Source organism: Medicago truncatula, chromosome 8 (assembly GCF_003473485.1).
Source record: "Medicago truncatula cultivar Jemalong A17 chromosome 8, MtrunA17r5.0-ANR, whole genome shotgun sequence".
Taxonomy (NCBI): domain Eukaryota; kingdom Viridiplantae; phylum Streptophyta; class Magnoliopsida; order Fabales; family Fabaceae; genus Medicago; species Medicago truncatula.
This window is the reverse complement of record NC_053049.1, coordinates 31,003,959-31,126,792: the sequence shown is the minus strand read 5'-3', so window position 1 is coordinate 31,126,792 and position 122,834 is coordinate 31,003,959. Positions and strand designations below refer to the sequence as shown.

At 31.3% G+C, this 122,834-nt stretch overlaps 11 protein-coding genes across 13 annotated transcripts; 9 read left to right on the top strand and 2 right to left on the bottom strand.

Moving 5' to 3' along the window:
- Window positions 1–3,545: 3,545 nt before the first annotated feature.
- Window positions 3,546–7,322, top strand: LOC25481245 (caffeic acid 3-O-methyltransferase). Its single transcript, XM_013586267.3, has 4 exons — window positions 3,546–4,126; window positions 5,082–5,392; window positions 5,610–5,674; window positions 6,863–7,322. The coding sequence occupies exons 1-4, from the start codon at window positions 3,666–3,668 to the stop codon at window positions 7,157–7,159; spliced, it is 1,134 nt and encodes a 377-aa protein (XP_013441721.2). The 5' UTR covers window positions 3,546–3,665; the 3' UTR covers window positions 7,160–7,322.
- Window positions 7,323–17,518: 10,196 nt separating this feature from the next.
- On the top strand, window positions 17,519–25,985 carry LOC25501425 (anthranilate N-methyltransferase). Its single transcript, XM_039829131.1, is given in 6 exon segments — window positions 17,519–17,620; window positions 17,622–17,681; window positions 22,632–22,937; window positions 24,787–25,042; window positions 25,331–25,395; window positions 25,893–25,985. Coding segments are annotated over 6 exon segments (882 nt in total).
- A 4,929-nt stretch (window positions 25,986–30,914) lies between these two features.
- Window positions 30,915–38,169, top strand: LOC25501426 (caffeic acid 3-O-methyltransferase). 2 transcript variants are annotated; one of them, XM_039829293.1, is made up of 4 exons: window positions 30,915–31,534; window positions 32,485–32,744; window positions 33,067–33,131; window positions 37,753–38,169. In XM_039829293.1, exons 1-4 carry the CDS (start codon window positions 31,137–31,139, stop codon window positions 38,047–38,049), a joined length of 1,020 nt encoding a protein of 339 aa, XP_039685227.1. In that variant the 5' UTR covers window positions 30,915–31,136; the 3' UTR covers window positions 38,050–38,169. The 2 variants fall into 2 exon arrangements, with proteins under 2 accessions (XP_039685227.1, XP_039685226.1); XM_039829292.1 differs by having other exon boundaries at window positions 32,485–32,795.
- Window positions 38,170–39,869: 1,700 nt separating this feature from the next.
- LOC25501422 (caffeic acid 3-O-methyltransferase) lies at window positions 39,870–42,518 on the top strand. Its single transcript, XM_039829294.1, is given in 5 exon segments — window positions 39,870–40,363; window positions 40,491–40,800; window positions 41,036–41,100; window positions 42,089–42,289; window positions 42,291–42,518. Coding segments are annotated over 5 exon segments (1,140 nt in total). The 5' UTR covers window positions 39,870–39,898; the 3' UTR covers window positions 42,390–42,518.
- Window positions 42,519–48,628: 6,110 nt separating this feature from the next.
- On the top strand, window positions 48,629–49,163 carry LOC25501421 (protein SKIP34). Its single transcript, XM_013590639.3, has one exon. It carries the CDS (start codon window positions 48,748–48,750, stop codon window positions 49,018–49,020), a length of 273 nt encoding a protein of 90 aa, XP_013446093.1. The 5' UTR covers window positions 48,629–48,747; the 3' UTR covers window positions 49,021–49,163.
- A 217-nt stretch (window positions 49,164–49,380) lies between these two features.
- On the top strand, window positions 49,381–59,117 carry LOC25501420 (nucleobase-ascorbate transporter 11). 2 transcript variants are annotated; one of them, XM_039828713.1, is made up of 10 exons: window positions 49,381–53,525; window positions 54,114–54,211; window positions 54,313–54,483; window positions 54,579–54,679; window positions 55,197–55,332; window positions 55,440–55,490; window positions 55,660–55,947; window positions 56,868–57,102; window positions 57,385–57,665; window positions 58,948–59,117. In XM_039828713.1, the coding sequence occupies exons 1-10, from the start codon at window positions 52,790–52,792 to the stop codon at window positions 58,963–58,965; spliced, it is 2,115 nt and encodes a 704-aa protein (XP_039684647.1). In that variant the 5' UTR covers window positions 49,381–52,789; the 3' UTR covers window positions 58,966–59,117. The 2 variants fall into 2 exon arrangements, with proteins under 2 accessions (XP_039684647.1, XP_013446092.2); XM_013590638.3 differs by lacking the exon at window positions 58,948–59,117 and adding an exon at window positions 58,262–58,875.
- A 190-nt stretch (window positions 59,118–59,307) lies between these two features.
- On the bottom strand, window positions 59,308–63,075 carry LOC25501419 (putative receptor-like protein kinase At3g47110). Its single transcript, XM_013590637.3, has 2 exons — window positions 60,132–63,075; window positions 59,308–59,839 (listed from the first exon to the last, which is right to left on the bottom strand). The coding sequence occupies exons 1-2, from the start codon at window positions 62,815–62,817 to the stop codon at window positions 59,463–59,465; spliced, it is 3,063 nt and encodes a 1,020-aa protein (XP_013446091.1). The 5' UTR covers window positions 62,818–63,075; the 3' UTR covers window positions 59,308–59,462.
- Window positions 63,076–65,166: 2,091 nt separating this feature from the next.
- On the top strand, window positions 65,167–68,923 carry LOC25501418 (putative U-box domain-containing protein 50). The gene is made up of 8 exons (XM_024772432.2): window positions 65,167–65,335; window positions 65,421–65,533; window positions 65,629–65,753; window positions 65,843–66,284; window positions 66,606–66,746; window positions 67,043–67,585; window positions 67,737–68,348; window positions 68,729–68,923. Exons 1-8 carry the CDS (start codon window positions 65,167–65,169, stop codon window positions 68,921–68,923), a joined length of 2,340 nt encoding a protein of 779 aa, XP_024628200.1.
- A 2,694-nt stretch (window positions 68,924–71,617) lies between these two features.
- Window positions 71,618–73,237, top strand: LOC25501417 (UPF0496 protein At1g20180). The gene is made up of 2 exons (XM_024772480.2): window positions 71,618–71,767; window positions 71,917–73,237. Exons 1-2 carry the CDS (start codon window positions 71,728–71,730, stop codon window positions 73,002–73,004), a joined length of 1,128 nt encoding a protein of 375 aa, XP_024628248.1. The 5' UTR covers window positions 71,618–71,727; the 3' UTR covers window positions 73,005–73,237.
- Window positions 73,238–74,552: 1,315 nt separating this feature from the next.
- Window positions 74,553–80,255, top strand: LOC25501416 (AP2-like ethylene-responsive transcription factor AIL7). Its single transcript, XM_024771905.2, has 9 exons — window positions 74,553–74,881; window positions 74,954–75,248; window positions 75,343–75,425; window positions 77,832–77,840; window positions 77,927–78,015; window positions 78,663–78,736; window positions 78,816–78,866; window positions 78,969–79,045; window positions 79,597–80,255. Exons 1-9 carry the CDS (start codon window positions 74,758–74,760, stop codon window positions 80,001–80,003), a joined length of 1,209 nt encoding a protein of 402 aa, XP_024627673.2. The 5' UTR covers window positions 74,553–74,757; the 3' UTR covers window positions 80,004–80,255.
- Window positions 80,256–121,368: 41,113 nt separating this feature from the next.
- Window positions 121,369–122,309, bottom strand: LOC25501409 (uncharacterized). The gene has a single exon (XM_013590627.3). It carries the CDS (start codon window positions 122,193–122,195, stop codon window positions 121,545–121,547), a length of 651 nt encoding a protein of 216 aa, XP_013446081.1. The 5' UTR covers window positions 122,196–122,309; the 3' UTR covers window positions 121,369–121,544.
- Between the last annotated feature and the right edge of the window lie 525 nt (window positions 122,310–122,834).

Sequence of the window (122,834 nt, the reverse complement as noted above, 5' to 3'; positions counted from 1 at the left end):
CAAGAAAAACAACAAGATCATTGTTGTGAAGCTTTAGCATCTGAATTGTTCATCATCGAGATTTTAAATTGTCTCTTAAGTGTAAATCAATTCTCTCTTATCTTGTTAAAGATAATTTCTCCCTCCATTCTTCTCTTGTTTGATTTCAATCATTCAAACTCCATACAATTTGTAATCAAAATCTCATTTAGCTTTAGGGGTACTAAAGTGTTAGTTTGAGTAAAGGTTGTAAAAAGTCTACGCGGGTAACTTAGCAAGAAGGTGCAAGCCTGCTGAAGCTTAGAGAATACATGTGCTGTAATTGTTCAAGTGAACAAAGATTGCAAGGTGCAGGATTTGAGAAGTTATCTCAAGCATCATAGTGGAAACTCTCACAAGATTGTGAGGAGTTGACTAGCCCACATTCAGTGAACCACTATAAATCTTTGTGTGTTCTTCTTCTCTTCCTTATACTCTTTATTTTCAGTATACACTACACACACAAGCACTCATTTATATTTAAACTATTTTTGCATAACTACTTTAGAACGTTCTGAAGTCTGCTTACTAACTTAACCATTCCAAGTAAACTACTTTAAGTCCAATCCCTTAAAAGAAAATTGCTCATCTCCCTTTGTTTTTGCTCATTCCCACCCCGAATTTCCCTAATTAACACCAACGACAGTTAACTACCACACTGTATTCAACCTTAGTTAACTACCGTTACATTATTTTGTAGCAGAGCCAGAAGCTCATTTTTTCCATTTCACAAAACTCAATCTCTAAAACTCTTTCAAATCATCTAACATCATATTTCTTTAAATTCAAATCATTTGCCACTCCAACAATAAGTAAGTTTTCATAATTCATTATCATTGACATTTTATGTTTATATGTTACATTTTTCCTCTTATATTAGAAATGTTTAGTTTCAGGGTTTATGTATATATTTTTTTTTTGGTAGTAAATGATTAAATGTTTACATGTGTATGTTATGAATCCCTTTTAGACTATATTTAAGTTGATTAAATTTTTACATTTTTATGTTTTAGTTTTTAGTTTTAGGATTTATGTATATTTTGCACTCCAAGTGTTTGATAAAATGTTTGAATGAATTTTTTATTGATTGTATTTATTTTCTTATGGTGTAGATCTGAAGCAATTGACATTTATCTTGTAGAACGAAACACGATGTTAACTGCAGTCTGCTACAATGGTGAGTAATATGAGTAATGACGAAGGGTGTTGGATATCTACGTTCATCGATCGACTCAGCCGGAAGATTGTAGTTCAGCCAGATGATGCTCAAGAAGGATGATGACGTGAGGAACATGCTCACGATATTTGGTTAGCACAAAGTGTTCTCGGCGATCGAGTTTGATGTTTCATTGCTGAGATCTTCTGAAGATAATCTCAAGGGTTTGATTTAACCAGATGAAGATTAAGTTGTATTATTATGTTATGTCATTATTTTGTTGGATTTTAATTTAATTCTTGTTAGTTTGCTGAAGATGTTTGCATTGCATGTCTTATACTTAGTGTTAAAGTTTGCCGGTCTCTTTTAAAACTCGAAAGAATGAAGAGAACACGTTTTGTACTCTACCTAATGAGTTGTACAAATTCTCACATCAAATTCATTCATATACAAGAGGGTGATGAAAGGAAATGCATTTCAAAGATATTTTTTTAGCTTGATCATACTCCTCTGTCAGTTGAAACATGACAGTTGGCAGAGCAGTAGGATAAAGTTCCAAATGATATATTTGAATGCACTCCCTTTCATCATCTTATATGGAGAAATTTGATGTGAGAATCTATACAATTCATTAGCTAGAATACAAAAGTTGTTCTCTCCATTCTTTCGAGTTTTCAAAGAGATTGACAAATTTTTACACTAAATATAAGACACTTTAATGCCAACATTTTGAGCAAACAACAATGAATTTAATTGATACAACATCCTTAGGAAGAATGTAATGTAATGCAACACTTCATTTATTGTCGATTTGAACGGAGATGAAATTAAACAATGAATGTTAATTTGTAGACATCTATTGTTTTGGAAATTATTTTGTGTACTTGTGTATTTTTTAGTTAGGATTTGTTTGGAAATTAATGAATTGATCTTTCTAAGACATGCTTATCATTGAGCAACTGAATACGTTTAAAAAATATAGTGAGTGATTGGAAATGAAAAAAAAAAAAAAACATAATGTATTGGGAATGAATGAATGTGGTGATCATAAGGTATTGTGAATGAATGTGGTGATCATAAGGTAGTGTGAATGAATGCAGTGGTAGCCGATCATGGATATTGTGAAAAATGCACGCTTAGGTTCTTAAAAAACATCAATTATGTCAGCAATTGTTGTTCTGTTAGCATACCTGAAACCAACACAAGTTAATTGCCACTAGTACCCATCAGGCATGAGTTAGCTGACGTTAGTACTGAGGCATAAATATGTCAAATCACCCATTAAGTAAATGACCTAATTGGTACGAAAAAACTTAAAGGACCAACTTGTTACAATCAATTAACTTAAAGACCTCAGTGGTAGGAAAATAACTTAAATGATCAATTTATTACAATTAAATAACATAAATGACTTCTGGTGTAATTTAACCTATTTTATAAGAGTATGAGCTTAAATGTCCTCATAAGCTTAACTCAGTTGGTATGAACAATATATAATATATACAAAGTCCAGAGTTCCAACCCGACTGACCACCACCAAAAAAAGAGTACGAGCTTAACTCTCATCAATCCTACGCGAGGAACAATCTCTAATCATTGAAATATATCGTACTCATGGTGAGCTATTGCCTATTGGCTATTGGTACTCAAGTCAACTAAACTTTTATATCGCCCAAATAAAAGTGAATTGCTATCATAATGTGGTTAATTTAAAAGAAGAAATGCTAAAATATTCTTTTGGTCTTTTATTTATTATTGAAAATTTATTTCAATCTTTTATATTTAAAAAATTCATTTTTGTCCTTTTTCTTTATAACGTTTTACTGGTTTTTTTCATCATTTCAAAAATATTTTATCATAATATTTTTTTCCTACCTGTTAAACCAACATCAATCAACTCATTATCTCAATTACGAGCACGCAAAATATCTTAAATTTTCACTTTTACAAGAAAAGATATATCATTGTTAAAATTTTAAACAATTTTCAAGGGCAAATCTAAAATTGACCACATATCAAAGTACTTCACAATAACTTCCCTAACTTTATAAGATGTCATATGTAATCGATCAAAAATTTAGTGCATGTTTAAATCTATATTGAGTTTGACGAACTCAGAATGTACTCATGATTTATTTTTTAATTTTTTGAGGCAACATCATTTTGTTGAAATTCTAAAATATGTTCTTATCAAAAATCTTGGTGATACACATTCACTTACTAATAAAAAATATACATGTTCAGATGTGGCCTTTCCCAATAAACTAAACTACTTCCAAAGACAGGAATCATAGTTATTACATATATTATGAGTGATACAATACAAAAAATAGTGGGGGATTGACAACAATCCAAAACCAAAAATGAACTTCAATATAGCTAAAAAACAAGACAAGACAACTGGAAAAAGAGACAACTACCTAAAATCAGTGGTGGTAAGGACCTATAGCTATATACATTAGTTTGCGGGTGTTAGGATTTTCAAGTACACATGGCAAACCATTCTAATGTGAAAGACTTAGGTCATGTGAATGGAAATGGAGAGAGGAAATCCGAAAAACAAGAATTAGAAGATGAAGAAAGTTTCTCATATGCTATACAGCTTGGTAGCTCTATGGTGCTACCGATGGTACTCCATTCTGCAAGTCAGCTTGGTGTATTTGATGTGTTGCAAAAAGCTGGTAAAGGTGCTCAACTCTCTGCCGATGAGATTGCGTCGCGTATTTCTTGCAGCAATCCTGATGCTCCCAAAATGTTGGATCGCATTCTTGCTCTTCTTGCATCACATGATGTGTTAAAGTGTTTGGTCATTGAAGATGAACAAAAGTTTGGATCATTTCATAGACTTTATAGTATGACTCCTGTTGCTAGGTTTTTTGCTCCTAATTCTGATGGTGTTTCATTAGGACCCTTGTTGGCTTTGATTCAAGATAATGTTTTCTTAGCTAGCTGGTTAGTTACGTTCATGTCCTTCACCTTTTTTAAATAATTATTATTATGGACTGATATTAACATTATGTTAGTTCAATTGATATTGGAGTCGACTTAATCCATTTGGGTTGACTTGATAGTATTGACTTGGGATCTGAGAGTGTACTCTTCCTCAAGATCTGATTAGATTCGATTCTCTCCGGTATCATTAATCCGATCGAGAAATTGTTACATAGTTACGAAAAATAAAACTAAAATAAAACATTAGCTATCGTATGGTATTCAATTAAATTTTTTCCATAATATACATTAGTCTTTGCATATTCAATTAGGAGAATTGAGGTTTTTTAAAGAGTGAACAAAAACTACTTTGATATTCAGAAACTTTAACTTTGATGTATTGTTTTCTAAAGTGGATTATTGGATTTTTGTTGGTTCTTTTTGTTGTTAAAAAATATTACCATATCACATGGGATTTCTCTAGATTGTGGATTCTTGTTTCTTTTATGTCTTTACACCTCTATATTTGTTCCATATCACATGTTATTATTCACTTTGCCAACAATATTTAGCCACATATTTTTTATCTTCAAAAAAAATATTTAGCCACATATTTTTCTTATCGACTGTCAAACATGATTTCTTTATTTTTATAAAATGGTATTTTTTAAGCCCAATAAAATTGTACCAAAGCCATAGAATATAAAATAGCATATAAAACTTTTTAACAAAAAATTGCAAATAACTTATTCTTTAAAAAATAATAATTGAATATGAACAACCATTCAATTTGTCGAGGTATTTTTCAAACTTTTGTAATTGTTTATAAAATAGTTGCTCCAATATTGCAACATGAATTTTTTTGCTAGATAAGCCTTCCAATATTGAGACTTTTTCAATCTCAAGAGCCAGTTTCTTCATTTATTAGGAAAGTATTTGAATACATAATTTCTCGTTTCTATTTTTCCATTCTTAGGTCTGAGTTTAATAATGCAATTCGAGAAGGGGGTGTCCCATTCAACATGGTTCATGGCACACATGCCTTTGATTATCCAAGCTTGGATTCAAGGTTCAACAAAGTTTTCAATACAGCGATGATCAATCATACCAAAATAGTTATGAACAAGGTTCTTGAGAGCTACAATGGTTTCGAGGGCATAAAAAGGCTTGTTGATGTTGGAGGTGGTCTTGGGGTTAACATTCAATTGGTTACATCAAAATACCCTAATATACATGGTATCAATTTCGACTTGCCTCATGTCATTCAACATGCCCCTTCTTATCCTGGTATGACCTTTAAATGATACTATTTATCATACTCAAAGAAATATTTATTTTCTAAAAAATACTTTAATACTCAAAAAGTTAATCTAAAATTTAAATTCACTTAAAATAATTAAATAATAACGAAGTGATGTGGTGTTATTGTATCCATTGAAACTTTAGGCTATGAGAGTTCTCACATAAAAAAAAACATCTAATCGAAAAAACTTGGTGTTGGCAGGAGTTGAACACGTTGGTGGCGATATGTTTGAAAGTGTGCCTAAAGGAGATGCCATTCTTATGAAGGTGAGTGAATATGAATATGAATTGTTGTTCATGGTATATTGGATAATTAGAAGAACAAGCAAGCTCTTTTTCAAACAAAAAAATGTTGAATTTTTTTAAAAGTGCTGAATTAGATGCAATAGAATAAGCCAATCATTTATACAACAAAAAAGAAATAAAAGAATATGCCAGTCAATTGATAACCCTCAATCCAAAATGGTCAGGCTTATCAACAACATATTTGGCTAAATGTTTTTATTTTTTTATTTTTTTTATTTTTTATTTTTTATTTTTTACGGATATTTGGCTAAATGTTAGATTGTAGTGTTTCTAAATTTTTTGAGAGTTTCTTTTTCCAACCCTGTCGTTCTTAAGAATCATTCTCTTCCCCATTCAATCAAATTGAATGGGAAGAAACACCGTTAACTATATTTACCTATCCACATACGATCTGTTCTAGATAAACAAATCCATATATGAATGTGGTTTTAAAGAAATTTGTAGGGGTGAAAGTATAGTGTTGCCACCATGGTTGTCTTAGAAAGACGGATATAAATCTGTCTTTTTAGAAAAGGACACTTCGGAAAATATTTTTTTAAGGAAACTAATAATGAACTAAAATAACATTACCTATCTTTATTTTGGCTCTTAAAATAATTTTTTAATATTTTATTAATTTTTTCCATTGAAAATTTACATATTTGTTTAAATAGTATTTAAGATGTTCAATTCAAAATTTTGATTAATAATTATAATTTATGTCTAGTTTCTATGTATTTATAAGTAATGTTATTTTTATGTGCCACAAAAATGGTAGTTAGTGTTATTTTAGTTAATTTTTAGTTCTCCTAAAAAACATATTCAAATGTTTTAATTTAATTTTAAAAATGACTGGTTTAAATTCATCATTTTTAGAACTGAATCATGGAACTCGTCGTAAAAGTAGCTTTTTAATTTCTTAGTGTGAAGAAAGTTACAATTTTTAAATGGGCTAGAAGATGTATACAATAAATTACAATCACCTTCCTACTATTCTTTATATATATGCTTTGAATTTTGGATTTAGTTTGACTTCTCTCTCCTATATCTAATTAGTAGTAATAAGCAGTGATGTTATTTTTTTATATAAAACAAATCATAGTCTAATATTAACTTTTTGATGTTCAAATATAACACCAATCTACTATATTTGTTGATTAAATTTTATAGTGGATACTCCATGATTGGAGTGATGAGCATTGCTTAAAGATTTTGAAGAATTGTTATGATGCTATCCCTAATGATGGAAAGGTGATTGTTTTAGAGGCACATATTCCCATTGTGCCTGAGAATAGTTATGCTTCAAAGTCTACCTCTCAATTGGATGTTCTGATGATGACTCAAAGTCCAGGAGGAAAAGAACGAACTAAGCAAGAGTTCATTGATTTGGCAACTAGAGTTGGATTTATTGGCATAAGATGTGAATGTTGTGTTCGTAACTTTTGGGTTATGGAGTTCTTTAAGTGAAGAGCATGTGCAAATGCTACTCGTTTTTTCTACTACTACAATAAATTCTTTGAAATTGGATTATGAAACTATTGTTAGAACAAACTAAACTAAGTGGTTGAATTAATGAGCTTTGTTGCGGATAAATACTTTTAAAAGAAAATAGTTTGAAGCCTGACGACAATCATCATTGTTCAAACTTTAAATTACTAGGACTCATTTTTCTTGGAATCAAAATGATGAGACAAAAAAAAATTGTTGTAAGGTTGACAATTTGATTTTTTTTAATTTAATACAATATATAAATAATAGTGCATTTATAACTACAAGAAAAAAAATGCTATTTATGGCGTCCAAAAGTAGCAACAAAGTCGTAAAAACGGCCACAAAACAAAGACTTGTGAAGGTCATTGCACACTGACATATGAGTTGGTCACAAATGATAACAATCAATTTTCAAACACCACAAGAACAATTTGTGTGCTCATGCTCATGCAAGACTGCAAAAATAAAAAGAATTGTCAATATAATGTGTTTAATTTATAAAAAAAGACTATTAATTTATAAAAAAAATATTAAAATAGTCTTTGGTCTTTTATTTATTATTAGAAATTTATTTTGGTCTTTTTTTATTTAAAAAGTATAATTTTTTTGTCCTTTTTCTTTGCAATGTTTTAGAATTTTTTTGTCCTTTTAAAAATATTTCATTGGAATATAATTATTTTTGTCTTTTATTAGTCGACTCATTATCTCAGTTCCGAGTATACGAAATTATTGTTTATGTTATAAATATTAATAGTGGATGTCCAAATAGCAAATGTATTATTGGGCCATACTACTAGGTTATTGGGCTTAGTTCATAAGCTACTCTATTTTCTTATAAATAGAGCTCATTTGTAACATTGGGATACACACATCATGAATAAGAATATTTCTCCTATTCTCTCTTCTTCTCTCTCTATTACTCTCTCTATTTACTTATTTTCATAACACGTTATCAGCACGCTCTAATCAATTAAGAAGGTAAATAGTTCTTCTTAATCTATTATAATAAGTTGTAATTTTGTATCGATGACTATAGGCTATTGTTGCAATTCCATCAATTTGGAATCAATGCCTTATAGATACACATTATCGTTATTATGCATATTATTTACTGTTTGTTTATTTTTAATTCAACATTCATGCATCCCTGAAGGATTGCATAAAAGATTAATCACATCTATAATATAGTTCCTGAAGAACCTATATTCAAAAAGGAATGCATCCCTAGAGGTTTGTTTAAAAACTCAATTTTTGTTCCAATGAATTCATGATGAATTCAAAAGTGTTGCACCCCTGAAGGATTGTTTAAAAACACTATTTTTACTGAATTTCAGATGAATTCAACAAAGTTACATCCCAGAAAGATTGTACAAATGAATTAATTAAATTTATTATATTTTTTATCAAGATTAGATTTACTATATAGTTCCAAGAGAACTAAAAAAAAAAAAAAGAAGAAGAATTCAATTAGTATTTTAATACCCCTGAAGAATTGCAAAAGTAACACAATTTTCATTATTTTTTTATCGTAAGGTTTTAGTATGATCATCTTTAATGTTTATTTTAATCTTGTGATGAATGATATCTTAATGTGCAAGAGTAGTAACAAAAAAAATTTCTTTAATGTGAATTTTATTGTATTTTAATATGCATGAATAATTACCATATTAAAACATTATGTCATTATGGTCGCATTAAATCATTATTATGGAAATTGTTTTATATTAATGTGATTATTTATTCTATATACATTTCTAAAGAATTCAAAAGCATTAATCTCTAAAGAATTGTTTAGAGAATTGATTTTATTGTTTAAATATATTGCATAGTTCTTGAAGAACTTAAAAATTTGGTTTTATTTTCTATGAATTCTTGAAGAATTTGGTAATGATACATCCTAGAAGGATCATACAATTAACTGATTAGATTGGTTATATAGTTCTTGGAAGAACTTAAAAATCAAATTTTATATGAATTTCATAAGAATTCAAAAGTCTAGAGTTTATTCTCTATGAATTTCAGAAGAATTCAAAAAATCGCAAATTTTGTTTAATTTTGTTGGTTAATTCCTGAAAACTTAAAAAGCCAATTTTTATTCTCAATGAACTCTTGAAAAATTCAACAGTGATTCATCCTTGAAGGATTACATGAAGAATAATTTTCAAAGATCATTGGTTATGAACATCTGTGATATAGTTCTTGAAGAACTAAAATAAACATATCATTGAAAGCATCCCCGAAGGACTACACAAATAATGTTCAACGTTTATGCATTCTTGAATGATTGTGTATGTGATTGATCTTATATTATAAAAAGAAAATTAAAGTCTCAATTTTATTCTCTATGAATTTAAGAAAGAATAGTCTAAATTCTCTATGAATTCCGGAAGAATTCAAAAGTGATATGTTCATTTTAATTTATTCTCTATGAGTTCGAGAAGAATTCAATAGTTATATGTTCTTTTATTCTTTATAAATTCTAAAAGAATTCAAAAGTTCCAATTTTTGTTTAAATACGTTGGATACTTCCTCTAATGAATTTCTGAAGAATTCAACAGTAGTTCATGTTAGAAGGATCATTTAATAAATTCAATTTTTTCCTGATGAATATGCACCCTGAAGGATTGCTCAAATGAATTGATTATAATTTTGATCAAGATTAAATTTAGTACTACAATTCAATGGAGTATTCAAAGTAATATTCTCAAACACCATCTACATTTTTGGTATAAATTCCTGAATAATTAATAATGTAATATCAAGAATCCTTGAATGAATGCGAAAATTATGTTTATCCTTGACCATTGCTTAGAGAGATTTGTGACATTTTTTTTAGGAAATAAAAGATTTGTGACATAGTTCTTGAAGAACTCACAAATTTAATATTCAAGCATCTCGTAGGATCGTTCAAAATTGCGGTATAGTTCCCAAAGAACTAATGCTAAAAATTATTGAAGGATTAATTATATATATAAAAAATAAATGAATGTGTAATATAGTTCCTGAAGAATTAAGACTTTGATATAGATCATTTGGGACATGCTTCTTGAAGAAATAAAAGGATTGGTTGATGAAAGAATTGTCATTGGTTATCATTTATGATGATTTGATTGTGTGTTTTTGAAGAATTACACATTCAAAACATGATAAAAATTTATAAGATCTATTTGATATGAAAGAAAGAAAAAAGAAGGGGAAAATATGAAACACTATGTGTATTTCTATACCACTCGAATATGCTCCTGAAGTAGCAAATAAGTTAATATCTTCAAGAATATTTTGAATGATTAGTCACATTTGTAATTGAACAAAGAGTGTTTCTTGATTAAAATGGTGAAATGTCACATTGAATTTCATTCCCAGAAGTGAATGGCCCATACTATTTGTTTTATATAACAGATGTTGTGGTTATAGTAATTTATTTAGCAGAGATTACTATTAATCTGATAAATGTCAAGGTCATAAAATTTCATTAGTATAAACTTAAATCAGTTAAAAAAAAAAAAATCTTTGATCAAAGATTTTCTTGATACGATCATATTTCTGTTATATGTATTGAATCTTGCAAGATTGTTTATTTATTCTAAGACTTCTCTACATAAGACTTCTAGAAGGATTGAATTACAAGGTAAGCACAAATTCTTCTCTACATAATTCTTGAAAATATCTTCTATGAATTGACATTCTCTTATTGACTTCTAAATCATTCAAGATTATTATCTCATAAATATTACATGTTAGATATGTATATTTTCTTATGAAATAAATTTATTTGATCTTGATCTCACTTGTAATTTTCATTTTGGAGTGGTCGAACTTTGAAAAGATATTTTTTTTAGTTGCCTAAATACAACCTTGAATGAAAAACTTTATAATTTATAAACTTTACTTGTTCGAGAAATTTGTGTGTAGTTTATTGATATATAACCATAGTAATGCAAAAGATAAATCAAGGTTTTAGAATGTTTATTATATAACTTCACTTGGATATACTATTTTCTTGTTCGTTGTTGTTTTCAAATGGATTAGAACAAATGAATCATATGTTATTGTAAATCAGAAGTTTACAAATCATGTTTTAAATGCTCATTCTTGAGTGTATCAAACAACCACGAAATGGTTGCTCAAATAATGATTTATCTTGATCATTTTTTTATATAGTTTCCGAAGAACTACGTGGTTAATGAAGGCTTCTGAAGAGCATGATTTTTTCTTTTGTTATTCGGTGAAATAATACTCTGAAGAAAATAAGTGTTGTGGAAAAGTTATTTTCCTCTGATTTGTACTACACTTATATTAGTGCAACGGAAGCACATATTATTGTAAACCAGAAGTTTACAAATTATATTAAGTTTGTAGTTGACAATACCGGTTGGGTTATCCCGGATTCGTTATGATGCGAAAAATAAATAAATTTTAATGAATTTGTATTGAAGAGCCAGAAGATTCTTCAATATAATACTTTTTGTGTCTTAACTATTTTTTTTAAAGTAGAAAATTTGAGAATTTTGGTCTCTCAATATATGTAAATGCGTATAAGTTGATATTTGTGAATCAATACATCGAAAGTGTAGATGAACTAAATGACATGTATGGTTATTATTAACCCACAAACCAGAAGTTTGTGCATTATCTTGTCGATAAATTTGACAAATAGTTTATTTTCTGAACTTTTCAAAAAAACATTTGATAAGTATCATTTATCAATTGAAATTGATATTAAACAACTTGTAGCATATGCTCATAAAATGGACTTGAAGATCCATTCTTTAGACGTCTAAAGTTAATTGTATGATCTATACTTATGAGACCATACCTTCAAAACTCTACTTTGGAAATAACCAATATGTTGAAATATTGATTCGCATCAAGCCAAAGAGTTACCATATGTAAGTCCTCCCCTTATTTTATAATTTATATTTTGGTTAAGAACTTAATATAACGCACTTAGATAGATCTTGAAAGAATATTGGGAAAATCTATTTGATATAAATCTTCATCTATTATAAATTGTATTGAGCCAACTTGTTTACAGCCTAGTAGGCTGATTAGTTTTCCCAATATTAGGGGGAGAGAATAAGCAGCTGAAAATGTGAACCTGAAGTTCAAATGAATTATTTGAAAGAAAATATTATTGTCTCATCTTGATCCTCAAAATATAACTCGTTTGCAAAGTTAAACAAATAAAATAAGCAGCTGCTAATGCTCCAATCGAAATAGATGTCTCTGTCGATTATTGCAAATGAGTCTCAACTGCGCATGAAGCGTGGTAGACCAATCAGTTCCACATATAAAATCCTCAAACAATAAAAGGAGCTAAAAATAAAGATAACCCAAATAAGGATGTGTAAACTCTAAAAGAGTCATCTGACATATTTGATTTTAAGTTCCAGAAGAACCGACCAGGTACCTGAGATGTATGAAAAATAAAGAGATCTCGATAAATTATGTCATGAATGGAATGAGGTGGAACAAAATTTAAAGTCAACGTTGGCGATGTTTTTGCTTATAACATAGCGCTATATGTGATGAGTGTTAACGAGGATCATGGATTAAAACATGAAATCAAACTCGCTTTGTAAAGTCAAACTTTTTGGACTTGTGGTCCGCACACTTGAAGATGTGAAGTTAATTAGATATATAAGATTTTTCGCGCGAAAGAGAATTACATTGATAAAATACACATATAAAGAGTTTGATATGTTCACCGGAAGTGAGCTGATATATGTCTAACATTTATGTTTAAGAGACATATTTACCTGAAGTGAATTCAAGAACTTTTTCTTGCTTGATTAAGTTTAGTATTACATGAAAGGCTCAATTTATATGAAAGATGTGTTGCAATATAGTTGTATGACTCACGTGATAGTGATGAGTATATGAAACTCTCCGATAAAATTAATTTTCGTGAGATATTGAAGAAATGACATCATATGTCCATTCTAAATCTTTGAAAATGAATTTGTTATAATCATTTTAATGATGATGGTATAAATATTATTGAACTCCTGAAGAGATTCTAACATCTATTGATTATAGAAATATTTGAAATTAAATATGTTTCATGCACAAAGTTTGTTTGGATTTGCAGATTTATTATTTAATTGAGATTTCGTGCATCAAGAAACTTATATAACAAATGTATTTGATATGGACACATCTAGTTGACTGTGTACTATAATGATTGTGATGTCACTTGATATTAGTATAGATCATGTCCTCAAGAAAATGATAAACAACTTGAATTGGTCCTCAAGTACCATATCTTAGTTCAAACGAGGACATCAATGTATTTTGTTAATGATATTTAGTGTGGTATTTTGGTTTGCCAATGTTAGTAAATACAGATATCAGAATAAAGTCAAACATATATTTTGTATCTTAACGAAGCAACATAATTAAGGAAGTGAAGAACGCTCTTTTATCAAGGATGATGATTTTACAAGTACAAGAAACTTGTTGATTTCTTAATGGGGGTCTTACAACAACTCAATATGAAGAAACTTCTCAAGCACTACTAATTTGAAGAAGACTATGAAGATAAACCAGATATTTCAACAAAGTCGCTGCAAGTAAACTTTTGAGTAACTAGAACAAATATTATTTGACTTTCTTCGTCTCATAGATGATTGTATTTATGAGGGGGAGACATAAATGTGTTCTGCACTCTTTTTCCCTTAACCATGGTTTTGTCCCATTGGGTTTTCCTGGTAAGGTTTTTAACGAGGCAGATTATCATACACAAAAGGGATATTGTACTCTTTTTCCTTCACTAGAATTTTTCTCCTATTAGGTTTTTCTCTAGTAAGGTTTTAATGAGGCATATCCTCAATGGGCATCCAAGGGGGAGTGTTATAAATATTAATAGTGGATGTCCAAATAGCAAATGTATTATTGGGCCATACTACTAGGTTATTGGGCTTAGTTCATAAGCTACTCTATTTTCTTATAAATAGAGCTCATTTGTAACATTGGGATACACACATCATGAATAAGAATATTTCTCCTATTCTCTCTTCTTCTCTCTCTATTACTCTCTCTATTTACTTATTTTCATAATAGTTTAAGTGTTAAACTATTTTTAAGGATATATCTAAAATTGACCACATATCAAACTTACTCCACAATAAAATTTGCCAATTTTCTAAAGTTCAATACATCAAATATTTAATGCATGTCTGAAATTATAATGACTTTCACCAAATCAAAATGACACCATGAACTCCCTAATAAAAAAAAATGATAAATACTAACAAGTGTTCTTATGGCACTTGATAAGAAGTTTAAAGTAAAAAATTTATCTTAAAATTTATGTCTTTGACACAATAAAACATCAAAAAACAACTTTATTTACATGAAAGTAAACAATTATTTCTATTTTTGGATCCTTAACAAGTCTCTTAGGACATTTGTTAGTAAAACTTTAAAAAAGTATACTTATTCGGATGTCGCCATCCTAGTAAATTACAAATTACTTCCAAAGACAGGATCATAATTATTACATATAAAAAATGACTGATAATGTAACACCCCGTTACCTAAAAGTAATTAAATAATAATTAATTCAACATCAGAGTTCAACCCAAACGGGCATGCTACACTACATTTTAAAAATTTCTTAAATAGCATATGAAACTATTTAATTAAACAACTTTCAAAACATCATTAACTTGCAGCGGATTATTATCAAACATCAACAATTGGTTAAAACTCCAAAACAATATCTTGGCATAAAGCCTCAACAACAAAATCAACCATCATAGGGCCATAACAACAAGTTCCAAAATGAGATACATAAGGAATGAAAGACGACAAATAAAACCCATCACGAATGTATCAGAGCCCTAGACACGACACTTGAGCCACCACCAACTACTCAGGATCACCTGCAAGTTACCGATAGGAAGGGCAACATTTTCAAACAGAATGGGTGAGATTCACAACAATAAAATATAGATATTAAAATCTTCAATTGAATCTAACACCCTATAAACATCATTTTATCATCTTATAAATATAAATACATATCTCACAAGCAACAACAACAATCTCATCAAATCAATCCATCATAATATGTATATAAATATATATCCATCAACAACATCATCATCATTAACATGTCAACTACGACTAACAACCAAGACTCATGCATGACATGACGACACCACTAAGACTCCTCAGATATACAATTATGCATGTGGTACCAAACAGGACCGAAGCCCTCACCGCTTTTGAATGGTTAAAGCATTCATCAGGACCGAAGCCCTCACCGCTGTGAACAACTAGTGCTCCAGGACATGAGTCCTCTCCGTTGTTTATGCATATGCAATGGACCCACTCGTGTATATCTACATACAACTAGACCATGCATACATTCCCATATGACCCAATTATACAACATGTATGGTTCAATAAATAAATCATACATCACAGCCATCAGCAACATCAACAACCAGCAATTCAACAATCTAGAATAATGCACAATTTAATATAACTATGCTCAAAACAACAACATCAATCACTACCATTCACACAATAAAATTCAGCACTCAAAAACTGGGTAGCTCGCCTCGCGAGCACATCTGCTCGCTATGGCGAGTTCATAAAACAGGTTACTCGCCACGGTGAGTTCAAGGCGAACTCGAGGCGAGTGAAAAGTAGGTGCTCTCGGGAGTTTTGACATTTTTCTCACTCAAACCTCAATTCTAAGCTCCCTATTCATCTTTTTAACCTAAAACTTGCTCTAGTCATCATTAAAATCATTTAGGCACATTAAACTATCCCCAAAACATCTTATAACAACAATTTGAAAATCCAGTTTTGATCTGGGTTACTCGCCATGGCGAGTTGGTCTGCTCGCGAGGCGAGCTATGAAGTTGCTCACTCGCCATGGCGAGCACGGCTACTCGCGAGGCGAGAGATGAACTTCTGTACGGGCAGAAAATAGGTTTTTCCCCAAAATCCCATTTTTCTTCAAATCACTCCCCAAATTAGTTTATAGATAAATAATGAAGTGTTCTATTCAACCAGAACTCAATCCTAACATCAGAACAGCAATATCTACCCCAAAAACCATTAATTCAACTTATACCCAATTCCTCAATTTCCACTAAAACCTGTTAAACTCCAATTCAGAAATTTCATATCTATACTACTGAAGTAAAACTCACCCTTACCTTAATTCAGAATGAAAAATGCACAACAATAGGATTCTCTTGGTTCTTCTCCCTTGTTCCTGGTTTTCTCTCCCAAAGCTTGGTTACATAAATTCATAAGCTCCTTGTTAAGCTGGAGGGTAAGCTGAAAATTGAGGTTGTTAAAATATGGAATAAGCAGCTTATGAAACTATAATAAGTTATTTTTATTTATTTACCCAAACACCTTTAAAAAGGCTTATAGGAGTAGATAAGCCCACATAAGCTCAAAATAAGCCAATCCAAATGGGGCCATAATATATACAAGGTCCAGAGTTCCAACTCCGACCACCACCACAAAAAGAGTATGAGCTCAACTCTCATCAATCCTACGCAAGGAACAATCTCTAACATAATGTGGTTAATTTAAAAGAAGAAATGCTAAAATATTCTTTTGGTCTTTTATTTATTATTGAAAATTTATTTCAATCTTTTATATTTAAAAAATTCATTCTTGTCCTTTTTCTTTATAACGATTTACTGGTTTTTTTCATCATTTCAAAAATATTTTATCATAATATTTTTTTTCCTACCTGTTAAACCGACATCAATCAACTCATTATCTCAATTACGAGCACACAAAATATCTTAAATTTTCACTTTTACAAGAAAACATATATCATTGTTAAACTTTTAAACAATTTTCAAGGGCAAATCTAAAATTGACCACATATCAAAGTACTTCACAATAACTTCCCTAACTTTTTAAGATGTAATCGATCAAAAATTTAGTGCATGTTTAGATCTATATTGAGTACGAACTCAGAATGTACTCATGATTTATTTTTTAATTTTTTGAGGCAACATCATTTTGTTGAAATTCTAAAATATGTTCTTATCAATATCTTGGTGATACACATTCACTTACTAATAAAAAATATACATGTTCAGATGTGGCCTTTCCCAATAAACTAAACTACTTCCAAAGACAGGAATCATATAGTTATTACATATATTATGAGTGATACAATACAAAAAATAGTGGGGGATTGACAACAATCCAAAACCAAAAATGAACTTCAATATAGCTAAAAAAATAAGACAAGACAACTGGAAAAAGAAACAACTACCTAAAATCAGTGGTGGTAAGGACCTATAGCTATATACATTAGTTTGTGGGTGTTAGGATTTTCAAGTACACATGGCAAACCATTCTAATGTGAAAGACTTAGGTCATGTGAATGGAAATGGAGAGAGAAAATCAGAAAAACATGAATTAGAAGATGAAGAAAGTTTCGCATATATATGCTATACAGCTTGGTAGCTCTATGGTGCTACCGATGGTACTCCATTCTGATAGCGCAGCGATTGATACTTGAGAACCCAAGCAACAGAACATCAGAAGCGAAAGCTAGTTCAGAAGTTAGTTCAGAAGCAAGTTCAAAAGCAGTTTCTGATTCTAAGGTTTTGTGAATTAGAGAGAGAATTGAGAGAGAAGAAAATTATGATGAAATTGTAATTGATTCTTATTGATTCTACATGCAAAAATATACAAAGGAGGTAGCTTATATACACTATCTAGCTAAGTTGCTTGAAGCACAAGCAATGTAATAAACTCTAGATCTTATCTGCTAACCTCTAACAAATTAAACTTGTAACAAACTTCATAACAAACTAAAACAAAATGTGATTAACCACTGATTGTGATTATCACTAAATTAAACTTGAATTAAAACAAACTAACATCCTCCCTTAATTCAAGTTTCCACTTCCTTCATTCCAATCAAGCTTCTGAGCTTGATGAATCTGTCAACCTTCAATGCCTTAGTGAATATGTCTGCAAGCTGCAGCTCAGTAGAGCAATGAACAATCTGCAGTGCTCCCTTGTTCACTTGCTCCCTTAGAAAATGAAACTTGGCTTCTATATGCTTGCTTCTTCCACGCAGAACTGGATTTCTTGCTAAGGTTATAGCAGATTTGTTGTCTATGAGCAATTCTATAGGTCTGCTAACCTCTATCTCCATCTCCTTGAGTATATTTTTCAAGCCATATTGCCTGACATGCTGCCATACACCCTGCAATATACTCAGATTCACAGGTTGACAATGCTATAACTGGTTGCTTCTAGCACACCATGAAATTGGAGCATTCATAAACTTGAATAGGTACCCTGAAGTGCTCTTTCTATCTTGTTTGTCTCCACACCAATCAGCATCAGAATATGCTATCAGCTCAATAGAATTTTCATTTAAGCACTTAGGAAATAAAATGTCATACTGCAGTGTTCCTTTGATGTATCTCATCACTCTTTTGGCTGCTAGCAGGTGAGATACTCTTGGTTCACTCATGAATCTACTGATTATGCCAACTGCATATGCAATATCAGGTCTACTATTGCATAGATACCTCAGTGAACCAACTATTTGCTTGAACAATGTAGGATTCACAGGTTCTTCATCTTCATTCATCACTAGTTTTACATTTGTCTCAGCTGGTGATGATGATGGATTGCAGCTCATCATATTGAACCTCTTCAATATGTCAGATGCATACTTCTTTTAGTGCATCACCAATCCCTCTGCAACTTCAGTAAATTCCATGCCTAGAAAGTATGTCAATTTTCCTAAATCTGACATTTCAAACTCACTCATCATCTGTGATTTGAATGCTTCTATCTCATTCATATCACTACCAGTCACTATCAAATCAGCAACATAAAGACAGATGAGTAGTTGATTATCTTCACTTCCTTTCTTCACATATACACCATACTCAGACTTGCATTTAACAAATTCTTGTTGCAAAAGAAAGCTGTCAATTCTCTTGTTCCAAGCTCTTGGTGCCTGTTTCAATCCATAGAGAGCTTTGTGTAATCTATACACCATATCCTCTTTCCCTTTGATTTTGAAACCTGGTGGCTGTGTCACATACACTTCTTCATCTAAAGGACCATTTAGAAAAGCAGATTTTACATTCAAATGATGCATTGGCCAGTTTCTTCCACAAGCTATAACAACTATCAATCTCACAGTTTCCAATCTAGCAACTGGAGCATATACTTCAAAGTAATCCATACCAGCCTTCTGCATGAATCCCCTAGCCACTAATCTTGCTTTGTGCTTGGCTACTTCACCATTTGGCTTCAGTTTCAATTTGAAAACCCACTTCACATCTATTGGTTTCTTACTAGCAGGCAGTTCAGTCAACTTCCATGTGTTGTTTCTGTTGATTGAGTTCAACTCCTCAATCATATCATTCTTCCACACATCTTCATTCAATGCTACTTCATAGTTGATTGGTTCTGCATCTGCTAATAGTGCAAAATGAACAAATTCCCCTTCTTCATTAACTATATTATCTGGAATGACTTCATGTCCAGCTAATCTAGTTGAAGCAAATCTCTGTCTCACTGAAGTTCTAGTGACTTGATTCTCTTCAACATACACTTCAGGTTGAACTTCAATATCAAGTTGAACTTGTTCAACTTGATCATCATCCTCAATTATTGTGGGAATTGTGTGATTGGAACTTTTCTCTTTCTTAGTCCAATGCCATGCTTCATTTTCACAGATCTTTACATCTCTACCAATGCCATGCTTCATTTTCACAGATCTTTACATCTCTACTAATCATTATAGAGTGATTTAGAGGATGATACAATCTGTATGCACCTGTTTCATGATAGCCAACCAGTATCATAGGCTCACTCTTGTCCCCCAACTTTCTTCTCTTTGCATCAGGGATATGCATATAGCACAATGAACCAAAAACTCTCAAGTGTTTTGCTGACTGCTTGCATCCTAACCAAATTTCTTCAGGAATTTGATTAAGTTTCTTAGTGGGGCATCTGTTTAAGATGTATGTTGCAGTTCTTACTGCTTCTCCCCAAAATGTATTAGGCATCTTCTTCATCTTTAGCATACTTCTGGTCATGTCAAGCAGGTTTCTATTCCTTCTTTCAGCTAAACCATTGTGTTGTGGAGTATAAGGAGCAGTGACTTCATGCACAATGCCATTGTCTTCACAAAACTTCTCAAACACCTTTGAGGTATACTCACCACCACCATCAGTTCTTAAAATCTTATTGGATTTACCACTTTGTTTTTCAACTAAGATTTTAAACTTCTGGAACATATCAAATGCTTCACTTTTGGCCTTAATCAAATATAATCAGAGTTTTCTGCTAAACTCATCAACAAAACTGATGAAATATATGTTTCCCCCTAATGAAGGAACCTCTAAAGGACCACACACATCTGAATATACAACATTAAGCAGCTCCTTTGATCTACTTGCTGAACTTGAACTGAATGCACTTCTAGGTTGCTTCCCCAACAAGCAAGTATCACAAACTGTGTTAGGTATCTCAATTTTAGGCACTCCCATAATCATTTCTTTATCAACCAATTGATTAAGACCTCTAAAATTGAGATGACCAAATCTATAGTGTCATAACCAGCTATCTTCATCTTTTACCATAGCAGATAAACAATTCAATTCTACAGCTTTCATATTGGTCTGAAAGGTTCTATTCTTTGCAAGAGGAGTTTTCAATACTAACCTTTGATGATTATCAAACAACTTAAAGGTGTTGTCCTTCATAGTAACTGAGTATCCTTTCTGAATGAATTGACCTACACTCAGCAAATTGCACTGCATTCCAGGAACATAGAGAACTTCTTCAATTATTATCACTTTCCCATTCTTTCCTTCAATAGCAATATTCCTCATTCCTTCTGCAACTAAGACTCTATGAACTGCAAGTTTCACCTTTGTGTTTCTTCCAGGATCCACTTCTCTTAACCATGTCTTGGTTCCAGTCATATGATTAGAACAACCAGTATCTAAGAACCAACTTTCTGAATTGTAGCTCTCATTACTAGTTGTTGTAACCATCATGAATAATGACTCAAAATCTGAATCATCTTGCGCAATTTTGGCTTCCTCTTCATCATTCTTTGATTGCTTTCCTTTACCAGACCAACATTCAGAGGCATAATGTCCAAATTTCTCACATTTGAAGCACTGAATCTTCTTCTTATCAACTTTCTTCTTTTGATTAGAATTTCCTTCCTTTGAAGATTCACCTTTATCAGATCCATTGTTCTTGCCTTTAAACCAGTTTCCTCCCTTAAAGTTTTTCTTCCCTTTCTTGAAGTTCTTCCTATCATAATCATCATTCTTGATAGTTTGAACTTGCAGGGCTTGTTGAATTGATCTTTCATTGCTTCTTTCTGAAACCATCAATTCATGAGCTTCTAATGAACTTTGTAGCTCATCAATCTTCAATGTCTTAACATCTTTTGATTCCTGAATTGCCACCACAATGAAATCAAACCTTGAAGATATGGTCCTCATAATCATTTCAACTATCTGTTGATCAGTGATTGCTTCACTACAAGCCTTCATCTGATTCACAAGATTGATGTGTTTAGAGATGTATTCAGAAATCTTCTGATCATCTTCCATTTGCATCAGTTCAAATTTCCTTCTTAGTAATTGAAGCTTAATCAATTTCACTTTATCATCACCTTCATGATACTTTGAAAGAATGTCCTATGCTTCTTGTGAACTCAGTGATTTTGAGATTCTTTCAAAGTTTCCTTCATCAAGACTTTGTTGAATCAAGAACAGAGCCTTGCAATCTTTCTTCTTCAATTCCTTGTGTGCGTTCCTCTGCACTTCAGTGGCATTCGCAGCTAATTCACCTACACCATTCTGCACAATTTCAAGCAAATCTTGTGCTCCAAACAGATTCTTCATCGCTGCACTCCATCTTTCCCAATTGCGTGCTTCAAGAATTGGAAGATGTGTGTTGAAACTGCTGCTACCATTCATGGTGTTTCCTTCAGCGTTTCTTCCTACAAATTACGTGATTGAAGATCTTGATAACCCCTTAGAACGAAACCAAAGGCTCTTGATGCCAATTTGATAGCGCAGCGATTGATGCTTGAGAAACCAAGCAACAGAACATCAGAAGCGGAAGCTAGTTCAGAAGCGAGTTCAGAAGCAGTTTCTGATTCTAAGGTTTTGTGAATTAGAGAGAGAATTGAGAGAGAAGAAAATTATGATGAAATTGTAATTGATTCTTATTGATTCTACATGCAAAAATATACAAAGGAGGTAGCTTATATACACTGTCTAGCTAAGTTGCTTGAAGCACAAGCAATGTAACAAACTCTAGATCTTATCTGCTAACCTCTAACAAACTTGTAACAAACTTCATAACAAACTAAAACAAAATGTGATTAACCACTGATTGTGATTATCACTAAACTAAACTTGAATTAAAACAAACTAACACTGCAAGTCAGCTTGGTGTATTTGATGTGTTGCAAAAAACTGGTAAAGGTGCTCAACTCTCTGCCGATGAGATTGTGTCGCGTATTTCTTGCAGCAATCCTGATGCTCCCAAAATGTTGGATCGCATTCTTGCTGTTCTTGCCTCACATGATGTGTTAAAGTGTTTGGTCATTCAAGATGAACAAAAGCTTGGAACATTTCATAGATTTTATAGTATGACTCCTGTTGCTAGGTTTTTTGCTCCTAATTCTGATGGTGTTTCATTAGGACCCTTGTTGGCTTTGATTCAAGATAATGTTTTCTTAGCTAGCTGGTTAGTTACGTTCATGTCCTTCACCTTTTTTAAATAATTATTATTATGGACTGATATTGACATTATGTTAGTTCAATTGATATTGGAGTCGACTTAATCCATTTGGGTTGACCTGATAGTATTGACTTGGGATCTGGGAGTGTACTCTTCCTCAAGATCTCAGATTCGATTTTTTTCAATATCATTAATCCGATCGAGAGATTGTTACATAGTTACCAAAAATAAAACTAAAATAAAACATTAGCTAAATATCGTGTGGTATTCAATTAAATTTTTTCCATAATATACATTAGTCTTCGCATATTCAATTAGGAAAATTGAGGTTTTTTAAAGAGTGAACACAAAGTACTTTGATATTCAGAAACTTTAACTTTCATGTATTGTTTTCTAAAATGGATTATTGGATTTTTGTTGGTTTTTTTTGTTGTTAAAAAATATTACCATATCACATGGGATTTCTCTAGATTATCGATTCTTGTTTCTTTGATGTCTTTACACCTCTATATTTGTTCCATATCACATGTTATTATTCACTTTGCCAACAATATTTAGCCACATATTTTTTATCTTCAAAAAAAATATTTAGCCACATATTTTTCTTATCGACTGTCAAACATGATTTCTTTATTTTTATCAAATGGTATTTTTTAAGCCCAATAAAATTGTACCAAAGCCATGGAATATAAAATAGCATATAAAACTTTTTAACAAAAAATTGCAAATAACTTATTCTTTAAAAAATAATAATTGAATATGAACAACCATTCAATTTGTCGAGGTATTTTTCAAACTTTTGTAATTGTTTATAAAATAGTTGCTCCAATATTGCAACATGATTTTTTTTGCTAGATAAGCCTTCCAATTGAGACTTTTTCAATCTCAACAGCCAGTTTCTTCATTCATTAGGAAAGTAATTGAATATATAATGAAAAATGCTGTTTGGTACGATACTTAATTCGCAGGAATCACACGAACTAGTCAAATAACAATGATTCACACTAAACAAGCTTTTGAATACTTTTTTTTTTTCTTTTCCGGGTGGTATAGTCTTTGATTACTTTAAGTCTTTAACAATACTGAACTATATTTTGGCATATGGAAATATCAATAAATTTAGTGTTAAATATTTTTTAGTCCTGTAAAATTAAGAGTTTTCAATTTTAGTTTCTATAAAATTTTATTGATAATTTTACTCCTCCACAATATTAAAGTTTATAAGAATAGTTCCTATTTTAAAATTTTTTGACAAATCAATTACAATCATAGTTGTTTGGGTTAAATATGTTCTTAGTTCTTACATTTTGCGTCCCTTTGAAGAATAGTTTCTACATTTCATTAAATGTTTTTAAAATCCTCACATTTTATCTCCGTTATCAAAATTAGTCTCTGTCGTTGGTTCTCTAAGAGAATGTTGATGTGGCACTTAATGGGTTCCAATTATTTGAGGGTTAAATATGTTTTTGGTCCCTATATTTTGTGTGACTTTGAAGAATAGTCCTTACATTTTGCGTGAATTTAAAAATATTTATTCAAATGTAAGGACCGTTCTTCAAAGTCATGCAAAATGTAAGAATTAAGAATTGTAATTGGAGTTTGGGTTTACTTTGAATATGCAGTCAAGCAAGAGACAATATAAAGATGCAACAAGCGTGAAAAATATTTTTGACGGTTTTGAATATAATTTTTTAATCAAGAATATTTTAGCACACAAGAATTTTTTTATTTTTTTTAGAGGCTAGCACACAAGTGTTGGATTGTGCATTTAATTACGCCGTCGTGCCTTTTACGCGAAAAAACCATTCGCACCACCTAGCACTACTCATATATAATTTCTCGTTTCTATTTTTTCATAGGTCTGAGCTTATGCAATTCGAGAAGGGGGTGTCCCATTCAACATGGTTCATGGCACACATGTTTTTCATTATCTAAGCTTGGACTCAAGGTTCAACAAAGTTTTCAATACAGCGATGATCAATCATACTAAAATAGTTATGAACAAGGTTCTTGAGAGATACAATGGTTTCGAGGGCATAAGGAGGCTTGTTGATGTTGGAGGTGGTCTTGGGGTTAACATTCACTTGATCACATCAAAATACCCTAATATACATGGTATCAATTTCGACTTGCCTCATGTCATTCAACATGCCCCTTCTTATCTTGATATGACTTTTAAATGATACTATTTATCATACTCAAGGAAATATTTATTTTCTAAAAAATTCTTTAATATTTAAAAAGTTAATCTAAAATTTAAATTCACTTAAATAATTAAATAAAAAGAAGTAATGTGGTGTTAAATGATTAGATGTTGGATGCTATATCCAATGAAACTTTAGGCTATGAGAGTTCTCACATAAAAAAATATATCTAATCGAAAAAACTACTTGGTGTTGGCAGGAGTTGAACACGTTGGTGGCGATATGTTTGAAAGTGTGCCTAAAGAAGATGTCATTTTAATGAAGGTGAGTGAATATGAATATGAATTGTTGTTCATGGTATATTGGATAATAAGGAGAACAAACAAGCTCTTTTTCAAACAAAAAAATGTTGAATTTTTTTAAAAGTGTTGAATTAGATGCAATAGAAAAAGTCAATCATTTATACAACAAAAAAGAAATAAAAGAGAGGAGTGTTATTTGAACAACCAATTTGATTGACAACTTGTAGTTACACTGAATTATGTAAATTTTTCAAATTATTAACCGTGTCAATGTGTCATTGTCCGTGTCGTGTCCGATGTCCGTATCCGTGCTTCATAGCCTTAAGTTTTTTCTCTTTCCTATTTACCGAAAATAGCACAATTTTTGTCAACGAAGCAAAATAATTAAATTTTTCATTAATGGCAATGTTTTTATCCATATTGCAATCCAAAAGATTGTCTGTCTAAAGGAATTAAATTCTTGCGTCAAAAAAAGAAAAAACTCTAACGTATGCGTAAATTGTTCACATGGAACTGGAGTATGACACAAGCAGACAATATGCATTGAATGCTGGGAATTGGGATGAAGTGAAAAGTGTGACGATCAATAGCGACACAGAAATTGAAGAATGATCACGAAACTTCTATTTTGGTTGTATTTTCAATTTTGATTACGATTATAGCCCCTTATAAGATGGCAAAAGCTGATATGTGATGAGATGAGGATTAGGGATGGCAAAACGGGCCAACCCGTCCCGTCCTGTCAATAGTCGGTCTAAAAAGAGATGGAACGAGGCAAGCTAATTAGAAAAATAAGGTTGAAAATCTCACCCCTGCTCCGTTTTATAGTGGATCGACGGGTTGATCCGTCAATGTTTTTTTAAAAAATTGTTAATTAAAATCTTCATATAAACAATGTAAAAATATATAAATTTAAAGTAAATTTAAAGAAATCTAAATATATAACTAGTGACTCCAGTAAAAATATAAAAATAATTATTCAAACATATAAATTACATCTTCTAAAATTCTATAATAAATCAATAACATATTGAAAATAAAATTCCATGAGTTATAAATTAACTAATTGTTAAAAATATAAGGCTAAAATCATAAACAAAAGTGATAAAATTAATTGTATTTTTTTCCCATTATGTGAAGGTGAAAATTGAATAATTGATTGTGACTTATAAATAAAAAGAAGTGAAAAAGGTAGTTTCTTTTTAATATATCAACCCAACGGTCCAACCTACCCCGCCCCCGTCACCACCCCGTTTTTTAGCGGGTTAGGCGGAGCAGGCACCCTACTTATGGCAAGTTCAAAATCTCAACCCACCTCGCTCAAAATAGCGGGTTAAACGGATCAATCCGACGGGTCCAATCCATTTTGGACATCCCTAATGAGGATGTAGTGTTACAGTGTATCATATTTTACATGAGTGCTCAAAGTTAATGATAATTAAGTTTAAAAACAATGATAATTAATCTAGTATGTCCAACTCATATAATTAAAGGTTGCATAAACACTTATGTTTTAAAGGCTAATTCGAATATGCAATTCTTCACTTCTCAACTCTTAAAATATGTTCCTAAAAAAAAAAAAAAAAATCTTAAAATATGTAAGTTTTGCGGTAGACTCTTAAACTATTGTAGAAGAAAGAATCAAACTTCTACAATGAGATATTCCGACCAAAGAGGTATCTTTGCTTAGTATCGGACCTTTCATTATTTGAAGTGAAGGCAACCTATGAAAAATAAATAAATAAAGAAATAATAGTGATAATTAAATAATAACAATCATGTATCGGGAGAGGTCGAAATTTGTCATTCTTATCCTGAAGCTAACCGATGTGTTGATGTTCTTGCAAATATGGGATGCGATGCGATGCGATAGTGACAAACTGATAATCCATGGTAGTTTTGATGCATGCCATGCTCAAATTAACTTGTTGATTAATCCCGATGTTTTTGGAGTTTTTCTCATTTAATTTCTATGTAAATTTTTTTTTCTCCTAGGCTTAAAATAACTTTTTGTTAACAAAAAGAAATATATTTATTGAAGAAGACAAAATGAAATACATATTAATCAATGAAACTTCATATACGTACAAAGAGTGTTAGGTTAGGACTCAAAATACGAGGAACCAAAACCAACACTAGCTAGAAATCGAGCAATAGCTAGATATGGAGAAATGTAAAACACTTACTCAGATTAGTTTGTTAATGAAAATCGAAAGTTAAGTTACTATTTTTTGCTTGTAACCACCTGCAAGAGGAAAGCTTCACATTCTCCATCAGGTGGTTCAAAGATTGATCTTTCTGGCGGAAAATATAGCTACTCTTTTCCTTCCAAATGACCCTAACATACATCATCCATATCAAATGGTGAGCGAATCAATTTTTTTCTCTAGAATTGTCTGCTAAATTTATAAATGGGTTAATTAAGTTTTTAGTCCCTATAAATATTCACAGTTTTGCTAAGTCACAGTGTGAACGTGAATTTTGAGGCATACATATTAATTTTTTTTTTAGGAAGAAAGTATGGTGCCACATTCCAAGGCAATGAAGACCTTCGAACTTAAAGAGTATTTATAAAGATGTTTACATTTACTTTCCTCTAAGGTCCCATTTGGATAAACTGCTTATATAGATGCTTATAATATTAGGGCTTATAACATTAGAGCTTACATCATAAGCTCTTATACTTGATAAGCTATTTATGTTTGGATATGTACACAAAAAAGTACTTACATAAATTGAAGTGTTTGGATGTGACATTACATAAGCAATTATCGAAATTTTAAATATTTTTAATTTAACAAACAAATCAAAGAATCGAACCACAATATCAAGATTTTTTTTGATAAAATTAATCAAGATGTTAAAAACAATATTATAATATATTAATTATAATTATATATATAGTATAATCAATATTCGTCCTTAAAAAAATATCAATATTAATAGAAGACAAAATTAACACTAGATAAGTATATAGTTACGTAACAAAAAAATATTCATATAGGAAAAAATATTAAAATTCAGTTTCATTTTGTTACGTAACAAAAAAATAATAAAAATCTTCCTTAAAAAAAAAAACTTAGTTACGTGTGTTAATTTAGTAAGATAAATATATAACAATTTTGTTATTCATGCACTGCCAAGATAACTAACATTATAATTAAAATATATGTTTTGAAAAAGTGGATCCAAAGAGAATCGAAGGAGGTTACATAATCATAAGCTCTATGTTAAGCCGGAGGGTAAGCTGAAAATTTAGGCTTATTAAAATATGGCATAAGCAGCTTATGAAACTATGATAAACTATTTTTATTTATTTACCAAAACACCTTTAAAAAAGCTTGTATATAGGAGTAGATAAGCTCACATAAGCTTAAAATAAGCCAATTCAAACGGGACCTAAATGCATTAGTGAGGCTCGGACTTGAGACCTTTAGATTTAAAATCTAATTTTTTTTATTTTATTTTTTATCATTAGATCAAATCTTTGGAGTTATACATAATAATTTTTGTTTTTGTTGAACCAACACGAATCAAATGATTATTTCTATGGTGAGCTTCTACTTTAAAAAGTAACATCTATTGTGATAGAGTTTTGAACAATTATTAAGTATTAATGAACAATTAACTATGCATACAGGTAGTGCAGTGAGAACTTGTCTAACATTTTAAGACGAATTACCCACAAAAGGTTTATTAAAATGTGCCCTTTCAAGAGGATATTTTAAAAAAAAAAACTCGTATCCGATAGAAGAATGAACTAATTTCAGTTTATTTATAGGGACTTCAATTTTATATAAAAGAAAGACAAGGTTGACATGGTGAAAACTTTTTTTTTTTTTTTTTTTCTGAGTATATTACGATTGCTGACAATTCTATTGCTAAAAGTATATTTGATTCTCTCTGTGCTACTTAATTGAACTATTCAACAAATTAAGGAAGCAAAGGAAAATCTTCTAGTCCAACAATATAATCTATTCAAAAAGAAGATATTGAGACTATGTTTTCAAAGTTTCAAACTATGGTTTCTCGTATGCAAGTTCTGAACAAGAGTTATACCAAATCATTTAATTTGGTTTGTTAATCACCTAATGTTATTGCCTTCGACTTTCAAATGAACTTTTACTTTGGTAGAAAACTTCCAAATAAATAGGGCGTACAAAGGATGGGTAAGGTTGGGTTGTATGTAACCTCAACCTGTTCCTCACATTAGACCGGACTAATTCTTAGACCTAAATCCGTCCATGAATCCCGTCAATTCTGATGAGATTCATGTTCAACCAGGACGAGATAATACAAAGACAAAATCGAGTTTGTTCCAAGATAAGTCGCTAATACATACATTTAAAAAAAAAGAATTAATCAATTTTTTTTATTAGAATCATAGGAAATAACAATATAATCAATAGGAGCAGCAACAGTGTGTTATAAATTAATTAACTGTCCATATTATGTATGATCAAAATAAATGGTGCATAAATTAAAGAGTACAATCTTCACTCAAGAAACAATGGTTTACGACAGTGTGTTACTAAGCCGGAGAAGCAACAACATGAGACTAAGTCAGAGGAGGAAAGAAGCGGCGTGTGAAATGAACCTTAAGTTGAAGTTCGAAATAGAAAGTGAGTATTGTGAAAGTGAAAGAGTCGTACGTGAGAGAGCGTGTTTGAAAGAATATATAAAATAATATAAAAAAACATTTGTTCTCAAATTAAATTGGGACAGAACGGGTAACCCAAATCCGAAACCAATTTCAGTTATGTCTTCTCCATATTTTTTGTCCCTTTTTTCTTTTAATCGGATTGACCCGACTCATTGCGTTTGGGTTGGAATGAATTGTAAGAGAGGGTCAGATTTTGTACACCCTTATTAGTTAAGAAAATTGATGTTCTGACTTCAAGATCTTTCTAATGACACATGGAAAGTCCTAAAATGCCCCAACGGTAGTTAATTACCATTTGCCAAACCGGCAACAGTTAACTTCCGCTAGCCTCAGCGGTAGTTAATTGCCGTTGCGATCTGTATCTTTAGAACGCAAGGGGCAGAGGCATCGTAGGCAGCAAGATTGATTATCATTAGGCTCTTTTTTTTTTGTACATTTTGACTCTGGTGTTGTAGTATTATGACATTTTTCGTACCATGTAGCGCATTATCGTATTTTTATGACATTTATGCACCTTTTAAATTATTTCTTGCATTTTATTTTTATCATGTTAATATTATTATTACTTTCTATATGTTTTAGAATTGATGAATTTGAAATTGGATGAAAATTGGAGAAAAATGTGGTCAAAATAGTATGTATAAAAGGGAAGGAAAAGGAGAAAGTTGATGGAATTTGAACCAGAAATGCAACGGCAGTTAGCTGCCGTTGGCTGTAGCAGCAGTTAGCTACTGTTGGAATCAGTTAATTAATTACTGTTGGACAGAATAAAGGTAGTTAACTGCCGTTGAGAGCAAATTGGTATTTTACCTGTGTTATTAGGATATTTCTAATGTCAGAAAAGCAATTTTCATTAGTTAATGCCTATCCAACCAAAAAGCAATATAACTTAATGTTTTAACTTCTTAGAGAGGCTTTGCCATTATATATCGGTTCTAATCTCATTTTTTTAATTCATCCATAATATCAAAGGAAAGACTACTTGAAAAGGAAACAACTACCTTCACTCTCACAAGTCACAACACCGATCGGGTGAGTTAGAAACATTAATTTATTTGTGTTAGGGTTTTCAAGTTGAGATAGCCAACAACATTTCTAATATGGTAGAGTTGGTTGAGGCTGAAGAAAGTTTCATACATGCTACACAACTTATCTATGCTATTGCGTTTCCAATGGCACTACAATCTGCAACTGAGCTTGGTGTTTTTGATGTTTTGCAAAAAGCTGGAAAAGATGCTCAACTCTCTGCCGATGAGATTGCGTCGCGTATTTCTTGCAGCAATCCTGATGCCCCGAAAATGTTGGATCGCATCCTTGCTCTTCTTGCATCCCATGATGTGTTAAAGTGTTTGGTCATTCAAGATGAACAAAAGCTTGGAACATTTCATAGACTTTATAGTATGACTCCTGTTGCTAGGTTTTTTGCTCCTAATTCTGATGGTGTTTCATTAGGACCATTGTTGTCTTTGATTCAAGATAATGTTTTCTTAGCTAGCTGGTTAGTTACGTTCATGTCCTTCACCTTTTTTAAATAATTATTATTATTGACTGATATTAACATTATGTTAGTTCAATTGATATTGGAGTCGACTTAATCCATTTGGGTTGACCTGATAGTATTGACTTGGGATCTGGGAGTGTACTCTTCCTCAAGATCTCAGATTCAATTCTTTCCGGTATCATTAATCCGATCGAGAGATTGTTACATAGTTACCAAAAATAAAACTAAAATAAAACATTAGCTAAATATCGTGTGGTATTCAATTAATTTTTTTCCATAATATACATTAGTCTTCGCATATTCAATTAGGAAAATTGAGGTTTTTTAAAGAGTGAACACAAACTACTTTGATATTCAGAAACTTTAACTTTCATGTATTGTTTTCTAAAATGGATTATTGGATTTTTGTTGGTTTTTATTGTTGTTAAAAAATATTACCATATCACATGGGATTTCTCTAGATTGTCGATTCTTGTTTCTTTGATGTCTTTACACCTCTATATTTGTTCCATATCACATGTTATTATTCACTTTGCCAACAATATTTAGCCACATATTTTTTATCTTCAAAAAAAATATTTAGCCACATATTTTTCTTATCGACTGTCAAACATGATTTCTTTATTTTTATAAAATGGTATTTTTTAAGCCCAATAAAATTGTACCAAAGCCATAGAATATAAAATAGCATATAAAACTTTTTAACAAAAAATTACAAATAACTTATTCTTTACAAAATAATAATTGAATATGAACAACCATTCAATTTGTCGAGGTATTTTTCAAACTTTTGTAATTGTTTATAAAATAGTTGCTCCAATATTGCAACATGATTTTTTTTGCTAGATAAGCCTTCCAATTGAGACTTTTTCAATCTCAACAGCCAGTTTCTTCATTTATTAGGAAAGTAATTGAATACATAATTTCTCGTTTCTATTTTTTCATAGGTCTGAGCTTAATAATGCAATTCGAGAAGGGGGTGTCCCATTCAACATGGTTCATGGCACACATGCCTTTCATTATCCAAGCTTGGACTCAAGGTTCAACAAAGTTTTCAATACAGCGATGATCAATCATACCAAAATAGTTATGAACAAGGTTCTTGAGAGCTACAATGGTTTCGAGGGCATAAAGAGGCTTGTTGATGTTGGAGGTGGTCTTGGGGTTAACATTCACTTGATCACATCAAAATACCCTAATATACATGGTATCAATTTCGACTTGCCTCATGTCATTCAACATGTCCCTTCTTATCTTGGTATGACTTTTAAATTATACTATTTATCATACTCAAAGAAATATTTATTTTCTAAAAAATTCTTTAATATTTAAAAAGTTAATCTAAAATTTAAATTCACATAAATAATTAAATAAAAAGAAGTAATGTGGTGTTATTGTACCCATAGAAAAAGTAATGTGGTGTTAAATGATTAGATGTTGGATGCTATATCCGATGAAACTTTAGGCTATGAGAGTTCTCACATAAAAAAAAAAAACATCTAATCGAAAAAACTACTTGGTGTTGGCAGGAGTTGAACACGTTGGTGGCGATATGTTTGAAAGTGTGCCTAAAGGAGATGTCATTTTAATGAAGGTGAGTGAATATGAATATGAATTGTTGTTCATGGTATATTGGATAATAAGGAGAACAAACAAGCTCTTTTTCAAACAAAAAAATGTTGAAATTTTTTAAAAGTGTTGAATTAGATGCAATAGAAAAAGCCAATCATTTATACAACAAAAAATAAAATAAAAGAGAGGAGTGTTATTTGAACAACCAATTTGATTGACAACTTATGTGATAACCATAATTTATAAAGAAAAAGTAGATATTTGTACGAAAACCAAAGCAACAGAGAGATAAAGTAAAAAAATTATGTGAGTATGAGAGAGAAAGTTGTCATCAAATAGATGTTCAAATATCATTTATCAATAAAAGAATATGTCAGCCAATTGATAACCCTCAATCCAAAATGGTCAGGCTTATCAACAACATATTTGGCTAAATATTATTTTTTTGTAGGGATATTTGGCTAAATGTTAGATTGTAGTGTTTCTAAATTTTTTGAGAGTTTCTTTTTCCAACCCTGTCGTTCTTTAGAACCACTCTCTTCTCCATTCAATCAAATTGAATGGGAAAAATACCGTTTACATATTTACCTATCCACATATGATCTTGTCTAGATAAACAAATCCATATATGAATGTGGTTTTAAAGAAATTTGTAGAAAATTGTTGTTAACACATTAGAGGAGGTTGAGAAACACAAGTAAAAGACGTAAATGTCCCTGCAGCAGTTAATTGCCGAGGAATTTAAAAATCGGCTGCAGTTAACTGCCGAGGAAAACTTCGGCAGTTAACTACCGAGACGGACTTCTGCTGTTAACGGCCGCAAAAATTGAACATTAATTACATGTTTAATTGATTTAATTGTAACAATAAATTGAAATGACAAAATAATTAACTCAATTAATATATTTAATATGAAAAGTCTAATTGTAACTGCCATGGTTCATTTTTATAAGTTTTTAATGATATCATTTTTTTTTTTTTGAAAGAAAAGTTTTGAATAATGTATAATTGTAACATAAATTGAAATAACAAAATAATAAATTCAATTAATATAATTAATTTGAAAAATCTAATTGTGACTACCACAATACATTTTTAAAATTAGTTTTGAATAATGTTTTTCTTTTTTGAAAGAAAAGTTTGAATAATGTCTAATTGTAACATAAATTGAAATAACAAAATAATAAATTCAATTAATATATTTAATTCCAAAAGTCAAAATTTTTAGTTATGTATCAATCTTATACTAAGCAAATTACAAAAAAATATATATATAAAATCAAAGAAGATCATCAGCTATCAATGTCTTTATTACTCATATTAGCAAAAATAAAATGTCATTAATACTGCATTTTTGTAAACAAAAGAAAATGAATGAGTTGTAGTCAACGTCTTTAACACTAAATCATCTCATTATTTTTGGTAATTAAATCAATTAAAAATACAACGGTTATAACAAAAAATACACCACCAAAAATAAAAGTAACCGTTCCACAAAAATCAACCTTTCATTAATGTAAATTATTACATTTTCCATTTATATTCATAAATGTGAATAGTCTTTAAACATAATTAATTTGGCAGTCACAATATCCTCGGCAGTTAACGGCCGAAGTTTTTCTCGACAATTAACTGCAACCGTGTTTTTAATTCCTCGGCAGTTAACTGCCGCAAGAGCATTTATGTAACACCCCGTTTTCCCAACTTAAAAATTTCATAAACATTCATCAGAGTAAACAACATATAACGGAATGCTACACTTCCAAAATTGTAAAACAGATAATTAACAAATTATCTTTCAACATAATTATTTCAAAACTTCCCAGCGGATTAAGTTCATCTTCGTAAATAAGTCTTGGCACGCAGGCCTCATAAAAACCATCTCATAAGTTCAGTTAAGTAACATAATCATAGCATATACGCAAAGGAAAGAGAAATAGCCACTAAAGATCCCCTCTCGTTACGTATCAGAGCAACCTAAGACTCAGTGAGGAATAAATCACTCACGACAGCAACACCAGCAACCTACTCTTGATTACCTGCAAGTTACTCATACGAAGAACAACATTTCCAAGCAGAAGAGGTGAGATTTCACAAAACAATAATATTAAGCATATAATTCAACAATTATATATTTAACAACATAAAAACATCTTATTATTCATCATAGATAATAATATATCATAAATCACTTCGTTAACAATTCATATATGTAATCACAACTTCACAACTTATCATCTTCGACTCAACAAATGCAATTATGCAACTTAGACATCTTATATGCATGTGGTACCAATCCGGGACATCAAGCCCCCATCGCTATTTGAGCTAAAGCTCCATCGTGTTGAGTACAAGGCTCCAAGGCATCAAGCCCCCAACAATGAAATGCTAATGCATGGACTCGACCTCTTAAACATCTTAATTCGACAACCTCTTATATAATCCAATAATTTGGAAACATCATCATCTTCATCAACTTAGACCGACTCATGCAGCTTAGTTAAATAACAAAAGCAACATAGGCAGTATACGAAAACAGCATGACATAATAATATCAAATGCAAGTCAACAACATCTTAATTATACATTCATAATTCAAGTAATGTGTATAACATTATATCACATCATAATCAACATCAACACATCTTAAACAGCTTCACATATTATAATTAACATCATCATTAAGTCTCAATACTACCCCAAGGTTCAACTCTCAACAACTCGTGCAACAAAGGTCGCAAAATCCTAACAAGGCACTCTGTTTCTGGGTCATGCGCAAGGCGAGAGCCTCTGCTCGCCGTGGCGAGTTCAGGTCAAAATTCAAAAGGTTTCATTCTAAATCTTTCCATGTTCAATCTCATCCTACATTCTTTCATAATCATTATTAGACATGTTCAGGCACTCAAAAGCATCTAAGGATCAACTCAAAAGTCAAAATCACGAAATCTTGCATGCTCTCTAGTCAAGCTCGCTAGGCGAGTTCATCTGCTCGCTATGGCGAGCTGCAAGGTGCAACTCGCGAGGCGGGTAAGGTTTGCTCGCGAGGCGAGGATCATGGCTCGGGAGGCGAGCGATGAATGTCGCTACGGGCAGAAGTGCAGTTTTTCATAAAAATCACTAATTCTCATGATTTTAAGCCTAACATTGATTCCAGAATTCATCATACACATTATCTAAGGTCTAGGAACAGTTTCTACATCAATCTAACAACTTTTCACCGTTTAATAATCAAATTATATCATTAACCCTAATTCTCCGACTTCTCTAATTCAATCATACACTTGCTAAATATGATCATCAGAAGTATATAGATTAATAGAATTGTAAGTTAGTCTCACCCTTACCTTATAAGATGAAAATCGCAGCTTCCTAGGTCTTTTCCCTTCTCTTGGCTTTTTCTCCCTTTTCTCCAAAATTGATCGTACGTTATGTTTTTCTCTAAACTAGGTTTCCCTATTTATATCTCCTCCATCTATCTTATCTTATTTCTCTTTCTCCCCCAAAACTCTCTAAAATCTCAAAACAACCCCTAAACTCAATATTTATTTTATTTTCGAATCTTATTTTATTAAACAATAAAATAAGTCACAACTCCTCATAAATCACATAAAATCACCTCAATCATATAAACCTCTTAAATCACACATATATCATATAAATATAATATAAACTCATCTAAATAAATTCTAGACTCAATTAAATAATTAAATAATTCGAAACGAGCGTTACAATTTACGTCTTTTACTGGTGTTTCTCAACCTTCTCATATGTGTCGACAACAATATTCAAATTTGTAGGGGTGAAAGTATAGTGTTGGCACCATGGTCGTCTTAGAAAGACGAATATAAATCAGTCTTTTTTAGAAAAGGACATTGGGAAAATATATTTTTTTAGGAAACTAATAATGAACTAAAATAACATTACCTATCTTTATTTTGGCTCTTAAAATAAATTTTTTATATTTTATTAATTTTTTCCTTTGAAAATTTACATATTTGTTTAAATAGTATTTAAGATGTTCAATTCAAAATTTTGATTAATAATTATAATTTATGTATAGTGTCTATGTATTTATAAGTAATGTTATTGTTATGTGCCACAAAAATGGTAGTTAGTGTTATTTTAGTTAATTTTTAGTTTTTCTAAAAAATATATTCAAATGTTTTAATTTAATTTTAAAAATGACTGGTTTAAATTCATCTTTTTTAGAACTGCATCATGGAACTCGTCGTAAAAGTAGCTCTTTAATTTCTTATTGTGAGAAGTGGCATGTCCGGAATTCGAACCCAACCCTTGCATATAATATGTAATATCCGTACCAACTGAGCTAAGCTCACGGGGATGAAGAAAGTTACAATTTTTAATTTCTTAGTGCGAAGAAAGTTACAATTTTTAAATGGGCTAGAAGATGTATACAATAAATTACAATCACCTTCCTACTATTCACGTGTTACAAAAAAAAAAAATTTGATCTCTCTTTATATGCTTTGAATTTTGGATTTAGTTTGACTTCTCTCTCCTATATCTAATTAGTAGTTATAAGTAATGTTATTTTTTTTATATAAAACAAATCATAGTCTAATATTAACTTTTTGATGTTCAAATAACACCATTCTGCTATATTTGTTGATTAAATTTTATAGTGGATACTCCATGATTGGAGTGATGAGCATTGCTTAAAGATTTTGAAGAATTGTTATGATGCTATCCCTAATGATGGAAAGGTGATTGTTTTAGAGGCACATATTCCCATTGTGCCTGAGAATAACTATGCTTCAAAGTCTACCTCTCAATTGGATGTTCTGATGATGACTCAAAATCCAGGAGGAAAAGAACGAACTAAGAAAGAGTTCATTGATTTGGCAACTAGAGTTGGATTTAGAGGCATAAGATGTGAATGCTGTGTTCGTAACTTTTGGGTTATGGAGTTCTTTAAGTGAAGAGCATGTGCAAATGCTACTCGTTTTTTCTACTACTACAATAAATTCCTTGAAATTGGATTATGAAACTATATTAGATCAAACTAAGTGGTTGAATTAATGAACTTTGTTGCGGATAAACGACAATACTGTTCAAACTTTAAATTACTAGGACTCGGTTTTTCTTAGAATCAAAATGTTGAGGAAAAAAAATGTTGTTGTAAGGTTGACAATTTGATTTTTTTTAATTTAAAACAATATATAAATAATAGTGCAAAAGTAGCAACAAAGTCGTAAAAACGGCCACAAAACAAAGACTTGTGAAGGTCATTGCACGCTGACATATGAGTTGGTCACAAATGTTTCTATTGAAAGTATCTCTTGTCGCTTGAAAATTTTTGAATGACAAGTTACCAAGAAAAGATAATTTGGTTAAGTGTAGAGTGGAGTTTGAATTTCAGATTATCCTGCTTGTGTAAAAGGCTGAAATGGATAAGACAGCTTAAAGAACATATTCTTTGAATATTATAAACATAATAAAGATTTATTATTGTTGGTGGTTTAAATCAAAGTCTTCTGAGAAATGATAACGATCAATTTTCAAACACCACAAGAACAATTTATGTGCTCATGCTCATGCAAGACTGCAAAAATAAAAAGAATTGTCAATATAATGTGTTTAATTTATAAAAAAGACTATTAATTTATAAAAAAAAATATTAAAATAGTCTTTGGTCTTTTATTTATTATTAGAAATTTATTTCGGTCTTTTGTCATTTAAAAGTATAATTTTTTTGTCCTTTTTCTTTGCAATGTTTTAGAAATTTTTTGTCCTTTTAAAAATATTTCATTGGAATATAATTATTTTTGTCTTTTATTAGTCGACTCATTATCTCAGTTCCGAGTACACGAAATTATTGTTTAAGTGTTAAACAATTTTTAAGGATATATCTAAAATTTTCTCTCAAAAAAAAAAAAAAAAGGATATATCTAAAATTGACCACATATCAAACTACTCCACAATAAATTTGCTAACTTTCTAACGTTCAATGCATCAAATATTTAATGCATGTCTAAAACTATCATGACTTTCACCAAATTAAAATGACACCATGAACTCCCTAATAAAAAAAGTTCCTGCTAACCGGTGCTCCCGGACACTGATTAAGCATACCATAAAAGGGAATTATTATCATAAAAAGAAACTGTTTTTGACTTTATTATAAATTAATCACACAATTTCAATACATTAACTACTATATAATTTCCTTTTTCACATCCTTAACCGGTGCCCCCGGTTAACATTTCTCTAAAAAAAATGATAAATGCTGATAAGAAGTTTAAAGTAAAAAATTTATCTTGAAATTTATGTCTTCAATACATTGAAACATCAAAAAACAACTTTATTTACATGAAACTTAACAATTATTTCTATTTTTGGATCTTTAACAAATCTCTTAGGACACTTGTCAATAACACCTTAAAAAAATATACTTATTCGGATGTCGCCTATCCTAGTAAATTACAAATTACTTGCAAAGACAGGATCATAATTATTACATATAAAAAATGACTGATAACACTTTGCCAGAAAAGAAAGTATATAAATGGATAAATACAATTATATTGTGATTTATGAGTGATACAATACAAAAAAAAAGTGGGGGATTGACAACAATCGAAAACCAAAAACGAACTTCAATATAGCTAAAAAACAAGACATGACAACTGGAAAAAGACTCACATACCTAAAATCAACTATAGGTCACTCTCACCCAACTCAGTGGTAGTAAGGACTTGTAACTATATATATTAGTTAGGAACATTATTAATTTATTTCAGTTTTGGGTGTTTGGATTTTCAAGTTCACATGGCAAACCATTCTAATGTGTTAGACTTAGGTCATGTGAATGGAAATGGAGAGAGGAGATCAGAAAAACAAGAATTAGAAGATGAAGAAAGTTTCTCATATGCTATACAGCTTGGTAGCTCTATGGTGCTACCGATGGTACTCCATTCTGCAAGTCAGCTTGGTGTATTTGATGTGTTGCAAAAAGCTGGTAAAGGTGCTCAACTCTCTGCCGATGAGATTGCGTCGCGTATTTCTTGCAGCAATCCTGATGCTCCCAAAATGTTGGATCGCATTCTTGTTCTTCTTGCATCACATGATGTGTTAAAGTGTTTGGTGATTCAAGATGAACAAAAGCTTGGATCATTTCATAGACTTTATAGTATGACTCCTGTTGCTAGGTTTTTTGCTCCTAATTCTGATGGTGTTTCATTAGGACCCTTTTTGGCTTTGTGTCAAGATAATGTTTTCTTAGCTAGCTGGTAAGTTCATCTCTATATTTGTTCCATCCTCCCCTCTCTTCTCCGTCAAACACAAGTGAGTTTTTAACGACAGCTACTTTCTTCATTTATTATGAAAGTAATTAAATAAATAATTTTTCTTCATTCTTAAGTCCGGGCTTAAGAATGCAATTCGAAAAGGCGGTGTCCCATTCAACATTGTTCATGGCACACATGCCTTTAATTATTCAAGCTTAGATTCAAGGTACAACCAAGTTTTCAATAGAGCTATGATCAATCATACCAAAATAGTGATGAACAAGGTTCTTGAGAGCTACAATGGTTTCGAGGGCATAAAGAGGCTTGTTGATGTTGGAGGTGGTCTTGGGGTTAACATTAACTTGATCACATCAAAATACTCTAATATACAGGGTATCAATTTCAACTTGCCTCATGTCATTCAACATGCCCCCTCATATCCCGGTATGACCTTTAAATGTTACTATTTATCATACTCAAAGAAATATTTATATTGTAAAAAAATTCTATAATACTCACAAAGTTAATCTAAAATTTAAATTCACTTAAAATAATTAAATATAAAAAAAAAATATGGTGTTAAATGATTAGATGTTGGATGATATATCCAATGAAACTATAGGGTATGAGAGTTCTCACAGAAAAAAATATAATTGAAAAAACTAATTGATGTTGGCAGGAGTTGAACACGTTGGGGGAGATATGTTTGAAAGTGTGCCTAAAGGAGATGCCATCTTTATGAAGGTGAGTGAATATGAATATGATTTTTTTTTTTTTTTTTTATAAACTGGATAACTAGGAGAACAAACAAGCTCTTTTTCAAACAAAAACTTGAAGAATTATTTTAGAAGTGGTGAATTAGATACAATTGAATAAGCCAATCATTTATACAAAAAATAAAATAAAAGAATAAGCCACCATTGATAGCCCTCCATCCAAATATGGTCAGGCATATCAACAACATATTTGGCTAAATTGTAGATTGTAGTGTTTCTTAATTTTTTGAGAGTTTCTTTTTCCAACCCTATCTTTCTTAAGCACCACTCTCATCTTATTCAATCAAATTGAATGGGAAAAAACACCATTTATCATATTTACCTATCCATATACGACCCTTTCTAAATAAACAAATCGATAAATGTAGTTTTAAAGAAAATTGTGGGGTTGAAAGTAGAGAGTTGGCACTATGGTCGTCTCGGAAAGACAAATATAAATCAGTCTTTTTTAGGAAAGGACACTTGGAAAAATAATTTTTTATCTATAATATTCACAATGAATTTAGAAAGAAAAACTAAAAGCGATTTTATGTGCCATAAAAATGGTAGTTAGTTTTATTTTAGTTAATTCTTAGTTTTCTTAAAAAAAATATATTCAAATGTTTAATTTAATTTTAAAAATGACTGATTTGAATTCGTCTTTTTTAGAACTTCATGGCAGAACTCGTTGTAGAAGCAGTTGTCTAATTTCTTAGTGTGAAGAAAGTTAAAAATTTTAAATGGGCTAGAAGATGTATACAATAAGTTACAATCACCTTCCCACTATTAATGCGTTACAAAACCAAAATTTGATCTATATATATATATGCTTTGAATTTTGGATTTAGTTTGACTTCTCTCTCCTATATCTAATTAGTAGTTATAAGTAATGTTATTTTTTATATGCATTATAGTCTAATATTAACTTTTTGATGTTAAAATAACACCAATCTATATTTGTTAACTAAATTTTATAGTGGATACTCCATGATTGGAGTGATGAGCATTGCTTAAAGCTTTTGAAGAATTGTTATGATGCTATCCCTAATGATGGAAAGGTGATTGTTTTAGAGGCACATATTCCCATTGTGCCTGAGAATGGTTATGCTTCAAAGTCTATTGCCCAATTAGATGTTATGATGATGACTCAATGCCCAAGAGGAAAAGAGAGAACTAATTAAGCAAGAATTCATTGATTTGGCAACTAGAGTTGGATTTAGAGGCATAAGATATGAATGTTGTGTTCGTAACTTATGGGTTATGGAGTTCTTTAAGTAAAGAGCATGTGCAAATGCTACTTGTTTTTCTACTACTACAATAAATTTTATGTGTGTTGCATGGTGAAACAAATCAAATAATAGACATGTATAACTATTATGCGGTTATGTATTCATTTTGTTAAGTGGATTGTAAAACTTTTGTTAGATCAAACTAAGTGGTGGAATTAATGAACTTTGTTGCGGATAAATACTTTCAAAAGAAAATAGTTCGAAACTTGACGACAATCATTATTGTTCAAACTTTAACTTACTAAGACTCATTTCTCTTGGATTCAAAATGGTAAGACAAAAAAAAATGTTGTAAGCTTGGCAAAAAAAAATTTCAATTTAATACAATATATAAATAATTGTGCATCTATAACTACAAGAAAAAAAAATCTATTTATGGCGATCAAAAGTAGCAACAAAGCCGTAAAAGCCACCACTAAACAAAGACTTCTTGCAGCCATTGCAAGTTGACATATGAGTTGGTCGCAAATATTTGCGGTCGTTCAAGCCGCCACAAAGTCGTTTTTTATATGGTTTTTTTTTTTTTTTATGAGAAATGATATTTGTACAACCATTATGTGATAACTTTTTGACAACTTTCTCTTTCATACTCATATGAGATTTTTATTCTCTCTCTCCATTGTTTTTGACCAATAAGAAAAGAGAAAAGCAAGGTTGTCACCAAAGTTGTCATCAATATTGGATGTACAAATATCACTACTCTTTTTTTATCAGATTACAAATTTGCGACTGCTCTGACTGCACGTATTTGTAGCCGCCCTGGAAAGTACTATTTTTTTCTTTTTAATTAAAAAATTCCATTTTTGGGCCCCAAAGATAATCACAAATTTATATTTTTTTTTAGTAAAGATAGATAATATATAACATATGATCTTACCTGATCAGAATGTGACTACCGATTTGGTGTTTTTCGATGGTTGTTTCCTATGAAATGGCGGGGGTGTGTGTCTCCAAACACTCTAACGATCAAGTTAGTATTGAGTTTTAGAATGGGGGAGAGTAGAGAGAATATAACATTGGGACTGTTGAGAGTCCCCCTTATATAGTGTGGAGGTGCGGGTGCCGTTGTTAGGCATACGTAAGGCTCGACGGTTACCCATTCGTAGGAAGCGTAACCGTCGAGCGAGATTCGCGGGATTCGTGGGAGGAGACGTTACTATTCAGTTTGAACGGGTCTTCATCTTGCTCCGAGCACCTCTGACATGGAGAGGGGGTGTGTTGCGAGTAAAATGTCCCAAATGTTATATTTGGATCCTTTTGTATTAACCTTGTGAACATTTGCTTGGTCCAGAACACTATATATAAAGAAAATAGGGGATTTTGGGGAAATTTTGAACTAGCTTTTTTGTTTTTCCAAGTATACCCTTAAACAAGTGTTCCTATAATAATGTTATATTGTTATAGTTATTAAAAAAGATAAGAAATTTTGTTATATTATTGTTGTCATTGAAAAATATAAATATAGTTTGTCGAGTTTGATATATATGAAAGTCACAAATATCTATACTTATAATTTTAATTTATATAAAAAATTTATATAAAATATTGTTTGTAAGTTACACACAATTTTTTTTACAAAATATCATTGATAATCAACACATGTAGAAGACGGACACGTCTAATAATAATAAAGAAAATGTAGAAAGAAAGATGAGTGAATAATAATGAAGAGAAGATACTTATTTATTTGTAACTATGATATAGATATCATGACATCGGTTCAACAATGATCAATTTCTTTGGATAATTTGTTGGGTACAAAAAATGATTTTGTTATGAAAGTAGAGAGAAAATGATAAAGGGAGAATAATAGAGTATATTGCATTGCTTCTCAAATGTGTCTTTACATTAAAATATGAGTTCTATAAGTTACAATATGAGCAAGTGAATGATTAAAGTAATTAAGGACCACTAACCATCCATTCACTTATGTGAGTTATAGAAGGTGGAAAGCTAATGATGGACATCCACTAATTAATTATATTATTCATAACACTCCCTCTAGGATGTTGATGACAGGTCATCTAACGTTATTCTTAGCATGTTTTTCAGTTATTTTCATTAGGTTTTAGCATAAAAAAGAATGAGTATTAGAACGATTGCCTATGATTTCGGGACTTTTTTAATGTTTTCTATATTTGAGTCTGTAATTCTAGTTTTCTTGAAACATAGCAATTTTAGGGGTTTTTGAAGAAATTCACGAAGAAATCATGCAAATCCGCAAATCAAGAACATCCGAAGAATTGTAAAGATTCAAGTAAACACATAGTGAAGATTCAAGAGGCCTCAGAAGACTTACAAATGGGAGGAATTTTGTTCTCAAGTCTTGAGACAAGTTATTTGAAGACAAAGACCTAAAACGACGGGAAATCGGAGAATTTGGGCCTAGGAAATGATGTAATGCGCCTAGCACATGGAGAAGCATCCATGAGCCTAGGGCACTGTTCACGCGCCTAAGGCATGGTTTTGCCTTCTCTCTTTTATGGCATGATTTCCTTCACGAAGAGTGTGATAAACAATAACATTTGTCCGCGCTATTAACTCCTTTATATCTTGAATCAAAACTGCATAGACATGAAACTTTATGGAGAGATCATGAATGAAGTTGATGCAATGCAAATAATCAGAATAACAAACAAGGTCAACAATATTCATGTCTTTGGGCAGAAGAAGACCTTGGTAAATAGTAGAGACCATGAATGAAGTTGATGCAATGCAAAGAATCAGAATAACAAACAAGGTCAACAATATTCATGTCTTTGATCAGAAGAAGACCTTGGTAAATAACATATAGTTCAACATGCAAAATATCTGTTGAACCTTGATTGTATTCAGAAAACCTTGAATGAAGAATGATGATACATCACATTTTACTCTAATATGTTAATAGCTATTTAATTCAATTTTTTTTAGGGGAACAATTTAATAAATAGTTATTTAGGGGGGTGTATTGAATTGAGATTTTGAAAGATTGTTTTGGCAAAAAAATCTTAAAGATTTTAAAAAATTTTGTGTGATTGTATTGATTTTTTGAGATTTTAAAAGACTTTATTTCATAATCAGGAATTTCAAATCAAGATTTGAATGGATTTGTAACATAAACTTTAAGATTTCAAAGGATTTTATGAGATTTTAAAGATTTGAAAAGTTTGTATGATTCTTAAGAAAAATTCAATAATAGCATAGTGAATGATTTTTTTTAATGAAATTGACTGATGATAAAATAATGAGTTTTTCTAATTACACCCTATTTAATCTTGATTGCACCCCAAAATGACAGAATTATCCTTCCATAATCTTTTTTATTGGTTACACTTATGAAAATGCAATAGTGAAATATAAGGTGAAATGCTCCACATGAACAAGGTACATTCGATCTCGATACGACAACGATGGTTCTTTTTTTTTTTTTTTAGAGAACGACAGCGATGATTTTTAGTATGTAAAGTGGACACCTTTTTTTTTTTTTTTTTTCTTGACTGGATATAAAATAACATTTTTTTTTAGAGCAATAATATAAAAATTAAAAAAATCTCAAGGTTATGTGTGGGAGACAGAAAAGTCTCAAGATTAGGTGTGAGATTGTTAGTAGGTACATTGTACATTAAACAATCTCACAAAGTTCATTACTCACAACAATCCATTAAAATCCGTAGAGTTTTGAATACCAGTAGACAATTTTTAAGTTATGCAAAATCTCAATTGAATACCACTGAATTTCATTGGATTCATTAAAAATATCTTGAAAATCCTAATTGAATACCACAAGAATGTTTTACATTCCTTAAAAATCTTAATTGAATACCACAAAACTTTTATAAAACAAAAAAGTCTTTTAAAATCCTTTGAAATCTCAATCCAATACACCCTTCTTAATTCAATTTTTTCAGAGAAACTAAATTACACACACGTAAGTGCACTAAAAAGAGCACTTGTCAGTCGTTCCACTAGTCCTTATAAACAAGAAAATAATATTTTTTCTAATATAAAATTGATAAATAGTTATTTAATTCAATTGTTAATTTATTAATTTAAAACACAGAACATAAATATATCAAAATATTTTAATTTAGAGCAAATAGTCACTTTAGTCCCTGACTCAGGATTAAATACAAAGAGGTCATTGACTCTGCACTTCTATTATCACTTTAGTCTCTGACATTAAATAATTTTGTTGATGTGACACATGTTATACGATGACATGACATATAATGTGTCACATGGACTAAATCGAAAGTAGAAAATGATCACTTTAATCCATGAACCAAAAATCAATATCCCCAAATTGAATTTCAAATCCCTAAATCCCTAAATTGCAAATTCCTAAATGTCATCTAATTCTCTTTTTTATTAAAAATCAATCTTTCATTAAACACAACTTACTATTAGGTCTCTAACTGTGCATACTTACTATCATTTAGGTCAATGACAATAAACATGTACTCTCACTGTGGTCCCTGCAAAAATAATTTAATTTGGAAATATTGATTTTGATTGAGGGACCAAAGTGACCATTTTTCTACATTCACTTTAGTCCCTATGATACATCAAATGCCATGTCATCGTAAAACATGTGACACATCATCACTTAACAAAATTATTTAACGGCCGAGACTAAAGTGATAACGAAAGTGCAGAGTCAATGATTTCTTTGTATTTAATCATGGGTCAGGGACCTTTGTGATCACACGTGAAAACTTATTAGAGTTTATTCAAGGCTGAATTACACCAGATGTTCTTTAAGTTTGCGGTTTGTAACAAATATGTCATTTTAAGTTATTTTTCGTCACACATAAGTCCGTTAAGTTTACGATTTGTAATAAAATGGTCCTTTAAGTTATTTTGGTCACAAATAAATTTTTTAAGTTTGTAAACGTTTTCAATTTATTCTTTTTACCACATCATCTTTTGGTTAATAGAATCACTAAATCAAAAACGTTTATAAATTTAAAGACTTATTTGTGATTAAAATAATTTAAAAGATGAATCTACTACAAACCGATTATGTATGACAAAAATAATTAAAGACTAATATGTTCCAAAACTCAAACTTAACATATCCATCGTAATTTAGCCTTTATTCAATCTTTAACTGTTTTGGTAAAACGAACAACCAAAAAACTTCCCTACAACGATAGAGAATTGCTGTTCCCACATTTGGTTTGGCTATGCCACACAAGTAATTTACCCAAATGCCCTTCGGCAGTTAACTGCCGAATTATGAAACCGGCTGCAGTTAAATGCCGAGGAAAACTTCGGTAGTAAACTACCGAGGAAACTGAAAACTTCGGCAGTTAACTGCCGAGGAAACCTCAAATCTGTTTTTTTTTTTTTTTTTTTATTCTTTGAGAATATTCCGCGGTCTTTATCATTTTTGATTGATTTTTCTTAATAATTCGTTTTTAATTTTATTGATTTGCCTTCCTTATTTATTTTAAATGTATTACTCCTTATTTATTTGATCTTTTTTACGGAAATATTCACAATTATTTTAATTGTATTACTCATTTGATCTTCTTCTTTTTTTGCCTATTTTATTTCCAAAGAACTTTCACGAAATTTTCTTCTTTTATTTCCTTTTTCTTTGTTTTAGGCTTAACATTTAAGTCCTAAAAAAATATTTCAATAAATGTAAAAATTAAGTATTTGAATATTGTTTTGCAAATTACTTAAATAAAAAAAAAAATCTTTGTACACAATTATTTTAATGTAGAAAATATAACAACATATTATACCTTAAAAAAAATCGTTGTGCACAATTATTTTAACGATTTTTTTATTGTTATTTGTATTTAAGTAATGTGCAAAACAATATTCAAATGCTTAATTTTTACACTGATTTAAATGTTATTCTTATTAAGATATATAGACATAAGTATAATACTCCAATTGTTTAAAACGTACCAAAATAATGATTGAAACATTCAAAATCAATAAATATTATTAAAGATAATTTATGGTTTTTGTCAAAAAAAAAAAAAATTGATATTAATGACAATTTATGGATTTTGTCAAAAAAAAAAAAAATTCAGGTTTGAGATTTCCTCGGCAGTTAACTGCCGAAGTTTTTTTTTCCTCGGTAGTTTACTGTCGAAGTTTTCCTCGGCAGTTAACTGCAGCCGTATTTCTAAAACTTCGGCAGTTAACTGCCGAAGGGTATTTGAGTAATTTACTCGTGTGGCACAGCCAAACCAAAAGTGGGAACAGCAATTCTCACAACGATATGCAAAAAAGCAATTAAAAAAGAAAACAACATTAAGCGCAAAAGCAAAAGAAAACGTGAATTGAAGGTGAAGAAGTGCTTTTTTTACAATCGCCGCGATTTTCTTCTATCAAAATCAGAAGCTATGTGTTGCGGTCAACACCCATCGTTTCCATCATCCACCACCGTCACCGACAACTCCTCCTCCGTGCTCGAGAATCTCCGCCTTCGCCTCGCCGACACCGAAGCTCGCCTTGCTCAAGCCAGAGCTCGTGAAGCTCTGCTTGCACGCCAACTCCTTGAGATGAAGCGCTTCTTATCGGTTATGGAAATTCTTGAAGGTTATCTCAAACGCCGTTACCGTCTTCAACAACAACGTGTCGCTCGTCTCCTTTCTCTTCCACCACCTTCCCTATAACCGTCACCGTTACAGTCAAATTTGTATATATGCCGTTGTTGTTGTTACATTAGTGATTTATGGTTTTTTAATTGAATTATGGATGTTTGCTGTAAAATTGTTGATGTTTTAATTTTAGTGGATTTGTGGAATTTCGTGAACAATTTTTATTGTTTGGGGAAATTGTTGGTTTTTTTAGGTTGTGTGAATTTGATTTATGATATAAGATGGAAATTTTCTATTTGTTTTTGTGTTAGGTTGGATGTTGAATTGAATTCATGTTAAGTAGATGAATAATTTAATTGATTGAAATTTATGTGTAAATTGTTGTCAATGATTTTGTGCATAATTGAGTCATGATTAGCTTGCGAAATGTGCTCAAAGGTGTTTAGAAGAGTTTGTTTGAGAGTTTTATGACTCATACCTTTGTTATGCATTGTGTTTGGCATCTGATACATGCCCATGTCTTACACCGAACGCATGTGGTTACATTCGATCGCTTCCATTTTCTTAAATTGTTACTGGTGTTTATGTGTTAATGTCGTGTCTGATGTCAGAACAGCTCTTGAAAATAGAATAGCTTAAGGAAATAAGTAATATAGAGTTATCCCTCGTTCTCTCGACCATTGTACAAACTGTTTAATCATGCAGACTATGTGCAGTGTTGTTAAATGGCGGCAATGGCATGGCAGATTTTTGAACAATAGCCATAGGTAATCTTTGAAGGAATGCCCGCCATGCCAGCATCATAGGCTGCAATGGCATGTTTATATGGTAGATTTTTGGCCTTCCGCCATCGAGAACACTACTTATATAGTTGTATGAGAAGAGTTTATTAAGCTGTTGAATAAAACACTCCCTTAATATGTCTTTCTTTGTTTTCATGTAAATGGTTAATGTCCTTGCTGGGTACTATATTAGAAAATAGAAACCTATAGTTATTATGTTGCCATTTGCATTATTAATTTCTGCTATTTTGTGGGCTATTTACCTGCTTAGAATTAGATAACATGTTTAGTCTAAGCAAAATTTAAGGAACAGGGTCAAAATTTAAATTAGTCTAAGCAGCATGTTAAGAAAGTTTGTATATTTGAGGAACAAGGTCTTCTGATTCTTATGGTAGGGTTGTTTGGTATATCTGACTCATTTAATTTCTTTGTTTACCATTTTTTGAAGATGAGACTTTTTTAGCATAATCTGGAGAACATATGTATGACATTTTATTTTGCTTTCTCCCCTTCCCTGTTACCATGCTCATTTGAATCCTCATCCAAACTTCTGTATCTTATCTCATTCCAATCAAGTATGCTGAAAATACTTGATCGTTTACAGGAACAGACATTTGAATATTGTTATGACAGTTGGGCCTCATGACTTCTGTCATCACTTGGTGAAACAATGTTAACGATATCATTAACCAACAAAAAAAGGAAATGAATGCCTCAAATGCAGTGCATCCATCAGGTTTGTATTTGAGGCGATGGCATACATTTTCGCAGTTTTACTTTTGCAATTTAACATGGATCAGTGTTTCTATGATCTCTGATATGAACTGTAGTGCTGTAGAAAGTTTGATGTGACCTTGCTTGATTAGCATTTAGCGGTTAGGTATTTTGTTGCTTGGGATCGAACAACACTGTGAAAAATGTAGTTCTTCAGAGCATTTTGAAAAGAATGTGTTGGGATGCTTTTATTTACTGATCATATCTGAAGGAATACATTTATTGATTGTGGCTGCCGATGAAAACCATTGTTGATCTGGATAGTAGAGCCATAATCATTCATCACTCTGTTTTCTGCATTAGTTGAATTGAAAATTATTATTGATGATGTAAAATGTGGTGCTAGCTCAATGGTAAGAGGGTAACTATTTCTGTAAGCACTCTATTTGAGACTCCTCTTAAGGTTTGTATTTTATTGATGCATAAGCACGGCATAATATTTGGCTGGTGCTGTCCTTTCTGAAGTTGCATCTTTTTTCTGTATGCCAAAATTTATATGTGTTGTGGTTCTGATTGTTTGCATTTTAGCAAAATATTTGAGCGACAATTTATGATTCAAAGTAGATACAGTAATATAGTTGTGGTTTGTTTAATCTAATTGTAGACAGATATCTTTATTTGGTGCCAAAAGTAGTAATGAACGATCACAGATATTGGCAAGCAAAGAGGAAAGTATGTTTTTGATTAATTTGTTTGATATGTTATGATGAAGTAAAAGATGCTGATTGTGTTCTCCATTGACTTATGACAACATCTATGTCATAACAAAAAGAACAAACAATTTGAACAAGGACAACAGTGGGAAGGCAATCTGCGAATAGCTTGAATCCGTGAATGAATGGAGGGTAGCTTATTTTTTAGGAGCTAACCCTGGTTCCTCTTCCTTGTGCTTATTACTTGCTCCATAAGAATGACCCAAATACAAAAATAAGAAAAGGGTTATGCTAACATGTGTCACATGTTTATGATTCCACATTCGGCCCTTCATCATCTTGGACCAACTTGATTAATTAAAGATCTTCTTCTTCTAGGTTTAGATCGACGTTGAGTAAGTTGTTAATTTTTTGTCCAAAAGTTTTTGCCCAAGAGGGCGTGCTATCTATATCGTCTAAAAGAGTACACTGGTGTACTGAATATCAACTTTTTCTTCAAAAAAATCAATAATTTTGCATTAAAATTGTTGTGGTCATGAGTTGAAATGGCTCCCCCAACTCTCTTTCATGTTTCAATTCGAGAATGATTGAATTTTGAAAGCAGAATTTGTATCATTCAGCTTTACATTTTGGGTTGGTGACTTCCAATAGGGATAAAATCATGAAAAGTTTTAAACAACGGGAGAATGATATCTTATATCATCATTATTAAAAAAAAATTATATCTTCTATCATACTTATCTTAACTTGTCATTATGACTAATATTTCCATTTTGATTCGTAAAAGTTAAGTCAAGTAACTAATGGAGCTCATAGTACGTAGTTGTTGACATGTTCACACAGTCCTTTTAAAATGTAATATTTGGATAATCACATAAATGTTTTTGTTCTAAAAACCTAATTACTAGTTGAAAGAAAAAAAAGAACTCTAGCAAATTCTAACGTAATCCCAAAGTCATATTGGTGAGGTTAAGTACAGCTTAAGGATAAGATTAGACATAAAGTTGGGGAAAAAATGAGTACAGTAAACTTTATATGTGCATAGATAGATATCAGCTCATAGTGAACTTGGCCTGTAGCAAAGCTATTTGATTAGGACACATTAAGTCCCACATTTTCCTTCCACCATATAAATCATCATCCTTATCATGTGACAAACCAATTAAACTACTCTCTCTGAGCCTCCCTGAAATTCTGCTCAGAAGAATAAAAAAACAATGAAACTTCTTTCTTAAGTAAAGAGTCCCACGTTGTTGTAGTATCAATTTCCACCAATAAAAAAAAAAAAAAAAGGCAAAATTAAGATTCAGACACCTTGCATGTATGATACTATCACTTTACATCTGAGAATTCAGCTTGTTACTTTGTCAACATCAAACATGCCAAAAATGTCACAAACACAATTTATGACAGAAACTTGCAAGCTGAAGTGAGTTAAAGTGAAGACAAGATATGTCTCAAATGTTGTAGTAGTTTCTTACTTTCTTGTCTTTTCGCCGTTTTCACTGTACCTTTGCTTCTACTCTCTGTCTCTTTTTTTTCCTGCAGTGTGAAGCTTCATGCTCCTTCTTGTTGCAAAGTTTCTATCTTTTTTCTTTGCATTATTATATTGGGTTGGATTTATTTGAGTTATCAATGCAATTTTCAAAGGAAAAAGCTAAAATGGAAACTGGGTCAAGCTTAGATATTTTCGATAAGGGGAAGGTTATGAGAGGTGTCCGTAACAAGAAGAAACAAGATTCTAATGCTATTAAAATTGAACCTTTTGTTCCAAGAAGAGATCACAATCCCAAAGAATTGAAGACTTGGGCGAAGAAAACTGGGTTTGTATCCGATTACTCCAGTGAAGCTGGGGCTAGTTCAAGTGCGAATTTGGATAGTGTTATTGTTGTTGATGATGATCATAGAGAAGGAGGTAATTCTCCTAAGATAGAGATTGATCCGGTTCTTGGCATTGCGAGGCCGAACCGGGATGATGAGATTGAACTAGATTCTGAGTCCAAGCATGGAATCAGGAGTGAGAAAGACAAGTTTTTGAGGTCAAACTATGCATTGAATGGGACAGTAGGGAACCAAAATCAGAAGAGGAAAAATGGTCTTGAATCTGTTTTGGATTATGGTGACAAGAAAATTGATTTAAGAGGGAATGGTGATACTAACGGATCAACGGAGAATTTGATTAGGGATGGCAATGGTCACGGACTTGGAATCTCTGCGGTTGCTCCAATGCCAGAGCAAAACAAGGAAGAAGAAGGTGTAAGTGAAGGAGAGGTTAAGGTGAATCTGTATAAAGAGGGGGAGGAACCTGCTGATAGAGGGTGGCACAGGCCTTCTGACATGAAGTTTGGACTGACAGAAAATCCTGGTCTTGGTTAGTTTAACTTAATTTTTGCTGTTTCTCGCACTCTCTCTTTTTAAAATTATTAGAAAAGGCTAATTTTGAATATTTATGAAAATAGTAAGGTTGGTTGAACATGAATTTGTATGGAGAAGTTTATATCTAAGCACCAAGCTAGACACCAAACTCGGCACTGACACTAACATGTCAATAGCGGTAATAATTTGCAAAATGGAAAATTGAATGGATCGGTGTCCTGTGTGTCAGAGACAGATCTTAACCCTTATGCCAGCCTTAGCCTTAAGTGAATACGGTATATTCTAGTCAGTTTCATTTATCATATGATTTTTGAACAGCATAACATTATCCAGCAATGTAATTTCGTCATATGCAGTAAATAGTAATAGTGATGTAGCAAGCTTCTGTGTGTTTAGGTATACACAAACTCAAAAGTCTTTTCAATTATAAGCCACGGATTATGAAAATGTGCCTAAAGGTTAAAATCACAATCGGTTTAGCTTGAATTTAAGCAATGTTGCTTCGCTTTATCTTGTTATAAATAGCAATGCTGAAAAGGCTAGTACTTCTGTTTTACTTACATCTTAGCATCTTAAACTGCAGTACCTCTTGTCTACTATAGCCTGCAGCACTACTTATCATTGATTGGCTCATTAGTGTTAATCCCATTAGTAATGGTCCCAACCATGGGTGGAACAGACGTAAGCATATATGCTTTTTATGTAATGGTTGTTGCTTTGAACTAGGTGAATTGATAGTTTTCCATACTCATATGTATTCACTTTTGCATCAATGATGACAGAACGATACTGCTAATGTGATTTCTACAATGCTGTTTCTTTCCGGCATCACAACAATTCTCCATTCGTACTTTGGAACTCGACTTCCTTTAGTTCAAGGTAGCTCATTTGTGTATTTAGCACCAGCACTAGTTATCATGAATTCCGAAGAGTTTCGAAATCTTACACACCATGTAAGTTTCACTTATAGACAAATAAATGTTAATTCATTTGCCTTTGAATACCGTTTCTGGTTTTCCATATTAATAATGTATTGTCGTAACTGCAGAAATTTAGGCACATAATGAGGGAACTTCAAGGAGCTATAATTGTTGGTTCAACATTCCAATGTATTCTTGGATTTAGTGGTTTAATGTCTCTTCTTCTAAGGTAACAAGGAGCTGGATCTAGTCTTTCTTGTATTCCCGGTTATTACATAGTTTGTCGATAACCTTCTCTCCTTATTATTATTCATTAGTTAGTTTAGGTTGTTTTATTTCTGCCATAGTTTTTAAGTTATTTAAGGGATATTGGGAGTTATTTATCCTTTAAATAATTCTTCATCAAGTAATACCAGTTAGTTTGATAAATTTCTGATGGGAAAAAAATATCTTTCATCTTTTCATGTTCAAACTAGTAATTAATGCATCATCGTTGGAAAGGCAAACAATATCATGAATTCAACCATATGTTATAGAATTCATTGTCTTTGACACGGTTCCTGGAAAAAGTAATATAGTTTAGTAACAAAATACGCCATTTATGTTCAAATTTTAGAAAATTCATGGGATTTTATTCGGTGAATGAAGTGATCACAAAAAGCTACTGAAATTTTACCAAAGTTATCAAGACATGGCATTCTGCTATCCATGTTCATTCTTTGCAATTTCATTACTATTTGTTGTAGGATAATCAACCCAACTGTGGTGGCTCCAACTGTTGCTGCTGTAGGTTTAGCATTTTTCAGTTATGGCTTTCCACAAGCTGGCACTTGCATGGAAATTAGCATTCCACAAATAGTTTTGGTTCTAATATTCACTCTGGTGAGTCCTCATGACCCAATCATTTCATTCATTTTCATAATAAAATGGATCTCTTATCCGTTTTTTGTATCTCGTATCGTTTTTTTTCCTTATTTTCTTATTTGAAGCATCTTCGAGGAATATCGATCTTTGGAAACCACTTGTTTCGAATTTACGCTGTAAGTATTTAAATTAGAATGTCACTTGTTTCATTCTGATTCGTTGAGACATTAAATTTATTGTGTACAATTTTTGTACCCTCTAGTTTATAAAATCATTATTAATTGTGTTATTATTAAGTGTACCAAGTTTTCCTTAACTACTAACAAATTCTGGTATTATTTGCAGGTTCCATTAAGTCTTACAATAATTTGGATATATGCCTCATTTTTAACAGCTGGAGGAGCATATAACTACAAAGGATGCAATCCCAATATCCCTAGTTCAAACATTCTGATTGATGCATGCAAAAAACATGCTTATACAATGAAGCATTGCAGGACAGACATATCAAATGCATTGTCAACTTCCTCGTGGCTCAGAATTCCGTACCCTTTACAATGGGGTTTCCCTATTTTCCATTTTAGGACTTGCATAATCATGGTCATTACGTCATTGGTTGCCTCTGTGGATTCTGTGAGTACATTATTTAAAAAGTTGAGTTATTTGAACAAATAAAATTTGGTATTTTTCGTGACAACTTTTTAAGTGGTTAAGTCAGTTCAAATAGGTGGTTAATTATGTTTAGTAGATAGTCAATGGATATACGATATGTCTAAAGTCATTAACCACTAATGTTACTTCATTAATCACAAATATGGATGGGGTTAACCATAATATTTAGGTGTTCAACTGCATGTAGATTTGAACAAATGTAGTTAACTACACTCAAATTTGTGGTTAATGAAGTAACGTCGGGGGTTAATGATTTTCAACACCAGGTACATCCATTAACCATTTACTTAGTTAGCTACGTATTTGAACTATGGTAACCACTTAAAAAGTTATCAGGAAAGTTATCTAAAACTGGTTGTCCAAATACCGTTTCTCTTGTTTAAATGCTTGCAAGTGTAAATTATCATTAATGAAGTAGCACACATACCAGTGTCGTCAAATAAAGGCTAACTCAACGCCATAGCGTAGAGGAATTTAAACAAACCGCTATTGTTCCGCTATACACTAAGTACTAAGTGCTGTCAAATAGAGGTTATAGCAGCACTATAGCGCTGCAGTGTAGCGGAACTTGAACAAAACACTATCTAAACATTGTGGACTTTCTTATATAAAAATGCATGTTAAATCACAAATGCAAAATGATGATTATCATTAAGATTTTAAATCGCAGTCGCGGTCACATCCGGATCTTTGATATTGGGGAGAATCTCAGTCACATACGGCTTATAAACCCACAATTGCGGTTGTAAAAGACATCAAAAACTTAATGTAGCAGTCCAGATCATGGTCATAAACCTCTTTATAAAACCCTTGTCATCAATGTGCAAAGTCGCTTTTAAAGCTTAAAATGAATTTATGTGAATGGTATGTCCATTTTGTAGGTTGGAACTTATCATAGTTCATCTCTGAGAATTAATTTGAGGCCTCCAACCCCAGGAGTTGTGAGCCGTGGAATTGCATTGGAGGGTTTCTGTAGTATATTGGCAGGGCTTTGGGGTTCAGGAACTGGATCAACTACATTGACAGAAAATGTTCACACAATTGACATAACAAAGGTGGCAAGTCGGAGAGTAGTAGAACTTGGAGCAGCCTTCATGATCCTCTTCTCATTTATGGGTAAAGCAACAAAACTCGATCACATGAGTCATAGTTTTTGTTTTAGCCCTCCATATCCCAGGGAAAGTGCCCCTGATAATGTGGAGTTCGGTCAAAAAGATAAAGTAAAATTTTGACTAAAGAATGTTTCAGCCAAGGAACAAAAATAAAGTGAAATCTAACTAGTGTTTTAATAACTAAAATTAGAAAATGATAATTCTCAACTCATTGTCATGTACTCAGGTTCAATTTAATGCAATAAAGTGCCAATAATTAAGGTTCTATATTCTTTTTTCTTAACAGGAAAGGTCGGTGCTCTTCTGGCTTCTATTCCACAGGCCCTGGCTGCATCTGTACTGTGTTTCATGTGGGCTCTTATTACTGCATTAGGTCTCTCAACATTACAGTATGGCCAATCAGGAAGCTTTAGGAACATAACAATAGTTGGTGTTTCATTGTTCCTTGGTTTATCCATCCCCGCCTATTTTCAACAATACCAGCCTCAATCCAGTTTGATATTGCCCTCGTATCTCGTACCATACGCAGCTGCTTCCAGTGGACCATTCCATTCAGGCATTAAACAAGTAAGTGCGACTTATCTATGTTCAAATCCCTTGGATCCAACAATTATGTTTTTTAAAGAAAAAATTGAAGTTTAATACTCCCCCATTTCAAAAACTTTAAACGATGCTTATTTATTGTATTTCTTAATCTATTTGAAAAACTCTAAACTACACTTCATTTAGAACACAGCGAGTAAGGAAACAACTTTTATAGTTTACATAATATGTCAATCATCAAGTTAGATAAATTAATTCACAAGCTTCTAATATTATTTTGATCCAAATTAATACTACTATCACATATTTATCATCCAAAATAAATCAATTCACAAATATTTAGCAACTAATGCTAGGATTTGGATTCCGCCTATTTAGATATTCTTTGAAGTCACACAGTCAGTAGGTCTCCTGTCTAAATCATCAGACGGCTCATTTTAAACTCGATAAATAAGTTTTAAAAAATAAAATAAACTTGAGTCGTCAGTCCCGACGTGCTGACTGCATTACTACTCGTATTTCTTGACGGCCGGAAATCCAGATCCCTAAAACTATTAGCTACTATCTTTATTTGGTGAAGCTAACCTAATTTCTCACTTTTATTGTCCAATTTGTGTTAGCTTGATTTTGCAATCAATGCCCTGATGTCCTTAAACATGGTGGTTACACTGTTCGTGGCATTCATACTGGAAAACACTGTCCCTAGAAGTTCTCAAGAACGCGCAGTATATATATGGACGCGACCTCAAGACATTGCGACTGATCCCTCACTGGCATCTGCATATTCTATGCCAAGGAAAGTTTCTAGATGTTTCTGTTGGGCAAAATGGTTAGGAGTCTGATTACAAGGTTATCTATTGAGTTCTTCTATTCAACTAGGATGCGAACGTAGTTGGGATATTAGCTACCATAGTGATGCTTTTTCCTGCTGATATTCGGTTAAAAAAAGGGAGCATAGAAGATATAGAAGCTTATGAAGAATAAAAGCATATAAATGGATTGAATAACAGTATACCAAATAGGAAATAGTATAGCACTGATTACTCACTTATACATGATTCTTTTGATCACTTGATAATTCATTTTTTGTAGTTTCTATCTGTTTGATATTTAAAATATCAATAAATCAATGACAACGGAGATAAACCTTGCAACAAATGTATAGTGATAGTGTATAGGCTGAACCTCCCAGTCACACACTTATTTTATTTGAGGATATTTAATTGTTTAAATATATCAGAGGAAAAAGGAGAAAAAAATGAGTCATTGCACCACCACTAACATGCATTTTTGTCACATGTCCTAGGTAAATAACAGTCGTTGACACTGATTTGTTATTCAAGGTTGGCATTTGATCGACATGTGTGTCTTTTGAAGTTGTAACTGTCTTTGTGTTATCGCGACAGATATATATGTATAAAGAAGCATCAAGAATATTTTTGATAGCAAATATATATGAATAAAGAAGCTTTTGCTATGAAATGTGTTTGTAAGCTAAACTACATTATTATTTTTTCTTTTGTTAGCTTGGTACCTCTGTCACTATATCTTACATCTCTAATTTCTCAAAAATGTGTTCTTTCTGTTGTTCAATCTTTGAACTATTGAAACATTTCATTGTTTAGTCACACTGGACTTGAACTATTTTCACACCATGAAACACATATTTTACTACATCAAGCTTCATTCAGAAAAAATTAGACATTTTCCATTTAGTTTGACTATATATAGTATACACACACACACATCTATAAAGAAGAGAAACTAATGAAAGCCTTAAGAGTGGTATGGAAAACACTTGTAAAAAAAGTTTCAATAGGTTTACTTCCTAGAAAGAGCAATTTTAATTACATCTAGCTCCCTGGTGACAGTCTTCATATTTATTCTCGCTCTCGGTGATTCTACTGAACAAGCTAGTCCAATATAAAAGAGTTCAAGTAAGCACTGTTGCTGATCACTGTTATTCTTTTCTTCTGCTGTTGTTGATACAGTTGCTTGTTCGAATTCTCTTGGGAGTAGAGTTGAGTCTACTATGTCTAGCAGTTTGTCTGGCAGTGAAACCTTGACAAAAGAATGAAGATTCATGCCATTTCTAAACATTTCATCTGTCGGTTTTCTTCCTGTTAATATTTCGAGTAAAAGGATTCCAAAGCTATACACATCACCCTGAACTGAAACTTGACATCCCACTCCGTATTCTGAGAATTAAAAACTTTAGGATTAACCAAAAAAAAATTAAAACATGTTGCTTATATGGCACACAATTAGAACCTCAAGTTCGCTGCACCGCTTTGTTGATGTATTTTCTGTTTTGGATCTTGTATAAGCGCTCACAGTTACATCCTTAGTTAAAAAGGTGCCTCAGTGAGTTGAGGAGAGTGAGTGTTTACAAACTACCCTTAGACTCGACTCTCAAGCAATGTGAGACTAAGACATTTTAGTGTACCGCATCTATTTAAAAAACATAAATTAAACAATATCAAACTATACCTGGAGGAGCATATCCAACTGTTCCGTTGAATCCAATTGTAGTTGTATGTAGATCAGAGATGTCATTGATGACACAAAGAAGTCTTGCTTGTCCAAAATCACTCACATGAGCAACCATGTCATTATGAAGAAGAATATTGCTTGGCTTTAAATCACAATGAATGATTGGATGCTCAGATTCAAAGTGTAGATAGTGCATTGCAGAAGCAACATCTGTGAGAATATTTAATCTTTGGAGAAGGTTCAAACTTGGTTCATCTCCGATATTGAAATCAGGATGCAGCCATTTATCTAAACTTCCATTTTCCATGTACTCAAAAACTAAAGCTTTGAATTCATTACCATTGTAATCCATACTTGAACAACATGTTAAAATCTTGACAAGATTCCTATGACGGATACTTTTGAGTGCATTGCATTCAGCGATGAAACTCTTGTGCGCTCCCCTGACTTGAAGGTTCAAGACCTTTATAGCAACAACTCTTTCTTCTGACTCAAGAATTCCTTTATATACAAATCCAAAACCACCAGATCCTATCAAGTTGCTGGAAGAGAATCCATTTGTTGCTTGATAAAGTGTTTTGTATGTAACCTTTGCAAGGTGATCTATTGTAGATGAAAAATTGGAAGCTCTCCGGTTTGTTTTTTCCTTCTTCCAGAAGACTGCAATAGTGAAAGATAACAAAAGAAGGAAAAAAACAACGCAAATTATTATTACTATTATCTTCAAGACCTTTTGGTTTTTGTGTGTCTTATCTTCGACTACACATGGTTGTAGATCTAAACCTGTGATACCACCACAAAGGTCACTATTGTTTTTCACAAATATCTCACTTTCATTTCTAAACACACCTTCAGTCGGTACTTCACCATTCAACATGTTAAAAGAAATATTCAAGTACTGCAGAACAGGAATACTTTCTAGACCTTGTGGAATGGAACCTGACAAGTTGTTTTGTGACAAATCTAAATATCGAAGGCCTTTCAATGAAGCCAAAGATGAAGGCATGACTCCCTGGAAAATGTTCCCTTGTAAGTTCAGGTATTCCAAACTTATGCATTGTCCAATTGTTGAAGGAATTTCACCAGATAGAGAATTTTTAGAAACATCCAGCTTATTGATGCTTTTCAGGTTGCCAATTTCAAAGGGTAGGCTTCCATGGAATGAATTATGAGATAAGTTGAGTAAAACTGACAAAGAGGGAAGACCAATGACTTGCCAAGGAATGTTTCCACTGAGGTGGTTATTGGAAAGGTCCAAGTATTGTAGCATTTGGCAATTTCCAATACTAGGAGGAATGTTTCCTTCTAGCATATTATTTGATAAGTCGAGTTGAAATAACTGACTAAGGTTGCCAAGTGATGATGGAATCTTTCCTGAAAGTTTGTTTACATTCAATGTCAATGATTGTATCTTATCAAAATTTCCAAAAGACGATGGAATGGAACCTGAGAGAAGGTTAAACTCCAAGTCAAAGCCAATCAAGTTGACGAGATTTCCAACTCCGGGAGGAATAGTTCCAGTAATCTGATTTCCACCAATATAAAACTGACTCAGTTGACGTGAAAAGTTAGCTACAGAGTTTGGTAAATAACCACCAAAGTTGTTTAGATTTAAATCCAACACTTGTAAATTTGTGCAATTTGTCAAAGATGTTAAGAAATCCAAGTCCTTGGATGAATTACTCCCTAGATGATTATATTCCATAGCAATAGACCAGATATCTTTGAGATTTCCTATTCCAATTGGAACTTGTCCAACAAAGTTATTCCTAGGGATATTAAATAACAACAAATTTGTCGCATTCGATATTGAAATTGGTATAGGACCTGAGATCTTATTCATACCAATACCAAATTGTTGGAGATTAGGGAGTGTGAGAAACATGTTGGCAGGTAAAGAGCCATTAAATTGATTGACACCAGCTGAGAAGAAAGTGAGAGATGACATATTAAATAATGTAAAAGGAAGCATACCATATAGTTTGTTTGATGCAATAGAGATATGTGTTAAATTTTTCAGATGGCCTATCTCTTCAGGTAAATTTCCTTCCAAATTATTGATTCCAAAAATGAGAACACTAAGAGATGAAAGATTTCCTATAGATGCAGGGATTTCACCACTCAAATTGTTCATACCAATAGATAGAAATTCTAGCTTCGTAAGATAACCAAGCTCCTTTGGTATCTTTCCAACTAGTTTGTTTCCTGTTAAACTCAAGCTCTTAAGTCTAAAGCAACTAGACAAGTTGGTTGGAATTTGACCCTTGAATGTGTTATTGGTCAGATAAAGCTCCTTTAGCCTAAACAAATGACCTATTTCTTGTGGTATTTCACCATAGAAACTGTTGTTTTGAAGGTTAACATACCTTAAAAAGGTAAGGTTTCCAATTTCAGGAGGTATCAATCCAAGTAAGCCATACCCTTGTAGGTTCAAAGAAGTAACCCTTTGATGCTTAAGGCTGCATTTGACTCCATGCCAGTTGCAAAATGAAGTTGAAGTATTCCAAGATTTCAAGATATCAAAAGGGTCATCTACTATTGTTTCTTTGAATCTAAGTAATGATAATTGGTCTGTGTCATTTCCTAAGGCACTAGCAGTATTCTTATGTTGGAGACATAGTAATGTTAGTGTAGCAGCAAAGAGAATGAAAACATGAAAGCATGTTGAACAGATCATATTCATGTAGATTGAGTCTTTGGGAAATTATAAGGAAATGGAAATAGAAATGTGTATGTGAAACGGTGCGTTATTTTGATATACTTTTATTTGGTTTGATAAAGTTACAAAGTTTTCTGAATTTTCATGGTACATTTGATCGTGAGTTTATCATATTTTTATACGGGTATTAGCTTTGTAAATTAAAATTAGATTTGAGAAAAGTAACTAATCGTGCTCTTGTGTGTTTCCCTTCTAGTTGGTGGTGATTGTTGTCTCTCACTAAGTCCCTCTGACTTACTCTTTTATTTTTTTTTTTTTTTTTTTTCAGATTCAAAGTCCATTGTGTAGAAAGCTTCTAGCATGATCTATCAATGTCACTCTTTTGGTAGGTTTCCTATGTGTATAAATTGAATGGTCGATGTATCTGCAGCTATTGGTAGTCTAGAACTGTTTTGTTGAGTTGTACAAACATCTGGCTATGTTACTTTGAGATTATGGCTGATAATACAAGTTTATAGACAGGATTCATATCTTGGAAAATATTCTAAATACAGAGGATACTCTGTTGAAATTTCAGTGGATATCATTTTAAGTGAATTTCGATTTGAAAATTGTTTAAATTATAGTTTGTCAAGTGTCGTTAATAGGCTTGCCGGACTAGGATGTTCTAATTCGTGCGCCGGTCACGATTGTGAATTTTGGGTCGTGACAATATGGTGCAAATTGTGCATTATAAATGGATCTATATATAATATTGTGAGTTGAAAATATTGCCTAATGGTGTGTACTGTGTGTGAACATTGATACCTTAATTTGAATTGAAGTCGGTTGGTTGATATTATACTTAGGTAAATTATTATTTGATTCAAATGTTTTCACCTTCTGGTGACTGAAATATAATCGTTGACTTGCTAACAATGACTTTTATTATTATGATAGGTTTTAAAAAAGATAGTGTCCCTATTGCTCTCTTCTTTTCATGCTAATTTATAGGAGTGATTAACAATTGATGCATCTGGAAGTTGACTTTTCTATAAAATACTCGATTTGTTTACTATGATACAATATGATGTAACCTTTCGTGAAAAGAAAATGACATTTATTGTATTAGAGTCGATATGATCGACTAATTAATATATAATATGATCCTCCCTATCAAAATTGCATTTTATGATACAATATGATCGACTAATTAATGGTTCATGACATTTATTTCGTGAAAAGATAGTGTTTACTTAACAATGGTATTAGAGTCGATATGATAGATTAATTGTAGTGAAATACTCATAAGTCATGACAATGTTGATGTTGAGTGTAAATAACTATGCAAATATATATAGATGAAATCCGCGTAAGGCGGAGAAAACTCACATGATTGGATGAACTCTAATTTGAAGGGTAGATTGTTGTATATATCATATAAGCAAGACGATTATATAAATTAACGCCTTAATATTTTAGGTTAAAATTTAGTGTCTAATTTCATTTGTGTGATTGATGTTTTAAGTCATCATGTCTTAACAATAGTTAGTAAATCCTTTTTCGATCTAACCGTAAAGTAGACAAGTGTTAATTGTGAACCTCCCTATAAAATGCATGAACCATTAATTTTCATCATTTTTAATTTTAGTTGAACAAAAGATTTGCTAGATTGTTAGTAATTACTGCATAATGTTTTAGGGAATTCAAGTTTGAATTTAGCTCAATAATCTTTATGTCATACTTTACTTTTCTCACGGCTGAACTCTGATTTATTAGGAATCATTTATCTAAAAATCAAAGGGTTATTCCAAAGAAAATAGATTCCTAGAAATTACTACTATACAATTTTTTTTAAGGGAATACTATACAAAAGTGTTTCCTTTTTTCTTTTGGCGAATAACAAAATTCTTTAGAAAATAGTAAAAACTTTTGATGAATTACAAAATTCTTCAGAAAATAGTAAATTGTTGGAACAATCTTTACCTCAGACTTTACTTGTCTCTGAATCAAACTCTTAATTATTAAGAATCAAACTGATTTTTAAAAATTACTAGACAAAATTGTTTCATAGTAATTTTAACTAAACAAATAAATCATACTAGAAGAATATGTATATCCTAAGAATATTACCAACGACATGCACATTAGCTTTCAAAGTGTAGAAAGCAAGACAAGACAGTCCAAAGAGCTCTCTTGGTTCAACCTAATCTGAAAACAATAACAACATAATAGCATTCAACACACACTTGTAAATATCGCCCATCATTGATCAAAGTTTTTTATATACATCTATCTATATTTTCCAATTAACATAGAAAAAAAACTATATATAGTTTCCAGTTAATAAATTTGTCACAGATGAGCTAGACTAGCCTAACAAACCTGGAAGACATGGATACAACTCAAATTGAAAAAATATATGTTGCAGTTGGCTATGATGTGTTAGATGGATTTCAAACATTGGATTGGGCTCTCAAGAAATGGAATTCTCATCCAAATATTTCTATAATCATTTTACATGTCAAATACAACTCTTCCAAAGATCATGTTTATACCCTCCGTAAGTTTCTTATTTGTGTTTAGGTAAAAAAAAAAAAAATGTTTTCATCATTTATATTGTGATTTATATTTTTTATTTTTTGCAGTTGGAAAACTCCCTGCAAAAGGTGCATGTGAAGAGACACTAGAACGTATAAGGAAATATGAGGAAACCATAATCAACAAGCTACTCTCCAAGTATATAGCTTTATGTGACAAAGTGTGGAAATTTTATATTTTCAAATGAAAATAACTTGGCTTAAATGATTTCCTCAAATTAATGTATTTAATTTTATCTCTTCCTACATATTGCAGATTCCAGCTGAAACATTTGAGGTTGAGAAATTTGATGAACCAATGCAGAATATCACTATAGACTTGATCTTTGGTCTTGGAATAACGAAATTGGTCATCGGATTTTCATTCATGAGACATTCCTTGTATTCTTTCTATCTATAATATTTCACTAATATAAATGTTTGTGCATGGAACTCTTGAATGATTCTCCTTATACTTTCATCTTGTATAGGAAATCTAAAGATGCCATGAATGGATTATTCTATGTTCATCAGCACAAGCCTGATTTCTGTGAATTATTCATTATCTGTGGAGGGAAACAAGTTTCACCAAGAGTGAAAAATGATGAGATAACCATGGAGGATGATAGTGGGGTCAAGGTTGCCAAAATGAGAGATAAGACAAGTTTTAAATATTGGATAGAAAGAATGTTTTGTGATAAAACCATTGATTCCAACCAAACAAGTTCTAGCAGATCACCAACTACCTCAACAAGTTTGGAGTCTCATCTTGACCAAAATCAGTGGGAACTTTATATGCAAGAAATTGAGAATTATTTACAAGAGTTAATGTCTTTACATTTGGATGAAGGAAGTTTTGGACAAGACAATGATGATTCCTTCTTAAGTCCAATTGAGCCATATGTCCAACAACTTAAAAATTCCAATAATAAGGTAACCAAAACTACGATAGATATCGTTTTGAGAGTTTCTTTTCTCACCACTACGTATACTTCAAAAGTATATTTATCAAAAAATACACTTCTTTTAGTCTCGCCCTCGCTACTATAAAAAACTTTCCATGTTGTCAAACATGTGCATTTGAATCGCACACATTTTCGTAAGTGTGCATCCAAATGACATAAATTTAGTGATTTTTTTGGATGCATACATATATAAAAAAATTGAGGGTGAGAATGTATCTTGCTTAGATTATGTCACATTAACATGCTAGACTTACAAAATACTTGATGCCCTAATTTGGTACAAACTCAGAGTGCTGAAGAAAAATTGGAGATTGTCATTGATAAACTGAATGAAGCTTATAATACAATCCAAGTGGAAAGAAAAGAAGAAAAGGAGAATTTGGAGAGACATGCAAAAGCTGAATGGGCGATTTATATATGCAGTCGTCGGGTAATAATATTCATAAATCAATTATGCGCTTATTTTAGTTCCTATAAAATTACGAATTTTTAAATTTAGTCTCTATAAATTTAATTCAATTGTAGTTTATAGTTAAAAAAAATATATATACAAAATTGAGTGTTTATAAGTTCTGTATTTAGTCACTTTAAAAGCAAAATTGAAACTAATTAAAATTGCTAAAAATTTATGTAGGGAGGGGCTAAACATGAAAAATAGGGAATTTTGTTAGGACTAAATATATTTAATTGACCTGGATTCTTATCACAAAAAGCATGATATTGCAGGAAGAAGAACTTGAATATCTAAAAAGTGAAGAAGTGACAAAAAGGGAAGAGCTAAAGAAGGAACTTAATGTAGAAAAAGATCAAATTTATTATATTAGAACGTATGTTGAAGAGAGCAAACAAAGGCTTAGCTCACTGCAAGATCTACAACTAGACCTAAAAAATAAACTTAATGTTTCCACATTGGAAGTTTCAGAATGTGAAACCAAATTAGAGAAAGTAATGAATGAAAGGACAAATATGTTAATGGAGATAGAGGAGTTAAGTAGACAAAGAGATGTGTTTAACAAAAGGATTAAATTTTTCAAAGGAAAAGATGCCACAAAAATGTGTAATAAGATAATAGATAATGGTTGTAGTTTAAGAGAGTACACAAAGGAAGAGATCATAATGGCAAGTCACAATTTTTCAGAACACTTTAGGTTGAAATGTGGTGGTGATTGGAGTAATGTTTATAAAGGACACATTGATCATTATTCCAATGTTGCAATCAAGATGCTTCATTCTAATCTTGCCTTGTCCCAACATGATTTCCAAGCTAAGGTAAAAAAAAGGTTTTCTAATTTGTATTATACATCATTAGAAAAGTTTCCTTCACATGCTTGAACATTAATATTAGTAGTATGAAAAATGTTTTCTAACATTAAACTGTTTATAGTTAAACTTTTCTGAGATTAAAATTAACCTGTTATAGTTGAGGTCACTTGGTAGTATTCGACATCCTCATCTGGTTGGTATACTTGGATTCTGCTCTGAGCCCAAATGCTTAGTATTGGAATACATGCACAATGGCAGTTTGGAAGAAAACCTACCTTGCAAGACAAGAAAGAAGTTCATAAGCTGGCAAGATTGCATAAGGATAGCCATAGAAGTTTGTTCTGGGCTGGGCTTTCTAAGCTCATTTCAGCCCAGGCCCATAACTCATTGTCATGTTTCTCCATCCAACATCCTCCTAGACAACAATCTTGTTGCAAAGATCAAACTGTTTGGTCTTCATGAGTGCAATAATGAATGTAATGTTGGATCAGATGTGAAGGCAATAGGGGTTTTGTTGTTATATTTATTGACTGGAAGAGGAAATTGGGTGCCCATGGATATTGAGGATTTTTTTGATGAGATTGGTGAAGAATGGCCATTGGATGTAGCAAGAGAACTATTGAGCTTAGCAATGAGATGCATGTCCATAAATTTTGAGTCCAATGAAGAAATGAGTATAACAAGTGTCATGGGTGAACTCAATGAGATCAAAAGAAAGGGTTGTGACTCCAATAAAATGCCTAATGTTTTTCTATGTCCAATCCTTCAAGTTAGTCTCCAAATCTATCTATTTATTCTCATACTTATTTGTTTTTGAAGAAATTAAAATGGAATATATAAACAATAACAGAGACGCCTCTTAAGCACAAAGTGTACTAAAGAGGACGCTCATGATACAAGATGTTTAATAAATAATTACAAAAAACGAGCGTCAGCCGATACCCAAACAAAAGAAAGGGTCGGACCGCCACTGCTCACAGCCATAAACAAAAGAGGCATTATTTGCCTTTAACCACCAATAGGAATGAATTTAACCACCAATAGGTGTACTAAAGAGGCTTTATTCTCATACTTATATATTTTGATATTGACAATGCTATTTAGGTTACCCTTTAACTTAAGGTTATAATTTTTTTATGCTTGGTGCAGAAGGTAATGATAAATCCACACATAGCAGCAGATGGATTTTCTTATGAGCTAGAAGCAATAGAACAGTGGTTGCAATCTGGGAATGAAATATCACCCAAAAGCTTGAGGCTGAAGAACACATTACTCTTCCCTAATCATAACCTTCGTTCCCTAATTCAGTTCTGGCAAAGCAAGAAATCAGAAGTTGTAAAATAGACACAACAATAAAACACTTAAATGTATTCTTAAAAAAAATAATATTAAAGTCTTACTATTTTGCCTCATTCGTGATTTTTCTCCCCATATATCTAAATATATAATTTCCGTCCTTCGCCATATTTTTCTCCTCATTCGTGTTTTTGATGCTGAATTGAATTTTCATGATGCGGTAAGTGAGATGCTTATGTGACAACTGACAACTGACACTTTCTTGATGCCTAAAACCCTTGGATGGCTTGACCCTATTGCCGGCCTTGCTTGTTTCCATGTCATTAACTTTGTTGTCAGATATGTGTCTTGCTTGGCAAACCCTCGAAATGCATAGGTGGGGAAAATGTCATTTTCAAAATTGAGGGACTAAGTTTGTGGATTTAGAAATAAGTGGACCGAAATTGTAAATGAGGCAAAATCGAGGTAATACTACATTTAAGCCTAGATTAAGCTATGCTTAAAAGTTTATAAATAGAAAAACCTACGCTTAAAAGGGTGTATTTTTTATGTAATGGTGGATTAATTAGACCACGGGCATTGCAACTTTTTCCTTCAATGACAGCACTATAGGTTATCCAATGACTGGTTACTAAGTTTTTCTATTAAAATTTAAAAGGGGTCGAAAATACGGTTATAAATTAACGTTGCTTAATACGTTTTAGAAACCACATCGAACACTATAATGATGGTCAATTCTCTGCTTTTGATTAAACATATCTTTTAAATTTCTTGCAATTTACCATTATTCAGTTTACTTTCACACACTTTACTTTTATGAACATTTAAATTTCATGCACTTTACTTTTTTGCACATTTACATTTTTGCACTTAATTTTTCAAATGCATTCGCATTTCTTTCACTTTAAGTTTACGGTTGATATACCTTTTTTTCTCTCAAAAAAAAAATAAAATTACACCCTTAACACTTCACATTTCAAACTCTTGCGTAAAATTTTGGCTTAATTGCACTTTTGGATCCCTATCTTTCTAAAAGTTGTGGTTATGGACCCCTAACTAATTTAAATACAAAACAGTCCCCTATGTTTTGATTCTTTAGCAATTTTGGACCCCCAAGGCAAAAAAAATAAAAAATTTTGACACGTGGCACCTCACTTAGGGTGCCACGTCAGCGTTGACCGAGTCAACAATGGACTGAGGGTCCAAAACTGCCAAAGAATCAAAACATAGGTGACTGTTTTGTATTTAAATTAGTTAAGGATCCATAACCGCAACTTTTGAAAAGATAGAGGTTCAAAAGTGCAATTAAACCTAAAATTTTCACACACAAATCATGCATTTTTCTATATTAAATTTTTCTAATGCATTCATTTTCTCCTCATATTGCATCACTTCTTACCTTCAACACCTAGTTTACACTTTTGAATTCGGCAGTGGATTACTTTTAAACTTTTCAAAACCTCATATAATATATTTTCTTTGTTGATAATTATTGATAAATACTCATATTTCAACAATATAAAATTCTATGACAACAGTTAGATAGATTAACTATCATATCTAAATGTCTCATTAAATATAGATTAAGATACAATATAACACAATTATCATATATAATATGTTTGTTATTCTGATCACCAAACAAACTATAAATATATTTATATGCCCTAATTTCATCGTACTATATAGCATCACCCTTATTTTTCTATGTCTTGGACCGGAGCATATCCCTCACCTTAAATTTTTTCAATAAAAAAATTAAAAAATAGCATCACCCTTATTCTTTTACTAATACTAGTGAGTGGCTAGAGATTTTTTCATGAATTCATTGGTTTGGCTTCGATATCCAAAATTAGAATTTTTCAACTTGATCAAGTTACTACGAAACATATACAATCATTAAGGTGTCCGACGTGGCAATATATATCTACTGAATTGGAATTCTACGACCCACGTTAAGACATTTCTTTGCTGCCACCTGTATTTGTATAACTTTTTTTTTTTGGTAAAAATTTGTGCTTGCACGCAATATCAATTATTACCACAAATCACGTTATATATATCTTCCACATATTTGGATATTGTCCCACAATCCATGCACCGGAAGAAGCATACTCTACTTGTTTGGGAAAACAATTATCACATGGTCTCCTTTGTTCAAAATAACTAATTAAAATTGAAAACTAAAAATATAAATAGATAATATTTATTGACAACAAACAAAACTCAACTTTTACATCTTGTAACAAAAAGAAAAAACTTAACTTTTTCACACACTCCGTTTGTAGGAAATTTAATATTTTTTTTCTTTTTTTAAATTTGATATCTGATTAAAAAATCAACTAATTTAAAGAGTCTAATATCATCGTTTATTTGCAAAAACTCTCTATATATACCAAAATTTTGCATGGATTAATCCAACAAAATTGACACCGAACGAATCGAATAAGAAGCTAATTAATCAACTAATTTGTTATACCAAACAAGTGTTAATTTATCTAGTTAATAGTTAATACTAATTGATTGGGAATGAATGGATGGATATGCTGAGCCTAATGTCTACGTGGGTGAACACAACGTGTCAGGTACACTAACGTGAGCCCAAAGCTATTGCATTACCTATTTGTGGTAATACTAACTGCCAACTAGATTTCTTCTCTTTTCCTTCTTAACAATAATAAGTACTTTGTCCCTAAGCTATACATTTATACACACAACACGTACACCTCTTTCTCTCGATATATATATATTGTTTGAGACCATTCATTCTTCCAGTTTCAATATCAAATTAAGTTTGATTCTAAGCATATAAAATTCTTAACATTTTTTTGTTTCAATCTATATTTTTCTACATGACATGTTCTGGGTGGCTTTGTTCTCTTCGGAGATCAGGTAGTTCAATCGTTTAATTTTAACGTTGATATAACACTTAGCGATGAAATTAGATATAATTTCGTTTTTTTTTCATATAAAATATTTTATTTCGTTAAATCGATTTTATATTCCTAATGATATTGATTTTGTGGAAATTTATTATGCAGGTAGATCACGGAAACAACTTGATAAGGAAGAAAGCTTGTGTAAGAAGCCAAACGTAAATGAAGAATATCTGGAAACATTTAGAACAAAGTCTTATATTGAAATATGCAACAAAGCACAAGGGCAATTTGGGAAGACAATCAACACCAAAAGACTCTCTTCATCTTGTTCAACATCTTCTCCTCTTCCTCCTATATGCCTGAATCTCACCGAGTCTTTGCTCGAACCCCGACATGAAATCATAACAAACATGAGACGAAACTTTAAGGTGCATGATCTTCTAGTTAACTATTTCGATGCTAGCTTAGAAGCAAGTCGTTGTTGTGACACAATCCTTGAAGGAATCCACTCAACAAGAATTTCTTATACAAGAATCACACGAGTTGTTAAGTTAAGCAAAAGGGTGCTAAATGAACAAACAAAGAAAGATATCTATAGAGAGCTTGCTTCATTTTCATCAAAAGTACAAAACAACCCTTTGTCCGTTATTAGTACAATGCAATTCGATAATATTCACAATAGGTACATTGAACTTCTTCATAGACTAACATCAAAGAGAAAGAAAATTCAAAGAAGATTAGCATTGATTAGGGTTTGCAAGAAAGTTGGAGGAATTGCTCTTGTTACATCACATGGTGCCATTCTTATTGCTTTATTAGTGGTTTCTTTTCATAGTGTAGTAGGGTTAGTGGCTGCACCAAGTATTGTAGGTAGTTTGGTTGGTTTGTTCATAAAGAAAATCAAAATTAGGTTAAGAAGAAGTTCTTATTGTGAAAGACTATGTGAACAACTTGATGCTGCTGCAAAAGGGGTTTTTATATTGATAAATGATTTGGATACTATGAGTAGGATGGTGAAGAGGTTGAATGATGAAGTGGAGCATAGGAAAATTTTTGCTGATGTTTGTGTGAAGAATAATGTTGGTAGTAAATGTGAAATATTGAAGAGGGTTATGAGTGAATATCGAGATCAAGAGTCTAGCTTTTTGGATCAGTTGGAAGAGCTTGAAGAACATGTTTACTTGTGCTTTCTTACCATCAATAAATCTAGGAGACTTGTTATGCAACAAATTACAGAGAAAAATAAATAAAGGGAAATGCTAATCGATGTTTCAGGGTACTGGTTAAGGAAGTAAAGCTTGTTGATTTGTTATTTCAAATCGTTTTTGTTTATTTTCTTTGATTCTTCTAAACCCTAGAATATGTAATTATACATAGTGAAAAAAGTTACATACAAAATTAGTGGATCAAGTAGAGGTTATTCTTATTTGTTTTGCTGTCAATTTTTATTGTACATGGTTGATATTGAACCGAACTAAAGATATGAACTACGTTTAGCCTTATAAAATAGTGTCCAAGCTTGTTGAGTACTGCTTTTTGGGCCAGCACATAATTAATTTGCTAATTAAATTAAAATCTTTTAGTGGTATATAATATTTTACTTTTTTTTTTTGCAATTGTGCTTAATGATAGAACAAATGATTAAATAAAATGGAAATATTAACTTGTCCCGTCCCCATCTCTAAAAATTGAAGAATAATAAGAAATGACTAGAACCCTGACGGCCTTGCATGTGTGTCATTCATTACATTCTCTCTCTCTCTCTCTCTCTCTCTCTCACTCATATTTTGTATGTTCTTGGTGTATATATTCTTTAAATACTATGGAATTAATTAGATCGAGATTTTAAAAAACTATTTTTGATAAAATAAAAAGTCTTGAAGATTTTAAAATATTTTGTAGTGCTTCATGTTTAGAGATGGATGGTGAAGTGTGTTATCCACCGTATCAAAACTCAATATTGTGTAGTATTGTATCGACTGTTAAAACATCTTTTAATGGAGTTTTTACTATCATGATTTTCAATTTTGATTTTATTGAATTTATACTACAGATTTTTAAGATTTCAAAATACTTTATAGGTTTTTAAGATTTGAAAGGAATCTAAAATGTAAAAAAAAAGGTTACTTTATGCACCCCTAAGAATATGTTTACAAATATTTATATGACGTGATTTGATTGGAAGTTGTATACTATCCATGTAGATAAATTAAATTCTAACGCAAAGAAATTTATTTCTATGTAGTAATAATATAAATTTTCTTAAAAAGTACTAGAAACGAATCAAGCTCGTTAAGTTGTATTGTTTAACCCGATATTTAAGCGTGCTGAGCGAAGGTTTTGAACTCAGTCTCTTCAGTTAGCCCGCCTCGTTTAACCTGCAAGTTAGTTTTAAAAGAAACTTTATTTTAGTTTTTATTGAAAAATCATGTGAATTACGTCACAAAATCAATAATGTGCTATTCTTAAATATTTTGTTAGAGTAAGATTGAGGAATTGAGATTGAGTAACTTTAATACGAGAAAGTTACTTTGATTTTAGTGAGAAAGATGAAAGAGAGATTATAGATAAGATGATAGAGAGCAAAATAGAAGAGATAGACACAAAGTCAATGTAACTTTTTCGCTTAAAGTCATCAAATCCCAAGATTAAGAGAGAGGTAGATGATTATTTAAGGAGAGAAAGGTGTTGGGTGATGGGTATCATCCAATAAATTGAACGCAACCCTTCAATTACTTCTCCTGTTACGCAACACACTCTTACTACTAACTCAACACATTGTCGTATTTACGTGCTTTACTCTCTTTTCAATTACAAAAAGTTCGCATGCATTTTTACTCACTCTTCATTACACATCACATTTATCTTAATCTTCCTTAATTAATCCTCATAAACCAACTAATTAATAACTCCTCTTATAAGCTCAAACTCTCATACAAATTTAGTTATTTGACTTTTACACTCTATTTGTTTCTTTGCGCGGAAAAACCGTTAAATTTGAAAATGGCTTCTTCTAATTCTACTAACTTGCTTACGTTTCCTTTGTCTCCAACTGAACTGCTTAACTCACATTTTCCTCAATTCCACACCGACTCTCATTACGATAACTTCTATGTCAATGCCAATGGTAACTTAACTCTAACGCCATTTTTCAACTTCTTCCTTTTAACCAAACACTCCTTAATCATTTTTTTTTTAGGTTTGATGAGTTTCATGGATTCGGCGAAGATGGGAGATTTTGTTGAGAAGAATCGGAATTCTGGTTTACTATATGATCTTAACTCTACTTCGGTGTTTTTCGGTGATAAACATGATCTTAATAAATCAGTTGTTGAATTTCAAGGTGTTTCTGGTTCTGCTACTGTAACCAAGTTAGGTGAATCTTCTAAAGTTGCTAATCAGAAATCCATTGTTGCGATGGATTCTGATGCTTCCAAAAAAATTACTGTTCATAGCGCTGGCCATCGTACTTCAGCTTACAGAGGAGTCACAAGGTATGTATTCATTATTAGTCGTTCTTTGGGTCGGATACGAGTTTTCAGAAGAAGAAAAAAAAGTTATTATTTTGGTTGATTTGTTTTTGTGTAGGCACAGATGGACAGGTAGATTTGAAGCACATCTATGGGATAACAGCTGCAAACGTGAGGGTCAGAAAAGGAAAGGGCGTCAAGGTTCTTTTCTAAATCTCTCACTCTCTTGTGTTACTTTGATTTTAATTTATTTTTTTTATTGATATGTTTATTATTCTGAACTTTGGTATGTGAAAATGACAAGAGTAAGAAAAGGAAATAATAGTGACACTGCAACTCTCAAAAAGAGTGTGCATGCATATATGATATGTTTGTAATGATTTTTTTTTTTCAACCAATGTGCCGCCATTTTGTTCATGTGAGGTGTGGTGCATGCATATGTGATTTGATTCAATGTGTTGTCGTTTAACAGTTTTAGTGCATGTTTGGTATTTCAGTTGGTTTGTCGGAATCACCGGAGTCACTGTAATTTTGCAAAACATGAAAAGTCTTGTGCTTAACTCCGTTTTGTTGTCGACTTGTCAAAATCTTTAATTTTGTAGATTTAATCTTGGAAAGTGTTGGGCTTAGCTCCACTTTATTCTCGCTTTGTCGGAATCTTCGATTTTGTAGATTTAGCGTATGAATGTGCTGCGGTTTTAGTGCATGTTCCGTATTTCAGTTGGTTTGTTGGAATCACCGAAGTCATTGTAATTTTGCAAAACTTGGAAAGTGTCGGGCTTAGCTCCGCTTTATTGTCGCTTTGTCAAAATCTTTGATTTTGTCGATTTCGTCTTGGAAAGTGTTGGGTTTAGCACCGCTTTATTGACGCTTTGTCAGAATCTTCGATTTTGTAGATTTAGTGTATGATTGGACTGACGTTGAGATCGACAAAATCATTGCGAACTACAATGTAATTTTAACAAAAGATACACTTTGGCACGTAACAAAAGTCTCCCTGATTTTGCCGATTTCTCCGCCAAACAAACATAGACTGAAATTACTTGTTTAGTCCTTTTAATTTTTTGGAGCTAGACAAATTATTTTTATGGGGAATTAGTTGCTAAAAGTAATCAAGGATGTCTCTTAGATGAAAGAAGAACTGAACTGATTAACAATGTTTAACTTTAATAAATTAATTTATCATTTTTGAAACCAAGATGACAATTCATATCTTTATTTCTCTTATTTCTGTTTTCTATAAATAAAAAAATGTTAATGGTTCTGAGTATCTAGAGTTATACATCATTTCCAAACTACTTTAGATTTCTTGGCTCAATTGCATAGCAGAGATTCTCCCATTTTTGTGATAAATTTAATTGGCTAGCTAGTGATGTGTCCAGACATGAGAGCTATCTATGAATCTGTCTAACCTATCATATGCATTCCATATTTGACATTAACTTTTGCTTTTGCTTTTTCATTCTTCAAAAGCTGGGTTTGACCATATCATTTGTTACTACCACTTTATCCATATTGAAATATTTACTTACATGAATGTAATGAAGTGCTCCTCAATGTTGGTTGAAAAGCTTTTCACAGTGGGTCTGGCCCTGTTCAGCATAGTAATGTCATCTTGATTCTGATACAAACTCACATGATTTCTTGAATCTTTTTGGATGTTTTGAAGTGTCAATATTTAACATAAAAGTATCTTGCCATAATCACTTTTGTAAAGAAAAAGAAAAGCAAAGACAGTTTTGTTAGTGATCTTGAGAAGAATCATACATTAGATAAGATATAATGTGAAAATTTGTTTATAATAAGTGTATGTTTAGTTTTACTTGGAGGTGTAATATTGATTTTAGAGGAGTACAATTGAATTTAGTTGAATGCTATAATTTATTGTTCAACTCATTTTCATATGAGTGCATCCAAAGATAAAACGCTTTACATAATTTATTTTTAGTCAAAATCAATCTTATAAAATCAATTTATTCAAAATCAGATTTGTCACAGTAGAATCAAGCATATATTAAATGGGAGTTATCATCCCTTATCTTATGAGCTAATTTTGTGAGATGGAGTTCGTTCAAACTCAGTGAGCCACCATGAATTTGTCAAGTTCATTACTCATTCGAATACACACGCTAGGATAGTATCAAAGTTTATCTAAGATTTTATAAGTGAGAGACACTCTCACTGTACAAGTGGATTTTTTGAGAAAGAGTTAGACTAAATAAATTAACCTTTTCTACTATTTCTCCTGATTTTAGTTTGCTGGAAAATGAAATGTGTATGATAATGTACATGCTTGTGGGATTATTGAACTTAAATCATCATCAATCACTTATTATAACTTGGTTGTAAAATTAAACCTTGATTAGTCCTCAACTGTTCTATGCTATTAACGCTTCATGCACAGTTGATTTAGAGTGGGAGTAAAAAGAGTAATTTCTTTGCTATAACATCATTTCATTAATCACTTTTCTTTTGGTAAATTTAAGTGGTTTTACCAGAATATTTTGATTTTTGACCATAAGCTGAATTTCTTGTTTTTTCCTTGACATGGAATGACTCAATGCACTTTTTTGGCTCCTGTCACCTGGCTTTTGACTATTTCTACAGTGTACTTGGGTGAGAAATGTTCAAATTATATTCTTGATTTTTCACAAACTTCACTCAAGCTTAGTACATGATGAACTAATTGCTATGATTATCAGGTGGGTATGACAAGGAAGAAAAGGCAGCTAGGGCTTATGATTTGGCAGCACTGAAGTACTGGGGACCAACAGCTAACATAAACTTTCCAGTAACAATCACTTTCATTATGTTTGAATATATTTTAAGTATATAACTAAGCTGCATCATTGAAGTTGAACTAAAGACTAAGGGAAATTATACTGAATTAATGTTTTTTAGCTTACACCTAGGATTATGTGTAATATATATATTAACATAGATAAAAACATGGTTCCTACAGTGTAAGAAATGATCTGCCTACATTGTAACTAAAAGGTTAGGCTCATTAAGCGGTATGAACTTCAAACCAGACAAAGTTGATTAGTTACGCCGCAAACTATACATCGCTGTAAATATAGTTGGTGCGGCCGCAATTGTGGTTACAATGTTCTGCAAAGACTTGTATACCTTTTATATTGCAGTTGTAATTGTAGTTGTTGACCGCAATTTAGAACCATGCTCATAAGACTAATTTGGTTGGGACTTTATTAATTGCATTGCAAGGTATTTTGAAACCATACGTAGACTTCAGCTCAAGTTATCTTTCTAGTGAATGAGAGATGTGGAATTGGATCCTCTAGAGTTGTGATTTAACAGTAAACCTCATGTAGTTAAATCTGATGGCTAAGATTTATTTAATTGGATTTATGTTTTTACAAAATACCTAAATACAATGTTTTTTATCACTCAGCATATTTGTATTCTCTAATATCTCAGGTTTCCCATTATGCTAAGGAATTGGAGGAGATGAAAGATGTAGGAAAGCAAGAATTTGTTGCTTCACTGCGAAGGTTTGAATGAGCTAGCCTATTATATTATCAGCACTATAATTCAATGCCTCACCTAAAATTGTAATTCTTCTGCTTGCAGGACAAGCACTGGTTTTTCGAGGGGAGCTTCCAAGTACAGGGGTGTTACAAGGTTTGAAATTTGAAACAATAGATTACTAGTATGATACCGATTTATTTGAAACAACATATTGTTCTCGTGTATCTCTCATGTTTTGTTCTTTGGATCCTTAAGGCACCATCAACAGGATCGATGGCAAGCAAGAATTGGTCGAGTTGCTGGAAACAAAGATCTATACTTGGGAACATATGGTAAACGTTTACCTATTCTTGTTAACTTTTCTATTTTATAAAATATGATTGGATTTAGTGAAATGATAGTATGAGTGTATGACACCATTAACTTTAATCTACTGATATATTTTACCAATCTCCCCATATATTCTGTATCCATATATATTACGAAGTCAAGATTCTCTATACAAGATACCATGAATTCACACACTCAGCACATCAGTAGGGTTGGATCAAAGTTCAGGAAGTCGGATTTTAAGCTAGAGGATTTTTTACAAAAAAAACAAAATCTGCATAATTTCTACACTGTCTGATTTGATCCAAAGTCACCAATACATATGTGAATGCAAAGATATCTGAACTATAAGGAGTCCATTTTCTATGTTTTATATCCCTAGTTTGTACAATTTCGGTCACCAGTTTTGGTACCAAATAGAGGTATTAATATAATGGATTTATTAAATTGCTTATGGTATAATCTAAAGATTGAATATAGTTGCATCATGATTCTTACTTGCTATCATATGATTTTTTGAAGTTGAATAGTGTTTGTTCTTGAATGGTTACAGAAACTGAGGTGGAAGCAGCAGAGGCATACGACCTTGCAGCCATAAAGTTTAGAGGTGCAAACGCTGTAACCAATTTTGAGATAAGTAGATACAATACTGAGGATATGCTGGATAGTTCTCCTCCAGTTGGTGGAGAAGCAAAACGCTTAAAACCTTCCGAAGAATCGAAGAAGAAAGCTCCTGTGACTAGTACCTCTGAACAACCCGATAGTACAAATATGAATAGCAGCATCGATTTTCTGCCAATTGCTTCTGAACCCTATGATTCTGCAACACAATATTTCGTCAGCAACCATCTCCACCATTTTCATCCTTCTATCAATGCAGAAAGTGGCACAGCAGAGTCTGCGGCAACTACAACCAATGGTGCAGCTGAGTTCTTTCTTTGGCCCCGTCAGTCCCAGTGAATTTTTTGCTGGTTGTCTGTTCTGTTAACAAATTGAAAGTTACTCTATGGTGCAATTGAGCTGTTTCTCTACAATTGACCTTTCTTCTTACAAACATGAATGCTATGAATTTGTTTTAAAAATTTCTGTTAGTTAAGTAAGTGGCATCTCAAAGATGATGATGAATATTGAGTTGTGCATTTAGGCTTGAACAAATATTGCTTGTTTGCATGCAGTGGTAATATAATAAAAACCTTTTTTTTTTCAACTTAAGTTTTGTGGTTTTTCTGAAGTTATGAGTGACACATGAAATATGCATTTTGGAGTGTCTATATGCTGGTATAGTTCACTTTGTTTATTTCAGTGTTGAGATTTTTCTTAACAAAGTGTCATGGAAAGTCTTTTTCTCTTGTTTTCAAAGAAATCAAGTTTAAATGTGAAAAAAAATAAAAATGAAAAAGACTATAAATCAAGGATAAATGTGCAAAATGTATTTTAACAATCAAATTTAAACAATTACTCCAACTAAAATGAGATTTTTGTTAACCTTCGCTCAACATATATATTTTTTCTTCAACATATATTCATATCGAATATTAAGTAAAAAATGAAACAAAATTGTTGAGACAAACAATTATAGCTAGGGGTGTAGCGGACGGTTTGATTCGATTTTAAGAGAAATAAATCAGAACCAGCAAAAAATAGTTAGTTTGGTTTGATTCGTTGTGAAATTTGAACAAAACCAAATAAACAAAGAATAAATTTGTTTGGTTTGATTAGATTCAATTTGGTTGACACTTTTAGTGGGATACAAGAGGGTCTAAACCCAAAGGAAGAACAAACTAAACATCACAGGGGTGAAGTCATCCCCAACATGACATACTTTTTAATATAATACTACTAACATAGTGTTAAATGGAAGAAATCACAATAACATATAATGGCTTGGTTTAGGTTACTTGTGATCAATTTTGAATGATGTGAAATTGATACATGAATCAACAAGATTGGGTTTGATTGATTTGGACCCAAATCTTAAATACAACAACAATTTATTTTATTCGTTGTTTGATTTGGTTATAAGACTAGTTGGTTTGCTTATCGATGTAAACAAATCTCCAGATCATATAACCAAGATATAAACAAATATAAATAAAGTTCAAATATAAAGAAAACCATACATCAAATCCAAAATATAAATCACAATTTATAGAACTATGCACCAATGGCGACATTTAAAAACGGGTCTATATCAGATCTCAATTCACCTGCATTTCCTACACCTTAAGAATTTTGATTATTTGCTAAAGTTAAATAAATTGTGTTATATACGTTACAATAAATATATAAATATATAACATTCTCTCTATTTTTTAGCATCAATTTGTCGGTATTCTAATATTTTTCTAAGACTCCAAAAATCTCCATTGGTCAGATATTTTAGACTTATCTCTTTCATTAACTATATCAACTGTTTCTTGTTCTGTGAGTTAAAATCCTCTTCATTTTGTCTTTCTCCATTTATTCCATTTGGAGAGATAAAAACATATAAAAATTAAAAAATAATTAACGATGATTGAACATACTCAATGATGGGATCTGTGTATCTATTTCTAAATGACATTCGCATGATCATTATTACTCTTGTTTTGGACCTTGGAGAGGTAACCATGTATTCCTTGGGTACATCTTTGCTCCATTTAAGAGACCTCCATTTATCCCTGTTTGCCTCTTAGATATGTGACACGTGGCAAAAATAAAACCAAGGGCCGAGATTAAAAGATTTATAAACAAACACTTGTTTTATAAATAAGAAAAGTCATGCGCATTTCATCTCTGTTTTCTCTCTGATACAACAACACGCGCGCCTCCTTCCTTCTTCCTCTTCTCAAAATCACTGCTGCATCTCCCTCTCGCCGACGCCGCATCTCTGCCTCCATCCACCGGCGGCGCTATCGAGTTCATCAAAAATAACAAACTAACAAACTTATAAGGTGTTTTCGAAACACTGTTTTAAGAATCGAAATCCAAAACATCAAAATCTTGTATTTTCTTTTTCATGGTTTAAACCAGCCTCAAAGGTGTTGTTTTTCATCACTCGTTTTTTTAACCTAAAGGATTAAGAGGATTGTCAATTTAAAATTCATTCAATCCCTTTGTTGTGATTCTAATTTTAATTAATTAATTTTTTCTTCAATTTTAGAAAGATCCTATGTTATGATTAATCTCGTCAAAATTGTGGTTATGGATTTTGCAATGAAACTGGAAATTGAAAGGGGAATGAAGGAGGTGGAGGAGAAAGGGATCAGGTGATCAAGAGTGGAGAAAGCATGTGATGATGTCTTTTAATCTCAGCCTTTAGATTTGATTTTGCCACATGTCACACATATGTAAACTAAAAAGGAGTAAATGGAGCAAAGATGAACTCGTATTCCTTGACCAATCTTGACCAATAAACGCAATCATTACCATGGACATTCGTGTTGTTGTTTGGATTGGGTTTGAGGCAAAAGTCTTCCGATCCAAATAAAACTCAAATGCAATTCAGATTGATTTGGATGACTATTTTAAAAATAAAAAAAAATTCAAATATATGCAGCTTAATTTGGATTGATTTTTGGATATCCAAAATTTAACATGTAATTTGTTTTATTAATATTAAACATACACGATAAAATAACATGTTTGATGCAAAATATAACATAAAATATATTTTAAAAGAACATTATTACAAAATCAAAATGATTGATTATGTTCAAAACATATGAAGTACTCCCTCCGTCCCGCAATAGATGACCTTTTTGAAAATGTGCAATTTTGACCTAATTTACTTTGAGCATATTTTTCTACTAATGTTCAAAGATAAATAGTATCATATGAGATGTCGTTAGATTCATCTCGATGAGTATTTTTCAAGATATCAAATTTTCATAATTTTCTCCAATATATTATTCAAGATATTTAAACTCAAAATTACGCATTGGTATGCGTAACTGGGTCAACTGTGTCATGTATTAAGGGACGGAGGGAGTAGTAAAAATATAGATTTAACTAGATTTTCCACCCGTGCTGCCGCACGGGTCATATACATTGTAGATGTAGTAGATAAAAACAAATCTCAATGTATATCAAAGAGAATGAAATATGTGGTCTCAAATATATGCAGATGTTGGAATTCGAACCTCAGACACCACACTTATTCACCTTAAAAATATTAATTTTTATCAATCGTGTGTTACTTCATTCTTTTGTTAAAATTATATGTCAATGTAATATAATTGGTATGTTCATCTTCTTCTTTTTTTTGACAAAATGTTACTTCATTCTGTTGTAAAAATTGTATGTTAATGTTATATTATGTACCTAAAAATAGCTCATTCTTAACCTCAACATGTAAAATGTTTTATTTAAATAATTTTTCTTTTATCAAATATTTGGCCTTTACCGTAAATGATACCCTTTAACTGTTTGTTAAAATGTTTCTTCCACCTGTTTATATAGATTGCAAAATTCTAGTGCATTTTGTGGTAGATATTTAACAAAGAGAGTTCAGTTCTAATTTGGATGAAAAGTGTAATATTAACAAAAAAAAATGTTTGATATAATCTTTCAAAACCCTTTTATTCCAATAGGGCGATTTGTTTTGTTGAAGAAATAGGGCGATTTGTTTTGAAGAAATAGGGGAAATAAAGCGATGCCGATTTGTTTTGTTCATGAAATAGGAGATTAGGTATGAACATTAGGGTTGTTCATGAAAATAGGAGATTAGGTGTGAGCATTAGGGTTAAAAGAGTAAAATTATGCAATAGGGTTTAGGTTAAAATTAGGGCTTACGGGTTAACTTTAATATATAAGAAGATAAGAAGAATAGGTGAGAGCATTAGGGTTGTTCATGAAAATAGGAGATTAGGTGTGAGCATTAGGGTTAAAACAGTAAAATTATGCAATAGGGTTTAGGTTAAAATTAGGGCTTACGGGTTAACTTTAATATATAAGAATATTAGGTGTGAGCATTAGGGTTGTTCATGAAAATTGGAGATTAAGTGTGAGCATAAGGGTTAAAACAGTAAACTTACGCAATAGGGTTTAGGTTAAAATTAGAGCTTACGGCTTAACTTTAATATATAAGAAGATAAGAAGATTAGGTGTGAGCATTAGGGTTGTTCATGAAAATAGGAGATTAGGTGTGAGCATTAGGGTTAAAACAGTAAAATTATGCAATAGGGTTTAGGTTAAAATTAGGGCTTACATGTTAACTTTAATATATAAGAAGATATAAGAAGATAAGAAGATTAGGTGTGAGCATTAGGGTTGATCATGAAAATAGAAGATTAGGTGTGAGCATTAGGGTTAAAACAGTAAAATTATGCAATAGAGTTTAGGTTAAACTTAGGGCTTACATGTTAACTTTAATATATAAGAAGAAGAAGATATATAAGAAGATGAGCATTAGGGTTTAAACAGTAAAATTATGCAATAGGGCTTAGGTTAAAATTAGGGCTTACATGTTAACTTTAATTATAAGAAGATTAATGTAATATATAAAATTAAAAATTAAAAATAAATAGATTAATTCAAATACTAATAAAATAAAAAATAAGGATTAAAATTTACTTTTGTGGTCTGGTTTGATTTTGAAATAGAGATCCAAAATTTTATTCGATTTGAGCAGTTTTTACAAAACAACATCTAAATTCTTCAAAAATATTTGATTTTTTTACGATTTTCGACTGATTTGGATCAGTTAGCAATTTTATTTTTCATTAGTTTTATTTGAACACCTCTACCCATTACTATTTCGATATTAAGAACCATCTCTCACGGTCGCCATATATGAAATTAGCTGCAATATATTAATTTCTATTTTTGCATTTCAATCATTTAATGATGTTTATTGAATGTGTTATATTTTTTTTTTCTATTATATATTTTAGACGTGAAATGGGAGAGAAGATGTTTTTTTAGGATAAAATGTCTAAATATATTTTTTAAAGATTTTCTATTTAAAATATGTATAGGATGTGTTTTTTTAAGTTTAAGTATATGATTTAAAAATATGTTTTTTTATTACAATTTTTTTTTGTGGTGGTCGGGATTTGAACCCCGAACCTTACATATTTTATGCATTATTCATACCAACTGAGCCAAGCTCACGAGAACTAGCGCTACGTATAGAGTAATGAATAAAAGTTTAAGAGACTCTCCATATAAAATATATCTCATATAATTTTCGCAATAAAAACCAACCATTTTTTTTTTTTTTTAAAAAAAAAAAAAACCAACCATTGGTATTAAAGTAAAGTCTATACTCTCAAACTGCTTGTGAAGATAAAAGAAGAAGATGATAATGAAAAAAAATAGCAAAGTAGAAACCAAATGCAATTTGGATTATAAGCAACATCCAATGACTACATCTTCATGTGTTTTATAAAATATGCTCATGTATTACACGAACATGTAAATAAACAACTCATGATTATACTTTTATGTGTTACATAAAATATGTTGAATGTGTTACCTGAAGATGTAGATGAACAAGCAACAACTCATGACTTATAACATAGTTATATGTTACATGAACATACCGATGTTTTTATATGTTGCATGAAACATACACAAGTTTTACATGAAAGGACATGAGGAAGAACAATAAACAAAACGGGTTTTAGATTTAATCTCAAATCGGATGTTCAAAAGATATCCAATCAAGAGGAGTGTTGAGAATGAAACACCTAAATATATGTTTAATGAAGAATTTATATTCATAATAAAATCAATAGAATTTATAATGTATATATTTGTTTAGAATATTTTATAATCTATTATTTACTTAAGGGTTGATAATGTATATATTTGTTTAGAAAATTTTATAATCTTTTATTTACTTAAATATATAACTTAGAAATGTATGTTTGTATTACAAATTAGCTCTATATACGTTACCTTTGACCAAAAAAAAGAGATAGAGAAGAATACGAGAGATACAAGAATGGAGCTAGGAAAGTAGAGAGTCATCGAGGCACCCTCCTATCCTCATGGAAATCATCCAAAATTATGGAAAAAAAAAATGACAACCTATACGTAGATCCTCGTAGAAATCACCCAAAATAATGGAAAAAGATTGTAGTGTAAATTGAGATGATAAACTGATATGATAAACATATACTCCCTCCGTCCCTATATAAGACCATTTTGCCAAAGTTACGGGAATTAAGATAGTGGATATTTGTATTAAAGTTGTTTTAATCACTATTGTTTTTACAATTTTATCCTTTAAGAAAGAAGGTTAATTTATGTTTTCAACATGTTATTTATTGTTGATTGAAGAAAAAGATGTATAATAAATAGGGGCATGTATGTAAAGAAATAATTAATGTAGTTGAAAATAACAAAGGGATCTTATAAAAAGGGACAAAAAAAATTCTCAAAAGGGTCTTATAATTAGGGACGGAGGGAGTATTATAATATTTTGAAAAGTGAAAATAATTGTGGTGTCAATGTGAATCCATTGATTACCAACACTGTAATATTTTTTATATTAACGAAGTGCATCAATTAAATAATTTTTAACTAATTAAGTGCATCATGTAAGTACATATTATTTTTAGTGTATAAGAATTCATTTCAATTAGAGGACAAAAAATAAGTTTATAATTGATGTAACTAAGTAACTTCTAAGTATCACATCACCGTCCCTTTGAAATTTCAATGAATAATGTTTTTGGAAGTTATGTTAGCATAAAAAAAAAATTAATTTTGGGGTATGTGAAAATCAATTCACATAATAAAAAAACATGATTTATTACACTTTAAGTTAAGTGAATCGGTTCATACCTCGTTTATGATTTGAATGAATTATTTTTTTTAAGAGGTTTAACTCTTTGACTTATGAATCGATTCACAAATCCTTTTCCGAGGTTGAATGAATCGATTCACTCCCTATTTTTCTTTAAAATAGTGCTTTAAAAGTCTCTAACTTATGAATCGATTCACACTTATGTTCTAGATTTGAATGAATTGATTCAATCGTATATTTTCACAAAATTTATACATGTTCACTTCTCTTATATTCTCAAAAATTATATAAGTTTTAACAATCTATTTTTTTAAATTATGACATTTTCTCTTTATCTTGTTCAAACCCTCATCGCATTCATCTCTCTGAAAATTCATATAAACTTTTGTAATTAGAGAATAAATGGAGTAACTTAGACTTGATTGAATTTTGGTACGTTAGAGTGAGATGATCTCATGGTTTTAATTTGAGTAAGTTGGTAACATAAAGTAAAGGACTTTGATCATTTCACCTTAAAATGAAATTTAGGGGTTTTCTCATTTAAATTGTCCATCTTATAATTGACATTTTATCAAAGATCAAAGGAAACTCAATAGTTGAGTATATCGTAGCATTGTTTGGTCAATGGTAATTCAAGTGAAGATTTGAAGAAAATGCTTACTATTGACTATTTTGTTACTTTTTTTTTTTTTTGACAAAGACTATTTTGTTACTTAGTAGGTAGAAACAAGTCCTTTTTTGTTATCAATGGAGAAGAAATAAGAAGCACTGTTATTTAGATGCAAAGCTTGTAGTAAAAGTATTGTCTCTCTCTTGTATTGCATACTCTCTATTCAATGTTTTCTTCATATTTAAAAAATAATAATGTTGCACAAACTGTTTTTACAAAGGAAAATTTAGTGCATTTCATTTATAATAATAATAGAGATATATGATAGAGTTCTAATATGAACACGGAAACTAACATGACACGGAATCGTCTTTGCTAAATAATGAGCAAATTGCACAAACATATTAATTGTTTTTAAAAAGTACTAATGTAAAGTTATTTGTAGGACCCACTTAATAATTTTTGAAGAGTTGTTAGATTGGAATAAATAAATACTTATTAAACATTACCTTTAAAAATTGATTGAACAAATGATGTGTTCGTATGGGGCCACTTTAACTATATCTTATTAGTAATTTATAGTTATATAGAACGATGTCAACCCCTTTTTTTTTTTTTAAGAGAAATAATATTTGTACATCCATTTTATGACGATTTTTTTATAACTTTATCTCTCATACTCGCATTATCCTCTTATTTTCTCTCTTCATTTTTCTCTCTCCATTATTTTTAACCAATGAAAAGAGAGAAAAGAAATTGTCACCAAAAGTTGTATGAAATGGTTGTTCAAATACCACTATTTTTTTTTTAAATCACTTATATGAAGATGTCATATTAAACAAAGTAGTAATGTGCGCCGATTTAACAATAACTTTGAAGTTGGAAAACATTGAAATAAATTAGTGTTTAATTTTAACTTTTCATTTTCAAGGATAAATTAGTAATATTAATAAGAGGTATGTTTGTTGAAAAAATAATAAATATACCATGTAAATTGTATGTATGGGGGTTCCTGTAAGATTAACTTATTTAGTATTGGATAATGCATATATATGTAGAGGCTGGAGTTTGAACCCCCAACATCCTACTTATTCACATTTAAAGTGAATTTCTCTGGCTGTTTGCCTACTTGACCAAAAAAAGTTGTAAGGAAATCAAACAAAAGATGATATGATATTTTCTGATTTAGTTTACTCAAATATATTTTAAATCTGGTAAGTCTTTAACAATTTCCAACAACAAATCAGTACCGGAAAATGTATAAAGTGAATGGGAGCATATATATTGCAGTTTGGCTAAATTTGAGTAATTCTATTCACACAGTAGATATTAAGTATGATTTCTCCTTAAATAAAAAAAAAAAAAAAAAGGTATGATTTTTTTTTTTGACAAAAGATATTAAATATGATATACTAATAAATTGCGTCGTTGTTCGTAAGACATAACTCAACCGACAAATAACAATATTATTATGTTAGACATATTATTAACTGGATTCCAACCCGGAATATCGTTGACAGGCTCCAAATAAATTAAAAATATGGAACTAAGAAAATTAAAGATAAAATAAACAATAAAAAAAAACTATCAAATACAATTAAAGACGTTTCCACATTTATTTTTGTTCTTTTCCTTAATGAACAATTAATACACTTATTATATAATATTCTGGATAAATCATTATTATCCATATGGTAAAATCTTAAGCACACTAAAAAGTACAGAAAATATATAAATCAAAATAACAACTAAGACATAAAATATACTTTTTTTAGTGAAAGACATAAAATATACTATCAACGATGATGTTAATTGTCCTTCAGTTACATTTATAAACTAAAAAAAACTGATTGTTAGATTTATTGAATACTTAATATATTTGGTTTATAATATGTATCAAGTATTCAATGAATCTAAAAAAAACTTTTTTTTTTTTTTTTAAACATAACAGGAGAGAGTAGTTTATTGGACCAACTTAGCCTCCTCAAATGGTGAGTTCTTAATTCTTACATTTTAGGAGGTGGGCGTAACTGGTGTCGATGAGGCTGTTGGTGTGGTGTTCCTGGGTAGTTAATTCTGGGACGATATTGAGGTGGCGGCGGTGGTGCATGTCTACGTCGCCTGTAATCGAGACCAACCAGTTTTTGTGTATCAGTTGTTGGGGGCTGGTAACTGATGAATCCATTGGATCGTGCAGACTCATATTTGGGATTAATATTTCCTGCTACGGTTGTAAGAGTGATAATTGCTAGCAACAAAACTAGCATGGATATTAAGTAAGACATCTTTCAAGCTTTCTTATTTGTGAATATCAGCAACGAGTTTAGGTTATTTGTAATGATAACAATTTCTCAAAACTATGTAGGGAGCGTAGAAAAGTTTGGTCTTTTTCTTCCAAAAAATACTTCATTTCCACTTAACTTCCCAACAAGAAAAACTATCTTGTCGACGATTTTGACCCACATAAACCTTGTTAGACTTTTCAGTGAAAGAGAGATGAGAGAATTATTGGTGAGATCAAGATGCCAAATTTCTCTTGTTTGATTGTGAAGAAGTTGGCGAGAGAGGTTGCTTTAACATGGGCCGTATAGTCATTTTGTTTCTTAAGAAACCAGCTTCACAAGTTTTTTAAGAATTGTATTAAATGTTTGGTCAAAAAAGAAAAAAGAATTGTATTAAATGACAGTATGTCTTTGAAATAAGTTTTTACTTTTTTTATAAAACAAGTTGTTATTTTTGTTTCTTCAAAAAAAAAATTGTTATTTTTGTTGATGTAATAATTACAAAATTTTTTAATAAAAAGTTATATTCTTTATTACAGCATCTATAATGGAGATATTCATTTTTAAATATTTAAATGAGTCTTACGGATACATCACTTATTTATAATTATTTAAGAGTAGTACTCCCTCCATTTCACAATACTTGTCCATTTTGGAGAATTATTTTGTTTCATTTTACTTGTCACTTTGAAGTTTCAATGCAACATTAATTATTGGTTTATCAATATTACCCTTACCTATTTATTGTTGAGAGAGAAATAATTGAATGAAATAATAAATGAGCAGGGTATTATAGAAAAAGACACAAAGAATTTCATAAAAAATGACAACATTTATTTGATTCATTGGTATGTGTAATTTCTTCAAAATGGACAAGTATTTTGAAACGGAGGAAGTATCTAATAAGTACTCAATCCTTCCAACCCAGCATCTCATACAAATTACTTAAATGAGCCACGATAAGCAACTATCAATAACTTTATATCATTATATTTCAATTTTTTAATATTAAAAGAGAGTGGGTCCCGCTTAAGATTGAGGGTCTTAAGTGAGACCCCCAGGTCTTTTAAGACCTTGAAAAATTTTCTCCCAAATGGGAGTACCTAATAGATATCGGGTCTTAAATGTTGAAGATCTCCCATTGGAGATGGTTTTAGGGGTGTTCAAATTCAAACCGATAAAAAAACTGTAAACTAATCAAAAAAAATTGAAAACCGCAAAAAACCGAATATTTTTTTTAGGGTTAATAGGACTTTACCACCCTGTAATATAGGGCACTTTTGGTTTTCCCCCTGCAAATTTTTTTTTTTAGATTTCGTCCTTATAAAATAAAGATTCTTCAAGATTGCCCACTATGCACTGTGACTCAGCAGAATCTTTGATATGTCACTGACGTGACATTTTTTTTTATTTTTCAATTTTTTTTTAATGTCACGTGTAAAATACATTTTCCATGTCAGTTTTTTGAGCTAAAATAAAAAAAAAAAAATCTGGAATTTCATTTTCAATTTTTTAAATTTTGGAAAAAAAAATTGATTTTTTTTCGATTTTTCAAATTTTTTAAAAAAAATTAGTATTTTTCTGATTTTTAAAATAATTTTAGCTTTTTAAAAAAAGATTTTTTCGTTTTTTAAAAAAAATATATTTTTTTTACTTTTTTAATTATAAATGACATGTAAAATCTTTTTTACACGTGGCATCCAAAAAAATTGAAAAAAAAAATGTCACATCATAGATTCTGCTGAGTCACAGGGTTCAGGGGGCAATCTTGAAGAATCTTTATTTTAAAAGGACGGAATCTAAAAAAAAAATTACAGGGGGAAAACCAAAAGTGTCATATATTACAAGGGGGTAAAGCTCTATTAATCCTTTTTTTTTTATGTGTTTGGAATTAGGATGTTGTTTTGTAAAAACTTCTGGGATGTGAGAGGATGCTTAAAGTAGGTATCCAATGTGACCAGGTTTGCATTTTGTGTACAAAGGAGAATGAAACTCAATCTCACTTTTTTTTTTCTTCTTGTGAATATGATGTTGTTGTTTAGAAAGGTGCTATGAGATGGATGAATATGAGTGTCAATACTAGCAATTGGCAATCTATTTTGCAATATGTCCAGTCTCATTGTAACAGTAACAATGGCATGCATCAAACTCATAGAATGGTGTTGAGTGTGACCCTCTATATGATCTGGAAGGAGAGGAATGATAGAAGATTTCAGAATTGTTACCGATCTGTTCAACAACTCCTTAACCAAATCAAAATGGATGCTTACATTATAGGATTGCAATTCAAGAAGGTGCAAACTCTGATGATTCGGGTGCAAACTCATTAATGGATGCTTAACTCTTGTTTCTTTGTTTAGTTGTTTCCTAATTCCATCTGGTTTATAATAATTGCGTTGGTTAATGAAAGTTATCTCTATTTACCAAAAAGAAATAGAGGTATCATAAAATTAGTCTATGATTTTGTATTACATTCTCGGATTGGTTTATGAAATTATGAGTATACCAAAATTATTTCTAACTCTATTAAACTATCAAGTTCTTTTTGTATTTAATCACTTTTTATTTAAGAAATTAAATTAACCCACCTAAATTAGCACCAAAGAGAATCGAACATGAGCCTTGAGAAGGAGCACACTCTAAGGTCCCAAACCAATACCACTAGGTCAACCCAAGTGGGTTTGTATTTAATCATTTACTAGTTTGATCTCTAAATTTATCCACTTTCAATCGAATTAGTCCCTTGCGATAAAAAAAAAATTCAAATTAGTCCCTAACATACTCTTTGAAGAACTAATAAGAGTAAATTGACTAATCTTAAACAAGCAATCACACTTGAGTGGTTAATAAATTTCATTAAAGAACATATTGTTTATGACATATGAGTTTATTTAATGAGTGAAACAATTATAGCTCAAATTTTACTTACCTTACAGATGTACTCGAGATTACTATAATCTCTTTTCCTAAAAATCGAAGAGTTAACACAAAAAGAAATTGACTAATCTTTTTGAATTATTCTTTCCATATCTTCATATTAGTATGGAAGGCACTTTTTGAGAACATCACAAAAAGTTGGAGACTAATTTAATAGTGTTTAGTCTGCGAAAATTAGCTAGTTTCAGCATATTTTTTCTTCTATATCTTCATTTCAATATGGAAGGCATGAGAACAAATAGAAATTCACAAAACAACAGCAGGTGTACAAAGTACAAACTCTAATTTAAAGAAATAGTGGCATAGATGCATCATTTGAAAGATTTATATATTTAAAACAATGCTTGTAATTTGTTGCTCACAAAGATTTTAAATCTATTAAGTCATTAAAAATTTCTAATTAACAACAAATCAGTACATTGCTAAATATATATTGGAGTTTGGCTAAATTGGAGTAATTCAATTGACAGTGGTTTGACATAAACCAGTACATTGCTAAATAGTAAATTTGCATGACAATTGGATTTTCAAACTGTTTTATTTGAATTTCTAAATTATATTATCTATCGAAGTTGTTACTAGTGGCGGAGCCAGCCAGAAAAAAATGTCAGGGTGGGCCACTAAAATTAACTATTGAAAAATTGTTTAAAGTCTCGCAAATTAGACTCATAATTGAATTATTTAAATTTTTCGGGTGGGCCACTACACCAATTTGCGGGAATTTGGATCAACCGAAACCTAAAACCGACATAAAATTGTATAAAATCTCACAAAATAGACCTATAATTGAATCATTTAAATTTTCGGGTGGGCCACTACACCACTTTGCAAGAATTTGGATCAACCAAAACATAAAACTGACACAAAATTGCATAAAATCTCGCAAAATAGACCTATAATCGTTGATAGGGCTCCGCCACTGGTTACTAGGTTGAGTCACGATCAGGTCGCTCTCTATAAAACATTTCATGACACTGCTCAAAATTGTTCAAGACAGACTATTAACCACGCCGTCTGCAGGATATAAAACAAGCCCGGTTAGAACTGTTCGATTAACTATTGCAGTGTAGAAAACCGTTCGAGAATTACACCTTCAATATGATAGTAAGACCACTCTTTAATGTTGAAACCACTTTAATATGGTATTGTTACCACTCTCTTATGGTGCTGAGACCACTCAAATATGGTGTTACCACCATTTTAACTTTAATTCTCCAAAATATCAATATGGCACTACGACCACTCAAATATGCTGATACCACTATTTCCACTTTTTAATTTCTCCTCAATTAGAAATTTTTTGAAAGAATGTTTATATACATTTAAGATCATTCTTAATTTCGACGGGACATTATTATTCCAAAAAGGAACTATGATCTTAATAGTACTTGAATAAAAATAATAATTACTATTATTTTTATCATTATCAAATATTTAAAATTAAATACCGTAATTTAAACACTACTAATGTGTGTGTTCTATTTTATGTGGAACCTCCACACTATTTTTTCAATGTACACAACATTAGATCAAAGTATAATATTTGGTGTTTAATCTTCCAATTTTTCTTCCAACATTATATGAATGTTCCATCATGACAATAAGATAAATGTGTGTAAATGAGGGTAGTCTCAACGTTATTGACGGGTATAAAATTTGTTATTTATAAATATAAGTATGATATAATCGGTTGTGTTTTGTTTGCAAGACATATCTAAACCGATAAATATCAAATATTATTAGGTTAGACATTATCATCAAGATTTAAACCGGAATATCGTTGATAGGCTCCAAATAAACTAAATATATGGAACTATGAAAATTAAAGATGCTAAACTAAGAAAATAAACATTAGCAAAACTTTTGTCAAAAAAAAAAAAACATTAGAAAAACTATCAAATACAATTAACGACATTTCCTCATTCATTTTTGTTCTTTTCCTTAATGAACAATACACTTCTCAAATAATATTATGAATAAATCATTATTATCCATATGGTAAAATCTTAAGCACACTAAAAGATAATAGAAACATATAAATCAAAATTACAAGAAAGATATAAAATATACTATGAAAAATGATATTAACTTGATTTCCTTGGGTCATATTTATAAGAGAAAAAAACTATTTTTTGAATTCATTGAATATTTAATGTATTTAATATATATTAAGTATTTAATGAATCTCAAAAACAAATTTTTTTTCTTATAAATTATAACCGGAGGGAATAGTTTATTGGACGAACTTAGCCTCCTCAAATAGTGAGTTCTTAATTCTTACATTTTAGGAGGTGGGCGTATCGGGTGTTGATGAGGCTGTCGTTGTGGTGTTCCTGGGACGTGAATTGGTGGAGGCTTCTTAGGAGGAGGCGGCGGTGCTAAATGTCTACGTCGCCTGTGATTGAGACCAACCAGTTTTTGTGTATCAGTCGTTGGGGGCTGGTAACTGATAAATCCATTGGATCGTGCAGACTCATATTTGGGATTAATATTTCTTGCTGCGCTAGTAAGAGTGATAATTGCTAGCAACAAAACTAGCACTGATATTAAGTGAGACATCTTTCAAGCTTTCTTATTTGTGAATATCAGCAACGAGTTTAGATTATTTGTAAAGATAACTTTCTGAAAACTAGGTAGGGAGCGTTGAAAAGTCAGGTCTTTTTCTTCCAAAAATACTTAGTTTCCACTTAATTTCCAAAAATAGAAACACTATCTTGCCGACGATTTTGACTCACATAAACTTTGTTAGAGAGATGAGAGAAATTGGTGCAAGATGCCAAATTTCTCTTGTTTGATTGTGAAGAAGTTGGCGAGAGAGGCTGCTTTAATATGGGACCTATTGTCATTTTGTTTCTGTCCTAACATGCGAAGAAAGGGGGGAGAAACCAGCTTCACAAGTTTTTTAAGAATTGTATTAAATGTTTGGTAAAAAAGAAAAAAGAATTGTATTAAATGAAAGTATGTCTTTGAAATATATGTTTTTACTTTTTTTATAAAACAAGTTTTTATTTTTGTTGATGTAATAATTACAAAACTTTTTAATAAAAAGTTATATTCTTTATTACAGCATCTATAATGGAGACACTCATTTTTAGATATTTAAATGAGTCTTACATGGATACATCACTTATTTATAATTATTTAAGAGTAATACTCCCTCCGTCTCACAATACTTATCCATTTTGAAGAATTATTTTGTTTCATTTTACTTGTCACTTTCAAGTTTCAATGCAACATTAATTATTGGTTTATCAATATTACTCTTACCTATTTATTTTTGAGAGAGAAATAATTGAATGAAATCATAAATGAGTAAGGGTATTATAGAAAAAAACACAAAGAATTTCATCAAAAATGACAACATTTATTTGATTCCTTGGTATGTGTAATTTCTTCAAAATGGACAAGTATTTTGAAACGGAGGAAGTATCTAATAAGTACTCAATCCTTCCAACCCAGCATCTCATACAAATTACTTAAATGAGTCACGATAAGCAACAATCAATAACTTTATATTATTATATTTCAATTTTTTAATATTAAAATAGAGTGGGTCCCGCTTAAGATTGAGGGTCTTAAGTGAGACCCCCCATGGTCTTATAAGACCTTGAAATTTTTTCTCCCAAATGGGGGTACCTAATAGATATCGGGTCTTAAATGTTGAAGATCTCCCATTGGAGATGGTTTTAGGGGTGTTCAAATTCAAACCGATAAAAAAACCGTAAACTAATCCAAAAAAAATTAAAAACCGCAAAAAACCGAATATTTTTTTAGGGTTTATAGGGCTTTAACCCCTGTAATATAGAGCACTTTTGATTTTCCCCCTTGTAATTTTATTTTTTTAGATTCCGTCCTTGTAAAATAAAGATTCTTCAAGATTGTCACCTATGCACTGTGACTCAGCAGAATCTTTGATGTGTCACTAACGTGGCATTTTTTTTTTCAATTTTTTTTAATGCCACATGTAAAATACATTTTCCATGTCATTTTTTTGAGCTAAAATAAAAAAAAATCTGGAATTTCATTTTCAAAATAAAATTTTCAATTTTTTTAATTTTTGAAAAAAAAATTGATTTTTTTTTCAATTTTTTGAAAATAATTAGTATTTTTTTCTGATTTTTAAAATAATTTGAGCTTTTTAAAAAATAATTAAAAAAAGATTTTTCGTTTTTAAAAAAAAATATATTTTTTTACTTTTTTAATTATAAATGACATGTAAATTCTTTTTTGCACGTGGCATCCAAAAAAATTGAAAAATAAAATAAAATGTCACATCATAGACTCTGTTGAGTCACAGGGCTCAAGCGGCAATCTTGAAGAATCCTTATTTTACAAGGACAGAATCTAAAAAAAAATACTTTACAGGGGGGAAACCAAAAGTGCCCTATATTACAGGGGGTAAAGCTCTATTAACCTTTTTTTTTTTTTTATGTGTTTGGAATTAGGATGTTGTTTTGTAAAAACATCGGAGATGTGAGAGGATGCTTAAAGTAGGTATCCAATGTGACCAGGTTTGCATTTTGTGTACAAAGGAGAATGAAACTCATTCTCACCTTTTTTTTTCTTGTGAATATGATGATGTTGTTTAGAAAGGTGCTATGAGATGGATGAATATGAGTGTCAATATAAGCAATTGGCAATCTATTTTGCAATATATCCAGTCTCATTGTAACAGTAACAATGACATGCATCAAACTCATAGAATGGTGTTGAGTGTGACCCTCTATATGATCTGGAAGGAGAGGAATGATAGAAGATTTCAGAATTGTTACCGATCTGTTCAACAACCCCTTAACCAAATCAAGATGGATGCTTACATTATAGGATTGCAATTCAAGAAGGTGCAAACTCTGATGATTCGGGTGCGAAGCTAATGGTTCTTTTTGTTTGTTTGAGCTTAACTCTTGTTTCTTTGTTTAGTTGTTTCCTAATTCCATGTGGTTTATAATAATTGTGTTGGTTAATGAAAGTTATCTCTATTTACCAAAAAGAAATAGAGGTATCATAAAATTAGACTATGATTTTGTATAACATTCTCGGATTGGTTTATGAAATTATGAGTATACCAAAATTATTTCTAACTCTATTAAACTATCAAGTTCTTTTTGTATTTAATCACTTTTTATTTAAGAAACTAAATTAACCCACCTAAATTAGCACTAGAGAGAATCGAACATGAGCCTTGAAAAGGAGCACACTCTAAGGTCCCAAACCAATACCACTAGTTCAACCCAAGTGGATTTGTATTTAATCATTTTCAAGTTTGATCTCTAAATTTATCCACTTTCAATCGAATTAGTCCCTTGCGATAAAAAAAAATTCAAATTAGTCCCTAACATATTCTTTAAAGAACTGATAAGAGTAAAATTTGACTAATCTTAAACAAGCAATTGTGCTTGAGTGGTTAATAAATTTCATTAAAGAACAGATTGTTTATGACATATGATGTTATTGAGTAAAACAATTATAGATCAAATTTTACTTACCTTACATATGAACTCGAGATTACTAGAATCTCTTTTACTAAAAATCGAAGAGTTAACATGAAAAGAAATTGACTAATCTTTTTGAATTATTCTTTCCATATCTTCATATTAGTATGGAAGGCACTCTTTGAGAACATCACACAAAGTTGGAGACTAATTTAATAGTTTAGTCTGCGAAAATTAGCTAGTTTCAGCATATTTTTTCTTCTATATCTTCATTTCAATCTGGAAGGCATGAGAACAAATAGAAATTCACAAAACAACAGCAGGTGTACAAAATACAAACTCTAATTTAAAGAAATAGTGGCATAGATGTATCATTTGAAAGATTTATATATTTAAAACAATGCTTGTAATTTGTTGCTCACAGAGATTTTAAATCTATTAAGTCATTAAAAATTTCTAATTAACAACAAATCAGTACCGGTAAATGTATAAAGTAAATGAAAATATATATTGGAGTTTGGCTAAATTGGAGTAATTCAATTGACACTGGTTTGACATAAACCAGTACATTGCTAATAGTAAATTTGCATGAAAATTGTTTTTGGATTTCCAAACTGTTGTATTTGGATTTATAAATTATATTATCTACCGAAGTTGTTACTAGGTTGAGTCACGACAATGTCGCTCTCTATAAGACGTTTCGTGGCACTGTCCAAAATTGTGCAAGGCAAACTATCAACCACGCCGTCTGCAGGATAAAATAAGCCCAGTTAGAACTGTTCGATTAACTATTGCACTGTAAAAAACCGTTCGAGAATTACACCTTCAATACGGTAGTAAGACCACTGAAACCACTTTAATATGGTATTGTTACCACTCTCTTATGGTGCTGAGACCACTCAAATATGGTGTTACCACCATTCTAACTTTAATTCTCCAAAATATCAATATGACACTACGACCACTCAAATATGGTGATACCACCATTTCCACTTTTAATTTCTCCTCAATTAGAAAAATATTGAAAGAATGTTTATATACATTTAAGATCATTCTTAATTTCGACGGGACATTATTATTCCAATTTCGACGGGACATTATTATTCCAAAAAGGAACTATGATCTTAATAGTACTCGAATAAAAATAATAATTACTATTATTTTTATCATTATCAAATATTTAAAATTAAATACCGCAATTTAAACACTACTAATGTGTGTGTTCTATTTTATGTGGGACCTCCACACTCTATTTTTTCCATGTACACAACATTAGATTAAAGTATAATATTTGGTGTTTAATCTTCCAATTTTTCTTCGAACATTACATCAATTTTCCAACATGACAATAAGATAAATGTGTGTAAATAAGGGTAGTCTCAACGTGATTGACTGGTATAAAATTTGTTATTTTATAAATATAAGTATGATATAATCGGCTGTGTTTTGTTTGCAAGATATATCTAAACCGATAAATATCAAATATTATTAGGTTAGACATTATCATCAAGATTCGAACCGGAATATCGTTGATAGGCTCCAAATAAACTAAATATATGGAACTATGAAAATTAAAGATGCTAAGCTAAGAAAATAAACATTAGCAAAACTTTGTCAACAAAAAACATTAGAAAAACTATCAAATACAATTAACGGCATTTCCTCATTCATTTTTGTTCTTTTTTTTTTTTTTTGGTACAAAAGAGGGCAAAGCCCAATGTTCTTTTCCTTAATGAACAATATACTTCTCAAATAATATTATGAATAAATCATTATTATCCATATGGTAAAATCTTAAGCACCCTAAAAGATACTAGAAACATATAAATCAAAATTACAACTAAGATATAAAATATACTATGAAAAATGGGTCATATTTATAAGAAAAAAAAACTATTTTTTGAATTCGTTGAATATTTAATGTGTTTAACATATAATATATATATTAAGAATTTAATGAATCTCAAAAACAATTTTTTTCTTATAAATTATAACCGGAGGGAATAGTTTATTGGACCAACTTAGCCCTCCTCAAATAGTGAGTTCTTAATTCTTACATTTTTGGAGGTGGGCGTATCGGAAGTCCAAGAGGCCGTGGGTGTGGTCTTCCTGGGATGTTAATTGGTGGGACGCTAATTCTGGGAGGAAAATGTGCTAAATGTCTACGTCGCCTGTGATTGAGAGCAACCAGTTTTTGTGTATCAGTTTGTGGGGGCTCGTAACTGATGAATCCATTGGATCGTGCAGACTCATACTTGGGATTAATATTTCCTGCTACAGTTGTAAGAGTGATAACTGCTAGCAACAAAACTAGCACTGATATTAAGTGAGACATCTTTCAAGCTTTCTTATTTGTGATAAGCAACGAGTTTATGTTATTTGTAATGATAACTTTCTGAAAACTAGGTAGGGAGGGTAGAAAAGTTTGGTCCTTTTCTTCCAAAAATAGAAACACTATCTTGCCGACGATTTTGACTCCCTTGTTAGACTATTCAGTGAAAGAGAGAGATGAGAGAATTATTGGCAACAGATGCCAAATTTCTCTTGTTTGATTGTGAAGGAGTTGGCAAGAGATGCTGCTTTAAACATGGGACCTATCGTCATTTTGTTTCTTACCTAACATGCAAATAAGAAAGGGGGAAGAAACCAGCTTTACATGTTTAAAGATTCTATTATATATGTCTTTGAAATACAAGTTCTATCTTCTTTTATAAAATAAGTTGTTATTTTGGTCGATGTAACAGTTACACAATTTTTTAATAAAAAGTCATAAGGTCGTGCTAACTTGTGTTATAAGTACACACAAGTTAAGGAATAAAAAAAGAAATAATAAATAAATTTTGTAATGTAAATATAAATTTTTAAACTTTTAAATCATTGAATAGACAAAAAAAAATTTAAAAAAAAAACTTCTATCTTTAACTTATTAACTTGTGTATTAAGGGAACGTTATAGTCTTTATTAGAGCATTCACAATGACGACACTCATTTTTAGGTACTTAAATGTGTTTCACATGCACATGGACACATCACTAATTTATAATTTTTTAATAGTAGTACCTAATAACTACTCAATTCCTCCAACCTAGGATCTCACATAATTTTTTTAAAAGAGACTCACTAATCAACTATCAACACTTTTATATTATTACATTTCAATTTTTTAATATTAAAAGAGTGTGGATCCCACATAAGATTGAGGGTCTTAAGTGAGACCCGTGGTCTTATAAGACCCCGTAAAAACTTCTCCCCAACGAGAATAACAAATAGGTATCGGGTCTTAAATTTTGAAGACCCTCCCATTGGAGATGGTCTTAGAGGTGTTCAAATCCAAACCGATCTAAAATAAAACCGTAAACCAATCCAAAAAAATTGAAAACCGCAAAAAACCAAATATTTCTTAAGCCAATTGTCTATCGTGACTATTCTTATATGACTAATGAAGTTGTATGAATGGATGATTGTATTTTGGATATGATGTTTATTATGAGATGTGTATGATATCTTACTTAGAATGTAAGAAATGCTTGAAATGGTGAAACTGTAACACCCCGTTTTCCCAACGTAAAAATTTCATTTAATTAATCAGAGTAATTCACATAAACGGAATGTCACACTTCTTTTCTTAAAATCATAAACGGAATAATTAACTAATTATCCTTCAAAATTCAATAACATAATATTTAATACTTTCCAGCGGAATTTATTCGAACATCTAAAAATACTTTTGGCACGAAGGTCTCATCAAAGTATCTCATAAAAATCCAATTAACAACTTAATCATGTAAATTCATAAGCAATACGTAAGGAATAGAAAAGCATGCAACAAAGTTCTCACCCGTTACGTATCAGAGCACCTAAAGACACACATGAGAGATAATCCACTCACGACAGCAATCTAACAGCAACTTAAACTCGATCACATGCAAGTTACTCATACGAAGAGCATCGTTTCCAAGCAGAAGGGGTGAGATTTCACAAAACAATAATATTAAGCATATAATTCAACAATTATATTTAACAACCTAAAATCATCATAATATTCATCATAGATAATAATATATCATATATCACATCTTTAATAGTTCATATAAAGAATCACAGCTTCAACAACTTGGCAACTTAAACATCTTTGACTCGACGAATGCGACTCCAACTTGACTATGCAACTTAGACCTCTTATATGCATGTCGTACCAATCCAGGGCGTCAAGCCCCCAACGTATTGGTGTAGGGATTTTAAGATTTTAAGAGAGGGTTTTTCACAATTTTAATCCTCTTTGCGGAAGAAATCTCATTGAAACGGATCTTGATTAAATCATTAATCACAAATCAAACAGAAACTTAAACACTTTAAGATTCATGTGTTTACCTCTTGAAGAGCAGAACCGAAGAAATATTTCTGATCACGCACAAAGCGATGCCTCTACTCAGTCCACACGAACAGAACTTCTCCGATGACCAGTGCTAGCCAATTCCAACAGAGATTCAGAGAGAACCAGGTTTAGAGAGCGGCGGCTAGGGTTTCACAACTTTTTGTGAATTAGGTTAAGCACTCACAAAATGTTAGTCATGCTTCAACACAAGGGTTCTATTTATAGAATCACTTATGTAGTCAGCAAGACAACACTTAAATACATCGTACCTTACGGTGGACCGCGTTTCTCTATTTTTCGTAAATCAAATAATAAAGTCATATTTAATTATTTAATTACTAATAAGTCTCACTTATTATTTTATAAAGAAGTCTTACTTATTTATTTCTCTCATCTATCTGTCCTTTGTGTGTGACCCAATAGGTTCCCGTAGCGTTGACAATAATATTAAATAGCGTATTTAATATTATAAACAGTGAGCGGTATCTAGCAACACATCACTGCTACCCAAGTGACGAGAATGTCATGTGATCTGACGAAACCTTTCCGTGATAATGTTCATGTGTATAATTACCCTTTTGCCCTCATGTCTATATTGAACACAAGGCATAGACCGTGTCATCCTTGTCTAGTTCAATATTGGGCCCATAGACATTTCTCCTGTTATGTAGGAGGGGCAAATTCCATCTCGGTCACTCATGTCCCTCAGCATGATTCATGGAGTACCCATCAACCAACTTTATAGTCACCCTGTTACGGACAACGTTTGAATGGTGACAAAGCACTCGACTCCAACATCTAGGGTACATAGTGGTTTCAGGTCGAAGGGTGGAATACACCACTATCACGATGAGAATATCTTATGACATTTTTCATAACTTTTACTATGTAGTATTCTCATGGCGGATCAATCCAATATAAATATTACTCCTAATATTTATATTTATGTGAAGACTTGATAACTTTTTATCTGTGATCTGTGAGATGTGATCATCAGTCTACCCACATAATAGTCTCTATGCTTTAATGATATCCCACTTCTCAACAAAGCTTGACTACGGATACTTTTAAGAATAGTTTCCTTATGTTTAACGGGGTCTCACAATTAAGTTATACTTAATGTTCCATTAAACGGACTAACTATTCTAGGGACTTTATTATTTTGAAACAAAACAAAATCAATAAAGAAATGCCTTATTATTATATATTCACAATATATACTTGTATCAATATCATGATACAAAGCCAAACCCAATCAACAAAGATTGGCTATTAGGGCTTACTCCAACAATCTCCCACTAGCACTAAAAGCCAATCAAATATTAACTAAATATCTATTGGTCAAGTGTTAGCATCAAGCACACTATGGGCAAGATAATATACTAGGAGATCAGGAACTCTTTCTTATGTTGGTAGGTTATACTTCTTTCAATTTCCATTTTCGATCTTCAATCGAAAAGAAATTGAAGTGTCGAAGTATACATTTGGATCATTGGTGAGATCAAGTTTTCATTGCTCGCAAGATTTAAACCAATTTTACCTCATACGAGATCAATGGAATCCGCAATGCAAGAAACACATGTTTTCACTCAGCTATGAGCTAAACAATCCAAATCATATATATTTGACATCTGTAATAGAAACAACAACTATCTGAAGCTTGTATTTTTACAAATTTCATAGTTGATATCCTAGCATAACATTTATTCCAAATTACAATCTTGATATACTGTACACCGATATGAAAGTCAACATCATTGTAACTCATTTACAATGTTTCTTTCATCCGTGTTCAAGAAACAATCCATAGTCTTTTAAGACATCCAAGGATATTCTTGAAGGTATTCTAGTGTCGAACACTATAATCAATTTTGGTACATATTGAAAATAATTTTCTAACCATGTCTTACATGTGTAAATAAATTATTTAGGTGACTAGTATGTCATCCACATACTCCACCAAACTAATATCAATGCTCCCACTAATCTCCTTATGTGCACAAGATTTCTTTATTAATAAAAGTTTTCATAAAACTTCATTAATAAAATAAAAATTCAACTTTGAGAAGTTTTCTCTAATTCATAAATGAATTTTATAATACATCTACCTTTCTAGTATCCTTTGGATTAACGAAATCCTACATATATAAGGTTGCTCCAATTAATGAATAAAACCTCATTATCCATCTTCTAGAACATGTATTATACAACAATGAGAATTGGGATCGTTAGATTTAAGCATTACGATGATGGAATGGTTTCGTCATGATATGCATCATGAATTGCATGAAACCTTATATAATCAATCACATCTTAAATGTATTCATAATACCATCCATGTTAGTTTTCTACAAGAAAACTCACATTCATTTTATGAGTCATACTCATTTGAATGATATAACCAATATCCATATATGGCTTGTGTACATGGCTTCTTTATAATATCTCATGGCATATGGCTACTTCTCAAAATCAGACCATTTGCGACCTTCTAGTAAGTCAGGTGCTCATCTTCCATGAGCATCATATCACCTTGTTGAGTCATGACAAAATCATGTTTCTCATCCTAGTGTTATGACATATCAGACTCATCTAGATCATGTGCTACTCGAACTAGCAATTTACCAACAACCCTTTGTTGAATCGGTTCATGTTCCATTCTTAGAGAAACATGTATTTTGTGGTACTTGACTTAATTCAAGTTCTACATCACTCCCACCAGCTCTTGCAGAGCTATACTCTTTGAAAAGGAATACTCTAGTTCTAGAGACAAACAACTTTTGTCAAGGAAGAAGATGTAGAAATAGTATCCTCTAGTTTCCTAAGGGAACCTCCACAAGTATACATTCATTTAATTTGAAGTTTATTTAGTAAACCATATAACCTAAAATTATCATAAAGTCAAAATAGGTACTTTACCTCCATATCAAATATGGTGTCTTTATGATTACCTCAATTGGAACTTGTCGTGGGTAAAGAATAACTGTAAATAAAGCAATTACAAGAGTCACAGAGTCATAATCTTATTTTAGATCGACTCATGTCAAACATGATGAGATATAAATAATCATTATACTCCTTAATTAAGTACTTACCATCACGACTTACTCGTATGGTCTTTATACTTTTCAAACTTATTCCTTTTACTTCATTGTTAAAATCTTTGAACAATTTCAAAGTTTTCTTCAATCGTGTCAAATACACTTTGCTTATCTACTAAATGATTTAGTAATGCTATATGAAGTAATAGAAACAATATCTAGAAAATATGTTTAGTTCTCCATATACATCTCATATGTATATAAACTCAAATAAATTACGTGCCCTTTCACCTTTGTTGGTGACTGGTATACTAATCTATTTTGAAAGGTGGGACTCACATCTTTCAAATGATATAAAATCAAATGAGTCCAATAGTCCATATCCATGGATTTTGGAAATGTGAATCACGCCTGTTTGTACTAAACAGTAATGCCAATTATATACAAAAGGTTCAAATATCATTTGATCCTTTTTCATATGTTATAGATCAGCTTATCAAGATCTTGGAACTCAATTCCATTACCTGATTAGCACACTTGTATAGAAAACATTATTTGGATAATAGGACAACATTTGTCTTTTATTCAACTACACAATCCTTCTCTTGTCAATACAAGATTTAGGACATAATGCTTCTATATTATATGGAATTTAATAACAATTATTTGGTTCCATATCAAGTTAAGTTTAAGTCAAAGCATAAGCTCTTATAGTCAACGAAACTATTTGTTCCATTCTAGACGTAGGTGGACTTCACTTATAGTTAATGTTCTACTTCTTTAAACTCTATATTTCAACAAATATAAGATTAATCATCAAGTATCATATACTTATGATGCAGAAGTAGAAATTTAACTTTATATAACTATATGGGTAAATAAGAAGTCTTACTTCTTTCTTATTTTGACGCTTTCAAAACTACGAGCAATTTTGCTTTCAACTTTTGAAATAATTGCTTCCCTATTTAGCAACCATGTTTAACCCTCCAAGGTAGAGAAACAAAGTTTGAATTTTATTCTTATCCGTTTCCATGTACTTGATAGGTTGAAATCTTTTATCTTACCTTGCAGTTATAACATTGAGATTAATGATCATATCATTATCCATTGTCGTTACCACTATGAGATATCTTATATCCACTCATTCGACCTAATGCTTCTGACAAGCATTCTTTTCAAATTTATATATAGAAAGTTGCTAGGAAATGGTTGCTCGAAATTATACAGTTTTTCTTATTCTTAAGAACAATTCTTAATTTTGTACCAATTCAGAAACTCCTTTCTGAAAATTTTGTTCTTCATAAGAACATTTAACATTATAATAAAAATGTATATGCCGAAGAAATTCTAAATACAGAAAATAAATAAAATAAATGTATCATGATTTAAAAACATAATTAATTAGGTCTTTAATTAAATATGCTCCCACTATTTTACTCAAATCAAATGACCTTCAACATTTGAATCGGAAAATCTCATTGGAAGATTTTCTAGTGGGTTAAAATCCATATTTCACCTTGCTTTAAGTCAACGGGGACTGTACTCAAAACTCAGTTATTTAGGTAGGAACTCCTTCCAATTGTATCTCATACAACTTTCAAATCATTTGAGTGAATAACTCATTACTCTAATCTATCATATAGATGTTCCCAAACATTGCTTCTAAATTTATTTTAATCATATTAAAATAATTTAGTTAAGTTGGACCCAAAGAATAACAGTCGGGTAAATAGAATTACCGCACCGCAACTTACTAGTATAGAAAGTGCACCTCGCGGAGGCGAAACTTACACATTTCGATATTAGTCTTGAAGGGTGTCATCCTTTGAAAAGCAATTAACTTAATATTCTTTTGAAGTAAATATATATATTTTAATCTTATTAAAATAATATAGTTAAGTTAGATCCAGAATAACAATCGGTAAATAGAATTACCGCACCACAACTTACTAGTATAGAAAGTGCACCTCGCGGAGGCGAAACCTACACATTTCGATATTAGTCTTGAAGTGTGTTATACTTTAACAATAATTTACTTCATATTCTATTTGAAGGATTTTAATTAAGTTGTGTATCTTATACACACATCTAATATTATACATAACATTCATGTTCATAGATAGCAAGTATATATAAAATATTTAAAATATACATGCACTAATCTAAACACACATTTCATGCATCACATACATAAAATAATAAACTAGGTACTATGGTTATGACCTCCTAACGTGTAAGAATTAAATAAACTACTTTATTACAATTCTTTGACCCACGAACAAGCTTCAAAAATTTCTCCATCGAAATCATCTTTTGACGTTGTCTCTTCTTCAACTCGAACAATTACAATATTTAACTCCTTAAATAAAATAAATAAAGTAAACCACGACACACAGGTTGTATTTAAAAATAAAATAAATCACGACACGCAGGTCGTATTTAAATAAATAGAACACTAAAATCTAAGGTCATAACCATATACCATATTAATTAATTAACTAAATAATAATACTATGGTAAGTAGTAATTCGTGTAGATTATTATTAGAAACTTATAATATATGTTATTATAACATTTATAATATCACTATATCATACTTGAAAAATTTCCAATCAGTTATCTACGTAGGGAACAAGTTACGTTTCCGAAAAGTTTGGATCATATCCAATTTATTATTGGCAATTAAATATCATATTTGTTATAATAACAATTACCATAACAATTCATGGAAATTCAGAAACAATTTCTGATCTGGAAACTAACTTCCAGTGTATACGTAATTAACCCACATACTTCGGAACAAAATTTTATTTTAAAAAAAAAAATAAAAATACTTTATACGATTTCTTTGCCACTTAATTGACATCAGTATGCCATATATCCGAAAGAAAATAATTAATTGATATTGAATGGTCATTATTATCCGAAAGAAAATAACGACAATTCCAAATTAGAACTCTTCTCAACTTGGAAAATTAATATCCCAATCAATTATATTAAACCAAATTTGCTACAATAACATCAGATCTCATCTTCATATTTCAAAACATTTTGTATTTACTTATCAAATCGAAAAGCAACAAAATTGGTTTTGAATCATATTCAAAACATAAAAGAAATGAAGAGCATGTAATTGGTTTTGAATCATATTCAAAACAGACAGGCAAATCGTAACTATTAATTCCTCAAACAAAACAAATCAAAATTTGTGATCAACATGTTACTCTAAATATCAGTTCAAAACTGATCTCACGGTATATTAAATTTAATAATACCTTATAGAATTCATGAATTTGTTTCAATAATATTAAAGAAATGATAACTTTATCTAAATCCTTCAAAAGTACCTTTATCAAATCAAATTTGGTAAAACAGGATCGTATAGCATACACAAGATATCATAACGAAACAAAAACGACAATCGTATAGCATGCATAGGATCCAAATCGAAACAAATCATAAACAAACTAAAATTTGAAACAGAAACATGCTTTATCATATGACATACATCGCATATATAAGAAACAAAAGCATAAGTCGATGACTTATATATTTATATGATCATATCACAAAACCATGTCAGGCAAACAACAAATAGATTTGAATTCAATGATTTAATCGCAACACATGTTCTGATACCACTGTAGGGATTTTAAGATTTTAAGAGAGGGTTTTTCACAATTTTAATCCTCTTTGCGGAAGAAATCTCATTGAAACGGATCTTGATTAAATCATTAATCACAAATCAAATAGAAACTTAAACACTTTAAGATTCATGTGTTTACCTCTTGAAGAGCAGAACCGAAGAAATATTTCTGATACAAAGCGATGCCTCTACTCAGTCCACACGAACAGAACTTCTAGCCAATTCCAACGGAGATTCAGAGAGAACCAGGTTTAGAGAGTGGCGGCTAGGGTTTCACAACTTTTTAGGTTAAGCACTCACAAAAGGTTAGTCATGCTTCAACACAAGGGTTCTATTTATAGAATTACTTGTGTGGTCAGCAAGACAACACTTAAATACACCGTACCTTACGGTGGACCGCGTTTCTCTATTTTTCGTAAATCAAATAATAAAGTCATATTTAATTATTTAATTACTAATAAGTCTCACTTATTATTTTATAAAGAAGTCTTACTTATTTATTTCTCTCATCTATCTGTCCTTTGTGTGTGACCCAATAGGTTCCCGTAGCGTTGACAATAATATTAAATCACGTATTTAATATTATAAACAGTGAGCGGTATCTAGCAACACATCACTGTTACCCAAGTGACGAGAATGTCATATGATCTGACGAAACCTTTCCGTGATAATGTTCATGTGTATAATTACCCTTTTGCCCTCATGTCTATATTGAACACAAGGCATAGACCGTGTCATCCTTGTCTAGCTCAATATTGGGCCCGTAGACATTTCTCCTGTTATGTAGGAGGGGAAAATTCTATCTCGGTCACTCATGTCCCTCAGCATGATTCATGGAGTACCCATCAACCAACTTTATAGTCACCTTGTTACGGACAACGTTTGAATGGTGACAAAGCACTCGACTCCAACATCTAGGGTACATAGTGGTTTCAGGTCGAAGGGTGGAATACACCACTATCACTATGAGAATATCTTATGACATTTTTCATAACTTTTACTATGTAGTATTCTCATGGCGGATCAATCCAATATAAATATTACTCCTAATATTTATATCTATGTGAAGACTTGATAACTCTTTATCTGTGATCTGTGAGATGTGATCATCAGTCTACCCACATAATAGTCTCTATGCTTTAATGATATCCCACTTCTCAACAAAGCTTGACTACGGATACTTTAAGAATAGTTTCCTTATGTTTAACGGGGTCTCACAATTAAGTTATACTTAATGTTCCATTAAACGGACTAACTATTCTAGGGATTTTATTATTTTGAAACAAAACAAAATCAATAAAGAAATGCCTTATTATTATATATTCACGATATATACTTGTATCAATATCATGATACAAAGCCAAACCCAATCAACAAAGATTGGCTATTAGGGCTTACTCCAACAATTGGAGCGTAAATAGGATCACAGGGCATCAAGCCCTCAACTTATTTGAGCGTAAAAAGGCTCCCAAGGCATCAAGCCCTCAACTTAATTGAGCAAAGGCTCCAGGGCATCAAGCACCCAACAATGAAATGCTAATGCATGGACTCGACCTCTTAACATCTTAAATCGACAACCTCTTATATAATCCAATAATTTGGAACTTCATCATCTTAATCAACTTAAACCGACTCATGCAGATTAGTTAAATAACAACAGCAACACAACAGTATACAAAAACTGCATGACATAATAATATCAAATGCAAGTCAACAACGTCTCAATTATTCACATATAATTCAAGTAATGCATATACAATTATATCACAATATAACAACATCAAATAATAATCAACATCTTAAAATATCATATATACATATAACACTTCATCAATCATGGACAATATCGTATTCACAACATATACATACATATACTAATTCATCAATCATAAACAACATCATACTCATAAACATATACATTCATATACTAATTCATCAATCATATTCAATTATTCACTGTGACCTACGTGCAGTAATTTCACTATAACTCAAGTTCTATAAATCCTTTTTAAGTCAAATCAACGGCATTAGAAAGAGAATATTCATACCTACAACTTTCGTGTTTAGACCTAAGACTAATTCTGGACCTATCAATACCAGATTTCATTTCAAATTCGGACAAAGTTGTGCTGAAGTTCATAAAAATTCACTGTGACCTACGTGCAGTAATTTGACCATAACTCAAGTTCTATAAATCGTTTTGACCTCAGACTAACGGCATTAGAAAGCTAACATCCATACCTACAACTTTCGTGTTTACACCAAAGACCAATTCTGGACCTATCAATACCAGATTTCATTTCAAATTTGGGGCAGAGATGAAAAGAAAAATCAGAAAAAGCAACCCATATTATTCAACTTCACTTTTATTCAAAATCATCACAATCATCACTCTTAACCGTAATTCTCAAAAACTAAACCTACAACATGTTAAATACAATTTTTAGAATCATAGACTCAAGATTATTGAATGTTAGTCTCACCCTTACCTTGGAATATAAAAATCGCATCTTCCTAGGTCTCGCTCCCTTCTCTTGGCTTTTTCTCCCTTTTCTCCAAAATTGATCGTACGTTATGTTTTTCTAAACTAGGTCTCTCCTATTTATAACTTTTCTTTTCTATTTTATCTTATTTCTCTTTCTCCCCCAAAACTCTCTAAAATCTCATAACAACCCCGAAACTCAATATTCTATTCAAATATATATATATATATATATATATATATATATATATATATATATATATATATATATATATATACTCCCTCCGGTCTCAAATGTAGGGAAAAAAAAAGCACACCAATTAAGAAAATGAATTGATTACATTGAAGTCATGTTAAAAAAGTACAACTTTTCAATTTTGCCCTTGTCATGTTTTAGTAATAATTAATGAAAGTGACTCTTGAACTCATGGAGATGGGGTAAAATTGGAATAGTAGCATTTATCAGGTTGTTTTTACTATACTTTTTCTTACATTTGAGACCACAATTTTTTTTGTTTTTTCCCTACAATTGACACCGGAGAGAGTATAATATAAAATATTTTTATTAGAAATATATCTCTATAACAAATATATTTTTATAACATATATATTTCTAAACCAAATAGCATATATATTATACTAATAAATACCAACATATAACATAACAAAATATCACTCATCAAAATAAATCATATAAATCATATAAGTATATTCTAAACTCATTAAAATAATCAAATAATTAAAGAGGGCGTTACAACTCTCCCCTCTTAAAAGAATTTTGTCCTCGAAATTCAGAGCACAAAAGAAATGAATTCAATTATTGCCTAACCATCTTAAACCATAGATAGCCAAATAGAAACTTCAACAAAACATGTAAACCAAATCAAAGTTAGTCAATCAAACATGATCACATAATAAACATATATATTAATCAGAAACACAACAACAACCAATCAAACAGCATAAAGATAGTAATACAACTGTTACTCGACACAACTCGATTCAACTACTTGGCCGGACGGACCGACCTGATCTGATACCAATTGTAACACCACGTTTTCCCATCGTAAAAATTTCATTTAATTAATCAGAGTAATTCACATAAACGGAATGTCACACTTCTTTTCTTAAAATCATAAACGGAATAATTAACTAATTATCCTTCAAAATTGAATAACATAATATTTAATACTTCGCTGCGGAATTTATTCGAACATCTAAAAATAATTTTGGCACGAAGGTCTCATCAAAGTATCTCATAAAAATACAATTAACAACTTAATCATATAAATTCATAAGCAATACGTAAGGAATAGAAAAGCATGCAACAAAGTTCCCATCCTGTTACGTATCAGAGCACCTAAAGACACACATGAGAGATAATCCACTCACGACAGCAATCTAACAGCAACTTAAACTCGATCACCTGCAAGTTACTCATACGAAGAGCATCGTTTCCAAGCAGAAGGGGTGAGATTTCACAAAACAATAATATTAAGCATATAATTCAACAATTATATTTAACAACCTAAAATCATCATAATATTCATCATAGATAATAATATATCATATAATACATCTTTAAGAGTTCATATAAAGAATCACAGCTTCAACAACTTGGCAACTTAAAATCTTTGACACGACAAATGCGACTCCAACTTGACTATGCAACTTAGACCTCTTATATGCATGTGGTCCCAATCCAGGGCGTCAAACCCCCAACGTATTGGAGCGTAAATAGGCTCACAGGGCATCAAGCCCTCAACTTATTTGAGCGTAAAAAGGCTCCCAAGGCATCAAGCCCTCAACTTAATTGAGCAAAGGCTCCAGGGCATCAAGCCCCCAACAATGAAATGCTAATGCATGGACTCGACCTCTTAACATCTTAAATCGACAACCTCTTATATAATCCAATAATTTGGAACTTCATCATCTTAATCAACTTAGACCGACTCATGCAAATTAGTTAAATAACAACAGCATACAAAAACAGCATGACATAATAATATCAAATGCAAGTCAACAACGTCTCAATTATTCACATATAATTCAAGTAATGCATATACAATTATATCACAATATAACAACATCAAATAATAATCAACATCTTAAAACATCATATATACATATAACACTTCATCAATCATGGACAATATCTATTCACAACATATACATACATATACTAATTCATCAATCATAAACAACATCATACTCATAAACATATACATTCATATACTAATTCATCAATCATATTCAATTATTCACTGTGACCTACGTGCAGTAATTTCACTATAACTCAAGTTCTATAAATCCTTTTTAAGTCAAATCAACGACATTAGAAAGTTAATATTCATACCTACAACTTTCGTGTTTACACCTAAGACTAATTCTGGACCTATCAATACCAGATTTCATTTCAAATTCGAACAAAGTTGTGCTGAAATTCATAAAAATTCACTGTGACCTACGTGCAGTAATTTGACCATAACTCAAGTTCTATAAATCGTTTTGACCTCAAACTAACGGCATTAGAAAGCTAATATTCATACCTACAACTTTCGTGTTTACACCTAAGACTAATTCTGGACCTATCAATACCAGATTTCATTTCAAATTCGAACAATGTTGTGCTGAAATTCATAAAAATTCACTGTGGCCTACGTGCAGTAATTTGACCATAACTCAAGTTCTATAAATCGTTTTGACCAGATTTCATTTCAAATTCGGGGCAGAGATGAAAAGAAAAATCAGAAAAAGCAACCCATATTATTCAACTTTACTTTTATTCAAAATCATGACAATCATCACTCTTAACCGTAATTCTCAAATTCTCAAAAACTAAACCTACAACATGTTAAATACAATTTTCAGAATCATAGACTCTGGATTATTGAATGTTAGTCTCATCCTTACCTTGGAATATAAAAATTGCATCTTCCTAGGTCTTGCTCCCTTCTCTTGGCTTTTTCTCCCTTTTCTCCAAAATTGATCGTACGTTATATTTTTCTAAACTAGGTCTCTCTTATTTATAACTTTTCTTTTTCTATTTTATCTTATTTCTCTTTCTCCCCCAAAACTCTCTAAAATCTCATAACAACCCCTAAACTCAATATTCTATTCTAATATATATATATATATATATATATATATATATATATATATATATATAAAATATAAAATATTTTTATAACATATATATTTTTAAACCAAATAGCATATATATTATACTAATAAATACTAACATATAACATAACAAAATATCCCTCATCAAAATAAATCATATAAATCATATAAGTATATTATAAACTCATTAAGATAATCAAATAATTAAAGAGGGCGTTACAGAAACTATATGGAATAATTAATGTTGAATAACATTGTTGATTATTGATGATCATGATTTGGTGATGATGAGTATTATGATTTGATTGTGTATGAACATGTTTTCTTGATAATGCAAATGTTGTGGAGATGATCAATATATGTGGAAGTTGTCCTCTATATTGTGGTGATAATTGTGAATTGATGTCGCATTATCGAGTCTTGTTACATGTCCATGCATCATAGTCGTGTCGAGATTTGATATGATGTTTTTGTTGCATCATTGGGCTCCAGCCTAGCAGAGATAATTTGTTGATCTAGTTTTGTGGACTTCGGTCTTGCAGAGATCCATTAGTGATCTAGATTGTGGGCTTCGGCCTTGCAGAGACCTTTGACGGTCTAGATATAGGTGACGACCTAGAGGTGATATGGTACCACATGCATATATGTGTCGGTCTAGGTACACATCATGCATGAGTCTTATTGGTGAAATTTGATTGGTGATTGTGCATGAATAAATGTGATTTGATAATTGTTCATGACACATGTGATTGGTGATTAATTGATGTGAGTTATTGGGATCATGGTGTGTGTGTGTGTGTATATATATATATATATATATGGGAATGTTATTTGGATCAAGTACATGATGTTTAATTGAATTATTCATGTTAATTGTTATTTGGATTATGATGATGTAATACTTACCTCCAGTGGTTTTGACCGCCTACCTGTCTATATGGATGGGTAGACGTTGTGCAGGATTTGTTGTTTGGTGAGTTCTTGTGCTTGGTGGATATCGGGAGCTATCTTCGATATCGGTGTTCATAGAGTCTAGGTTGGCTCTGATCTAGGCGTCGGTTGTCGATCTAGATTATATTTTATTTCGGATTTTGTTATGACTGAAGATTTACCCATATGTTGAGATTTTGAGATTCATCTATGTTGATGTAATAATTGATTCATGACATGTATATTTGGAGTACTCTGGTTTATATTCCGCTGCGATTGTTGAGATGTACATGCATGCACGATGAGTTTGAATTTTGAATGATGACGTAACATCTATTTCTTGAATAAATGTATTATTCGCATGTTTTATTGCTTTAATAGAAATAGGAGTGTTACAGTTACTCTCATTCCCCGTTTATTAGACAAGGTTACGATGTTGTCTTTAGGATGGTTGAAAGCTAAAAAAGCTTGTTTTGTTTTTGGCTTTCAGCAGTGGTGGTCAAACCCTCTTGTTTGTTTGGGTATTGGCTAATGTTGTTTGAGTTGTGTTCGTGTACTATGATGTAAAACTTGGTTCTTTGCAGTAGTCTCAAAAACACATCTTGTACTTTGGGGATTTCTCTTTTATTATTAATATAATTCCATTTTGACATCTTAAAAAAAAAAATATCGTTATCGATAGAGAAGAAATAAGAAGCAGTGTTATTTAGATGCAAAGCTTGTACAAGCATTGTCTCTCTTTTGCATTGCATACTCTCTATTCAATGCTTTCTTCATATTTAAAAATAAATAAAAAATGTTGCACAATTTTTTTTAACAAAGGAAAACTTAGTGCATTATTAACTGGATTCCAACCCGGAATATCGTTGACAGGCTCCAAATAAATTAAAAATATGGAACTAAGAAAATTAAAGATTCTAAACAAAGAAAATAAACAATAGAAAAACTATTAAATACAATTAAAGACATTTCCTCATTTATTTTTGTTCTTTTCCTTAATGAACAATTAATACACTTATTATATGATATTCTGGATAAATCATTATTATCCATATGGTAAAATCTTAAGCACACTAAAAAAAGTACAGGAAACATATAAATCAAAATAACAACTAAGACATAAAATATACTACAAATGATGATATTAACCGCTCTTCAGTCATATTTATATGCAAAAAAACTATTTGTTAGATTAATTGAATATCTAATATATTTGGTTTATAATATGTATTAAGTATTCAATAAATCTACAAAAATACATTTTTTTTTATAAACATAACAGGAGAGAGTAGTTTATTGGACCAACTTAGCCTCCTCAAATAGTGAGTTCTTAATTCTTACATTTTTGGAGGTGGGCGTCTCGGAAGCCGAAGAGGCCGTGGGTGTGGTCTTCCTGGGATGTTAATTGGTGGGACGCTAATTCTGGGAGGAAAATGTGCTAAATGTCTACGTCGCCTGTGATTGAGAGCAACCAGTTTTTGTGTATCAGTTGTTGGGGGCTCGTAACTGATGAATCCATTGGATCGTGCAGGCTGATACTTGGGATTAATATTTCCTTCTACGGATGTAAGAGTGATAACTGCTAGCAACAGAACTAGCACTGATATTAAGTGAGACATCTTTCAAGCTTTCTTATTTGTGATAAGCAACGAATTTAGGTTATCTGTAATGATAACTTTCTCAAAACTAGGTAGGGAGCGTAGAAAAGTTGGTCTTTTTCTTCCAAAAATACTTAGTTTCCACTTAATTTCCAAAAATAGAAACACAATCTTGCCGATGATTTTGACTCATATAAACCTTGTTAGACTTTTCAGTGAAAGAGAGATGAGAGAATTATTGGCAAGAGATGCCAAATTTCTCTTGTTTGATTGTGAAGGAGTTGGCAAAAGATGCTGCTTTAACATGGGGACCTATCGTCATTTTGTTTCTTACCTAACATGCAAATAAGAAAGGGGGAAGAAACCAGCTTCACAAGTTGTTTAAAGATTATATTATATATCTTTCAAATACAAGTTCTAACTTCTTTTATAAAATAAGTTGTTATTTTTGTCGATGTAATAGTTACATAATTTTTTTAATAAAAAGTCGTAATGTCGTGCTAACTTGTGTCCTAGGTACACAAGTTAAGGAATTAAAAAAAGAAATAATAAATAAATTTTGTATTTTTAATATAATTTTTTACTTTTACATCATTGAATAGACAAATTTCAAGAAAAAACTTTTGTCTTTCGCTTATTAACTTATGTCTTAAGGGAATGTTATAATCTTTATTAGAGCATTCACAATGACGAAACTCATAGACACATCCCTAATTTATAATTTTTTAATAGTAGTACTTAATAAGTATTCAATTACTCCAACCCAGCATCTCACACAAATTTCTTAAAAGAGACTCACTAATCAACTATCAATAGTTTTATATCATTACATTTCAATTTTTTAATATTAAAAGAGTGTGAGTCCCGCATAAGATTGAGGTTCTTAAGTGAGACTCGTGGTCTTATAAGACCCCGAAAAAACTTCTCCCCAATGAGGGTAACTAATAGGTATCAGGTCTTAAATGTTGAAGACCCTCCCATTGTAGATGGTTTTAGAGGTGTTCAAAATTAGCACAGGAGAGAATTGAACCTGAGACCTAGAGAAGGAGCACACTCTCATGTCCCATACCACCAGGCCAATCCAAGTTGGTTACGGTTATATATAGGGCATTTCAAATGAGAGGACTTTTAAAATGAGAGGATGAGAGCATGAAATAGTGGCCATTGGATTAAATAGATGGCTGTAATTAAATGTTAGCTTTGAGTGACTCACGTTTCTCTTCTTTCTTAACTCTTACCGATCTCTCAATTTTTTTGTATCGGTTGAAAAATCTCTTTTCCATCTTCATCGCATTTTCTGCGACATCACAAATTAGGGTTCCAAAAAATGATATTCAACTTGAATTTTATTTTCTGTATCAATTTTGACTGCAGATATCATTTTCTAAATCAATTTTGACGGTATCAAATAGACGAGATTGGCTTTGGTGGGTGTCGCTCTCCTTGAGAGAGATCTTTGATAACACTGGATGGAAGCTTGATGGCCTGCTCTGTGGTTTGGACACTCTTCCAACCCTCCATTGAAAACCAAATCGGATTCTAAGACCAAAAGAAAAAAAGTAAAAGGATACTAGGAGTACCTAGGAGTGTAATCCTAAGTAGGGAGGGCAGACCGGGAGGTGCTGAGAATAACCACCACCTAGATGAATAGGGAAACCCTAGACAAAGTACAAGAGGAGAGGTAGAGAGAAGTGAGAGTTTCTCTCTCTAAAAGTTAACTTCCTCTCTCCCTTGTCAAGTTGTTAATTTCAATTTCAACGTACTACGTTTGATTTTCTTAAAACACTTGTTAGCATGATCTTTTTATAAATAGTGTTATAAGAATTGAGTATATGATATAATAAGTTGTATCGTTGTTCATAAGATACATCTCAACTAGTGAATATCGATATTATTAAGCTAAGCATCATTATTTAGATTAAAACTCGGAATATCGTTATAGACTCAAAATAAACTTAAACTATGAAACTAAGAAAATTAGAGGTTCTAAACTAAGAAAGATAAACGATATAAAAACTATCAAATAAAATTAGAGATATTTCATCATTCATTTTTATTCTTTTTCTAATGGGACAATACACTCAACATATAGTATTCTAAATAAATCATAACCTTCCAGGTGACATAATCTTAAATACCCTAAAACAGTATTAAAAACATATTAATTAAAGGGTTTTGCTAGAAGCCACCTATGAAGGTGTCTTTTAGCAACCCACATCTCAATGTTTGATTTTCACTTTTTAGTTATAACTTTGCTAAAAGACACCTTCATAAAAATTAGTTGGTATCTTTTAACAAATGCTCATAAAATAACTTGCTAAAAGACATATTCATAAAATGTGTCTTCTAACAAAACCCTTAATTAAAATAACAACTAAGATATAAAAATATAGTTTATAAAATATTTTCACGAATAGTCTATTGGACCAACTAAACCTCCTATCACTTGCAGTTTGTGTGTGAGTTGCTGGTGTTGAATTTCACTCGTCTTCAAATGTAAAAAATATTGCTGTGCTGTGGTACTACTTAATTATCAAGATAGGTGTGAAGCAGCGAGTTCTTAATTCTTACATTTTTGGAGGAGGGCGACGACTCCTTCGAGCCTGTAAGTGTGGTACTCCCGGGATGTAAATTTCGCTAGGTTTAGAACGCGGCGCTACATGTCTAGGTGGTGGGGGTGGACTGTAATTGAGACCAACCGGTTTTTGTGGTGGCTGGTAATTGATGAATCCATTGGATCGTGCAGACTCATCATCATGTATTTGATACTTAGGATTAATATTTCCTGCTACGGTTGTAAGAGTGATAACTGCTAGCAACAAAATTAGCACAGATAGTAAGTAAGACATCTTTCAAGCCTTCTTATTTGTGATCAGTTACATGAAACAAATAGAGTTGAGGTTATTTGTAATGACAACTTTCTCACAATTAGCTAGGGAGGGAGCGTAGAAAAATTCAATTAATAATTAACTAGAGACACGTACTTCGGAAGTTTTTGACCGAAATCAATTTGTTAGACATATTTTTATATTTGTTAGACTTTTTACAAACCAGCTAGCTAGAGTAAGTGACCCGTTCACTTATATACAACTAGTCAACTAGATGCAAATGCTAACAAGTCTGGCCATTTGTTTACAAACTAAAAATAGAAACTTTGACTTTCGTAAGAAAAAGTTGTTTTTTGATCTTTTAATATGTTAAATACATAAATGTTTAGATAAATTTTTTTATTTTAAACTTCTTATCGAGTGTTCTTATAGTATCTACAATGGAGACATTCATTTTTTCGGTACTTAAATGATCTCAAATGTACACATCACTCATTTATAATTTTTTTTAATAATAGTACTTAATAAACACTTAATCCTTACAACATAACATCTCACACAAATGTCTTAAACGAGACTCGTTAATCATCTATCAATAATTTTATATCATTAAATTTCAATATTCGAATATTTAAAAAATGTAGGTCACACTAAAGTTGTTGGTCTACATTGAGACCTTGTTCTTATTAAGTGTTCAAAATAATTTTTTCCCAATTAAGATACCTAATAGATATCAAGTATTTTAAAAAGAGATCCTTCCAATGAAAATGGTCTTACTATACTTGTTAATGTTTCCATGTTAAAAATGTTCTAAACCTTTTATTTAATAGAATCGTGATAATTCTGTTAGAACGTCCTGAATTTTGATCCAAGACATTACGCCTATTTTGTTTTTACTATTAGAAAAGGAGAACTATTTGTTTTTACGATCTTCAATAATAAATTCGGAACAAAAATTTATACGAAATTTATTAACATCGTTTAGTTCAATTCTTAAAATAAACATATGCGTTTCCATTGTATGATTGAAGTCTTTGTAGCTTTGTTGAGAAAGGAAATTTGATCATGGCTGCAAGTCTGATTTGAATTGTTTGTTATGTGCTATTTCATTGACCAGTTTAATTGACGAAACTTACACAATTTTAGGGGGAAAATTAACTATTTATTTAAAAATTATGTCTATAGAACATCCATATTATAAGGTTCAACAATTAGGGGAACAATGCTTGGCTAGTTCGCATGCCTCTACGCACGAGCCGTCGCCCACCAATAATGGGTCGGAAACCGATGCAAAAGATAAGAAACCTAAAAGTAAAAGTATTCCCTCAAATTTTATGCATTCTATTTACTAAAAATTCAAAAATTAAATTGAACGCACATATTCCAACAAAAAGTTACTATGTTGGGTTCCACGCACAAGTTAACATTTCCCTAATATTAAATTCACATCTTCACTCGGGTTTCAATCGGGTTAAAATAAAATCATGGACCTAACCGTTTCAATCCACCGAGAGCTTCAACAGAATCAGGTTCAAAATCCAGAACCTTCTGAAACACATTCTTCGCTTCTTCTCTCATCCCTTTCCATTCATAACACTTCCCCAACAAACACAACGCTTCCAAATTCTCACATTCCTCACCACCACTCAATCCAATCGCCTCCACAATATCCTCCATCGCCGATTCAACTCTCCTTCTCCGATTCACCTCCAGTTTCATCTCCGCTCTAAACACCAACGCATCAGCACGCTCCTCCGATGAAAGCATCTTCGCCGATGGAAGAGAAAACGCGGTGTCGAGGGATTTAATAGCGGCGGTGCGGTGGTTCATGAGGTGAAGAGCTTTGGCTCGAAGGATGTGTATGGAGGGGTCTCTGGGAGAGATAGAGAGAGCTTGGTTGGCTTCGAAGAGAGAGTTTTTGGCGTGTTGAGAGCGGTTTGTGGTGGATCGGGCCCGGTTCAGGTGGTGTAAGGCTTGGTTTAGGTGGCGGGTTGGTTCGGGTTGATGGGTTTTGTTACGGGTTCGGGTTTTGTTGTGGGTTTTTTGGTTGCGGAGATAGTGTGTGAGGAAGAAGAGTGATAAGGTTAGGATTAAGATTCCGAATTGAATTATAGCCTCTGTTGTTGAAGCCATCGTTAATGTTATTGTTTGTTATTATGTGTTGTGACTTTACTGGTTTTGCTGTGAAATAGTAGAGTCCTCATTCAACTTAAATGGCTGTGGATAAATGTATTAGAGACACTTCTCCATTCTACAAATCTAATTTAACTATTACACTATTTGCCTAATATATTTTGATCATTTATTTATTTATTTATTTCAATAAATATCTTTAAAATACTTGTTTAGATAATAAAAAGATATATTTATCTCCATGAGCTTAGCTCGGTTGATAGGGATATCGGATATTATTTGTCGGGGTTGGAATTCGAACCCGAACACCTACTTCTCCACAATTAAATTGTGTGAGTTCTAGCCACTAGATTATTTGACAAAAAAAAAGATATATTTTTTTAATAAGGTCAACTAAGCCATTGAAATAGACAAAGAAGAATTTAACATTATCCCTTTAGTAGTGTACATTTCAAAGTTCCAAACGAATATCGTATGCAGGGGCAGATCTAGAATTTCATATTAGTGTGGCAAATTTTTTAAAGAAACTATAATACAATTATACTAAAAAGAATATATAACAATTTTTTACCGCAAATATTATTCATCGTCAAGAGGGTGTAAGACGCACCCACAACTCGCAGAAAAAACGGCAGAAAA

Bases quoted from the DNA above. Each gene is read 5' to 3' on its own strand.
- LOC25501418 (XM_024772432.2), top strand. From the start codon at position 65,167: ATGGATACAACTCAAATTGAAAAAATATATGTTGCAGTTGGCTATGAT. The intron at 65,534-65,628 runs GTGTGGAAATTT...TACATATTGCAG, and splicing joins ATATAGCTTTATGTGACAAA to ATTCCAGCTGAAACATTTGA. The intron at 65,754-65,842 runs GTATTCTTTCTA...CATCTTGTATAG, and splicing joins TCATTCATGAGACATTCCTT to GAAATCTAAAGATGCCATGA.
- LOC25501420 (XM_013590638.3), top strand. From the start codon at position 52,790: ATGCAATTTTCAAAGGAAAAAGCTAAAATGGAAACTGGGTCAAGCTTA. The intron at 54,484-54,578 runs GTAAGTTTCACT...TCGTAACTGCAG, and splicing joins TTCGAAATCTTACACACCAT to AAATTTAGGCACATAATGAG. The intron at 57,103-57,384 runs GTAAAGCAACAA...TTTTCTTAACAG, and splicing joins GATCCTCTTCTCATTTATGG to GAAAGGTCGGTGCTCTTCTG.
- LOC25501417 (XM_024772480.2), top strand. From the start codon at position 71,728: ATGACATGTTCTGGGTGGCTTTGTTCTCTTCGGAGATCAG. The intron at 71,768-71,916 runs GTAGTTCAATCG...TTTATTATGCAG, and splicing joins TTGTTCTCTTCGGAGATCAG to GTAGATCACGGAAACAACTT.
- LOC25481245 (XM_013586267.3), top strand. From the start codon at position 3,666: ATGGCAAACCATTCTAATGTGAAAGACTTAGGTCATGTGAATGGAAAT. The intron at 5,393-5,609 runs GTATGACCTTTA...TGGTGTTGGCAG, and splicing joins ACATGCCCCTTCTTATCCTG to GAGTTGAACACGTTGGTGGC. The intron at 5,675-6,862 runs GTGAGTGAATAT...TAAATTTTATAG, and splicing joins GAGATGCCATTCTTATGAAG to TGGATACTCCATGATTGGAG.
- LOC25501409 (XM_013590627.3), bottom strand. From the start codon at position 122,195: ATGGCTTCAACAACAGAGGCTATAATTCAATTCGGAATCTTAATCCTA.
- LOC25501419 (XM_013590637.3), bottom strand. From the start codon at position 62,817: ATGAATATGATCTGTTCAACATGCTTTCATGTTTTCATTCTCTTTGCT. The intron at 59,840-60,131 runs GTATAGTTTGAT...TTTAATTCTCAG, and splicing joins AGTTGGATATGCTCCTCCAG to AATACGGAGTGGGATGTCAA.
- LOC25501421 (XM_013590639.3), top strand. From the start codon at position 48,748: ATGTGTTGCGGTCAACACCCATCGTTTCCATCATCCACCACCGTCACC.
- LOC25501426 (XM_039829292.1), top strand. From the start codon at position 31,137: ATGGTAGAGTTGGTTGAGGCTGAAGAAAGTTTCATACATGCTACACAA. The intron at 31,535-32,484 runs GTTAGTTACGTT...ATTTTTTCATAG, and splicing joins AATGTTTTCTTAGCTAGCTG to GTCTGAGCTTAATAATGCAA. The intron at 32,796-33,066 runs GTATGACTTTTA...TGGTGTTGGCAG, and splicing joins ACATGTCCCTTCTTATCTTG to GAGTTGAACACGTTGGTGGC.
- LOC25501416 (XM_024771905.2), top strand. From the start codon at position 74,758: ATGGCTTCTTCTAATTCTACTAACTTGCTTACGTTTCCTTTGTCTCCA. The intron at 78,016-78,662 runs GTAACAATCACT...CTAATATCTCAG, and splicing joins CAGCTAACATAAACTTTCCA to GTTTCCCATTATGCTAAGGA. The intron at 78,737-78,815 runs GTTTGAATGAGC...TTCTGCTTGCAG, and splicing joins TTTGTTGCTTCACTGCGAAG to GACAAGCACTGGTTTTTCGA.